The following is a 141,262-nucleotide window of genomic DNA, read 5'->3' on the forward strand; positions in this document are numbered from 1 at the left end:
TCTCAGAAAAATTAAAAAAAAAAAAAAACAGCAACCAACCAACCAACCAACCAACCAAAGAAAAGCTATCTTCATATCTTAGTATCTTAATTTTTTATATCTATCTAGTGTGTGTGTGTGTGTGTGTGTGTGTGTGTGTATGCATGTGAATGCGAAAGTCAGAGAACAGGATTGCTTTACCCTGTGGATTACAGGGTTCAAACTCAGTCTTCAGGCTTGGCTCCAAGTTTCTCATGATCCATCTTCCTGCTCTGACATCTCAATATTTCCTAAGTGTTTTATACATCAGCCTTTTAGTTTGAATGGGTTGTTGTTGTTGTGTCTAATATATATGAGGCTATCCTTTAAGTCACTATATATAGTCTATATAGCAGAGGCTAGCCTTAGACTTCTGAAGAGCTTACTTCTGCTTTTCCCAAGTGCTAGGATTATAAGCCTCTAACCACAATGTTTAGGGTGATTTTAGTATTCTTTAATTGAACATCTCTTAGGATTTATTTTATGTGTATGAGTGTTTTACCTATGCATATATGTATAGAGGGTCCAAAGAGGCCAGAAGACGGTGCTGGCTCACTTGGAACTGTAATTAGAGTTAGTCATGCTGTCTTGTGGTGCTTAGAACCAAACCTAAGCCCTCTACAAGAGCAACAAGTGCACTTAACTGCTGACCCATCTCTCCAGCCCTACTTTTAGGATTTTTAATATTTCATACCAAAAAAAAATACATTTCAGCCAGGCGGTGATGGTGCATGCCTGTAATCCCAGCACTTGGGAGGCAGAGGCAGGCAGATTTCTGAGATGGAGGCCAGCCTGGTCTACAAAGTGAGTTCCAGAACAGCTAGGGCTACAGAGAAACCCTGTCTCAGAAAAAAGATTACATTTCAAAGGCAGGATGGATGGCAGGTGCCTATAATCCCAGCATTTGGAAGGTAGAAACAGAAGGTTCAAGAGTTCAAGACTATCCTCAGCTATACAGTAAGTTTGAGGCCAGCCTGGGGTATGTGAAGTTCTGTCTAAATGAAACAAACATAAATATTGTCCATGTGACTGAGGCTGCCCTTGAACCCCTGATCTTCCTGTCCACATTTGTCAAGTGCAGGAATTACACCGGTTGGCTCCATTATAGCTCTTTCTGATGACGCCAGGATACCTGGCTCAAGGTATTTCTCCCTGCAGAACACAAACTCTTTTGCTTTTCAGTTACTTACCAGTCTGTAACCCCAGTTACTTAGAAGGCTGAAGCAAGAAGGTCATCAGTTCAAGACCAGCTTGAGCAAATTAATGACACCTTGTCTGAAAATTTTTTTAAAGGGGGGGAGTGGGTGGGTGGGCCTGGAGTGACGGTTCCTGGCTTGGGGCAGCTTGTGGTGTCTTGCGGAGGCCTGGAGCTTGCTTGGTTCCCAGCACCCACATTAGGTGGTTCATAACCACCTGTAACACTGGCTTGAGCCTCAGCTTCAGGGTGAGTAGACTCCCCTAGCCTGTTCACAAGTGTTTTCACACACACACACACACACACACACGTATGTATACACACTGAAAACAAAGAAGTGTATCTTAAAAAATAAAACTATAAAGGGACCAGATTATAAGTTAGTGATAGAGTACCTGCGTAGCACACAGGCCCTAAGATTGATGACCTCAGTGTTGAAGAGTTGTGCTGGTTTGTAGATGCTTGGCCAGGGTGCGGCCTTGTTTGAGTAGGTGTGTCACTATGGGTGTGGCCTTTAAGACCCTCACCCTAGCTGCCTGGAAGTCAGTCTTTTCCTAGCAGCCTTCAGATGAAGATGTAGAACTCTCAGCTTCTCCTGCACCATCCCAGCCTGGATGCTGCCATGCTCCCACCTTGATGATAATGGACTGAACCTCTGAACCTGTGAGCCAGCCCCAATTAAATGTTGTCCTTATGAGAGTTGCCTTGATCATGTTGCCTGTTTACAGCAGTAAAACCCTAACTAAGACAGGATTGCACCTTGATTCTTTGTTTCTATTGTGGATCCTGAGAATGAAGACTCTAGGGAAGTCCCTACAGCAACCACCATCTCAGGCCAACCTCAGGAGGTTCCTTTTACCACAGGCAGAATGGGCATCGAAGAGGAGGATTGTAGTGAGTCGGGTGGCTTTCCCTAATCTGCCTCCTGTCTAGGGAAGGGCATTTCCTATCTAATAGATTCCATGCTTTCCCTACAAAGGGTTTCCTAAGAGAGTAGGCTCAGAGGGGAAAGAGAGCCATTGGCTCCCTTAGAGTCAACATGCTAAGATCAGTGTGGACCCACTTCCCTCTCCATCAGTCACCTGAGAATAATTCGAGTATCTCCGTATACCCTATGCCCAGAGACTTTCTACTAAAGGAATACTTTAAGCTGGGAGGTGGTACATGACTTTAATCCCAGCACTCAGGAGGCAGAGGCAGGCGGTTCTCTAAATTCAAGACCAGCTTGTTCTATATAGCAAGTTCCAGGACAATTGGGGCTACATAAAGAAAACCTGTCACAAAAAAACAAAAAAAGAAAGCGCAACAAAACACTTCACAGGAACAGTCAGCCTAGCAGGTATGGGCCACTGATGTACCAAATGAATGAAGGCCTGGCACAATTCAGGAAGAAGGATGGATAGATGGATGGATGGATGGATGATGGGTGGATGGATGGTAGATGGACAGATGATGGACAGATGGATGGATAGATGAATGGATGGATGGGTGGATGGATGATGGGTGGATGGATGATGGGTGGATGGATGGGTGGATGATGGGTGGATGGATGGTAGATGGATGATGGGTGGATGGATGATGGGTGGACAGATGATGGATGGATGGGTGGGTGGATGGATGGATGATGGGTGGATGGATGGTAGATGGATGATGGGTGGATGGATGATGGGTGGACAGATGATGGATGGATGGGTGGGTGGATGGATGGATGATGGGTGGATGGATGGGTGGATGATGGGTGGATGGATGGTAGATGGACGGATGGATGGATAGATAGATGGATGGATGGATGGGTGGATGGATGATGGGTGGACAGATGATGGATGGATGGATGGGTGGGTGGATGGATGGATGATGGGTGGACAGATGATGGATGGATGGATGGATGGGTGGGTGGATGGATGGATGATGGGTGGATGGATGGTAGATGGACAGATGATGGATGGATGGATGTGTAGGAAGTGTGTGGGCTAGACAAGCTCTCTGCCTCTGGGCTATACCCTGAGCTATTTTTTAAAATTAATTTATCAATTAATTATGTTGAACCAAGTTCCCAGGTAGCCTAGGATGACCTTGAACTCCTCTATCTCCACCCCACCCCCAAGCATTAGAGCTATAACCGTCGGCCCCCACAAACCAGGCAGACTTTTTATTTTGAGCCAATATCTAATTTGACCTGGCAGGATTTGAACCTTTTTTTTTTAACCTTGAGCCACCCTACCTGGTTTAGGACTTGAACTGTTGTTTGTTTTGTTTTTTGAAACAGTTTCTCTGTATAGCTCTAGCTGCCCTAGAACTTGATTTGTGGACCAGGCTAACCTTGACTACTAGAGATCTACCTGCCTCTGCCTCCTGAGTGCTGGGACCAAAGTCATATATCACCGTGCCCAGCAGACCTTGAATTTGTAATGCTCCTGTGTCAGCCTCTGGTGTAGCTAGGATTATAATCCTGTGCTACCAGTGTGTCTGTGTGTGTGTGTGTGTGTGTGTGTGTGCACATGCCTGTACGTGTGCATGTGTGATGTGTGTGTTCAGGTGCCATGGATATAAGAAGGGAGCAGAAACCAACAAAGGATAGTGGGTGCATTGAGTTGGCTGCTGGAGAAGGCAGCTCTGTTTCCCTGAGACAGTATCTGGACCGTTGCTCAGAGCGTGCCACCCAAACTGCTGCAGGTGAGAAGGTGCATTATGGCCACTTCCAGCCTGCCCTCTGGGTAAACTGAACTGAATTCTGAAGAATGAAAAGATGGCCCCAGGCCGAGTCAGCAGTTTTCAATGACAAGCTAGGCACGAGGGAGACCTGTGACCCTGCAGGGCCAGGGCAAGGATTGCTACACAGGCAGGTGTGTTTCATCCAGGATATCTCAGAAGTGTGAGATCAATGATATTGTCATAGAAATCACTGTTTCTGTAGTAACTGTCCTGTGCTGGTGCCACCAGATTGGAGTTGGCCAGTTCGAGATCGAGTTCATACTCAGTAACAAGGCCATCCACTGTAATGCAACTAGTTAAAATATGTTCACACCAGCCTTGAAGATGTATGAAGGAATAAAAATAATCCTTGCCAGAATGGTGTGCGCATCTCTAATCTTAGTCCTCAGGAGAAATAGGCAGGTGAAGTCTGAGTTTGAAGCCAGCCAGATCATACAAGATTATGAAATCTTGTGGAATGGTATGAATCCCACTGGGGCCCTGTTAGCAGTTAGAAGACCAAGTTAATTTGTTCCCAGGATGTGGGTAAAATTAAGTCACACGCGTGTTCATGAGTTTTTTTCCCAAAGCGAGAGGGAATAATGCCCTCGAAGCTTCCTCATTGAAACTGTCCAACCCGTGTCAGAAACCACACGGTTCATTCGGGCGAGGCTTATATAAACGGAGCCATGGGTTGCTGAGAGACATTATGACCAGAGGAAAAGCACAACAAGCTCTCGGTAAAATTAGTTGATCAAACAACGCGTTCGGATGACACGCTGCGATCAAGCCTCCAGTGAGTGCCGGCAGATAAGAGGCTGCACAGTCAAATAAGGCACGGAAATAAGCCCTGCACCGCGTCAGCAGGAGTTCACCCGTCCCTTCTCTCTTGACAACAGACCCTTCATTTTGACACATTCTCCAGGCTCAAGCAAAAAAAAAAAAATTAAAAAGTGGTTTGAATCAGTTATGACCACTCCATTCCCACTGTGCTAATTTCCCTTGCTGATGGAGAGGGTGAGTTCCTGGCCAGTGAAACAGGGTAAGATGTCTGCTGAGGGTCCTCTTGTGGCAATTTTTTATTTTAATTTTTTTTCCAAAAGAGTGTGTCATGTAAACTGGGCTGTGGTGGTACACATCTTTAATCCCAGCACTTGGGATGCAGGGGCCAGGCAGATCTCTGAGTGGGAGTCCAGCCTTCTCTGTAGGACACCCAAGGCTATGCAGAGAAACTGTATCTCAGGAGAAGAGGAGAAAGAGGGGGAGGAGGGAAGAGAAGGGGGAGGGGAAAGGGAGGGGAGGGGAAAGAAGGGGGAAGGGAAGGAGAGGAGGAGGGAAAGGGGGAGGAAGAAAAGAAGAAGAAAAGGAAGACAGAAAAAAGAAAAAAGACACTGGCTCCTGTAGCCCAGGCTGGGCTTCACTTTACTATCTAGGCAAGAGTGACTTTAACCTTGAACTACACACCTTTGCCTCCAAAATGAGGGTGCTGGGGCCTCCAAAATGGGGGTGCTGGGACCTCCAAAATGGGGGTGCTGGGATTACAGATGTGTACTGAGTATCAAACTCAGGGCTTCGTTCATGCTACCATATAGGTATTTAACCCCAATCTAAACTTTCCTCCCTGTGTGTATGGGTTCCTTCACATTGTCCTCTCACCTAACACACACACACACACACACACACCAAACTGGAGGGAAATGTATTTGATGACATTCTGTTCTATTCATCTCTGGATTCCTTTTCAAGGTCATCAATGGGCTCCGTGGGTAAAATGCTTGCCACTCAAGCAATGAGGATCTGAGTTCAGATCTCAACATTAAAGTAAAAGCTGAACTTGGAGGGTTGTCTCTATGATTTCAGCCCTGGGTGGGGTGGGGATTGAGACAGATCTCCAGCCAGTAAGTCTAGACAAAACTGTGAGTTCCATTCCATCAGAGACCTGTCTCAAAAAGTAAGGTGGATAACAATAGACTTTGTTGCTACTGAATATTCCTCTATTGACTAGAGGACCGTACCTGACATGGGTCTGAAATATGCATGCCCACAAGAGTGAGCACACTCACAGAAATTAGAGTCACGTTGGGGGTCTTGACACACACTTTTAGTCCCAACACCTAGGATGCAGAGGCAGGCTGATCTCTTGAGTTCAAGAACAGCTTGATCTACATAGTGAGTTCCAGGGCAGTCAGAGCTCCGTTATCAGTTATCAAATTCTGTCCAAAACCCAAACCAAATCAAAGCAAAACAACAACAACAACAACCCAGGAAAACATTAGAGTCCATGCTAGTTTCCAGGTGGCTTCTGCCATAAGCACCCCAGCAGGGAATAGGGATGGGAGGAAGAGAAACAGGGGATTCCTTCCTGTCAGTCACTACTTTACGGGCCCCCTGCCAAGAGAACTCTATTGAATCTCTTCCTTCTGGTGAAGCCCCTGGTCTCTTCCTCCTCTTACTCTGAAACCTATCAATGACAGCCAGTCCGGATCTTCCGGAGTTTGCTCCTCAGGGAGCTCTGAAACCTTTGCTTTTGTAAATAAGCCTTCTTTATAACCATCCTACCTTAAGTGTTTTATTATTTTTTGGTGTACTGACTAGTCCGACACTAGTTCACAGATTTAGAACAAAACAAACCCTGCATCTGAGTGTCAATGCACATTCTCCTACCTTAACAACCATCTGCTGTCAGGTGACAGCCTGACTCCTCATTTTGGAATGTTCGGCAAAGAAAGCCAATGGTCTCCATTCATGGCCTCTGGGTATTTTCAGAGCTCTGTGTGGAGAAGTGGACTGTGTCTGCTGAGGGAAAGAGCCTCCCAGAAGGGTGTGTTTTTATCTCTTGCTTTTGGTCATCCTTAGAATGTCAAACTTAGTAGGCAAGTGTTCTACTATATAGTCCATCATTTTGGTACTTAATAAAAAATATTATATATAATAAATTATATAAAATATATGTAATAATATATACGTGTGTGTGTGTGTGTGTGTGTGTGTGTGTGTGTGTGTGTGTAAAATTGTACAACACCTAGGAGGAGGCTCTATGCCTGACAGACCTGGAACTCAAGAGTCCCCCTACCTCTGCCTTCCCAGTGCTGAGATTAAAGGTGTGCACCATCATGCCCAGTCTGTGCTTTTAATTTTTTTTTTTCCGTTTTTTGAGACAGGGTTTCTCTGTGTAGTCCTGGCTGTCCTGGAATTCACTCTGTAGACCAGGCTGGCCTTGAACTCAGAAATCCACCTGCCTCTGCCTCCCAAGTGCTGGGATTACAGGTGTGCGCCACCACACCCGGCTTGTGCTTTTAATTTTTAAGACAAGATTTCACTTAATAAGCTCCCCAAATTGGCATTGAACTTCTGATCCTCCTGCCTCAGCAGCTAAGGACCCCTGCTTTGTGATGGATTTTGTTTTGGATTTTGGTGGTGGTGACGAACCTAGGCCATGTCGTACAAGTGTCCTACAACCAAGTCACATCCCCAGCCCAGTCAATATCATTTATTTTTAAGATTTATTTAGCTGGGCAGTGGTGGCACACTGTAATCCCAGCACTTGGGAGGCAGAGGCAGGCAGATTTCTGAGTTCAAGGCCAGCCTGGTCTACAGAGTGAGTTCCAGGACAGCCAGGGCTACACAGAGAAACCCTGTCTTGAAAAAAAGATTATTATATGTGTATGAATATTTGCCAGAATGTATGTAACTGTGCCATATGTGTGCCTGCTGCCCTAGGAGGCCAGAAGATATCCTCAAATCCCCCAGAATGGGAGTTTAAGACAGTTGTGAGCCACTCTGGAGCCGTCTTGCCTGCCCACATTTTTTTATTTGACTGGTGCTTATGCTGCAGCCTCAGCCCGGTGCTTCCTGATGCCGTTCAGTTTGCTCTTTTCACCTGAGATGTTTAGGTAGCGATGCATCCTCATGTGCGGAACAGCGTAGGGCATCCCTCCCTACATCAGCCAGTGTGAGCAGCTTTTGACTGTGAGGGTGAGTTGACCCTGCTTACATTTGCTGCATAACTGACACATTGACCTTAGTTGTCACCTTATCTTCTGCTCTGCCTCCGTTACAATGCTACACTTTGATGTTTTCACATGCCTGGTTTTTGTTTACTGCGCTTGTTCAGTGATTTGGAGGCCTAGACTCTTCCCCTCCCCCACCCTGTGGCTGTTTTTATGTAGCTATTTCTGCTAAGAGAAGAAAGGGATGACTGCTCAGTTCTCCCAGGTTAAAGTCTGACATCACCGTTGTGTCTTCTCACTGTGTCTTCCTCAACAGGAAAAATTGTAACAACCTCTCCTTGAGGCCAAAGATCCAGAGTGATCCAGATACTGAAGCCCAGGTCAGGCGAGAGGATCAATAGTCTTCAGCACTTGTTACTCAATCAGCATGAGATGGACCCCGGGACCCATGCAATAAGCCAGGCATCTCACATGCCGGACACCCCAGCCCCAAGATGGACAGAGACAGGAGTGCTGGTAACGCGCTAGCTTCCAGCCTAGCCTAGAAAGTGTGAGCCTCAGCTTCAAGGAGAGGCCCTGCCCCAAAGAACTAGATGGAGACAGAGGATCCAACACTTTTTTGTGGTGTGCACAGGTGCATTCCTTCGTACCAATTTTCATGTCTCACAGAGACACATATATGCACATAACTGATAATCACATAGACAATGCACATAAGAATTTTGTTAGCCCGGCGGTGGTGGCACACGCCTGTAATCCCAGCACTCTGGGAGGCAGAGGCAGGAGGATTTCTGAGTTTGAGACCAGCCTGGTCTACAGAGTGAGTTCCAGGACAGCCAGGGCTATACAGAGAAACCCTGTCTCAAAAAAACCAAATCAAAAAAGAAAAAGAAAAAAGAAAGAATTCAGTTTGTTTAAAGAACATCTTAAACAGTGAAAACAAATACCCTTAATGGAATATCTATATCAAATGCCCCTCCCCCACTTATCCTCAGATCTCAGGGAACAAGCACAGAAGTGGGGGTAGATAGGGCACACACTCCAGAGGACGCAGGAGAGAGTTGTCTGAACTCAAGCAGCAGTACTTGCACCGGATCAGGCCAGTTGAAAACCCCAGGGAGGGGCTTAGACAGCTCTGCTCCTATCTGAGGAAGAGTCAGCTTAGAGGTGTGGCCACGGGTAGACTTCTGGTGATCCAGAGGAGGCCTCACAGCTATTTGCATACTGGCAGAACTAACTGGACTCAGCCGGTTTTTTTGTTTTTGTTTTTGTTTTTAAGAATATCTTGAAGTTGGGTCCTGGAACTTATGCTGTCAGGAGTGGACTAAGGAGAGTTGGAAAGGGAGTAGTGGGTGGATATAATAAAATAAATTGTATACCTGTACTGAATTTTCAAATAGTAAATGAAAATATCTCACACGCGCGTGCACACACACACTCACTAAAAAGGAAGGTCACGGTGAGATGGCTCCAAGTGTAAAAACACTTGCTACAAAGATGGAGAGCCTGAGTTCAAACCATGAGGTAGGAGAGAACCAGCTTACAAAAGTTGTCCTGTGACCTCCACTCGGGTGTCCTAGGGCACATGCAAATCAACCCCCCCCACACACACATAAAATAATCATTGCAAATAAATAAAAACAAAAAGATGCAAAGGGAAAGGTAATAAGACAAAGATGATAGTAAAATTAACAATTAGGAAAAAAATACAGTAGGAATTCTTTCCATTTCCCTGCCTAAATCACTATATTCAAGATGGCTAGAAAGGCCAACTTTCTGTGGTGACCTTCTGACTTGAATCCCAACTCCCTGAGGCAGATAGAAACCTGAGTTCCAGGCCTGCCTGCAAACATGGACCAGGTATGAGCCAGCTATGGCCACACAGTGAGACCCTGTCTTAAAACAAAACATAGCTAAAGAAGGAACATCTCTAATTTTCATTTTTCATTGTTACTTTTTTTTGTTTTCAGAGATAGAGTTTCTCTGTATAGCCCTGGCTGTCCTGGAACTAGCTCTGTAGACCAGGCTGGCCTTAAATTCAGAGATCCACCTGTCTCTGACTTCCAGATGCTAGGATTAAAGGCGTGTGCCACCACCATCCGGCTATCAATCTTTTATATATATATATATATATATATATATATATATATATATATATATATATATAAAACATAAAACCACAGAGAAAACATGAATGTATACTATAATGGAGAACAGAGCCCTCTCAACTCAGGCTCTCTAAGGTAAATATGGCAGCTGTGTGTGGTGTTACATCCCTGTTGTCCCAGCACTTGAGAGGTGGAGGCAGGAGGATCAGGAGTTCATGGTCATCCCCAGGTGTATATCCAGTTTGAAGTCAGCTTGAGCTACCAGAGTTAAAACAAAAAGTGAAATCAAATTGCCAACCCCATTGTTTCCAGCAGGTGAGTGTGGCCATTGTGTGTGTGATGACTCCAGATCCAGGGAGGATCTTGGGAAATAGCCAACCCGAAATATTGAGATATTTGCTTGTGAGTAAAATTGGTGAATTTTGGAGGAAGGCAATTTGATAGTATACATAGAAAATCTTTGTTCCAGAAAAATCCAGAAACCAATTGGTAAGGTTCTGTTCTGTTCTGTTCTGTTTGTGAGGTAGGATTTCTCTGTAGTCCTGGCTAGCCTCTGGACTCTAGGCTGGCCTTGAGCTCTTAGATATCGGAATGCCTCTGCCTCTCAAATGCTGGGATTAAAGGTGTGTACCACCACCAGCTGGCTGGGGGCTTTTTGTTTTTTAATTCTTCAAGACTGGGTTTCTCTGTGTACCCCTTGCTGTCCTAGAACTCAGTTTGTAAACCAGACTGGCCTTGAACTCTCCGTTCTGCTTCTGCCTCCTGAGTGTTGGGATTAAAGGCATGCGCCACTGCCCAGGGAGTTTTTAATTCACAAGATGTATACACAAAGTCTTCCCACTTTTAAAGCGTGGGCTAGAGCTGGACAGTGGTGGTTCATACCTTTAATCCCAGCGCTTGAAGGCAGAGGTAGGTGGGTCTCCAAGTTCCAGTCCAGCCTGGTCTATAGAGCGCGTTTCTGGACAGCCAGGGCTACACAGAAAAAGCCTGTCTTGAAAACCTAATGAATAAATAAGAAATAGGTAAGAGAGAGACACACACACACACACACACACACACAGAGAGAGAGAGAGAGAGAGAGAGAGAGAGAGGACAGAGAAAGGAATGAAACTGGGCTATAGCCAGGAAAGTGAAACCTACTGGGCTGTGTACTGAGACCCTGTCTTAAAATAAAACAGCCTTTTCCATGTTTCTAACCTTAAACTTGCTATGCAACTGAGGTTGACCAGAAACACCTGATCACTCTGGCTCTGCCTCCTGACTGCTGAGATCCAGGCCTGTAGCTATGATACTCACCTAAATCTTCCGCTTACTCTGAGAGTCAGCCTCCCTAATACATTTTTTTTCTCTGCCTTAGCTCAGTGGGTCTTAAAGTTTACGGGCAACAGGTCGTGTAGAGTACTTGATATCAGAAGCTGCTGGGGCCTGCCCAGGGTTACCAACTCAGCTGGGTGTTCAGGCCTTCTCCAGTGGCTCTGCCTTAGGCTGCTGAGAGTCCTGGGAGGGTGGAGGGATGGGGGGAGATGATGGGGGAGGGGGAAGGGGCTCCTTTTTAAGTGAAGGAGACAAGAGAGGCAGCATGGAGCTGGTCAGAATTTGCTCCAGGAATGATGAGGTACTGGGCTGAGTCTCCAGAAGAGAATGTTCAAGGCTCTTAAGGAGATAGGACTGTAGCCCCCCTTTCCCTTAGACACCCAACTGTGATCAGAGGCACTAGGGTCCCCCCAGCTACTTCTCTCAGCAAAGTACACCCACAGGGGTACGAGAGCATCTTTGCCATGACCAGAGCTTGGGCTGTCATAGGTCACAGATTCTGGCCCTGCAGAGACCACAGCTTACATTTTATCTAGGCCTTCACTAACCTGTTAAGCTCAGAGACCTCCCCACTTAACTCAGACTTCTTACCTGTAAAGTCTATAACAGTAAGAGTTGTTGGAGCTCCTTAGCCATTTCCCCCAGCTTGTAGTGGCTGCTGTTCTAGGGCTTATTCACTCTACATGCCTCTCAGTGCATTCAAAAGAATATTACTTAAAGTCAGGCAGTGGCGGTGCACACCTTTAATCCCAGCACTTGGAAACAGAAGCAGGCAGATCTGGAGTTTGAAGCCAGCCTGGTCTACAGATCGAGTTCCAGGATAACTAAGATTCCACTGAAAAACCCTGCCTCCCCCCAATACAAACCCTCAAAACTTGTAATAATTTTAATTTGCCTAAATAAATGTATGGGTGGGTGGTCCTTAGTACTTGCAGGTCTCCACATATTTAGAAATTCCCTGAGGATTGAGGATATGTGGGTGTTTTTGCCTGAGTGTGTGTGTGTGTGTGAGTGCCATATTTACAGATGAGTGCTCTACACCCGACTCTGCCTGCCTTGGAAGATACTTCATTCCCCACCAACAGGAAGAGTTCAGATGAGATCCCTGAGGGAGACGTTTCCCATCACCAGCAACATCTGGGCAACATCTGGTGAGCCATCCCAGGACAGGGAGATGCTTTCCTGCAGAAATACATCACTTATTTGATTATATTTTTCCCCTTTAATCTCCTCCTTCTCCTGCTCGCCAGACTCCCTAGCCAGTCAGGTTCCCCGCTCTAAGCCCCCAGCACAGTCCTTGCCAACGCTCTCTGCCCTGGTTTTCAGCCTTGTCTGGTTTCCTGGTTACAAAGCCTAGCAGGATGCAAACCTAGGTAGCTCCAGAGAAGCTCATTAGCTCTAGAGTCCAGCCCTGCCCAGCTCCCTCATCAGCATCGTGCAAAATCGGAGGCTAGGAATGCTGCAGCTGGCTGGGCTTGCTGGTCCGGTGCTGCCATTTTGTGCGCTGGAAGCAGGAGCTAGGAACAGAGTTTGCGGGCTTCATCAAAGCCCTCCTTTTGGGTCGGAGAGGTTGTAGGTCGCTCAGGCTGGAGAGCACCTGGCCAACATTCCCAAAGCCCTGAGCTCTCTCCGCAGTGCTGTATCAAACCTGCACTAGATACCTGCCTGCGATTCCGCACTCAGGAGGTGGAGGCCAGAGACCCAGGAGACCCAAAGCCATCCTCAGCCGCACAGTGAACTGAAGGCCAGTCTGGCGGACATGAGACCAGGTCTCCAAAACAAGAAATCCCTCTGCTGGTGACTGCTGGGGCCATGATTGTTGGGCCATCACGAGCTGCAAACCTGTAGGCACAGGGAGAGGCCAGATGAATCTGGCGGTGGGGAAATGTAGGGCCGGAGGGACAGCCCTGACACCTATGTCACCTCTACAGACTGTAGACCTGGCTGACCTCGAAGTCACAGAGATCCCCCTGCCTCTGCCTCTTGAGTGCGGGGATTAAAAGTGTGCAACATCATGCCAGGCCATGTTTTGTTTTGGAATTTCTCTGTGTAGCCCTGGCTGTCCTGGAACTTGCTCTGTAGACGAGGCTGGCCCCGCACTCGGATTCCCCAGCCTCTGCCTCCTGAATGCTGGAGTTAAAGGCGGGCACCACCAACTGATCTGCCATGTTCTGTTCTCAAAATGGGGGTTGAACTGAGAAGGCTTTCCACAAGCTGGGGAAAGTACCCTACCGTTGAGCTACACACATCTTCAGCCAGCCCTGTAGCAGACTCAGCCACTCGGCAGCTTCAGGGTACAGAGTTGTGTGTTGAGGGTCTCATCTGGCCCCAGACCCCAGATTACCAGAGATAAAGAGCAGGCTGAGTCCCCCTACCCCTACTCCGCTTGTCCTCTGTACGTGTACATCCAGAGGAAGACCGAAGAAAGGACCCGCCACCCTCCCCACCCTCGGTGCCATTTAGGCAGGACAGAAGGTCACCTCCCTACTGCACCCGGGGGAGGGGAGAATGGAATCCAGAGGGTTGGACTCGCCACCGACAGCATTCATCTAGGACAGTCAGAAGAACCCAGAATGCAGCGGGAGCGGGGCTGAGAGGGGGAGGGTCGAGCTCCCACGAAGGCTTCCAGGAGGAGGAGGCAGTACTTGCTGAGCCATCCTCGGCGTTGCTGGGATTCCCTCAGGTGAGCAGAGAGGGTGAAACATTCCAGGCGGTGCAGTCAGAACGGGAGAGAAAAGAGCTCTAGGTACTGGGTCGGCCTGGCCCTGCTGTGGGCTGACGAGGACTCGGGTGGGCTCCTGAGAGAAGCTGATTGCCAGCACACTTTCTTCTGCCTAGTAGTGCAGGGAGTTGGCTGCGAGCCTAGGGAAGGTCTTGGCGGGAGCAGAAAAGGCAGCAGGCCGCTGTACTTAGCCCGGGTCCGGCCCAGGAGAAACCAGATTCTTTTTTTTTAAAGTAGGGGCGGGGGTGGGGAAGCTGGTTCCAGAAATCTCTACTTTAGGTATTGTTCGGGAGTAAGGGCTCTGGCCCGAGGGCAGAGGTGAAGGCCAGGCCCTGGGATGACCTTTTCTTCTCTTCATCCCTGGCTGGTCTCCAGTCTGGGCTAACTTTCTGTGGGATCCGGGAAAGAGAAGTAGGGTGCCGGCGGGGGAAGGGTCTTCTGATTGTATTGATAATAAACTGCCCTGGGCGGGTGGAGGCAGGGGGAGGAGCTTCCACAGCTCGCAGCCTCAGTCTACCCAGTCTGCAGCTCGGGACTGCTTCGGTGTGGAGAGGCGGGCATCTTTAGGACCCGGCTCGGCACGAAGCTCGGCTCGCCGATCCGAGAGCCGAGAGCCAAGCAGCGGCGGCCGGGGCAGAGTCCGCGGGGAGGCTCGAGGCGGGGGAGGGGGCGGCGCCTCCGGGGCGGGGCCGCGGGCCGCGGGCTGCGGGACGGCCTGGCGGGAGGCCCGGCGTGCGTCAGCGCCGTGAGCCCCGGAGTTTTCCACTGACGAGGAGGGCGGAGCTGCGGGCGGGGCCGGGGCTGAGCCAGTCTCTCCCGCCGCCGCCGGACGCGCAGACCTGGGCCGGCTGCACCGACGGCCGCCCGGCCGAGCGCATTGCGGGTCGCTGTGCGCGCTGCGACCCGGGGCCGGGACACGAGCGGCTGCGGTGTCCTGGGCGAGCGCTGCTAGCTTAGGTGAGTGCCGGGGATCCTGAACGCGGCCGGATGGGAATTGGGGCAGGGGTCGTCTCGGGTGAGTGGCGCTGTCACTCCAGCTCCCCGCTGATCTCCCTTGGGTCCTCCGGAGGGGACGTTGGGATCCGGCCTCTCAGCTCGGTTAGAGATCGCGCGCCCTGGGTGGGAGCCCACGGCTGCGAGGTGTGTGTGTGGGGGACCAGGCTTCCCCTCCCCCGCCTCGCTGTGGTTACCCCGAGATGTCCAGGCGCCCCAAAGCCGGTCGCAGGTGTCAGAGGGACGGGGCGCGCGTGCCCGCGGGTGAGTTTCCTTTTGACCTAGTTGCCTGAGAACTTTTCAGAAGTTACTCGCGTGGCCGGGGCAGGTGACATTGGTCGTCTTCCTCCTCGGGTTCCCCAGGGGGGAGGGTGCCGGAGCTGCGGCGTGTGCCGGGCGCCCCCGGCAGGCGGGGGTCAGGGAGGGCGTGGAGGGATGAGTGAGGAATGAGTGAGGCTTGGTGAGTCACAGACCCCGGGAGGGAGGGTGGGGGGGAGGAGGATTGTGTCGTATGTTCACCTGTCACCGTCACACGCAGAGGCCACTGCCATGAGTCACGGGGCGCAGCTATACCGGCCACCCGCGGGCACACGTAGGCTCTCTCCCACGCACCTGTACTCCCTCTTCTGCACGCTTTTCCTCTCCTTCCTCAGTTTCCCCTTCCCGAAGGTCCTTTCGCCTTCACGTACTGTAGAAATGCCTACACCACAGCAACGGCCACATAACTTAATCACTCGGGTTGCTGGTACAGTCACTCCCAGAAGTAGCCCACCTTCCTGACAACAGAGGATCCCTCCCTGCTCTCTAGCTGCCCACCCAACACCTCTGGACAGAAGTCTTAGCCTTTTCCCGACAGTAAGTCAATACTCCCTGCCCACAAATCTTTGACAGCCCCGCCCACATCTCCCAGGCTGTCACCAAATCCACCCCCTTCTCTCCTCTGCGCTTGTCCTGTCAGTTCACCTGGCCCTGCCCCTTTTGTCCTACGGGTCACACCCTCTCTCATCCAGGCGCTGAGCCATCTTGCAACCATGCAAATCTAGAATTGTCAGTCCCTACTTACACCCTTGGGTGGCTTCCTGTGCCCTGGGGCTAACACGGGCCCTCTTAACAGCATCGTCACCGGAAGGCGTACTGGCTGTGCTTGCTTCAGCCCCTGGACCATGCTGTGACCCCTATCTGGAACTCTGCCAATGCCAACGTCCCTCTTTAGAGGAGCCTGCCTTGTCCTCAGTGGTTCCCTTCTTGCCTATCTCCTGTATAACTCCAACTTGAGAGGGGTTGGCTGTGTGTCTAAGGTCTGCTAGTGCTTGGAATCTTTTGGAAGCTTAGCCAGGATTTGATTGATGAATGAATGAATGAATGGACAAATGTGAAAAACTGGCTTAAAGCAGAGGAAGGGGGAACTGTCAAATGCAGTTTTCCTTGGGTAGAACTAAGTATTTCGTATAGTCAGCACACATTTGGCATTTACCCAGGGCAGGGCCCTGGAGGCTGAATCGAAGGAACTGTCCCCTCCCCCCATCACTTTCTGAGGCAAGGATGGGGGAGGGGTACGTCAGTGCTTCCTGTCTGCTGTCTCTTGAGCTGCCCAGCACTTTGTTTCTGTGAGGTCCAGAACAGCTTGGAGGTGATTTTCTGCATCCCAGGAAGCCCTTCAGGAGGGTCTGGGGTCCTGTGACCCTAGGTGTTGGAGGTGGGGGCTTGACTGATGAAGACCTGGAGTTCTGAGGTCAAAGGACACATTCTTCAGATTCCTGGAAGGGGGATCGAGGGAGCTGGAGGCTGGAGCACACTGGCGGGCTGAGGCTTCCCATGGCTGCCCCTTGTTGCCTGGGTGGAATAGCCTTCACTGGTTCAGTATACTATATAGCTGTGGTCACTAGGCTGGGGTGACATTCCGTTCTCTGGGCTGTCAGCGCCTGTGTGTGGTGGCAGGAAGGGGGCGGCCCCAGATTCTCAAGCTGCTACCATCCCGGAAGGAGCCCTGTTCTCTTTGATTCCGGGGCCTGCCTCTGGGGCTCGCCTCTGGGGCTCCTCAGGGGGTGTGGTGTTTCTGTCTGAGCCAGCTCCTGGGAATGGCTTTTCCTTCCTCAGGACCCTAGTACAGGACTGTGTTCACCCTGGGAACAGGATCTTGATTCCTGAGTAGCTGCTGCAGCCCTTCCCCCACCCCCTGACTCACTGTCTGGCACTTTTCTTAGTCTCTTCAGCTATCTTTCATTTCGTTTTCTGACTTGGCCTGCTCTCCTCCGCTCTGCTGCAGTCTTTCTGTTCTGCCTTCTTTCAGCCTCTGGATCCCAGGTGGCATTCCTCCCTCCCTCCCTCCCTCCCTCCCTCCCTCCCTCCCTCTCCTCAGGCCCAGCCTGGGCTCCAGCACTCGGGCCTGAAACAGCCTGGCCTTCCAGAACTCTGCCTGCAGCTTTGAATGTTAACACTCTTCAGCCTTAGTTCTTATCTTGGTACACTTGACTGTGGACCTCTCTCCAATCCACACCTACCTCTCTGATACCTGTTTACTCTTGGGGAACCTGGAGCCTCTGAGATGCCACCTCACACTTGCACGAGTGAGTGTCCCTCCCCTGTCCTCAAAGCCACCTTTGAACACTGCACTTATTCTGCCGGCTCTGACCCTGGCTGGGGGATGGGCATGTGTCTCCTCCCTAGATTAGCTTTCAAGGGCAGGAAAACTTCACACTAAGACCCCTGGGCTAAAGCACTGTCTGTGTGGCTCCCGCCTGCTCTGTCTGTCAGGCTTCTCGTGGCCATGCAGAGGTAGTCTGAAGCCAATCCTCGTGCCGCTTACACTGTGGTCACTTACAGCTCTTAAAGAATTGAACCCAGGGTTTTGTGCAGTGCCAGACAGCTGACCTATGTCCCTGGCACATATGGAGGCAAATGTCTGTCATCCCAGCACGTGGGAGGCGGACACTGGAGGATCAGAATTGAAGCCATCAAGGGCTACACAGACCCTCTCTCAATCAAGATCTGTTACTTCCTAAAGTACTTGCCTCCAAGGTCATGGCTTTGGGAGATTAATCCTTGATTCGGGACTGTTTTTGTTGGGAAGTGTTCTGTTCATAGCAGTACCCCAAAAAGGCAGAAATAGGAAGGGGGGCTTTTGATGTCCTTTTGGAAGAGGTTTTTCTCTGTAAATCAGATTGGCTTAAACTCCAGGCAATTCTCCTGCCTCGGTTGAGATTGAATAAATGTGAACTATGATACTGAGCTCAGCAATGTCTTCTGGGGGTAGCTGGAGAGATGCCTCAGCGGTTAAGAGCACGTATTGCTCTTCCTGAGGTCCTGAGTTCAATTCCTGGCAACCACATGGTGGCTCACAATGTGACAACCATCTGTAATGGGATCTGATGCCCTCTTCTGGTGTGTCTGAAGCAAGCAATGGTGTACTTACATACATTAAATAAATCTTTTTAAAAAAAGAAATTACTTCTGGAAGGGTGTAAGGCTGGGTGGGCTGTTCTAGTCTCTGGGAAAGCCAGGGAGGGTAGCAGGAACATGGCCTTGTGGGAAACTGCAAACAGTGGTGCTTAGCATGGGGACTGGAGGTGGTGTTTTCTTTCTGTCATTTGGCTGTGGGGTATAGGGTGGCTCAGAAGAGACTAGGTGGTTGCAGGTGGGGGCAGAGACACAGAACGGGTGATAAGCTTGGTGTGTGTGCTGAGAAGCCACCTCAGGGCTTTGCAGGAGCACTTCAGGGAGCTCCACCATCAGGTGACCTACATAGAATGCCTACAGTATAGGAATGTCACTCCTGCAGTAGAGGAATTGTTAAGCATTTAACACCCTGCAAACCTACCCAGACTGACCCCTAACCATCATCCTACACCCTAGCCCCCATCCCCTGAAAGTCCTGACTATCCCTAGGTCATACACACCCCTCCTGGAAGACTGTCCTATCTAGCCTGTGGAGAGGGCGGGTACAGTGCCTTCTGATTGGTTCCCCTCTTTGTCAATCTCCGTTTGCTTTTTCTGGCGCGTTCACTCCTGTGTCTCTGCTCCTGAGTCCTAGGGCTTACTATTTTTTGCACACTCACTGGGCACTCGATTCACTGACAGAACTTGACATGTGCTGATTCCTGTATGTCTCCCGGCACTGTGAGGTTCTAATGTGTATTTATTTCCTTTGAGAAGTGCTCTCCCATAGCCGAGGCTGATCTTGAACTATTCTGTACCTCCGGAGTGCTAGGATAGATATCAAGGGTGCACTGCCCTGTCTGGCCTTCTGGGGCCTTCAGACCATTGGAGACAGTGAACCAGTCAATAGCCAAGGCAAGGTCCAATCGGGCAGCTGATTTTGGCCTCTAGGATACCTTTCAAGTCTGTGCCTAGCCTGTAGGTGAACTTCCAGGACTGAGGCTGCCTGGGTGTGGGTGCAAGAAGGGGGGGAGCTGAGGGTGGCTGCGGGCTGCAGGTTTCTGGCTTGAGCAACTGGGTGGGTGGCAGCAGTTACTAAGACAGGGAACACAGGAAGAGGAACAGATGGCATGGTGGAGAGAACAGAGGTTCAGTTTGGGGCCTGTAGGATTGTGTATTTCCAGAAGTGGGTCCTCGCTTTGGGGGTCTCGGGCTCTGTGCCTGTTGTCTCACTGGAAGCAACTGGAATTAGGGGGGTGGGTTTTTCCTCCCTTCTCCCCCCCATGCATTAGGCTTTGGTGGTCACAGGAAGTTCAGGGGCTGTCAACCGCGTGTATGCGTGTGTCTGTGGTAAGGGTGTGTGTGTGTGTATGTGTGGTGCCTGGCTCACGACCAAACACCCTCATCTCCTGGGAGAGTCTACAGGTTAACTGGGCTGTTTGTCTTTGTGGTTTGACTCTGGGAAGCTGGGGAACCTAGCCTGAGAAACTGCCCCGGAAACACCTGTGTGTCCTTCTTCCCCGGGCCCTGCCTGGGTGAGAGCCTGGTCTGGTAGTAAGTTTGCTTGAGCCTCTCTCTCCCTTGCCTGCTTGGAGGAGGCGGCTGCCACTCCCTTGAGTACTTTTATCCAGTGACCTGACAGCTGCTGCCCTTGGATTTTGGGACCTGCTGGAAGGTTTAGGCTAGGAGAAGGGACCACAGGATGGATACCTCAATGGAGGAGACCCAGACAGCTTTCTGCTTAGTTTTCCTGCCTCTTTCACTTCCTGTGATGGGGGGGAGGAGTCCCCAGCTGTGGGCATTCAACCCCGAAATGAGTGAGTATGGGAGACTCAAGCCTGCCTCACAGCAGGTAGCTGCACTCAGCCACCACCCTTGAGCCCTCTGAGGGTCCCCAAGTCCTGGAAGGACTCTTAATTGTCCAAGCACTGGGGAATTAGGGAAGGAGCGTTAACCCCTCCATCCTGACTGGTGAGTGATTGTGTCCTACCAGGCCCAGAGAAGTCCAGAGCGAGGGAAACAGGATAGCAGCTTTCCTAGTCAGGTTCGCTATTAGAGGCTTTGCTTAAGGAGGATTAATCGTAGGGGTTAGATATTGAAGGTGAATTTAAGATCAAAGTGAAGTCTCCTGCCACAGTCCAGCCTAGAGCAGGGGACTTTTCTCCTGTGGCATGGGGGTTTCTGAGGGGAAGTCTAAGTCTATCCCAGGGAGGGGAGGGGCTTGGGAAAGTCCTTCTGCCGGGAATGCAGCCAGCATCCAAACCAGCGCCTGTTCTCAGAGCCCCTGGGCAGCCTGGCCCAGGAGTGCGGACCTGAAGCTGTCAGTGGGCAAGGCGGTGGACCTGTGCGGGCGGGAGAGGAGTGTGCCCTTAGAGGGGGGCTCTGGAGGTTGCAGAAGGCCCTACACAGGCAAGTGCACAAAGCCCCGAGTGCCTGTGAGTGAGTCAGCCTCTAGGATTCCTGTGAAGACGAGCCAGGCCAGGAGTTCTGTCAGTCCATCTGTTGGTCTGTCTGCCTGCTGGCATGTGTGCGCATGCATGTGTGTGTGGTGTAGGTATGTGCCTGTGTGTAGGTGTGTGCGTATGCGAATGTGTAGTCGGCAGTGGGGAAGGTACCTGGCCGTTTTCCAGATAAGGCTTGTTATCAAGGGCCAGGTCTTGGGAGGCCAAAGTCTCCTGGATTTGGATTTGCATGTTAGACTCATTTGAGGGAGTAGGTTCTGTGTTGTTTTGGGCTGGGGACCCTACTGGAGACACTACCATGAACCTGCAGCTTTTGGCTGGGTTGGAGGGTGATACCATGGGGGGTAAGCTGGAGATGGGACAACATGGCTCAGTTGGGAGCCTACCACTTAACAGTTCATTCTCTTCATCGCAGGCCGTCCGTCCGTCCGTCCGTCCGTCCTCAGCTACTGGAAGCCCCACACCCCACCATGTCTGGGCAGCTGAAGAGAAAGTTTGACCAGCTGGAAGAGCATGACTCCAGCTCCTCTGGCAGTCTGTCTCTCTACTCTTCCCCCGTCTCTTCTGCCTCCCCTGCCTGGAACTTTGATGAGGAGGGACCGGGTGGTCAGGCACCACAGCCTGATCAGGACTCCTGTGGGCCCCAGAGTTTCACTCGTGAGTCTCCCGTTCTGGCGCCCCCCCCAACCCTCCCCCTTCTTCCTTCCCTAAAACTGAAATTGGCCTTTTTTGGCCTCGGTTGCCCCCTCAGGGCGCCTCCTTCTGTGATGTCTTATGACTGCTCCACTCTGTGGAGACACCTTGACTTCCTGTTGACCGTGGGGTTTGTGATGTGGGAGCCATTGCTCCCTGAGTGGCTCTGGGGCCTTTCCGAGGGGTGTTGTGCTCTGTTTCCCCAGCACACCCTGCCCCTTCCAAGACACTGGGGCTCATCCCTCTCACACCCCGTGCACAAGGCCTGCCAAGCCACTTCCCTCTCCCTTGCTTTTTAGCTTTTTTCTGAATGTCCCCAAAAGGGTTTTTCCTGAGTAGTTTTCTTTTCTTCCTTTTTTTTTTTTTTTTGAGAACGGACTCTTGTATAATCCAGGTTGTCTTCCAATTGTGTGGCATCTGCCTCCTGAGTATAGGAGTTACGGATGCGCTCCACCAGGGCTGAAAGGCTTCTTTCTTTCTTTCTTTCTTTCTTTCTTTCTTTCTTTCTTTCTTAAGATTTATTTTATATATGTGAATACACTGTCACTGTCTTCAGACACACCAGAAGAGGACATCAGATCCCATTACAGATGGTTGTGAGCCACCATGTGGTTGCTGGGAATTGAACTCAGGACCTCTGGAAGAGCAGTCGGTGCTCTTAACCACTGAGCCATCTCTCCAGCCCCCCTGGTTATCTTTCAAGCTTATATAATTTTGATTTCAAACTGAAAGATGGTCCTTTAAGAAGAAAAGGATTTCTTTTGATTTTTGAGATTATAAATACATCATTTCGCCGGGTGGTGGTGGCGCACGCCTGTAATCCCAGCACTGTGGGAGGCAGAGGCGGGCGGATTTCTGAGTTCAAGGCCAGCCTGGTCTACAGAGTGAGTTCCAGGACAGCCAGGGCTATACAGAGAAACCCTGTCTCGGGGAAAAAACAAAACAAAACATCATTTCCCCTATCCTTCCCTCCCTCCAAATCTTCCCATGTATCCGTCCTTACTCTCTTTCAAATTCATGGTCTCTTTTTTTATTGATTTTTTTTTTGTTACATAAGTCTATACAAATATATTCCTAAATGTATAACTCCAACCTGCCTTGTCTTTATAATATAAAGACAGCCTTTGATTTTCATGTTCTTTCTACTTCAAGAACCATTTGAGATGGTTTTTGATGGTTTTCTCCTATAAGAAAACTTTTCCTTTTGGGGTTTTTTTTTTTTTTTTTGGTTTTTTTGAGACAGAATTTCTTTGTGTAGCCCTAGCTGTCCTGGAACTCACTCTGTAGACCAGGCTGGCCTCAAACTCAGAAATCCACCTGCCTCTGCCACCCAAATGTTGGGATTAAAGGCGTGTGCCACCACCACCTGACAAGGGGCATGTTTTTAAACACAGGATTACATTTCAGTATGAAGTTTTGAAACCATAGCTGTTCTGTTTACCCTTCCATGTCTTGTATGCATTCCTGTGTGTTACATATTTTTTAAAAAAGTATGATTTTTACAGAATCTAATATTACAAACAGAAAATCTTTTAGAAGGAGTTTTCTCAGATAGTACAAATTAATATATTAACTTGAAGTCATTCAGCATAGTAGCAAATACCTATAATCCCAGAACTGGGGAGGCAGAGGGCTAGGGATTCAATGTCTCTTGCTATAGAACCAGTTCTAGCCGGCTTGGGATAAATGATGGTGTATGCCTTTAATTCCAGTTCTTTTTTTTTTTTTAAGATTTATTTATTATTATATGTAAGTACACTGTAGCTGTCTTCAGACACACCAGAAGAGGGCATCAGATCTCATTACGGATGGTTGTGAGCCACCATGTGGTTCTCACCAGCCCCCTTAATTCCAGTTCTTGAGAGACAAAGCTTGGTGGATCAAGGCCAACCTGGTCCATGTATCAAGTCCTAGGACAGTCAGTGTTACATAGTGAGATCCTGTCCCAAGAAGAGATGGCTCAGTGGTTAAGAGCACTGACTGCTCTTCCAGAGGTCCTGAGTTCAGTTCCCAGCAACCACATGGTGGCTCACAACCATCTGTAATGGGATCTGATGCCCTTCTCTGGTGTGTCTGAAGACAGCTACAGTGTACTCGTATACATACAATAAATAAATATTTTTTAAAAAGGAAAGAAAAGAAAACATAAACAAGGGCTAGAAAGCTGGTACAGTGGTTAAGAGAATCTTGCTCTTGCGGACTGAACCCGAGTTCAGTCCTTAGCACCACCTATAGCTCCTAGCATTAGGGATCTGGCACTTTCTCAGCTCCAAAGGCACCCGTACCCAGGTGGCATAGACTCACATATGCACTTATTAAAAATAAGTAAGTTCGAGTTGGGCTGTGGTGGCCCATGCCTTCAATCCCAGCACTCAGGAGACAGAGGTAGGCAGATCTCTGAGTTCAAGGCCAGCCTGGTCTATAGAGCTAGTCCCAGAATAGCCAAGGCTACACAGAGAAACCCTGTCTTGAAAGAAAAAAATCATGTACAAAATAAGTTTGGAAGCAACAACAATGACTAAAAAAACCCGTTAATACCAGTGAGGTGGCTCAACAGGTAGAGGTGCCTGCCGCCACGCCTGATGACAGGCTCCTGAGTTCAAATCCGCGTGGCAGGAGAACCAGCTCTTAAAACTTGTACTCCATATGGAATCAATAATTGAGAGGAGGGATGGGAGAGGCTGAGACTTTGGGGTATGTTTCAGAAGACTTAAACTATAAAGGAGAAGTCAATAATATAAATATATATACTTTAATTTATGTGTACGAGTATTTTGTCTGTGGGTGTGCACGTTATGCCTGAGGAGGCCAGAAGAGGGCGTTAGATTGCCTGAAACTGAGTTCCTTGGCTGCGACCTCCTGTGGATGCCAGGGCTCATAACCTCTGAGCCATTTCTCCAGTTCTTTGATATGTTTAAACATGGGACCATATTGTCTTTATTACATGTAAAGAATGAAAATTACAGAAAACTGTAGAAAGGATTTATAAGTACGTGGTCCGGATGGCAAGATGCTTTATCTTTGAATGCTGTTCTTTGGGCTGATAAAAGACAAAAAGCTGGTGTTGGCTTGGGCGAGGTATTGTGCTCCAGATCCAGCCAGGCCTGGCTTTTAAGTTCAGATCCCGGGTGGGTGGAGAAAACGAAGGGGTTGGAATCTTTCTAGAGATTACACCTCGTCGACGAGAACTCAATGCCCTTTCTTGTCCCTTTCAGGCCCGTCCATCCTGAAGCGGGCTCCTCGGGTGAAGCGGGCTCATCGGGAGCGTCCGGGTCATGTGGCCTTTGATGGCATCACCGTCTACTATTTCCCACGGTGCCAGGGATTCACCAGTGTGCCCAGCCGTGGTGGCTGTACCCTGGGCATGGCTTCTCGTCACAGCACCTGCCGCCTTTTCTCCTTAGCTGAGTTTACACAGGAGCAGACCCGGGCTCGGCGTGAGAAGCTCCGTTGCCGCTTAAAGGAGGAGAAACTGGAGATGCTGAAGTGGAAGGTACGGAAGCCCAGGGCGCCGGTGCAGAGAAACAGGCCTGAGTTGGCGTCAGGGGAGGTTCAATGGCTGGGACTACAGCTTAGGCAGGGAGAGTGGGAAGGAGGTCCTGGTGTCCATCAGCAGCACTGCATAAGGGGGCATCTTGGTGCACCCGTCATCCTGGAATTGGCAGTTAGTTCATGCATCTAGTTAGAGAAGGGGTTTGTGTCTGAGCGCCCACGCTCTGGAAGAGCTAAATCTCTGTATCTCTCACACCCCTTTTCTGTCCTTGTAGCTTTCGGTGGCTGGAGTTCCGGAGACGGGGGCAGGCGTGCCCCTCACAGCGGATGCCATCGATGACGCCTCTGTAGAGGAGGACTTGGCAGTGGCTGTGGCAAGTGGCCGCCTGGAGGAAGCGAATTTCCTACAGCCCCACCCACCTCGGCAGCGACGGGCCCTACTTCGGGCTTCGGGTGTTCGAAGGATTGACCGAGAGGAGAAGCGTGAGCTGCAGGCGCTGCGCCAATCCCGGGAGGATTGTGGTTGTCACTGTGATGGCGTCTGTGATCCTGAGACCTGCAGTTGCAGCCTGGCCGGCATTAAGTGTCAGGTGTGTGGTTAGACTGGGTAGAGTAAGGGGTGTGCCTATAAACCCAGCATTCAGGCGGGTGTTGGAGGCTGGTGGATTTCTGAGTTCCACAACAGCCGGGGCTACACAGGGAAACCCCGTCGGTGGGGAACTGGGTCTGCTGCCTTCTTGCGCTCTTGAAGTCCTCACTTGCGCACCGTCTTTCACTGCAGATGGATCATACGTCCTTCCCGTGTGGCTGCCGCAGGGAGGGCTGTGAGAACCCCAATGGTCGAGTGGAATTCAATCAGACAAGAGTTCAGACGCACTTCCTCCACACGCTCACCCGCCTGCAGATGGAGCAGGGTGCCGAGAGCTTGGGGGACCCGGAGTCCCCCGTGGAGGACACACCTGTTGAACAAACCCTGCTTTCCCCCTTTCCGCCTTCCAAGCCCCCTGTGAGCAGTGAGTTGGGGGACAACAGCTGTGGCAGCGACATGACAGACTCTTCCACGACCTCATCCTCTGGCAGCAGTGAGCCTCCAAACCACCTTGCCCACCCAAGCCTGCCGGGTCCCAACTCTCGGTCCGGCGTAGATGAAGACAGCCTGGAACAGATCCTGAATTTCAGTGACTCTGACCTCGGTATTGAGGAAGAGGAGGAGGAGGGAGGGGGTGTGGGCAACTTGGATAACCTCAGCTGCTTCCATCTGGCTGACATCTTTGGTACCAGTGACCCCGGCAGCCTGGCCAGCTGGACTCACAGCCAGTCTGGCTCTAGCCTGGCATCGGGCATCCTCGATGAGAATGCCAACCTGGACGCCAGCTGCTTCCTAAACAGTGGACTTGGAGGGTTGAGAGCAGGGAGTCTCCCAGGCAGTTCTGGGTCCCCTGAGGGGGGCGCCGTGCAGAGCAGCTCCTTGGACCTCAGCGTATCCTCCTGTGACTCCTTTGAGCTTCTCCAGGCTCTGCCAGATTATAGTCTGGGACCTCACTACACTTCCCGAAGGGTGTCGGGCAGCCTGGACGGCCTTGAGACCTTCCACCCTTCGCCCAGCTTCTCTCCGCCGAGGGATGCCAGCACTTGCTTCCTGGAGTCTCTCATGGGCCTGTCTGAGCCGGTTACAGATGCCCTGACACCCCTTCTGGAGAGCCAGTTTGAGGACACTGCCTTGGCACCTTTGATGGAGCCTGTGCCAGTATAAGGATTAAGGTGCCTTTTTCCTGCCCTGAGACCCTGTTGCTGCTTTTTATGTGATCTTGGGGTTCCCCAAGGTCTATGTATGTGACGGTCTCCTATGGGCTTGGTCCTGCCCGCAGTGCTATGTGGGCACACTCTATTTTTACATTAACACTCTGAATTTATTTATTTTTTTATGGTTTTTTTTCTGTACTGAAGGGAGGGTGGGGAGGGTACCCCTCTTTCGATGCCTGGTCTGTTTATGTCCAAACAGAGGTCTTCCGCCTCCTATTGTATGCCTGAAGGAGGAAGGGGCGGGGCTCTCCTGGAGCCTTGCATCCTCTCTTTCTGTACTGTAAAGATGCTCCTTGGTCCAAAGACAGCGGCAGCTGAGCGCAGGGCCTTACGGTTTTCTGGGAACCATAGGAGCTAGGTTTTCCAGACTGTGAAGATGTAATTTATTTGTGTAATTTATTTGGGGACTGAGACAGCGGTTGAGCCTCTCCGGTGGGTGGGCAGCGCTGGGGCTGATGCCCTGCCAGTCTGCGCTTTGGTGTGGTGTGTGGGTTTGAGCTTATGACCTCCCGTATCAAACAGCAGCCTGGCTCAGCTGAGCAGACAGAGGCTGCGCTTGACCAGTGGTGACCAAAACCCCCTCTGCCCCCTGCCCAGACACTCTGTTTGCCCTCTGTCCAATTCCCACTCCCCAAGGCCATGGGTTATAAAGCCCCTCTGTAGGATGGCGAGCCAGAGGCCCCAAAATGGGCATCAGGCTTGCCTAGCATAACCCAGATCACTGTCTCAAGCCTTTCTGGGCACTGAATCCATCCTGGCCCACCACACCCCCCCAGGCCAGTTGGCAAGGGTTGGCTCTTGAGGGCTCTTATGCCCTTCATTAGCTGATGTTGGATTTTATATGCATTTTTATATTGTCTCTAAGTGTCAGAACTATAATTTATTCATTTCTTTGTGTGTGTATGTGTGTATGTGTGTGCCAAGAAATGCAGGCTCTGGGCCTGCCTCCTAGCCCAGGAGGCCTTGCCAGCCTGTGTGCTTGTGGGAACACATTGTACCTGAGCTGACAGGTACCAATAAAGACTCTCTATTTTTAAGTGTGGCCTCCTTGGTGGGGTGGGAACCGCGATGCACCCCCAGGAAGCATGTGGGGTGGGGCACTGCAGTGTAGCATGGACAGAGGCAGTACTGAGGCAGGAGGACAGCATGTTGGGCTTCCTTCCAGGCAGGCCAGTTAGGCTGTAGGCAGAGAGCCAGCTGAGAGTTTGGCTGGGCAAGTACAACAGTTTTCCCCTCTGGATTAACCCACTCCTCCATGTTGCCATCTGGAGTTGAGGAGGCAGAGCTGTTTGCTTGGTCTGAGTGAGGGTGTCCTCCTTTGATACCCTGGTCTGGGTCCGGGGAAGGGCAGCCTAGTGGAGGCCTGGCCTGGTGACAGGCTGCTCAGGTAGCTGTAGTCCTGAGGACTTGAGCCCCGGAAGTGTCTCTACTAGCCAGACCTGCCAGACCTGTCCTGAGGCAGCCAGAATAGGGCTTAGGTCAGGCGTGCAGAGCAGGCTGCAGCAGCCCATCTGGAGCCTGACTGCTGGTTTTTTGCACAGGTCCTCCAGAGAACCTGTGGACCGACCACTGGAGAGCGCCTTCCCATGCTGTAGCCCCTCGACTGGGTTCTACCCAGAAGGAGGGATTCAGTCTCAGCTCTCCTCTCCCTGCCTAGTGAGGATATGGAGATGGCCCGCCCAGAGCCTGGGTTTCTCCGATCCCATGCAGATGATTACTGCTCCTCTCAAATTGGCTTGGTTCATATGCATGTAGCACCTTGAGTGCCTGGGTTGGGGGCATGACTCCGTTTTTATGTTTGTGACATCGTGGCAACACCGGTGGCCACCAGAGGGCAGAGGACTTGGATCCAGGCTGTAGTGGGGCCATGTATACCTGTGACTGGCTTAGCTTATTTGAACCTCTCAGGATAGAGTGCCCTGGGACATCCTGCTGTCCGGGTCTCCTCTCACTGGGGCTAGGAGACGCTTGGGCAGAGATGAAGCTGGGGTGCAGCATCTGTGTCTCTTCCAAAGGTTCTGAGATGTTTCTCTGGTACTTCAGGGTACCTGGTGGGAGCTTCATCACACCTACAGATTCCCCCCGCCCCCAGACTCAGTCCCTGATCAGACTGAGGCCTTCCCAGCTCCCATCTAGGGCCGTTTTGTTTGTGGAGGTCAAGCGGAGACAGATAAAACATGATCAACACGCAATCTTTTTACAGCAAAGCTCTCCCAGAACAGATGTATCTCCTAAACCTGTCTTAAAACGGTTGTAGGAGAGACCATGTAGATCTGTGCATATGACATCAGCAGCAGAGTTACAGAAAGGAGGCCAGGGCAGGGGTTCCAGAGGGGGATCTTCCAAGTCCTTGGTTCTAGCCCAAGACACAGAAGAAAAACTTAGCAGTCCTCCAGGCAACTCAACTTCTTTCTAAAATTTTTGCAGGGTAGCTGAGGGTGACCTTGACCCTCTGCCTCTATCTCCCAAGTGCTGAGATTATAGCAAGTTATCCCAACACACACACACACACACACACACACACACACTTTTGGAGACAAGGTCTCATGTAGCCCATGAGAAGGGTTTGTTGTGGAGGGTGACCTTAAACTCCTGATCCTCCTGCCTCTGCTCCCCAAGTGCTGGGACAGTGAGCCATTGATTGCACCAGGATGGCTTCGTGAAAACCACATCGACATTCTACTCAAACTAAGTTGCTTGATTTGAGGCTGTTTTCTTTATTCGTTAATTTAGTCATGATTACATTTTTATTTTGTGTATACATGTGAGCTTACACATGCTACAGTCCCTGTGTGGAAGTCAGAGGGCGACTTGCAGGAGTTGGTTCTCTCCTCTCCTTCCACGGTGTAGGACCCAGGGTGTCAAATCAGGTCATTAGAGTTGGGACAGGAACCTTTACCTGCTGGGCTATCTCACCCCTCTTTTGTTTTGAGGCTGCATCTGGCTACATAGCCCTGGATGGTCTTGGAACTTACTGTGCAAGCCAGGCTGGCTTCCGGCTTGCAGCTGCCCTTCCTGGGCCCCTCCCCACCCCCAAGCACTGGGATTGTGACTGCAGGATTATACCATGCCTGCCTGTAGTTTTCTTTAAATAGAATGTATCAATAGCCTTAAAAGTGATAGAGGCTGTTCAGCGCCTAAGAATTCCTAAATGTGTTGTGCTAGCTATTATATAAACATGGATAAGCACAGGGTGGTTCAATTTAAGGCATGAAAAGTATAGCTTGGGGGTACAGAATGTACCCCTCATTTCAATCCCAGGACCATAAATAAAACATTTTCTGGACATTACCAGCAAAACATGATACAACGATTTGGGAAGTAGAGTCTTCTTTTTCTTTTTTCTTCTCTTTTTTGAGACATGCTCTCATGCACCCCGAAACAACCTCAGACACTAAATTAGATGACCCTGACCTGACGACTTTACTGCCTACACCTCCAACATTCTGGGGTTCCAGGTGTGCACCACCAAAGCCAGTTTAAGTGATGCTGGGGGGTCAAACCCAGGGCTTCGTGCCTGCCAGGCGCGTGCTCCACAGGGTCAACGTGCCCTGCCCAGGGCTAGTCTGATTTCTTGCTCAAGAGGAGGGCACTGAGACCTGGAGAGGGAAAGCACTTGGGAAGAGTACACGGTGAGCACTCAGGCCTCCAGATACCCAGTTCAGAGTTCCTTCCCCTGAGGCTGGGGTGACCCATAATTCCATCCTGAGAAACAGGAACCCAGTTAAAATGATCATTAGCCACCTGAATGCGAACCACTGTGTCCGCTCCTTTAGGGATTAAGTGGGGTCCCAGAAGGTGAGCTGGTTGGCCAATATTTTTTACAAAAGTCAAAGTGTGGTTGCATGTAGGGGGAGGATGGGGCTCAGTGGTAATCTGGCTTGCCCCAAACGGGTGAGGTCCAGCTTGGGAGAGGTGGGTAGGAACAGGTCGTGGGGACAGAGAAGCACCGTGGATGGGCCTTGACAGTCTGCTGTCCTCCTGACTGAGCCCACTGCCGGGCAGACCGAGCACCATGGCAGGAAGGGGCAGTGCTTCTCCAGCTCTGAGATGCTGGGGACAAGACTGGGGTAGGGGCACACCTCGAAGTAGCTACAGGGTACTTTCCTAGCCATCATTGTGCTGGGAGGAGGAGGGGGGTCTCTGTTCTACATCTTCAAGAGTCTGGAACAAATGTGGGGTCTGTGTGAAAGGCCTGGGAATCCCCGGCACAGGCTAAGCCAGCTGTCTGTCTTCCCCAGGCAAGATTACTTCTTGGGCCTCAGGAACATAAAGCTTTCACACGAAGTGTGAATCCAAATAAAGCACAGATGATACAGACATGGGGGGATATGCATTCTCATTTGTTTCTCCGCGGCTTCGCTTCTGCTCTCCCCCTGAACCGTCTATAGACTGATGCTTCTCCCGGCCCAAGCCCCTTCCATCCACAGCTAGGGCCTCAAGGACCCTTGAGCTTTCTCCAAAATCTCCTCCCTGATCTTGGGGTAGTTGGGGTGCTCCGTCAGGACCTGGTACAGAGAAAGATCAGATGTGTGAGATCAGGCAGGGCCTCACCATGGCACCCTCCCTGCCTGTGCTGGTGACTCACGCTGTGACAGACTTCAATGGCATCTACGAACTTCTTGTCTTTCAGGTAGTTGAAAGCCAGTTTGAAACCTGTCCAGGGGTAGGAGGACACTCTGGTGACTGGGCAGCACCTCCAAGCCCTGGCTCCCTGAACTGCCAGGATGCAGGACTTGAATTCTAGGATCAGCCTGCGTACCTCGGCCTGTGCCTTACCAATGGCAGGGTTGGCCTGATGACTGTACTTCCAGGCCAGCTCGTAGTTGGTCGCTGCGTCCTTGTATGACTGCTCTTTCTCCATGATGAAGCCCATGTACTCATAGGCCCTGCAGCAAGACTGTGGGAAAGGCAGTTAGCACCTCTGCCCAGCCACAGCCTCCATGGTTCTCGGTGGGGACCAGGAGGGGCAGCTGGATGGCGGTGAGCAGCAGTAACTGGAGTGCATAGGGACCCGGGAAGCACCTTCAGTTTTTGAAGGGCTAACTGTTCAAATTAAAGCCCCTCTGCCAACACTTCCATCCCAGAAGCTAATCCTTGCACATGGCTCAAGCTCACCACTGACCGACCTCTCTTAGCTCTTGCGGGCATTCTGTTCTCTTCCTGGCTATGCCTGACCCTCATAAGCTTGGCCTGTCCTTGGCCCGTAGCTCCTGGTTCCCACCCCTCCACCCCTCCGGCTCTACCTCTCCCCATGCCCGCCCCTCCCTTATTCTCCCGTGCCAGTCATCTTTGCCTTGTTATACTGCAGGCAGCGGCGCAGCAGCTCCAAGGCCAGGTCGAACTTGCCGCCTTGGCAGTAGATGTCTGCCAACAGAAGCCAGCTCTTCTCCAGGCCTTCGGCCTCGTCCAGCATCCAGGGGAATTTGGCCACACGCTTCAGCTGCGTCCGGGCCTTCGGGACTTGCTTTAGGAGTATGTAGGCCTGTGCCATGGCCAGCAGCGCAGGGATGCTGTCCTTCTGCACACCCACAGGAAGCAGACATTGGGGCATGTTGGCAGTCACCCCATCTTGACCCCTGCCCACCAGAACGCATCCCTAGCCCTCGCACCTCAGCCTGGGCCATCTCGATAAAGGCTCCCAGAGCCACCTCTACATTCGCCTTCTCCCTGGTGGCCAGCAGGCAGAGACTCTGCAGCAGCCGGAGCTGGGTCTGCCCGGATTCCGAGTGCGGGTAAAATTCCCGAAGTAGCTTCTCTGCAGTGCGCACCCCGTGCTGCTGAGACTCTTTCCTGCTGGCAGAGCTGTGAGCACAGGACTCACGCTGAGAGCCTGCTTGTGGGCCACTCACCTGGCCTCCGCCCAGAAGTTGAAGCCTCGCCCCGCCCGTCGCCCCACCTTCTAGTCCTCTTACTTGCTGTCACCCACCAGGCTCTCAAAAGCCTCTCCTCCGACAATCTCGTTGTCAGGGTTCAGACAGATCTGTACCATGTAACAGGTGGCAAGCTGGCCCCAAGCGCTGTCCTTTCGGGCTTTGTTCAGAAACCTCAAGGCTTCATTGGGCTGTCCAATGTGCCTGCAGTGAGCGGGAGAAATGCCAGGAGGGGAATTTCGAGGCAGGGGTGGGGTGGGGGGCATAGACACCAGGTCTGAGGGCTTCTCTGTCTCCCGCCCACGGAGCAAAGGACACTAGCTACTTGCTAGGGCGTTCCCTTATTCCACTGCCGCCCCCTGACTCCTCGAGCCTAGCTCACCAGCAGTAAACGCCTTGGCAGTAGTTAAACCCTGGCTCCAAAGGCACCCGGCTGGACACCTTCTTGGCCAGTTCAAAGAAAGCAGGGGCCTCTTCAAGCTTGCCGCTCCGCCGGAGCAGATCGATCAGTTTATTCAATACCAAAAAGTTGTCTGAAATGAGAGAGCAGAGATCTGCAGCATGTGACGGCCAATGACTGCATCAGGTGGGTGTGATGGGGCCCGAGGAGGGAGGGGGCCGGACCTTGAGGAGGCCCTAGGAGACACTACTTGTTTAGGCTGAGCACAGATAAGTCTGTATGTGAGCGTGAGTAAATTATACAGTGCTTGAAATAGCTACAGCAGGGGCCGGGGAGATGCTTCCGTCAGCTAAGCACTTGTGGAACTTGAGTTCAAATTCCCAGTGCCCATCTAAAAAGCAAGGGGTGGGCTGTGAGCGTGGCCATGTGTCTCCTGAACTTTAGGAGGGCACAGACAGAAGGGTCTCTAAGGCTTGCTGGCTCCGGGCCAAGTTCAAGTTTAGCTAGAGGTCTTTTTTTTTTTTTTAAGATTTATTTATTTATTTCATGTATGTGAGTACACTGTCACTGTCTTCAGACACACCGGGAGAGGGCTTCAGATCTCCATTAGAGATAGTGGTGAGCCACCATGGGACTGCTGGGAATTGAACTCAGGGCCTCTAGAAGAGCAGCCAGTGCTCTTAACCACTGAGCCATCTCTCCAGCCCCTCAGCTAGAGATCTTGTTCCAAGAGAGCAAGGATAAAGGTGGTACAGCAGGGTCACTCAGTGTTGTCCCCTGACCTCTAGGCACACTCTCGGCATCTGTGTGTGTGTGTGTCTATCTGTCTGTCTGTCTCTGTCTCTCTCTCTCACAAACACACACACACACACACACACACACACGCACGCACGCACGCACGCACGCACGCACACACACTCTCACAGTGACAGCACAGTCACACTTACTGATCTAGTACTTACACTGTACCTGGCTCTGTGTTCTGCCTGTGACTTAGGTATATAGGTAAACATTCTTTCTGTCCCCATTTGACAGATGAAGACAAAGAACACGGAGGAGTGAAGTCGTTTTTCAAAGGTCACAGAGCCAAGTGATATCAGGATTCAGACCCAGGTAGCCTGACTCTAAGACTCTATACCTAAGCACGATTGCTGGGCCTGTGGAGACCACTGTGGGCTGGCCTGTGGCTCGGGCTCCAGGGTCGACCCTGGAAGCAGCTGTTTCACTCAGTAACAAGTAGGGGTGCAGCTACAATCAAGAGAGAACATCTAAGTGTCTTTTAAGTGGGTGTGGCCATAGAGGAGACTGTTCGGTCCCAGTGGCTGCAGAGAAGCGGGGACAGACAGGCTGTCCTGGATGCAGCGCCAAGTGCCTGGGTCTAGGAACTGGCTCCCTGGACTCAGGAAGGGCTGCCACGTTCTGGGTCTTTATCAGTTTCCTGCCTCTCTGGGAACAATTGGAAAGAAAGGGCTTCCTCTGACCAGCCAGGAAGGAGGGGAGAAGGCCCACCCTTCTCTTGGATAGCGGTGCTGGCTGGGTGGGGAAGCAGTCTGTGGGTCGGTCCATAGCTACCTGGAGCTTTCTCCAGCACTTGGCGGTACAGATTGATGGCGGTCTCGTAGTTTTGTTTTCTAAACATCAGGTCAGCCAGCATCTATCAGAAGACACACGAGCTGTGTATTCCTCACAGCGGCATGCATGGGGGCTGGCAAAGAGGAAAGGCAGAAAAGACTCTCCCAGTAGGTAGCTTCCCTGGTTCATAGAGCCTGTGGGACCCCGGACACCCTACCCGAAGGTGGAGATCACAGGTTATTTTCTGACTCTGCAAGGTGTGAGCCTGGGGTGGCCCTGGAGAAGGTGTGAGTGACAGACAAGCTAGAAGGCCTGATCAGGGTGGGTTATTTCACAGGCTTTCAAGTCAACAGACCTTCGCCTTCATCTCATAGTGGGTGTGGTTTTCCCTGAAGTCCCTTCAACCACGCCCCGCCCCCACAGCCTGGTGCAGAGGTTGCTGCTGCCCTCTGCTGGCCTGACCACCCCTTCCTATGAAGGGCAGAGCAGGAGGCTGGGGGCTGGGTCCCAATGCCAGACAGGCATCTGAGGGTTGGCAATTAGGAAGCAGCCCAAATCTGGTCCCAGGGCCCCCGGGGAGGTGTGCAGCAGGGTATCGCCTACCACAGCTGCTCTCTCGTGGGTCTGTTCCATCTCTAAGAGGGGGGCACAGCGCTGTTCACACAAGTCCAGCTGCCCCTGGAGCAGGTAGAGCTGCGCCAGCTCCAGCACCACCTAAGACAAGACCAGACAGAGCAAACAAGCCAGCACCACAGGCCGGGGAAACCCCTGCAATCACCTTTGACCCCACTTCCCGCCTGGCCTATCCGCTGGCTTCTAAAGCAGGCACCTTGCCTCGGGCAGTTGATGGCTCTTTCCCTCCCGCCACACCAAATTTCCCTGCCATTCTGTGAGTTTTAGCAGCCGGATGAGATGAAGCCTGGCTAAACCACTAATCTTATTCTCTGGGCCTCTGCTCCTTCCTCTGGGGATTCCTCTGGGCCACGGACTCCGGGGTAGATGGCAGGCAACGCGTTAGAATCTCCCAAGACAAGCCGGGCGTGGTGGCGCACGCCTGTAATCCCAGCACTCTGGGAGGCAGAGGCAGGCAGATTTCTGAGTTCGAGGCCAGCCTGGTCTACAGAGTGAGTTCCAAGACAGCCATGACTACACAGAGAAACCCTGTCTCGAAAAACCAAAAAAAAAAAAAAACCCAACCAAACAAACAAACAAAAGATTCTCCCAAGACAGCAATCTGTAGGAAGACTCATGCCCTGCCCTGCTGTCTCCAAGGCCCAAAACAGTACCTGCTAGGAACCAGGGATCTGTCAAAGGGTGAACAGTTACCAGCTATTTTTTTTCACACATTACACATAGGTATATTTTTGAGATTTCATGTATTACATCTTGGGCTGTAGTCAAGGATGACCTCCTGCCTCCACCTTCCAAGTGCAGAGAAGAAAGGTTTAATGTGGTGTTGGGGACTGAACCCAGGGCTCTGTGCACGCTAAGCAATCACTCTTCCACTGCTTGCTCTTTCTCTGGCGTGAACTTAGCATGAACTGGTTCCTCATCTGGAACCACACCCCTCTGACAACTCTCAGCTGGCTTGGAAACTCAGCCTGGGCGCCGTTCCCACGCAGCCTGGCAGTCACAACTCTTACCATGCTCCCTCACCCCAAGAGGCGGGAACCTGCAAAGGCCAGGCTAATGTGGCTTTCAGAGGTATTGCCCCCATAAATGGTCCAAAGATGGTCCTCCTAGCTTTTCTCTGAGAACTGTAGTAGTTGAGGACCCAGAGTCAACCAGAGCCACTTCCCACCCTGGGGGTGGGGGGTGGGGTGGTGGTGGGGGACCTCCCTCCCCCTTTACACCTGCAGCTCCACAGAGAAGAAAGGCCTCACTCAGCAAGAACACCCCCAAACTCCTGATCCTGCCTCCACTTTCCAAGGGCTGAGGTAACAGATGTGTACCATCTTACTTGCTTTGTAAGCTACTGGGGACTGAACCCCAGGGCTTTGTGAATGTTAGGCTAGTTATCAACTGAGCCACAACCACAGCCCTCAGGGTGTTACTCTGAGGGCCACACACCTTATTGTCTGTGGGCGAGTAGGTGAGGGCGTCCTTATAGGATTTCACAGCGCTGTCGTAATCTTTCTCTGTGAGATGATGCTCTCCGATCAGGATGCAGATGGAGGCTGCCAGCTGATTCTGGAAGGGGATCATTTCCGGTTGCTCCAGAGGAACCCGCTTCAGTATCCGGCACTGGAGGTCCAAGGCCTTGGGGAACCAAAGAGGTTAGGTTCAGAAACCCTGCGCCCATGTGTCAGAGCACAGGCATTTCCAGTGTTCCACAGCTGGCAGGGTCGGAAAGGGTGCCTTGAGGAACTCAGGGCCACACCCTCAGCACGCAAGACCTAGGCTCGCACCGCCCCTGGGGGCAGAGCAGAAGCTACTACTATACTCACTTGCAAACTCATCACACCTTGAGGCTGTGCCTAACTTGCAGGTTAGAGCAACACACAAGAGGTGCACAAAGCAGGCTGGGTCTTTTATTATTGGTGGTGTTTTAGTTTTGAGACAGGGTCTCATTATGCAGCCCTGACTGATATGGAACTTGTTATGTAGACCAGGCAGGCTGGCCTCAACCTTACAGAGACCTGCCTGCTTCTGCCTCTCGAGGGCTGGGATTAAAGATGTGCACCCCCACGCCAAAATTCAAAATTCTTGGGCTGGAGACATGGCTCAGCAGTTAGGAGCTCATGACGTTCTTGTAGAATATCTGAATGCTGTTCCCAGCACCCACATAGGGCAGCTCACAACCACCTATAACTCTAGCTCTAAGGGATCGAGTGCCCTGTTCTGGTCTCTGGTGCACACGCATATGTGAAGGCAAACACGCAGACAGATAAAATAAAAAATGCATTGGATGTACTTAACCCGCTGGGCATTGTAGCTCAGCTACCGCTACACGGCAGAGCATCGGGTGAGCCTGAGATGAGCGGCCAACGGAGGCTCATGCTCACTGCCGCCGCCAGCATGTGAGGCAGCGTCACATCCCCCAGCCCAGGGAAAGAAAAACTCAGAACTCAAAGTACAGTTCCGATTGGGTGCACACTGCTTTCACACTATTAACAGTTCTAGAACTCTGAGTTAAAGCACCGTAAGCCCTAGACATCTGTACTTGGTTTGGGCTTAAGTCTTGTCTCTGAGCTTTATCTGTTAGATGGGACTGTCACATCTAACACAAAGGACCGCTGTGAAATTTTAAAAAGAGAGCAGAGAAGCCAGACACAGTAATGCTTACCTGGGATACTACCTTAAGGCTAGCCTGGGCTACATAGTAGTGAACTCAAGACCAGCCTGGTACACAGACTAAGACCCTGTCTCAAAAAACTAGCTAGATGAGGGCTGGATAGATGGCTCAGTGGTTAAGAGTACTGACTGTTCTTCCAAAGGTCCTGAGTTCGATTCCCAGCACCCACATGGCTGCTCACAATATAATGGGGATATAATGGGGTCTGATGTCCTCTTCTGGTGTGCAGATGGATATGTAGGCAAAGCACCCACATACATTAGATAAATGTTGAAAAAAAATGGCTAGAGTCAGGCATGGTCACTCACGCTTTTAACCCAACACAGTCCACATGTGAGTCCTAGGCATGCTAGGGCTACATAGCGAGTCCTTGGCCACAAACTAGGACTATATAGTGAGATCTTCTTTCAGTAAAGCGGGGTATGGTGGAAAACCCACAGAAATCCCAGCTTTCGAGAAAGAAGTAGGAATATCAGAAGTTCAAGGTGATCTCCAGCTAGGCAGTGAGTACCTTGGCTAGCCTGGGATACCCCTTCCTCAAAAGGAAGGAAGGGAAGTATTGAGCGTGGGAGGGCAAGGGAGAGAGCTAGGCAGGAGGAGAGACTAACTACGCCAGTGCAGAGCTTTCGATGCCGCTGTGACACCTCAGATCACAGCGCCCTCCATAAGAACAAAACCTGTTACTTCTGCCCCTTCTGGCCCAGCCCAGCCCGGCCCGGCCCGGCCCAGCCCAGCCCAGTATTCTCAGATTCACCATCACTGGTGAGCAAAGCTACGGACTAAAGGAGCAGAGGTGAAGGAAGGGCCTGGTGCCCCAGCAGACCGTGGGCCGAGCCCCGCCCCTTCCGCAGCCCTCAGGAAATGAAGACCTTGGTCGGTACCTGATTCAGCGTTTCCATCACCTCTTCCTTCTTGTGGCTCTTGTAAACCTTTGCCAGCAAAAGCAAGCACTTGACCTCATTCATCATGGATGGGATGTCCTTGACCCCTAGAAGGAATCGCCAGTCAGTGTGGCCTGGCTCATGGACTGATGGGGAGGGCTAGGTTAAGGTCCCCAGCTAACGTGGGGGGCCACCCCGGGGGACAGAGCTAGGAACGTGTTCCAATGCCACCTCACCCGAGTCTCGCTCCAAGGCCTGCTTCAGCACCTTCTCTGCCTTGTGGTATTTCTTCAGTTTCAGGAGCAGTTCAGCCAGCTCGCAACACAGGAAGTCCTGCCCGCTGATCTTCTGGGCGGCCTCATAGTAATTAATGGCCTGAGCGCAGACAGGATATATGGGCACACGGATGCCCAAGATGGATGCCCGGCCCTCGCCTCCCCCAACGGGGCTCAGGCCTCAGTAGAGCAGGCTGGCTGAGCTCACGGCTGGTCACATCCTCAGCAGGTAGCTGGAGTGGAAACACTCTGTCCCTTCCCATCTAGAGCCCCCATGCGCGGTCTTTCATCCGGTCCCTGCTGTGCTAACCTTTCCCAGGACAGCCTCACCTTGGCGTACTGATGGGTCTTCACGTAGGCTTGCCCGATCCTGCTGACCAAGGAGGCATCGTGAGGGTTCTTTCTATAGGCCTCGTCATACACCTCCAGGGCTTTCTCAGGCTGCGGGGGAAAGCATAGAAGGGGGTGTCTTCTTCTTCCCCCTCTCCCGCCCCCATTGGACACTGGAGAAGTGATCCTGGGAGCTAGTCAGCAAGGCTAGGTTTCCCCACTTACCTCCTGAATATTCATGAAGGCGTCACCCAGGAGCAGGCTGCTGTGGGGGCCAGGCAGATGCTCACAAAGTTCCCTACAGGAGAAATGGACCACGGTTCTCAGGCCCCTGCCTGCCTAATGCCTGCCTCTTCACTGTTCTTGAGTCACGGAGATCCCGGGGAGCCCTGAGAGCCACCTTAGCCAGGCTCTCTCCTGCCCTCCGCCTCATTGCTGGGGGTCACCCCAGCCCTCCAGCCCTTCTCCATGAGCAGCCACACTGCTTTCCATGTTTCTCTGGCTTTGGTTGGATTTTGAGATAGGAGCCAAGTGTGGGGTTACAGTCGTGGCCTGCCCCACCTGGCTTTCTGTTACAGGGCTTTGTGCAGGCTATGCAAGCACTCTAACCAAGCTACATCCCGCGACACTCATCCTTTTCCTGAGGCACTGAGATGTGAGCCAGTACACGCCTGGCAAGTGCTTGGCCACAGACCCCCTCTCCAGCCCCACAGTGTTCCCGGGAATGTCCAATCCGGACATGCTCTGCCGTCGGTCAGTTTCTACACTCCCAGTTCTCAAACCTCCAAACTTGTTTTTACTAGAGACAGAGGCTGGGGAGGCCTCCTGAGGTCATAACACCAACTCCTGGGAGACAGAGGGTTGGGGCCACCACCTTCCGCTCAGGAGGTTGGCAGCAGGTCCTCAGAACTCACCCACAGGCAAGGAGACCTACAAGGTGCTCATACCTTGGTCTAATGAGCTCTGGGGATATGCTCTGGAGGGAGACCCCGTTGAAGGTATGCGACCTGAGGAGCCCCAGCAGCCAGGGGGAGGTGCCTTGGCCGCAGGCGGAGCCCCAGCAGCCAGGGGGAGGTGCCTTGGCCGCAGGCGGAGCTCCAGCAGCCAGGGGGGAGGTGCCTTGGCCGCAGGCGGAGCTTACACGTAGCAGCTGATGTAGAGACGCACGTCCTTGCGAGTGTGCAGGTAGATGCTGGCCATCTTCTCTGTGGCTTCGGTGTAGCAGGGTTGCTTGGGCGTGATGCCTCTCAGCATGTTCAGTGCCAGGTCCACATTGCCCTTACTCAGAGCCAAGTCCACGTTGGCGACCGTGATGCGCATCTCCTCTGGCGTGCCGCTGAACTCGTTGATGGCATCCTGCATGATCTTGGTGGCCTCGTGCTACAACATGTGGGACGAAACGGATCCTCTTTTTGGTATTAACCATGACAGGAGATTTATACCGCCTTCTCCACCCCTGGGTTCGGCTCATGGCCTGACGCTCCTGGGCCAATATGGCTGTCAACCATATGCAGAGCAGCTGTGGAGGCAAGGACTATCTATACTTTAGAACCCACAGGTTCTGCTCTCCCCATTGTGTCTCCTCTAATGGGGACAGTGCATCCAACCCTTTCCCAGGAGCTTAGCTGGGAGGCCAGTTATGACTATGACGGACACCTGCAATCCTAACACTTGAGAGGCTGAGGCAGGAGGATTGTGAATTTCATGCCAATCTGGACTAAACAGAGAGTTAAACAAACAAACAAAAAACCAAGGGGTGATGGGATGGCTCAGCGGCTTAAGGTGTCTGCAGCTAAAGCTGGCGAAGGGAATTCAGTCCCCAGGACCAACGTGGCGGAAAAAGGGAGCCAAGCCAACCCCCACAGTCTGTCCTCTGATCTCCACTCATGCATGATGTGACAAGCGTATAACGACATGTATATGTGCACACAGTATGTGTACACATATGTGCACACAGTAATAAACTAATGGTAAATCTTCCAAGCTAAAAAAAGCAAAACAACAACAAAAGAAAAAAACAAAAAAGAAAAAGAAAAACAAACAAACAAATAAACAAACCCAAATTGTACAATCAAACACTGCCCAGCTTTTTTTTTAAAGAAATATTTATCTTTGCTGGGTGCTGGTGCTGGTGGCACACCTTTAATTCCATATATATATACACATATGTATGTATATATAGGTATACTATATATAAAATATATAAATATATATGTATGTATATAAAGACAGCATCTCAGGGCTGGAGAGATGGCTCAGCGGGTAAGAGCACCGACTGCTCTTCTAAAGGTCATGAGTTCAAATCCCAGCATCCACATGGTGGCTCACAACCATCCGTAAGACATCTGACACCCTATTCTGGTGTCTGAAGACAGCTACAGTGTACTTACATATAATAAATAAATAAATATTAAAAAAAAAAGATCATTGGCACAAAGCATTTAAAAAAAAAAAAAAGACAGCATCTCGTTGCATAGCCCTGGCTGGCCTGAAACTCACGATGTAGACCAAGCTAACCTAAAACTCAAGGAGATCCACCTGCCTCTAACTCTCCAGAACTGGGACCCAAGGCATGTGCCCCGAGTGCCACCATGCTGGCCCCACCCTTTTCTCAAGGCTCAGATCGTGTCCTTATGCTGGCATGGGAAGAAGCACTCTGTGAGCTGAGCCACCTTCACAGTGTTTGTGTCTTGAGAGAGTGAGCAGCTTCTTCTTCAGGCTAGGTTCCTGTCTTTATCAGGCTCACCACAGGGGAGGGCTACGGGGCCCTGGTCACAAAGATGGTCCAGGACAGACCACATCCTGTGAGTTGGCAAGGCTACTGAGGCCGGGGCATCGTATAGACTCAGGCTCCGATGGAGCCTTGCTCTTGCCAACGCTGGGGGATCTCTGTGAGTTTGTGGCCAGCTTGGTCTACATGGTGAGTTCCAGGCCAGCCAATCATACATAGTGAGACCATGTCTCAACCAAGCTAAACCAAATCAGACCAGACCAGACCAGACCAGACCAGACCAAACCAAGTAACATCAGGCACCCATTTTCGGAGCTTGCCCCCCCCCCCAGGCTGATCTCCTGGGGCCTCTAATGTGCTCCAGGGGAGGGGGGGCAAAGCACGTCTCTCTTTCCCTTTCCTTCTTTTCTTCGTTGTGTGTCTCTGTGTGGTGTGCATGCATGTGAGCATGCATGTTCCCACTGAGGGGTGGAGGCGTGAGCACGCTCACCCTCCTCATTCATATGTCTGCGTGAGGAGGGAAGAGTCTGACAGAAATGTCTCCTTCAGTAGTTCTCCACTCTATGACTGAGGCACGTCTCTCACTGAGCCTAAAACTCTCAGATGAATTGTGAGTTCTGGTGATTTGAACTCTGGTCCTCAGGCCTTCACCGCAAGCTTTTTGTCCACTGAGCCCAATCCCCAGACCCCGTGCACTGGCATTTCTTACCAGTTCCCCGTTCAGTCGGAGGGCCTCTACTAGCTCCAGCAGGATGGATGCCCGCTCGCTGGGCCGAACGGAGGGGCTTCGGGACTTCCTGCCCTCCTCTGCCTTCGAGGTGGGCACCTTTATGATCATTTTTAAGGTCTTTATGGCTTCGGCATAGTCGCCAGTCTTATTGAGGGCTCTGGCTTTGATGAAGTGGTAGAGGGGGTGGTCTCGGACCTAGGAGAGGCAGAGCAGAGCAGAGGGGGTGGGGGTGGGGCCGCTAGCTCACCTCGGCTGCTCACACAGCAGTCCCAGGAACCTCCAGGAGAGCCGGGAGCCAGCCCTGCCTGCGGTCAGCAGAGGGTCTGGGGACGCGAGCGAGCGCCGCCATGTGGCTTTGCCCTCCCTCCAGGCAACTGTCCATCCAGAAAGGGGTGCAACAGCTGGGCGGGCCACGATGTGGCGAGCTCCTCCCACCTGGAAGTTGTGGCTGACCCCCAGCTCCAGGCAGTGGGAGCACATGGCGAAGTTGCCCTGGGCCAGGTGGATCTGGGACATGAGGAGGTGAGCATCCACAAAGGTGGGGTCCAGCTCCAGGCAGCGCTGCAGGGTGCTCTGCGCGTTTTCCAGCTCCCCTAGGACAGGAAACCGCAGTCTGCATCCAGGGATCTTCAGGAGCCACACAAGGACCCGACCAGTAGAGGGAGGGAGACTGGGTATCCCAGGTGCAGCCATTCGGAAGTCTCAGTCTTGGCGTCTCATTCAGTTTTAAAATTTTGCGTGCGCGCGCGCGCGTGTGTGTCTATGTGTGTGTGTGTGTGTGTGTGTGTGTCTATGTGCGCGCGTGTCATTCCTCAAGAGCCATTCACCTCTTGTTGAGACGGCAGTCTTTCTCAGACCTGGAGCTCACCGAGTAGGCTATGTTGGCCAACCAGCCCGCCCTGGAATCCACCTTATCTCTGCCTCTCCAGCACTAGTACTACAAACATGGGGTCAGATTCTGCTTGCAAGGAAAGGACGTAAGTGACTGAGCTCTTTCCTCTGCCCTGCAAGACCTGTTAGAGAATCTAACTTAAGCCGGGAGGGATGATGCATGCCTTTAATCCCAGCACTCAGGAGGCAGAGGCAGAAGGATCTCTGTGAGTTTGAAGGCCAGCCTGGTCTACACAGGATAGCCAGGGCTATACAGAGAAACTCTGTCTCAAAACAAAACAAAACAAAAGCATAAGAAAACAACAACAAAAATGAAAAAAGAATGGAGAGAAAGTCTAACTTAATATTCACATGACCTGGAAGGCTGGTATTCTTTTTTGTTGTTGTTTTTGTGTGGTTGTTTTTTTGTTTGTTTTTGAGACAGGGTTTCTCTGTGTAGCCCTGGCTGTCCTGGAACTCACTCTGTAGACCAGGCTGGCCTCAAACTCAGAAATCCACCTGCAAGCCGGGCGTGGTGGCGCACACCTGTAATCCCAGCACTTGGGAGGCAGACACAGGCGGATTTCTGTGTTCAAGGCCGGCCTGGTCTACAGAGTGAGTTCCAGGACGGCCAGGGCTACACAGAGAAACCCTGTCTCAAAAAACCAAAAAAACCCCAAAAATCAAAAAAAGAAATCCACCTGCCTCAGCCCCCCAAGCGCTGGGATTAAAGGCGAGTGCCATCACTGCCCAGGGAAGGCTGGTATTCTAATTCTTGAATTTGATCTTTATTTTTGGTGGTGCTGGGACTCAAACCAGGACCTCAAGCGTGCGAAGCAGGCACTGTCTCTGCTTGGGCCTTGATGTACTATCTTTTGGATGTGGGACTTGGGATCTGGTCATGTAGGCCATTTAACTGGAGGGACAACGTGTTCATTTAAGAAGACCTCTCTTCATGGAGGTCTGAACTCTGACACTGGGAGACTTGGGGACCTCTTTGAAGCCAGGCTGCAGCCCCGTTTGATAGCGACAGCCTTAATGCCAGTGTGCTGTGGGCTAGGAGGTGCACTTCCTCCCTCTGTAGCCAGGCCCCGCTACAGCTGCTGCCTGGAGTCCCTCACCTGGAGGTTGGGCTACACCTCTTTTGGGTCCCAAACTCCCTCATCTCTTGTGTGCTGTGGAGAAAGGAAGATGTCGCCGTGGCAACCTAAGCATTTGGAGACTTAGCTTTGGTCCCAAACCTGTTGGTAGCTGCCAGTGCCTCTGGGGCAGTCCTTCCGTGGCCTTGAACCCAGGAGACCTTAAAGCTAAGAGTAAACCTGGCACGGAGACCTTGAGGATGAAGACTTAGGAGGCCTCAGATGAGCAAAGCCACTCAACATAGAGCCGACTGGAGACAGAGAGGGGCCGCGTGTCGGAGAGAACAACCCGGCATCTGCCGAGCCTGCTCCCTTTTTTCCCCTGGTGGGAGGAGCTGGCAGATCGGATGGTGCCTCAGTGATCCTCTGAAAGCCCCACACTCCAAGGCCTCACCAAGACACTCTTCTTACCCACGTGTCCGCCTTTGCTTCCTCCACAGCAGCGTTCTGTGAAGTGTGCCGTATGTACAATGCACATGTATGCAGGTGTGTATGTATGTCACATATAGGGAAAGTATCCCTGGCAAGGTTATTTCCCAGGATATAACCCTAGGGCCGGGTACCATCACTGTCTGCTGGGACTCACTGCTCACCTGAGAGGAACTTGACCTGAGCCATCACATACAGCGGCTCCATCATGGCCGGGGCCACCTTCACCACAGGACTCAAGATCATGGCGACTTGTTTAAGAAGTGGAGACACGAGCTGGCCAGGTGACCGGGGCTGTGGGGACACCAGGGATAAACGTGTGGTTTTCCTTATTCTCTTTCCTACCTCCTCCTCTTTCTAAAAAACTTTCCCCAGACAGGGTCTCACACAGCCCAGGACTGCCTGGAATTCCCTGTGCAACCAAGGACAAACTTAAGCTCTTTTTTTTTTTAAAAAGATTTATTTATTTATATATATCGTGTATATGGGTGTTTTGTCTGCACATCTATCTGAACACCAGAAGAGGGAATTGGACCCCAGATAGGTATAGACAGTTGTGAGTTGCCATATAAGTGCTGGGAATTGAACCCTTGACCTCTGGAAGAGAAGCCAGTGCTCTCAACTACTGAGCCATCTCTCCAGTGCCAACATTCTTGAACTTCTGCTCTTCCTTCCTCCTCCTCCTCATCATCCCCCTCCTTCTCCTTCCCCTCTTCCTCAGTGCTAGGACTGTTGTTCCTATCAGGATATAGACAGGTGCCTGGCCAGTGGACCTCCCCACCCAAGCATGGTCCCTGCACCACACCTTCAGAAAGGCCTGGGAGCTCGGGAGAGATGCAAACCTTTGACCTCACCCGGGACACCCAGCTCTGTGCTAGAGCAGCCTCTGAGGTCATGCGGCTTCAGCTCGGTCCAGTTTGAGAAACACTGGGGCTGGGGCTGTTGCTCGGTGGGTGGGGCACTTGCTTAGTTTAAAGCACCGAGTTCCATACCCAGCACCTCATAGACTGGATGTGGTGGCACACACCTGCAATCCCAGCTTCAGGGTGTGCAGGCAGGAGGATCAGGAGTTCGAGGTCATCCCCAGCTATGGACTAAATACACTAGACACTAATCTTGGCTTTGGGAAACCCTGTCTCAAAAACAAGTCAACAGACAAACAAACAAAACAAACCCCAGGAAAACACCAGCCCCCCCCCCCCCCATTGCTTTCAGCTCAGGCTGGCCTGGGGCCCAGCCAGGGAAAGCCCTCGCCTCTATCCTTCATGTGAGTACCACCCACGCCTGTACTTTAGACCCCTGACATGAAGATGGGCTTCCCTAACCTGCTTGGGGCAGAAATGCAGATACTCCTTGGCGATGCAGACCAGAAAGAGGGGGTCCAGCTTTTCAAAGTACTCGGGGCTCAGGGCCAGGCCCTGCATGTTGGAGAAATGCAGCTCCACAGCCTCCTTCAGGAGTGCTGTGGCCTCTTGCTCCAGTTTTTGCTTCTTAGCTGCTACGAGGGCTTGCAGGAAAACCAGCACCTGTGCAAGAGAGGCTTGGGCTCAGGGTGGGGCTGGCCCGGGAGCCCAGGCTGGCCCAAGCCGTAAGGTGGGCCACCTTGATCGCCCTCTGCTGGAGAACCCTCTCCCAGCCATCCTTGCCCATTAGCTCTGACCTCAGACTTCCCGAGGGACTGCTGCACCTCCTTGAGGAACTCCAGCTGGTGAGCCGCCTCCTCCAGCTGGCCCTGCAGGATCTGGCACCAGATGCTCCCTGTGGATGGGTAAGAAAGAAGCTGGGCGGGCAGGCAGCGGAGCCCGCAGCCCTGCAGAGGCAGGGGCGGGACTGAGGAGGGAGGAGGGACCCTCACATCTTTACAAACTGAAGGAGCCAAGGCATGTGCCGAGCAGGGGACTGAAGCGGAAAGACAGCAAGGATCCATCACTCATATAACTTTAACGACGACTCCAGGAATAACCACCATTAGGAACTTGGGGTTTAAACCTTCAAACAGTTTTCTAAGTATTTGTTATTAATGTATGATCAGCTATTCAAAGATCTACATTTGGGGGTTCAGGGTATAGCATGCATGAAGCCCAGGGTTCGACTCTTAGCACGCGACAAAATCATGCATGTGTGTGCATGCGCACGAATGTGTCTGCCACGTTGCACTTGTGAGGGCCAGAAGCCACCCAGTGGGACTCAGTTCTGTCCTTGGTGGGCCCTGGGGACTGAACTCAGGTTGTCAGGCTGGTAAGAGGCCACTTCACCCACACAGCCACCTTGCCTTCCCTGCTAAGAATTGAAACATATCCTTCCTTCCAATCTCAGACACATTTCAGTCTTTACCAGTCTAATGTGACAGGAGGGGCTGGAGGTCGACTCAGCTGGTAAGAGCGCTGTGGTTCCTGGAGAGGACCTGAGCCAGGTTCCTAGTGCTCACAAGAGAGGGCTCACAACTGCCTGCAACTCCAGCTCCAGGAGATCTGACACCCTCCTCTGAGGTCTGTGGGCAGCCTCCGCCTCTCTCTCCCACTCAAAGGATGAGTTCTAATCCACGTTCTTTTGCTTATTAGGGGGAATGGACATTTTTATATTTTTTAGTTAGTTACTTATTTTATTTTCATTTTTTAAAGGTTTATTTATTTAATGTATATGAGTACACTGTCGCTGTCTTCAGACACACCAGAAGGGGGCATCCTTTCCCATTACAGATGGTTGTGAGCCACCAAATGATTGCTGGGAATTGAACTCAGAACCTCTGGAAGAGCAGTCAGTGCTCTTACCTGCTGAGCCATCTCTCCACCCAGCTAGTGACTTTTTAATTAGATTGTGAATTTCCTATTTGTTGCCCCTGCCCTGACTTCCATTTGAGTGACTTTTTTATTTTTATGGTGTTGGTGGCAAACACTCTACTAGGCTATATCCATCTGTTTCTTTTTACAAACTAGGGTAATTAACTTATTTTCAGTCATTATTATTATTATTTTTTTTGGATTTGTTTTTTTTGAGACAGGTTTCTCTGTATAGCCCTGGCTATCCTGGAATTCATTCTGTAGACCTCGAACTCAGAAATCCACCTGCCTCTGCCTCCCAGAGTGCTGGGATTACAGGCGTGCGCCACCACCGCCTGGCTCAGTCATTATTATTTTCAAGACAGTGTCTCATGTAAGCCTAGGCTGGCCTCAAACTCTAAGGAGCTGAGGATGACCTTGAACTCATGATCCTCCTGCCTCTCCTCCTGCCTGCTGGGGTGACGGGCCTGTGCCAATATGCCCAGCTGATGGTGTCCTTTACTTCAGTCATAGGGAAGTCCCAGGCTCTTTGGGGCTTGACTTTGCTCCTCAGAGGCCCCCTGATTTGCATGACCCACTGGCCAACCCCTGCCCTGCACACTGCTTGCAGATCTAGAGGCACAAAGGCTCAGCCTGGGGTAGTAGTGGGTAGAACTTGTAAGCTCAGGCTGGCCCTTCCCCCTGACTTGCCCCTCTGGGTCAGCTGAGTTGGGGACTCCAGCAAGTGGGTAAGATTTGTGTGAGGCACACTTGCGACCAGCTGGCTGCCTGCTGGGCCTTCCCCTGCAATGAGGGAGAGGGGGAGGATTCAGCGTGTGTGCTTCAGGCGATTGGCCTGTGTGCTGAGTGGTGCTGAGACTCCCAGGGTAATGCTCTCCTCCCTCCCGTTCTCTGTCAGCAGCTCCTTGAATATTCTTGCCATCTACTTCCTGGATGGCTGTCCCACTGTGAGCTTTTGCTCTCTGCCTCTGACACCCTTGGGCTTGCGTCTCTAGTTTTCCCTGGGACTCTCTGGAGAAAGCTGGAGGGACTGGGGAGGTGGCTCAGCAGTTAGGAGCACTGACTGCTCTTCCAGAGGTCCTTAGTTCAATTCCCAGCAACCACATGGTGGCTCACAACCATCTGTGGTGGGATCCAATGCCCTCTTCTGGTGTGTCTGAAGAAAACAATGGTGTACTAATATACATTAAATAAATCTAAAAAAAAAAAAAAAAGGAAAAAGGAAAAAGCTGGTCTGCTCATTTTGTTGTTTTCTGAGACAGGGTCTCTGTGTGGGGAGGATGGCCTTGAACTCAGAATCCTCTGCCTCAGTCTTCAGAGGGCTGGGATGGCAGGCAGTGCCCACCAAGCCCAGCTTTGGTCTTGAGCTGCCTCATCTGTGCCTAAGTTGGCTCACAGGTTTCTGGTCGTGCTTGGAATTCCCATGCGTTGACGTTGTTTTGCCTCTGAGGTTCTTGAAATGTCTGGTCTGCTAAAGTCACTTTTCTCTTCTAGCACGTTTGCAGTGGAGTCTTTCTTCTTTTATGTTTGTGCCTTTGCTTGCTTGTTTGCTGATTGTGGCCCTGGCTGTTCTGGAGTTCTCTTTGTAGACCAGGCTGGCCACAGACTCACAGAGATCTGCCTGTCCCTGCCTCCCGAGGGCTGGGATTAAAGGCATGTGTCACCACATCCAGCTCGGGTCATTTTTTAAGAATGACCGGGACTGGCAGAGTGCTCAGCAGATAAAGGTGCTTGCAGCATGAGCCTGATAGCCTGAGTCTGATTCGCTGGGACCAACATAAAGGTGGCAGAAGAGAACCAAAGATGTCCCCTATCTCCATATGTGTGCCACAGCTTGCACAAATGCACAGAGGCAACACACACACACACACACACACACACTAATAAATAAAATAAAATGAAAGCCTTCATGGTATATTCCTATAATGCCAACACCTGAGGGCAGAGGCAGGAGAGCTGGTTCAAGGCCATCCTCAGCTATAGTTTGAGGTTAGCCAGTACTACATAAGAACTTCTCTCTAAAAGATAGATAGATAGATAGATAGATAGATAGATAGATAGATAGATAGATAGATAGATAGATAGGTGTTGTTATAAGGGCCAGTCTAACATGCTGACCAGAAAGTAATAGCTGCTCTGATAACTGCCCCATCTCTCAGGGAGGCCCGGGCTTAGAACAAGGGACCTCAGTACTCAGCTCCTCGGTGCTAGGAAGAAAAGAACAGCTGTTCCAAGCCCTGAGCCAGCCTGCCCTGCCCCAAGCAAGCCCTGGTGCCTCAGAGAATGCATACAGATTAGAGCTGAGCCATTTTAAAAAAAAATGCATAGAAAGGCCAGGGATGCCAGGTGGGAATAAAGGACAGGGTGATGTCACTTAATTTGTAGACAGTGTCACTATGTATAAAGCCCTCGTTCAAAATACAGCACCACGGGCGGTGGTGGTGCACACCTTTAATCCCAGCACTTGGGAGGCAGAGCCAGGCGGATTTCTGAGTTTGAGGCCAGCCTGGTCTACAGAGTGCGTTCCAGGACAGCCAGGGCTACACAGAGAAACCCTGTCTCAGAAAACCAAACCAAACCAAAAGACAGCCACCACCGAGCACCATGCCAACCGGGCTTGGTGCCATACACCTGTGATCCAACCTTGGAGGTGGGGGTAGGGTGATCAGAAGTTAGGCCTTGGCTACACAGTGAATTCCAGACCAGCCTGGGCTGCAGGAGGCTGTGTCTCAAACACTAAAATAAACACAAGAACCCTGGGTGTGTTGGTACATGCCTGTAATCCCAACATTTAGAAGACGGAACCAATTTAAGGCTAGCCCGGGTGGCATAGTGAGACCCACTTTCAACAAACAAACAAACAAACAAACAACAATTAAGAAAAATCCACTGAAAAATGGAACTTCTCCTGTGAATGGGCCAGAGTAAGATTCAATGTTAGGAATAGTCAATATGTGCTAATTTAAAAATTAAAAGTGGGGGGTGGCTGGAGAGATGGCTCAGCAGTTAAGAGTACTGACCATTCTTCTGAAGGTCCTGAGTTCAAATCCCAGCAACCACATGGTGGCTCACAACCATCCATAATGAGACCTGACGCCCTCTTCTGGAGTGTCTGAAGACAGCTACAGTGTACTCACATATAATAAATAAATAAATCTTTATAAAAAGAAAAAGAAATGGAACCTTTAAAAAAAATAAAAGAGGAGCCTTTGGAAAGGTCGTTTGACACTTACTTACACACAGGACAGAGCAAGTTATCAGGACAGACGGTAAAGAAACCCGCAGAGAGAGCTTTCCTGGTAGCTTTCAGCTCCAGGATCTGCAGAGGAGGTCAGGGTACACTTACAAAGGCTAAGGCTCTCTCTCTCTCTCTCTCTCTCTCTCTCTCTCTCTCTCTCTCTCTGTGTGTGTGTGTGTGTGTGTGTGTATGTCTTGGGCAGCGGTGGAGGGGGGGTAACATCTCTACTTCTGGCCTCTGGGGACTGAGAAGGGCAGGGCCACCAGAATGAGCATCAGACTACCAGTCTTCTGGTGAAGTCAGATTCGGGCGCCACAGCTGTGACGGGTCAGCGTGGGTGGGAGGGTGGCCCCAGTTGGTCCTGAACCTTCCATCTGTATCGGCGGGTTCACGGGAAGACCCCATGGTAAGGTAACCCCCAAACTCACAAGCAGTCTGGAGAGAGGGTTCCCAGGCACACACCCTGCTGCTGGGCTAGCACCTGCCCTGCCCAGCCCAGCCCTCAGAGACCTGCCCTGCCCAGCCCGGCCCGCAGACACCTGCCAAGGCAGCCAGCCTGTTCTCCTCCAGCTTCATGGCCTCCTTGTACCACAGACACGCTTCCTTCACTTGCTGCTGTAGGATGAAGAGGTAACCCAGCTCAGTGGCCACGAGGGCACAGGAGGGTGTGGCCATGAAGATGCGCTCCAGGAAGCCACTCACAAGCCGGTGGACCACCTGGTGCCTCCCACACTGCCAAGAGAGGACATAGGGGAACAGAAAGTCTCGTCAGCCCAACCTGCCTGGATGAAGATACGTCAGAAGTGTGTGTGTGTGTGTGTGTGTGTACATTTCAGCACAGTTGGGGAGGTCCCGAAGAGCCCATGAGGTATCTGGGATCTCTATCTAGGAACCTGGGTGTATTCAGCTAACTTTCCATGTCCTGAGGAACCTGTCTCTGGCCATGGGCGCTTCTGGACATGCCCTTGACTGGCCACAGTAACTGATCTTGGTAGTTACCTACAGGTTGTTTTGTTTTTGTGACAGGGTCTCCTGTGGTGCAAGCTGGCCTTGAACTTGCTAGGTAGCTGAGGCTGGCTTTGAACTCTCTAACCTCTTGCTTCTACATCACAGGTGTGGACCACCACTCTCAGCTTCCTGCCAGGAGGCGGCTGCTTGCTTGTTTGTTTTTAGTTAAGACTTGTTGAAAAGCTACTGAGCTTGTTTATGAGACGTAGCCATGGCGACCCATGTCCCATTGCCACTTGAGGACAAAGCTGAGAAATTCAGAAACTCAGACACACACATAGAGGGCGACAGTCACCCAGTGGCACCTAGCAACCCCTGTCTGGTTCCTGATTCTTCGTTTTATCCTGTAAACCTTGCTTGGGAGTGAAGGTTTTACAAAAGACAAACTCTATGGCAACTTGGTCTGTTTGGACCTTTGATGCCAGAGGCCCAGGTGGGCTGTCTGTCGGTCAGGTTACTGCCGAGAGGAGGTAGGTGAGGTTGGTGTGGTTCCCTATAGCAGATGCCGGTACCTTCTCTCCCTATTATGGGCACCACTGTAAAAACCCTTCAGAACCCACTTCCCTGGTCACTATGGCCCCCTAGTGGCCGCTCATGTCACTGCAGCCAGAGCAGGGCAGTGGCCACAGGGATGTGCGACCCAGGCAGAAGGTCCAGGCTTGTGCTGGAGTGGAAGGAGAGGAGTTGGGTGCTCGGAGCATAAAGGGAAGCCAAGGTCTTCTCTTGGGGCTGGGGGTAGGTCAGAAACGGGGCGCCACCTACTCACCAGCCTGCTGACTGCAAGGATCTTCTTAAGATGTAGGTTTGGATTGTGGGGCTCTCCCGTCTCTAGCGCCTTGATGAGGTTTCTGACGCGGTCGGCAGCCTGCAGGGAGGACAGGCAGTGTTGTGGGCACAGCTTAGCTGGCGAGGCCTTGCCTAGCGTGCATGAGCTCCACAGACTAAAACCAAGCGTGGTGGTGCATGCCGGCAAGCCGGGCACTCGGGTGGCACAGGCGGGGTGGGGGCTCAAGGTCATCCGTACTAGCAGGAAGTCCCCAGCCCTGCCTGTAAGTGTAACAAAGCAAAACTGAACCTCAAAACACAGAACCGGGGTTGGGAGGGGCTTTTCAATTCTGGCTGCAGATTTTGCCCTCTCCTCTCCCGTCAGCTTTCCTCATCACCCACGGCCCAGGCATTAGAACTGTTTCAAAATCCCACGGGTCGGGGCTGGAGAGACGGCTCAGTGGTTAAGAGCACTCACTGACTGCTCTTCCAGAGGTCCTGAGTTCAATTCCCAGCAACCACACGGTGGCGGCTCACTATATGCTCTCTTCTGGTGTATCTGAAGAGAGCAACATAAAACAAACAAACAACCTCCCTCCACGGGTGGAGCTCAGAGTCCCGGCAACTGCTCTGAGGTGACCCGGTTGCGCAGGCAACTGATTCTGAAGCTTCAGTCATGTGCTCGCCTGTCCTGTGCACACCCCGGCCAGGGGCAGCAAGGCTGGAGTTCTCAGATGCAAAGCTTTGTCAAAAGAGAAGCCCAGGGGCCAGTGAGAGGGCTCAGTGGGTAGTTCTAGCCTGGGGATGGGACCCACATGGTGCAGGAGGAGGCTGAGCATCCTGCAGTTTGTTCTTTGACCTCTTCACATTTGTACTGTCTTCTCTGCCTCATCTTTCTCTCTCCTCTCCCCTCATCTCTCTCTGACACAACTCTCTCTCTCTCTCTCTCTCTCTCTCTCTCTCTCTCTCTCTCTCTCTCTCACACACACACACACAGATCAAGAGAGCAAAAGAAAAGAGAGGGAGAGAAAGCAGCGGAGGGGAGGGGAGGGGAGGGGGCCCTGCTGGGTCCGCTCTCCTCAGAGAGACAGGACTAGAACTGGGCAGCCAGGCTGGGGTACCTGGGAGCTTGAGGGGGGAGGGGTGAAGACATGGCTCGGGATGCTGACCCCGCCTTTATGGTGATCCTGAGGATGCCGGGTCTGAAGAGGGCCTGGCCAGGGGTGGACACAGATCTCAGTTCTTGTTTTCCCCAGAGATAATGTCAGGGTCCTTTTCAAGGGTTTCCCCTGGTACTGGCTGTTTCTCTATGTTGCTCCAACTCAGAAGCCCACAGCTCAGAGCTCTACAGATGGGAGGAGCCAGAACTTACTTCCTCCTGCTGTGACCCCAAGTCCTTAGAATCTGCATTGCTGGGCTCATCAAAAGCCCCGGGCTGGTCTGGGTGTGGGGTGGGTCTGGGGTGGAGGTGGGGGTAAGGCTGGGGTGGGGGTGGAGGTGGGGTGAGGCTAGGGGTTGGGGTGCAGTGGGTTCCTTTTTGTATCATATCTGCTCATTGCTCAACTGAGTCAGTCTCCCCCTTCCTCTGTCTCTGTCTCTCTCTCTGTTTTGGGTGGACAGGGTCTTGACCTGAACTCATATCTGATCATCCTGCCTCTGCCTCCTGGGATTACAGATGTGTCTGTTCCCTGGCTGAGACTCTGAGTCTTGAGGCAACTTACTCTGTCTGTGTTTCCTTCTTTCACGAGCTCATGCAAAGCTAGAATTTGCCAGGCATCAATATTGTTTTCGTCTTTTTCAAGGATTCTAAAATAGAAAGAGAAGTCATATGAACCGACCAATCGTATCACAGCGCAGCCTGGATGGGAGATCAGAAAGAACTGATTACCTTTTAACATCCAGTCCTACTTTTTATGTTTTAAAAATAATTTATTAATTTTTATGTTGTGTGCATTTGTCTGTGTGAGGGCATCAGATGCCCTGGAACTGGAGTTACAGACAGGCTTGAGCTGTCACGTGGGTGCTGGGAATTGAACCTGGGTCCTCTGGAAAAGCAGCCGGTGCTTTTAACTGCTGAGCCACCTCTCTGGCCTCTTCAGATTTATTTTGTTATTGTTTTGTAATTATATATATTTGTGTGCACCTGGGTGGGCGCTGGATCTCCTGAAGCTTGTGTTGGAGAAGTGACTGACCAGATGTAGGAGCCGGGAACTGAACTTGGGTCCTCTGGAAGGGCAGCAAGAGTTCTCAACTGCTGAGCCTTTGCTCTGGTTCCTCTTTTGTGGTCTCTCTCCCTCCTTCTCCCTCTCCCCCCTCCCTCCCCTCCCCCCCTTTTGAGAGTGGGTTTCACGTTCTGCAGGTTGACCTCGAACCTGTTGGCCTCAAACTCAGACTTGCCTAAGAATCCTCCCACTTCTACCCTCAGAAGTCAGGATTACAGGTGTATGCCACCACACTTAGCTCAGGGTTACTCAAATTAACAGACAAAATTGCAATGTGAATAGGCATACCCAACACTGAAAGAGGTCTAGCCAGGGCTACTGGTTTCTTTCTTTTGGAAGCCAAAACCGCAAAGTAAAGCGGAAACAACTTAGACAGCTGGGGGGGGTGTGTGGGGGCGGGGTAATGGCACTGGCCACGCAATGGGGCTCTATGTCCAGGACCCACACGGAGGGTCAACTTCACAGAGCTGTCCTCTGACCTCCAAACCAACTTGCCACGGAACACTTGCCATGACATTTGTGAGTGTGTGTGCGCGCGCACACACACACACACACACACACATACACACAAAAGAGACACAAAGAGACAGAGACAGAGAGAGGAGAGAGACATCATTGCAAAAGCAATCTGTGCTCTTACACCCCGAGCAATCCTCTGCTTCTCACAGTTTTAAATAATGAAGTTGAAGGGCTGGAGAGGTGGTTCAGTGGTTAAGGACAACGACTGTCCTTGCAGAGGACCCACACTCGAGTCCCAGCACCCACACAGTGGCTCATTACCATCTGTAATTTAAGTTCCATGCGATCTAATGCACTCTTTTGACTCATGGAAGCAGAGATACTGAGTTCAAGTACAGTCTGGGCTTCATAGTGATACTCTGTCTAAAAAAACAAGACCCTGAGTCCAGTGCGAGGCTCAGTGGGAGGCAGCATTTAGGTGAGCCTTGAACTCATCCCTGGGACCCAGGTAGGGAAAGGGGCAGCACCGACTCTGAAAAGCTGTCCTCTGACCTCTGCACACAGGAATGGTGACTGTGATAATAAATAAGAAAAACAAAACAAAACAAACAAAACCAAACAAGCCAGGTGTGGAGGCTTACCCGTGTAATTCCAGCACTTGGTAGGCTGAGGCAGGAGGATTGCCATAGGTTTATGGCCAGCCTGTGCTACACAGTGAGTTCCAGGACAACCTAGACTATAGTGAGATCCTTTCTCAAACCCATACCAATTCCAACCAAACCATTCTGAAAAAACAGGCCAGTCTCGGTGGCTGAAGTCTATAATCACAGTCACCTGGGAGGCTAAAGCAGGAGGGTCACAGTTAGCCTGGGCTACAGGATGAGCGCAAGGCCAGCCTGGGCAACTTAATGAGAACCCAACTCAGTATAAAATTTTAAAGGGCTGAGGCTATAGCTTATACACAAATCCCCCGGTTCCATCTCCAGAACCCCCAACTATCTAAAGGGAGGCCGCCCGGCAGGCGGCACGTCCCTCACCTCTGTCCGGTTTCTATGGTCTGATCCCAATCCTGCCGAGCCAGGAACAGCTTCATCTTCAGGACTAGGGCCGGCAGGAAGTTGCTGCAGGCCAAGGTGACCTGGTTCACCACCTCCAGGGCCCCGGAGAAGTTCTGCTGTGTCATGAAGTACGATGCCTGGGGGAGCCCAAGAGAAGCCGTGACGCTGGGTCCTGTTCACTTGTTAGGGGGAGGGGGTCGCGGTGGGCAGTGCGGATCCTTTTGGCTGGGCCTGTAGCCCAAAGGCCTAGAGTTTAACTGGAGGCCTACCTGCCAGCCAGGCTGGCTATTGTTTGTGACCGGGGACCATGGTGGCCTCGGCAGCCCAGTGCCAGTTACTATTCCCCTGGGGTGCCCTACCAGGAGTTCTGAGGGCCAAAGCAGGACTTCCAAAAAGGCTTAAAGGCAGGTGTGTGTGTGTGTGTGTGTGTGTGTAGCTCAGTTGGTGGAGTTCTTGCATGTGGTGTCCCTTTCCCTCTGCTGTGATTTAAGGATTTTGTAAGGACAGACAGACCCGCAGAAGACAGTAAGAGAACAGTTTTCTTCTCTCAAAGATTGAGTCATTGACAGCCATAAAAGAAGAAAAAAAATTTCATTCAAATTAAGATTGGAAAACTCAAAGTATATGTCTTCTTTTTCTTATGGCCATTGGAAAGCTTTAACAAGTAGGGAGAGATTGGGGGTCATAGGGGGAGTAAAAGTCAGAGGTGCAGAAAAGGGACGGAGAGTCAGGCCAAGGGGGAGGAGGGTCGGAGGTCACCATGAGGGGGGACGGTCAGCGATCACAGCCCCGGCCAGGACCAAGAGGGTCTGCCTGGCCCCTCCCACTCTTGTCTGACCAGCATTTGGGAGGTGGAGGCAGGAGGATCAGAGCTCAAGGCTAGCCTTAGCTACATAGTAAGTACAAGGCCAGCCTTGGATATGTGAGGGCCTGTCACAGCGACTGAGTGCTTGTCTAGTGTGAGCAAAGCCCTGGGCTCAACTCTGTGGCACCCCAGACAATGCAACACACACCCAGAAGGACGGTCACGCAGAGCAGGAAGGAGTGGGGACTCCCCACCGCCCCCAACTCTCCTCTGCCCACCCCCATCCCCTGCCACCCGCCCACCTTGCCCATGAGCCCCAGGAGGTCTTTGGTGTCTTGAGTTCCTTGTTCCAGGTACTTGATGGACTTCTTCACAACGTGGGCTTTACTGGAGGTGAGGTCCACCCAGCCTTTGAGCACGTAGCCCTGGGACAAGGATGAGGGGAAGGTGAAGTTCTGCGTCCTGCCCAGCCTCTGCCCAGCTGCTGGTTGCCTGCCCTCCAGTTTCTCCCCATCGCCCATCCGGCAGGCATCATCTGATGCAGATCCCGGAGGGAGGCTCCTCTGCCAGGAGCTGTCCCCTGCCTGCGACACCCTGACACCTCTTCTCTTACCCCATACACCTGGTAAAGGACTTGGTTACACCTTAGCCCCCAGAGAGCCCCCCACCCCCACCCCAGGGGCCTGCTTTTCACGCATCTCTACCACTCTCCACAGCTGGTTCTCTGTCACTCCTGATTGAAGCCCTCGGCCCCTCCCCACGGACTGAAGGCAGTCAGGTTAACAATACTGGGGCTTGGGCGGGGCTGCTCTTGCCCTCTGCACACACCCTGCCAGTTACAGGGAGGGCCTGGCCTGGGGAGTGCACATCACCATATGGGTCCCAGAGATCAAACTCAGGTCATCCGGCTTGGCAGCAGATGCCTGGCTCAGCGAATGCCCGAGCCACCTTGCCAGCCAAATCGTCTGGTTTTCTACATGTCAGCAACAACTAATTCAAGATGTTTATAAAGAGTGCTGAGGAAGAAGGTCCTCGAAAGACGGCTCAGGGGTTGAGAGCCTTGGCCTGCTCCTCTAGAGGACCTTGGTTCTGTTTCCAGTACCCACACAGACGCTTACAAATGTCTGTCATGCGTGTGGTGCAGACATATTTGCAGACGAGACATCCACACACATCAAAAATAAGTTCAAAGCAAAAGCTGAAAAAGCCTTGTACTGAAAATGGGTGTGTATGGGAAGCCCTGGGTCCCGTCCCTGCGTGGACTCAGACCAGGCATGGGACATGCTCAGAATCTCAGTATGCTGGAACTGTAGGCAAGGGGATCAGAAGTTCCAGGCCACCTTTGCCACAGTGTAAACTGTCTGAGTCCTTGCCATGAGATCTTGTTGCAGAACCCAGGCCCCGAGTGCAACAGCTGTTACTACCAGTATCAGCAGCAGCTGTGGCCACTAACACAGGCTGGTCGCCTGCTGTCCGTCACCAGAGGAGGAGTTGGGAGGGCCACTTAGACCTGCCTGTGCCTCCCTGCCGCTCCCTGCCAGGTGTATGTTTTTGTCCCCTCCCCAACCTCTAGACAGCGTTTCTCTGTGTAGCCTGGCTGGTCTGGAACTTGCCTGCCTCTGCCTCTGCCTCCAGGATGCTGGGACCAAAGGTGTGTGCCACCACCTCCTGGCTGTGATTTTGCTTTCACTGCACTTGGTCTCGTGGTCAAGAGAGGTGCTAAGGTACATTACATGCAGGGTGAGGTGGGACTGTGGGGGCTCTGATCAGGAGAAACGGTGTCTATGCAGTTATGGGGAAATGGTCATTCAGGCTGGGGTGAGGCATTCGGTTTGTGTGGCTGCTTTGGGGTCAAGCCCAACAGACTTATTGCTCTACCAAATTGAACGTCAGAGGAATTTATACTTTGGTCTGACCTTGATGCCCTCTTTGGGGTGAGTGTGTGCTTGTTTATGCAATAGACCCTGTTCAAAAAAGAAAGAAAGAAAAACAAAGGAAGAAAAAGGTGGGCCACAGAGACAGGACACTATGCACAAATAGCAAAGTTGTCCTAGACAAGGAATGAGGTGACACCCAGGGTCTGATGCCTGGGTGTGGCCCTGGTTCCTGGACTCTGTGGGAGTAAGCCTGCTATAATGTTGCTTGGCTTGGCCATGGCTGACATGCTCCTGTACCTCTTTGGAGCCACCGGAGACCTTCAACATGTGGTCAACATACTCCCTGGCCTTGTCGTGGTGGCCCATGAACCAGAGGAAGAGGCTGGCGTAGTACAGGGCGGTGTCGCTGGCCGTCCTGCGCATTTCCTTCAGACTACTCTCCAGCTCCTGAACTGCTTCTGCGTCTACATCGAGGAGAGGAGGAGGAGGAGGAGGAGGAGTGAGGACTGGATGGTCTCTTCTGATGCAGCGCACCCTTTCTGCACCAGTGACGCCACCCACCTCCATGGGAGCTGTATACACCTGAGCGCCGGTTACTGTCTGGGAGGTCCCACCCCCACCCCATGTCCACCAGGGTGTCGAGCAGATGGAGTAACCCAGTCCATCCCGAGAGATGGGAGTCTCCACTAGCACCCCTCTCTCTGACTCCCTAGAGACCTCAGATTGGGGGCACGATTATTTAGAATGGCTGGGCTTATTTATTTTTAAAAATATCTTGGTGAGGAATGATCTTCATGTTTTCAAGATTCCTGGTCTGAGGGGATGCCCCCTTTTGCTATGCTTTCTGCCTGCTCTCCCTCACGTGTTTCAGACATTAGGACCTCTCAGAGGCCTGTGGGGTGAGGGTGAGGGATAGCCTGTCTCGGCTGGCTAACAGCAGATCTCAGCTGCCTGTGCATGGTGCCTTCTTCAACGGCTCTTGCAAGCCTGTGTCTCTGAAGTGGCTTTTTCTCCCCTTGGGGCCCCATCTGCCAAACACAGCCACACTCACCGACGGTGTCACACAGCCACACTCACCAACGGTGTCATGCAGTCACACTCACCGACGGTGTCACACAGCCATACTCACCGACGGTGTCACACACAGCCACACTCACCGATGGTGTCACACACAGTCACACTCACCAACGGTGTCATGCAGTCACACTCACCGATGGTGTCACACAGCCATACTCACTGACGGTGTCACACACAGCCACACTCACCGATGGTGTCACACACAGTCACACTCACCGACGGTGTCACACAGCCATACTCACCGACGGTGTCACACACAGCCACACTCACCGATGGTGTCACACACAGCCACACTCACCGATGGTGTCACACAGTCACACTCACCGACGGTGTCACACACAGCCACACTCACCGATGGTGTCACACACAGTCACACTCACCGACGGTGTCACACAGCCATACTCACCGATGGTGTCACACAGTCACACTCACCGATGGTGTCATACACAGCCACACTCACCGATGGTGTCACACAGCCACACTCACCGACAGTGTCACACAGCCACACTCACCGATGGTGTCGCAGCATTTGTGAGCATACAGCAGAGCGATGACGGCACACAGGGATGTGTCTGGGTGGCTTTGGACGCTCTCCAGCTCGCTGATGGCATCGTGGATGTGCTCTGTAGAAAGAGTGTGTTATAGTTTGGCTCTGGGACTCCAGACACACGACACAGGATTCCTGCTTTCACACACAAAATCCAGAAACATGCGGATGCGAACGCTTCCCCCGAGAGCCTGTTTCCCAGAGGGTGAAGGTCTCTGAAGGCCACCGTGGTCCAGGCCAGCAAGGGGAGGTCTGTGTGTGTACCTGTGTGTGGTGGTGTGAGGACTCACTTAACTGGTTTTCTTTAGGCGCCATCCACCTTGTTTGATAAGTAATGTAATTATCCTACGTGTATGTAAGAGGCCAGAAGAGGGCATAAAATCCACAGGAACCGGAGCTATCGACGGTTGTGAGCTGCCTCGTGGATTCTGGGAAGGGAATCTGAGTCCTCCGTAAGAGTAGCAAGTGCTCTAACTGCTCATCCGTCTCTCCAGCCCCCACTTTCTATTTTGTTTTTGAGAAAAGTTCTCGTGTGTGTCAGGTGGCTTGAAACTTGATGTGACTTGTGTCTAAGACAACGCTGAACGTCCCTGTCCTCCGGATTCCACCTCCTGTGCTCGCACTCTACCACATCTGGTCGACTGGTTGAGAAACTTGAAACCCAGAGAAGAGCCTGAGGATGAGCCTGGGTATCTCAGAGGGGCTGGGGTCGGCTCTGAGGTGGGACAGGGCACTCCCAGCCGGTGGTGGCTCAAGGCCCACCAGGTCCATTTATCCCACGTGTCCCTAACACTGGCTCCAGGCTGCTTGGACAGTTCTCGGCACCCAGGCTCTTTTCAGGCCCCACCCCTCACATCTGAACCCTAGCTTCCTGTACTCACATCTCCCACTGTCTAAGCCCCACCCCTCAATCTATACCCTACCTTCTTGAGTTCACACCCCCCACTTCTCTTTTCCTCCAGATCCAACTCTCAGCTCCCAAGCCTGAGAAAAGTTCAACAGTCATAGCCCTCTCTCTAACAACCCATTTCATAGACAGGGATACTGAGGCTCACGGCAGGGGCAGTGAGCCAAGATCTGAAAAGCTAACCTGATATAGACTCTATGGGTTTCTGTTCATCAACGGGGGCTGGGGAGATGTTTCCATGGGAACAGAGTTAGAAGTAGGCATCCGGGTGCTGCCCGAAGATAAAAGCTAGGATGGTACCCAGGCTAAGAATAATGTCTTACCTTCCCCGAGGACTCCATAAGCCCTGAAGAACTGCAGCACAGGGTCGCTGCTGTACCTCTCGAGGCCCACAGTCGCAGCCTGCAGCACATGGTGGAAGTACTTCTCCTGGCTGTAGTAAATGATCGAAGCCTGCATGGAAAAAAAAATGAACATGGTTGTCATAGCCCCTGTCCCTCCACCTTTGTTCTGATCCCGAGGGGGTCTGACCCGCTCCTGTGGAGGTGCCCAGTTGCTTCTCAGATCTACAAACAGGAAGGGAAGGGCGACACTCAGGCCTAGCCTTCTCCTTCAGTAGCCCTGGGAAGCAGCTCCAGGCAGGTTGGCTAGGGCAGAGTTGTTAGGTGATTGGGGAATGGCTGAAAGATGCTGGTTAATACAAGATGTAAACCTCAGCTCAGGCGCATCCTAGGCCCGGAAGGAAGAGGACTTGGGAGCAGTCGCTGGAACAATTAAACCGATCTAGAGCGATAAGCTAGGGGGCGTGTTGGGGTCTCCGCCTCCACCACCACACGCACCTCAGAACCTTTCACAGGCCCAGGGGGACAGAGCCCACAGAGATCACACAGCCACCGGGGCTGAGACTTCAAAGCAAAGGCTCACTTCCTCTAAGGTTTGTGGGTGTTGAGTTGGGGATAGATGTGGTTAGGTCGTAAAAGCCTCATGGGCCATTGGAAAGAGCCTAGATATCACCACAGGGTAAGAAACAGGAAGCAGTAGGAATGGCTTTAAGTAGGGGAGTGAAGTTTTCAGATTTCTAAAACTACTTTTGGCAGAGCCTCGTGTTCATGTATCCCAGACTGGCCTCAAACTCAACAACCTTGAGTTTCTGACCCTCCTTCCCCGCCGCTCCGGTGCTAGGATTAAAGGCATCTACCTCCTGTTATATGGCCGTCAGGGCTTGGTGCATATTCCAGGAACTGAGGCAGGTCCTCGGTTACCTCAAATGTATATATTCTAAAGAAACGACTCTGGCAGTTGCATGCAGTGAGGTGAGGGAGGCTGTGGGTGGCGCACTGGTAGTGTCTCGCGGTAGTGCTGGTGCAAAGAGGCCATGTAGAGAAACCAGGCCGGAGGTGTCTAGGGGAGACATGGTGGCTCCTGCTTAGGTGAACCTTGGAGACTTTTGGAAGCTGACACTTCTTGTTGGATTAGGACTAGGGTTGGGAGATGGGCACAGACCTCATAGCATCCAATGCAATGGGACACAGAAGAGGCTTAGGTGGTAGGCAGATGTGATAAACTTGACAGACATGAGCTTAGCTTGGGGGATGGGATCAGATCTGGGTACTAATTTGAGGCTAGGGATGCAGAGGACCCTGGGAGGAATGCATTGGTTAGGGAGCTGGAGCCTGGTGGTGGCGCACACCTGTAATCCCAGCACTTGGGAGGCAGAGGCAGGCGGATTTCTGAGTTCGAGGCCAGCCTGGTCTACAGAGTGAGTTCCAGGACAGCCAGGGCTACACAGAAAAACCCTATCTCGAAAGCAAGCAAACAAACAAACAAACAGACCCACCCTCCGAAACTGTAAACAAAAGAAAAATTAAAAAAAAAAAAAAAAGAAACAAGGGAGCTGTGGAAGACGGAAGGACTTCTGGAGGCTGCCAGAGTAGTGGACAGAGGGGTAGAGGTCGTTGAGGGTGGAAGTGGCCCAAGAGTACAGATGGCGGAGGGCAAGCAGCAGGGTGGATGGTGTGGCAGACGGCCCAAGGGCAGACGGCCAGGGAAAGCAGAGAGGTAACCCCAGAGCAGAAAAGGCCAGAGAGCGGAGAGGCAGTGCAGGGCAGAGCTGTCCAGACGGCAGAAGTAGCCCAGGGCGCAGGCGGCCCAGCGCTCACGCACCATGAGGGAGGAGTCATCGCTGCTCATGGCTGCAGGCCGGCTCAGGTGATGCCCGGCTGAGCGGGATTCTCAGCTCCGGCCGCCCAATTCGCAGCCCAGCTCACGGCCGGAAGTCCAAGGCGCGCGCGTCCTTGGCAACCTGGCCGGGCGGCCTGTTGCTATGAACTGTGACATCCGGGAGGGCGTGGCCTGGTCCCACGTGACCCGGCCACGCAGCAGAGGGAGAGGGCAGCCATGGGGCTAGGGGCAAGCAGCGAGCAGCCGGCGGGCGGCGAGGGCTTCCATCTGCACGGGGTGAGCCGGGGTGGTGGGCGGTCACCAGGGAGGGTTGCACAGTCCGAGACTTGCAGTGATCTCCCCGCATGCCTTGCGAGGCCCAGCGCGTCCAAGATCCGAGGCTCCTTCTGTAAGGCGCATTGCAAGGGGCTTGGGGAGCTCGTGAGCTTTGGGAAGGCTGCTGAAGAGGGGTGAGATGGTCAGAATGACTGGAGCCAGGGTGGGCATTGGGATCCCAGAGTAAAACACCTGAGACTTGCATGGGGCCCTACGTGTCACTTGCAGGGAGGTACGAGCGAACAGGCTTCTGGGAAGTATAGTCTGGTTGATAAAGAGAGCAGTATGGAGTTGGGGATAGGAAGATCTTTGAATTCAGCTTCCCTATTTTGCCCCCTTGCAAAGCAGGTAGACGCAGAGCTGTGTGGAGGCGGGCAGGTTTGTCAGGTTGTCAGGCTGTTGGGTCAGCCTGCCTGCCGCCATTCCTTGAGACAGGATTTTAGTACTTAGCGCAAGCTGTTCTCAAACTCTCAGCTGCTTTTTCTCGGCCTCTTTTAAATTATTATTATTATTTATTTATTTATTTATTTTTTTTTTTTTTTGCGGTGGTCTCATGTATCCCTGAGTGGCCTGGAATGTGTTATGTAGACTTGGTGGGGCTGGATCCTACAGAAATCCATCAGCCTCCTGAGCCACAATGCCTTCTGGTCTATGTCAAAGGAAGGCTGGTGTGGGCCAGGAAGCCAGGGCTAGGAAGCGGTTCCTAGTCAGAGAGCCACTTTGGCTTCACAGACCAGAAGCGACACGATGTGCGCTTGGGGATTGGCAGACACTGGAATGCTTCCAGCCAGGAGTGTTTTAAAGCAGGTTCGTGAGAAGACAGGAGTTCAGGATATTTGTACAAGGGCAGTGGAAAGTGAGGTTGTGGTGGTGGACGGGGAGAAGGCAAGACTTGAAGGGGAACAGGTTGATCTGGTCAGAGGATGAGAACCTGTTACGGAGATGTATTTCAGTGTATGTGTTGTTTTTGTGCACGTGAGTGTACAAACCAGAGGTTTCAGATCCCTTTGAGTTGGAGTTACAGGCATTTGGGAGCTGCCACACTTGGATGCTGGGAACTGAACCCAGGCCGTCTGACAGACAGAGCAATAGGCTCTTCTAACTGCTGACCATCTCTCTAGTCCCTTGTTTGTTTGTTTGTTTGTTTGTTTTTGATACAGGATCTTATGTAGCCAAGGATGGCCTTGAACTCCTGATCCTCCTGCTTCTTCCAGAGCATCACAATTACAGTGTGCACCAGTATACCTTGCTATAGACATGTTTTTGAACATATACTCTATGGCAGGCAGAACTTCGGGCACTAGAAATAACATGGTGGACAAAGTACTTATATTTGGAAGCCAAACTTGAGAGAAGGAAGGCCATAAAGAGCGATGTGGAGTGGGGTGTTTAGAGGTAAAGGCAGGAGGACTGCAAGTTTGAGGCCGGCTTGCGTTATACATCAAGGCTTTTATCTCAAAAACACAATGAACTGAGGAGACGGCTCAGCAGGTACGGACACCTGCCTCCTAGACGGCAAGGGCTTAGTTCCTGGTGTCATGTGCATGCGTGTGCGAGAGCTCATGAATGCACACACCAAGGTCATACCATTGGGTTGTTCACATCTGCCTGTAACTCCAGCTCCAGGGGACCCGGGGTCCTCTTCTGACCCCCATAGGCACACCACATACACACCGGATATCTATCTGTTGCCTTGTTTGAGCAAGGCCCTGTAGGTGGGGCTGGGCAATGTGTTCCTGGTACAGCTTGTGATGGGGGAGCTGGCTGGCTGTACTTTGGAGGCAGCAGTAAGTTAGTAATTGAGAGGGGCGGGAGCACTCAGTGGGCGGGGGAGCACCGAGAGCAGAGCTGTGGCTGGGTGCAGCTGAGCGCACGGTCCTGGCCCTTCCCTGTCTGGCTGTCCCTGCCCGCTTGACTGGAGCTAGGCTGCTGCCCAGGGACTGGGCTCTTTAGGATCTGGCCATAGGCTGCCTGGCCCAGCCCTTATAGCGAGGCCTGGCTGCATTTCTCCTGCATGTCTGGGCTTTCCTGCCCAATCCCTTCAGCCTCCTAGGCTCCAGCCCCGTTTCGGGGTAGGGGGTGGTATTCTCCAGGTGCCCCTTACTCCCAGGGCTATTGGAGTCCTTTCTGGAAGCATTTGTGTATCAGAGTCGGGAAGTCTTTTCCTCAGAGGAAACTTGTGTCTGGGAAGGAGGCGAGTGGGGAGGTGGGTGAGCAGAGCAGTCTGCACAGAGGTGAGTCCTCTCTGCTGCCCCAAGGTGGGGCTGGGCTCCTTGAGCCTGTGTGAGCCGTGTCTAGGCTGTGACTCCTCACCTCTTCCCTGTGACAGGTACAGGAGAACTCGCCGGCGCAGCAGGCCGGCCTGGAGCCCTACTTCGACTTCATCATCACCATCGGGCACTCGAGGCTGGTGAGGCTCCCCACATCAAAACAGGCTGCCCCCCTTTAGCTTCTGCCTTTTATTCTTCCTGGGTAGATTAGGCCCACAGAGGGACATTTGGAGGTGGCCACCAGGCCTAAGAAGGCTGCCTTTCAAGGCCTATGAGGCCTTAGGACATGGCCCTAAGAGGCCTTTTGCTTGCTTTGTTAGTTTTCTGGAAGTCTCGGGGACCAAAGCTTGGGGTGCCTGAACTGGGTGGTGCTGGAGCTGGGTGGTGGCCGGGTGGTGACCATCATGGCTGAAGGCCCTAACCGAGCCTTGGAAGCTAGGCTCAGCGATCGGCTCAGATCGCCCTCAGCCTGGCCTCTCAGGCCCTCACCCGTCCAAGTCTCCTCACCAAGCGGTGAGGTCTCCGACGGAGGTCTCCGACGACGGAGCCCGCTCCTCCCTGTCCCTGCAGAACAAGGAGAACGACACTCTGAAGGCACTCCTGAAGGCCAACGTGGAGAAACCGGTGAAGCTTGAGGTATTCAACATGAAGACCATGAAGGTTCGCGAGGTGGAGGTGGTGCCCAGCAACATGTGGGGTGGCCAGGGCCTGCTGGGAGCCAGCGTGCGCTTCTGCAGCTTCCGCAGGGCCAGCGAGCACGTTTGGCACGTGCTGGTGAGTCCTGGCAGGGCGTGTGGAATGGGCGGGGCCTGGGACAGGAGCAGGATGGCCAGGGCCAGTGGGTGGGGCAGGGATCAGAGGGCAGTGCTGTGGCGGCTAGTTTTGTTCGAGTGTCCTCAGAGGACAGCAGATGGGTGCTTTTGTTAGCCGTGTGACCTTGGGCATGCTTGTTTCTATTGTTTTTTGGGGACAGGGTCTCACTATGTAACCCTGACTGGCCTGGAATTCACTATGTGTAGCCAGACTGGCCGTGAACCTGCAGAGACCCACTAACCTCTGTCTCCTCAGTGCTGGGATTAAAAGTGTGTGTCAGTACACCAGGCAACCTTGGGCATTTTTTAAAAAAGATTTATTATTATAAATAAGTACATAGTAGCTGTATTCAGCTACCAGAAGAGGGAGTCAGATCTCATTATAGATGGTTTTGAGCCACCATGTGGTTGCTGGGATTTGAACCCAGGACCTTCGGAGGAGCAGGCAGTGAGTGCTCTTAACCGCTGCGCCGTCTCTCCACCTTAGGCATTCTTAACTCCATACCTTAGTTTCTTTCTTTTAAATTGTATCACTTTATATATATGGGCATTTTATTGGCATGTATGTCTGTGCACCACATATACGCAGTGCCCCTGGGGGCCACAAGAGGACCTTGAGTCCCCTGAGACTGGAGTTGCAGATGGTTGTGAGTTGCTGTGTGGGTGGTGGGGATCCGTGGGTCTCCTGCTCGAGCTGCCAGTGCCTGACCTCTGAGCTGCCGGTGCAGCCCGTGGCTTTGTTCCTTATTTGAAGGGTGGGCCAGCATGAACCCCTAGAAGCCTGCTGCAGTGTTTAGTGCTGTTCCAGGTGGGATAGATAAAGAAGACCTAGTAGTTTCTCTGGCCTGTTGCTTTATAGCAGATACACGAGTGAATCTCAGTAATTGAGCTGCCCTGGATGCTAGCATTGGGTCTCAGATGGACACGCACACCTGACATGGGACACAGACTTACGTTGTATGTGCCTATGGACATGTGCTCATATGGTATGTGCCTGTGGACACGTGCTCATGTTGTGTGAGCCTGTGGAGGCCAGGATAGATCTGGGTGACATCATTGGGAATCTTGTTGACCTCCTCTGAGACAGGCTCTGGCCCCAGCTCAGCAGTTAGACTACGTGCCTGGCACTGAGCTCCTGGGGGCTGCCCATCTCCCCCTCCCCAGCCAGTTACAAGTGCATACCACCTGTGTTCTGGAGCTTGAACTTGGGTAGAGGTGAGGTGAACACCCGATTAATGGAGCCATTTTAGTAGTTTATGGTTAGTTGTTTATGGCTTTGGGTTGGACTGTGTTAGTAGCTGTCCTTGGCTGCACCTGCCACAGGCCATGTGTCAGAGACTCATGCTCCAGCAGTTTTCCAGGGAAGAAATGACGGATCCTTGTGCCTAGTTCCAGTCTATCAGAGGCTGGGCTCAGGCAGTAAGACAAGTGAACTCAGGTTGCCGGGCCTTTGGCCACGTAACTTTACCTGCTGAGCTAACTTGATACCCTCCACCCCCCAATTTTGTGTAAGTGCAAGTATAATAAGTAAATAAAAAGATTTATTTATTATTATATCTAAGTACACTGTAGCTGTCTTCAGATAACCCAGATCTCATTACAAATGGTTGTGAGCCACCATGTGGTTGCTGGGAATTGAACTCAGGACCTCCAGAAGAGCTGTCAATACTCTTAACCGCTGAGCCATCTCTCCAGCCCCACTCTACACCATTTTGAGATAGTGTCCTCGCTGAATGCTGCTGTCCTGACTTTTTCATGGCTGCTGGGATCGAAACCCAGGACCCCAGGCTTACACTTCACTCTGCCATAAACGGTCTCGGCAGGGGGATGGCTTTCTTTAAACAGGGTCTCACTATGTAGCTCTGGCTGACCTGGAACTCCCTATGTAGGTCTGGCCGGCCTTGAACTCAGAAAGATCTACTTGCCTGGGCCTCCCAAGTGCTGGGGTCTAGAGAGGTTCAGTAATGTTTCCCCGGCACAGGCCTGGGGCCCCCAGGGCAGTGCAGCTTTGGGCTAGATTCTGGACTGTGTGCAGCTGCCACCGCTACTGTCTGCTCACCAGGCTGTAACTTGGGGGAAGGAAGAAACTTGGGTCCTGTGATGGAGTCTTGCTTGAGGCCCCTTGAGGGCGATAGAGGACAAGTGTCCTCCTCCCTACAGGAGTGTCTTCTCTGCTTAGCAATGAGCCTTAGTTTATCGTTCTCACCTCAGGATGTGGAGCCCTCTTCACCAGCTGCCTTGGCCGGCCTGTGCCCGTACACAGACTACATAGTTGGCTCCGACCAGATTCTCCAGGAGGTAAAGAGCCCATAGTGTGCCCGCTCCCAAGTCCCCTGAGGGGCTGTGGGCAGACGTGTTGTGCATGTGTCTCAGTGCTGGGAACACCCCGCCACTGTCTTTCTCCTAGTCGGAAGACTTCTTTACTCTCATTGAGGCCCATGAGGGGAAGCCGCTGAAGCTGATGGTGTATAACTCTGAGTCCGACTCCTGCCGGGAGGTGACTGTGACTCCCAATGCAGCCTGGGGTGGAGAGGGCAGGTACTTCCTGGGGTCAGAGGGCTACAGGGCTAGGTGGGGGGGGGGGGCTGGCCCAGCGGGCATGGGCTTCTGGCATCCCTTGGAGGAAACAGCCCGGACCCCAGAGCCCTGAGGCTCATCCTTGGCCTGGGTCCTGGCTCAGTTGTAGTAGCCGGTGGTGGGTGGGGGTGGTATACGGATAGGGAGGGTTGAGGTGAGGACCGCCCTGATGGAACACATCCGGCCTTCCACAGTCTGGGGTGTGGCATTGGTTACGGGTACCTGCACCGGATCCCAACGCAGCCCTCAAGCCAGCACAAGAAGCCACCTGGCGGCTCCTCCCCACCTGGCACTCCAGCTAAGACCCCACCGCTTAGTGCCTTTCCTCTTGCTGCCCCACCACCATGGCCCATCCCTCAGGACTCTTCTGGCCCAGAGTTGGGTTCCAGGCAGAGTGACTACATGGAGGTATGCGGGAGCACCTGTCGGGCCAGGGAAGAGAGGACTGTCTGGGGCATTGGGCCTGCCACCTGAAGGCTATCTAAGGACCCAAGAAACACTGTGGGCCTGTGAGGGCCTTGACTTTAGGGGGCCCATCTGCTTCTGGCATGTAGAAGCAGAGAGGCTCTGCTGGAGTAAAACATGCTTTGGCTCTATGGCCCTCCAGTGGAGGAAGGCACAGGTGGTCATTTGTGAGTGGGAAACTGCGACCCAGAAACAGGTAGAACCTTATGCCGCCGTGAGGTAGGGGCTGCCAGGCCAGCGCTGGACGTGGGAGGCTGCGTGGTCCCCATGTGCATCTATCTGGATTCAAGGGAGGTTCAGAGACAGGGGCAGTATCTGTGGTTACCTGAGAATCCCCTCAGGGAGCGTCAGAAAGCTTCCCTACTGTGCATGCATGCGAGTACCCCATCACTCTCAGGGAGGAAGGGTGATGCTTGCCAAGGAGGGTGGGCTGCAGTCAGGTTGAAGTGGAGCGCTCTGCACTGGACATTTCTAGACACTGACCTAACCCTCAGTTTGTCCTTTCCTGGCCCCTCTAGGCCCTACCACAGGTCCCCGGTAGCTTTGTGGAAGGACAGCTCCTTGGCTCTGGGAGTCCTGGCCAGGGTGCTGCTGACTGTGGGGGACGCCTGCATGCCGTGGAGATCCCGCTTCAACCCCCACCTCCAGTGCAGCGGGTCATGGACCCAGGTATGGGGCAGGTCCCGGAAGAGGCTGCGGTCCCTAGAGCCCTGATGCTAAAGTGGGCTACAGGCTCACAGCTGGACATGCACAGCAGTGTCCCAGTGTTCCTCAGGACCCGCCAACCTCTCTCAGTCCAGTCCAGAGTAGAGGAGGCCCACTCTGGGCAACTTGGCAATTAGGGGTAAAGCAGGCTCTGGGCCCACCGCCATGGTGTTACCCCAGGATGTTCAACTCTGGGCGGCTCCTGTCACTCAGAGACAGGTGGCCGCAGTCTTGATGGGGTTGAGGGAGGGTATCTGTGGGGCTTAGGACGAGTTAGGTACTCTAGGAATATGGCAGAGGGGAAGACATTGCCAGTAGTTGGGGTTTTATGTGAGCAAAGAACTGGGTTTGCTTTCCCTCTCCAGGTTTCCTGGATGTGTCAGGCATGTCTCTCCTGGACAGCAGCAATACAAGCGTGTGCCCCAGCCTGTCATCTTCCACAGTGCTGACCTCCACAGCTGTTTCAGCCTCAGGACCAGAGGACATTGGTTCCAGCAGCAGTTCTCATGAGCGGGGCGGTAAGTGACCTTCAGTGACACCATCTGAGAAATCCTGTGTTTGGGGAGGGTTGCCCCGAATTCCCCAGGTGGGTTAGAGGTTCACATGACTGACCTCTAACTCTTCACCAAGGCCTGGGCTGCAGGGTAATCACTGAGTGCGGGTCTCCTCAGTCCCACCTTATGTTTCAGGTGAAGCCACGTGGTCAGGATCAGAGTTTGAGATCTCTTTCCCAGACAGCCCAGGCGCCCAGGCCCAGGCGGACCATCTGCCCCAGCTGACTCTCCCCGATGGCCTCACATCTGCGGCCTCACCTGAAGAAGGGCTGTCTGCAGAGCTGCTGGAAGCACAGACTGAGGAGCCAGCAGACACGGCCAGCCTGGACTGTAGGGCAGAGACTGAGGGGAGAGCCAGCCAAGCCCAGGCTACCCCAGACCCTGAGCCTGGGCTGTGAGAACACCCCTGGTGATATTTGGTGTGGCTTAGCTGTAGTTCTCTAGGCTGCAGCCTCTAGTGAGGCACGGGCTTTGCTAGAGTACAGACATGGTCCTGGATTGAAGGGAGCCTCTGTAGAGGCAGGAGACGGAATTGAGACTGTCAGTGAAGCATTGACACCTCATGGGGAAGGAGGGAGGCAGCAGGCCCCAACACGATATCCATGTGAAGGTGGGGTGAGGGACAAGAGGCTGTGTCCACAGCAGCCACACCTGGACGGAGGAGGACCCCGAGTCCAAATGCCCTTCCTCACTCTGATCCTTACACTGGATGAGAGGTAGTATACTTGGCCACTTTATGTCTAGGATGGGAAATTCTAGGCCCGTCAGAGGGATCTACCTCTGCTAGCTGTACACTAGCCCCCGGGAAGGTGCCAGGGAGCATACCCTCCAGTTTTTGTATCCTGTGATCTCTCCTTTCGGCCTTCACACGCAGACAACAGGCTCTGAGTACACAGGTACAGCTGGCTCTGGTAGACAGGTCAAACTACGCTTACCGTCACACCCTGGTTTCTTCCCCTGGAGAGATGGATGAGAGTTGGTAAAGTTCCCTCCCATCTGTCCTCAGTGTAAGGGAAAGGTGCCTTTAGAGGCTCAGGCTCTGAGAGGACATCTGCGCTGCTGCCTTGCTACAGATGGCGCCAGGCATGGCCCCCGCAGCTCCAGCCCCATGGTCTTTGCTAGTCATATGCAATATGCTGTCTTTGGTCTTGTTTTTCAGCCTCTTTGTCCCAGACCATGAACTGTCGGTTCAGGGCTCTTGGGCTGTTAAGCCAAGGACTCTGTAACAGGAAGCATAGGCCAAATAGTACAGTGGGCAAATGCAACCCAGCACTAGGAATACATTTACAGCCAGGCCTGTCACCCTCCCCCCAGTCCACCCCCCCACAGTGCCACCAAGAGGCCTGCAGCGGTACAACATGGCTTCCCACGGGGCTGCTCTGGGGCCAGCTCAATTTAGTTCTGTCGTTAGGCATTCTGATACCCGGATGCCCTCATTGGAAGGGTCTGCTCCCCAGGACCCCATAAGTGGGGTGAGACGGATGTTGATGCTATTCAAGTATGAACCCCCCAGATGTTCCTTTCCCTGTAATCTTCTATGGGGAAAGTGACAAGTAAAAAAAATAAACATGTCTGGCACAATGAAGTATTTGTAACTAAAGCTTTATTCTATACAACTTGAAATACAGACCCTGACCCTTTTGGCATTGCAGACTGTCCAATTTTCTGGAAACTTAGTACTGATTTTTGACTAGAGGGGAAAGGTACAACCATGCTGGGGTACGTTCTCCATAGGGGCACGGGCACAGCCGCCTGTGGATCAGCACTGCGCCAGCGAGCCAGCAGCCAACCCTGCTCAGAGCCCCTCCTGCAAACCCCGTCCCGCCCCGCTTTTCCTTTACAGCTATCACTAAGAAATATGCAGCAAAAGTGCGCTCTGTGCAACACAGATATAAAGGACTCGTGTAGAAAAGGAGCAGCTGCTCTGGAGGGAGAAGGGCTAACCCCAGGGGTGTGTGTGGACGCCATGGCATGTCTGTGTCCCGCAGTTTTATGGAGTAGTGCCTCAGCTTGTAAGGGACAGGGACGGATCTGGGCCCCTCAGCTGTCCCTGTCCCCAGCAGGACCTGTGAGGTCTAGAAGATACCTTCCTTGCCCAGGCCCCGTCCCCCTGCTCCTGTGGGGACAGACCACACACAGGCAGGGGCAGCTGGACGGAGGAAGCTCCCCAAGGCACGTGTGCTTCCTTCTGCTGTGCTCAGAGGTTCATCTCCTGCGGTCTCCCAGGCTGGACCATTCGTCTGTCTCAATGTAAATGACCTTGGGAAGAATCCAAAGTATATTTTTGCCAAAAGTTGAAGTGTTTATCCCCAATAAGTTAATATTCTGTACAAGATCCAAGTGAGTCTATGGAAGCTTTTGACTGTTAGAAAGACAGCGGAAAGACCTGGACGAAGGCGTAACAAAAGCCCGTGTATAAAACTGGAAAAACAAACATGGACCACAATATAAATATCAAACCAACTCACTGTGAGATCTTTTTACTCTAGTAACATAAACTTTAGGTAGCATTTGAATGAAACTGAAACTTCAGCATGGTCGTAAGTCCTGACACTTGTCGTGCTGCTCACCCAGAGCAGGATGCTGTGGTTTTTGTGGTTCTCGCTGGCTCTGCCTGTGAGGAAGACGATGCTGGCGGAAGGAGCGGTCGCAGCTGCGAGGGCTGTCAGGACAGGCTATCCTTGTACAGCCAGGACACTATGGGCAGCACTGCAGCACAGGCTGTTGCAGCTGGCAGGTCCGAGTGCTGCAAAGGTCTTTCTACAAGAGTGTAGCTGAGATGCGGTATTTCAAAAGTAGCCCATCATGGTCATTTCTTAGGAAATGGGCTGGCTCTTGAATTGTGCAACAGTGATTTCCATTAAAAATAACTCTTACATGGTGAAAACAACTTGATTTTTTCTTTTTTTTTGTAATGACAATTTTGGAAGAAGCCTTCATAGTCCTGCATGAGTGGAGTGTACTTGGGAAAGCTGCAGAGCTGTGGGTTTGAGATTGAAACACGGTGAGCAGTGTGGCCCGCAGATGTTCTCTAACAAGTGCTAGGAGACAAAGGTGGGTCCTTCAAAAGGAGTCAGCCAAGTCTGCACTGGCCTGTTGTAGATTCTCTGTACATCTCCCAGGACAGTGCCAGGGGCTTTTTTGTCCTTGCACTCTGAGCCCCTGGGGACACCTTATCTATGCGTGGAGCCTGGTTCTATATTACATCTCCGTTAGTCACGTCACCAATTGGCCGGTGGAGGTCTGGCTCCGTAGGACATGGTGGGCTTCCTACGACGACGACTCGTGGGGCCACAGAGGAAGGTGGCTGGTGAAGAACCCAGGCGCATGGCCCACCCTTCACGTGGACTTCTGACGGTAATGGAGGGTGAGGTCCCCACCACTCTTCCATATGAAGTGCTTTACTGTCCGAAGGTCCATATTTGGGTCCAAAACCTGAAGAGCCAAAGCGCATTGAGAACATCAACGGCACTAGCAGCTAAAGGCTTCCTGAACAGGCACTCTGCCAGCTGGCCCGGCCGGCTCCTCACTGTGCCCAGGAGCCTGATTTTTGCTTCCACAACATGGAATCTGAAGTGTGGACCTCTGCTGCTTGCCAGGAGCTCCAGCCCAGCCCTGCCTGATAACAGACAGGGCGCTTATCTTGGATGTAGTAATTCCATCTCTTCTCCACCCGCCTCTACTCCAAGTTCTTTACTGTGACAGATACCACCCTGCAAGTCAAGACGACCTTGCCCAGTTTACCCAGCACATCCCTACTGTGAGCATCTGGAAATCTGTCCTCTTCCTGAGCGCCTCCCTCCCTCCCTCCCTCCCTCCCTCCCCTCAGGTGCAGAGGAGTATCAGGTGATGAGCCTTTCGAAGAGACACCTCAGAGGCCCGCCCGCCCGGCAGCTTCAGACCGCTAAGCACACGGTGTGTGACCATATGGGTCTCTGCAGGGAGACGGAGCCACGCCTTGAGGTCCACTCACCTGGTCCTGGCACAGAAGTTCAATTTTCTCCTCTGCCAACACAGCGATATCCTCCTCCTTCTCCTGCTCTGGTTTTTCATTATTAGAAGAGCTGGTGGTTTGGGACTCGTTATCCAGGTTGATAATCTTCTCATAGACATGTTCCATCACCTTCCGGACCTGCAGCATGTCACTGGCAGAGAGCCTATCTCTAGAAAAGATGATACGTTTTGACTTCATGAAGAATCATTTGTGTCAATATTTCAAGATAAATGTTGCCCAAACATCTGAAATTGATACGTTTTCAGTCACTGCCCCGATTCACTTGAGAGCTGACAGGAGAGTTCCTGTGGTGTCTTCGAGGGCTCATGAACACACGCAGCCACTTGGATGCCTCCAAGTCCTCCCCTGATGCATGGGCACACCCACCAGTTAAGTACCAAGGGCACAGTGTCATCTCCTACAGCGGTGCCTTCAACTAGAAGGAGACAATGAACACCCCAGGCTAGACCCACAGCTTGCTCCAGACCACAAACCCTTCAACTAGAAGGAGACAATGAACACCCCAGGCTAGACCCACAGCTTGCTCCAGACCACAAACCCAGCATTACAAGACTAAAGTCCCTCACTTCCAAGTCCTTATCTCTGATATCAGTACCTATCATCCTATCTCACAGCTACAGGTCAAGCTGTTCAATGACTTTGGAGTCATTAAGTCCACTGGAAGTGGCTTGCAAGAGTGACCCAGGGCATGTGTGTAGAGGAGGAGGTGGGAGGGGGGCAGAGAGAAGTGTGGGTGGAACATGACATTTCAGTCTCATAGAGGCCACTCCTCTAGGGTTTGATGGGCCAGCATGAACTTGTCCTGTGTGAGCGTGGGAATCCCTGTGACCGTTTTAACAGCACTGTTGATTTCACCAACTCAGATGTCAAGGTCTCTGCTGTAAGCTTCTCTTTGCACCACGTCTCCCTAGCAGGAATTTATAGTGGCTTCTGCATGCTCTGTGACCTGGCACTCCGAAGCCTCTGACTCGCTGTGTGTTTTCACGCAATCCTATCTGTGTGTGGGAGCATGCCAACTAGACCATCTCTGGTAGCTTGAGCAAGCTCCTGTTTGGGAACTCCACCCATTCATGTGTGTTCAGGTGAGATTCCTTGTCCTTCTAGAAGGCTCTGTTCAGAGCTGGTTAGCTCTTACTCTCATCCTTTCCTAACTGTCTATAAAAGCAGCCACTACACACAGGTTTTGTCCTCAATAGAACTGTTTGGAGACTCCAGATCCTCCTGTTTAGCTCCTAAGACCTGGGATTACAGGTGCGTGCCATCACACATGGCTACTTGGTCTTGCTATGTAGCTTTGGCTGGCCTGGCATTCATCACTCTACTGTCCAGGCTGGCCTCCACCTCCAAGTGCTAAGATTTAAAAGGCATGTACCAGCAATTATGAGTTAAATTTCATTTTGAGAGGAGACAAAATCCATAGCAATCAGCCTTCAACCTAGCCCCTGATTCCCATATTAGAACTCGAGCTGAAGGGCAGAGGCCCCCGCAGTGACCAGCGGAAGAAAGCACAACAGGCACTTACTTCTTTAAAGTTTTTGCTCCTGAAGATGCATGAGGTTGGAGGTAGAAAGGAATTTTGTTGAATTTGGGCATATTTTTCTGAAATATTAAAAGTTTAAGAGGTATAATAGTTTCTGTTAGCTGATAAAACTAAAATGCTATCAATAGGAAAACAATTTACAAATAACAATTTTTACAATAAAAATGACTTTTAATGAAATTTATATAGTAAGTTACCAATAGAAGTATGCCTAAGAGAAAATTTCTCAGCAAGTCTATCTAGTTTACAATACAGACAGATGAAGACAATTGTATGGCATGTTAGCGTCAACAAGAGCGCCACGGCTCTTCTGAGGCTGTCCTTCACAGCATCCCAGGAAAACAGGTCTGCATTTCTTTTTTTTACCCCCTGAGACAGGGTTTCTCTGTGTAGCCCTGGCTGTCCTGGAACTCACTTTGTAGACCAGGCTGGCCTCGAACTCAGAAATCCGCCTGCCTCTGCCTCCCAAGTGCTGGGATTACAGGTGTGCGCCACCACTGCCCGGCCAGGTCTGCATTCCTAAAGCTCCATAAATCACAGGTCGGGGCTCCTGATGAAATGCTTCTGAGAACGCCCCAGAACGTTCGCTTCTGAGCAGAGACTTGGGCATTGCTCGGCCCATCGTCCAGTGTAGAAGCCATCAGGCCCTCCTACCATCTGTCTCTTCCTCAGACAGAGGGACGTCCACCGTGACAGCTGAAATGATCCAGTCAGCTTCTGGAGCATACCCCATGTCATAGGTGAGTTTTACACTCAAGAGAAGCAGTGGTTTATGGGAGCCTGAGCAGGGAAAGCCATGGAACACCCAACAGGTGTCACACTGGCTCTAAGTTCTTGGGGTGTGTCTGGGATAGAAAACAATTTTTTTAAAGTTTCAAGAGATTAAATCCTTTTCATATGGCTTTAGGAATATACAAGTAGTCAAGAGGACACAAGAAGTCTAGAAACAGACTGTGTCTGCAGGAACTTAGTACAATATACAGACAGTGTAGATTTCAAACTAGTGACAGGACAGACTCCTATAGACTGCATTGGCACACGGCTTAGTTCTCTGGAGAAAGTTAGAATGGAACCTCACAGCAAACAGAAGAATGAATGACAGAGTAAAGAGGCAGATGAGGAAATGATAGAGCTCGAGAGCTTACCCAAAGGCTACTCTGAATTGGGAGATATCTAATAAGACATGGAACTCAGAGCCATAAAACCTCAATTTGATTGTATAAAAATTAAGTTTTCACCTGGGAAAGAACCTTGAACAAAGTAAAAGCTTAATGGAGGCACAGAGGAGTCAGGTTAATTGGCAGTGGAAGATCCTTCGAGTCAGTAAGACAATGACCTAGTTAGAGAAGCGGCAAAGGTCACAAACAGGCAGCTCACAGCACAACACGGTCAGTGTGAAAGACTCCTAACCTCACCACCAATAAACAAGCACCCACACTGAGGTCAGCAGATGGCACCTGCTGACGGGGCAGCAGCAGCGGTCAAGTGTGCCGTGCCGCTGCAGCCGTGGCAATCGGTGGTCATGTACTGTTGGCTCAGTGTAAACTGCCTTTGGGAAAGGGCAAGTCAGCATTATCTATCCAAATTTAAAATGTGCATGCCCTTTGATCCAGCAATTCCACTTGTAGGAATTGATCCTAAAAAGGTCACAAAGAAACATATCCAGGGACGTTCCCTGCAGCACTGTTTGCAATACAAAACACTGGGAACAACCTGAGCCCATTACTAAGGAGCTAATCAGATAAAGCATGATACATTCACACACAGACTAAGTACACACATGAAGAGAGGGCCAAGACTATTTTTAAGTTAAAAAAAAGTTGTAGAACATTGTAAGAGATTTTGTGCAAAATTAAACAAACTATACACTTATATATGCACACAAATAACTTGTGCTCGCTCGTGTGGACGAAGAAAGTAGCATAGGCTGCACCAACTTATTAGGTCCTCCTTCTGGGAGGAGGGCTGGGAGGAAGGGTACGGAGGATGGAGGGAAGAGGTGGGACTTAAAACACTGAGTTCATTATAGAATAAGCATCTGTTATTGTTCTGACTGAAACCAGATAAAGATAAAAGCTGATGTGCAAATAACTATCAGACGCATCTGCGACTTTGGAACTTGAACACAGGGGATTCTGCCTGGCAGGTGACTTTTGTCACGGTCTGGGAAAAGCCAAGGACAAAGCGGGAGAGAAGGACACTTACATCCACAGTGATGTCAATCACCCATTGTGGCACCGTCTCATTGAGAAGCATCGCCTCAGTCTCACCCCCGGAATCCCGGCAGAGCAGCCTAGACACAATCCATCAGGTAGTCAGTGTCATGACAAGCAGGGGACATCAGAGGAAGAGCCCTCACAGTGCTCACTGAGGGCAGCAGAGGTGATGGGAGAGTAGGGACACCTGGGCGCTGGTCAAGCTGCTTCTGAATCCTGGGTCACCACAAGAAGTATTTAGCCCAGGGCCCAGCCAGTGCCGTGCACAGCACAGTGCATGCACCTCATGCCTGCAGTGAGGACTGTAGTTTGGTTACTACGCGCAGAACTATCACAAAAGAAGAAAGTCTATACTCAGAGGAAAGGCAAACATCATCCTCATGTCTGACTCTGACCACCCTGCGATACTGTAACACTGTGCTCTGCTCACTGGAAGCCTTCCCTTTCCTGGAGGGCCCAGAGAGTATTTCCCGGCACCCCAGGTTGAACCAGTACACATCAAAGCAGTTTGCAGGATCAGCCTTGTCCTCTTGCCTGGCCCGGTCTCCCCTGGGCAGGGACTGCTATGATGATACTATTTGATTCATGCCTCTGGCAGTGAGATTAGCCAAACTGGTAAAGTGAGAGAAAGTCCTACCAGAGACAGGGCCTGGAGGCAGGCATCTGGGACAGGGCAGGGTGTGAGTTTGTGTGTGTGTGTGTGTGTGAATCTCACCTTGGCCCTTCACTATTAGCATTCACTGCACCAGGCATTAAGGAGATGACACTCTTAATGACAACTGCTCATGTGTGTTTGGGCAGCATTTCCTAGCAAGAAATTTCAGCAAGGCCTTTTTCAGGCAGTGCCTCTAGTCTTTCTCATCCATACCTGAATAGTGTGCGACCTCCAGCTTCTCCAAAGATCACAGGGGTGTGGGGGGGTACTTGGAAATAACCATTTCCCTTCTGGACTCTGCTCTCCTGTTCCCCACTCACTAGGAAAAATAGATAGGCTGTTAGTGCAGAGACCACAGCTTCTCAACAGTCACCACACAGGTGGAAACACTTCAACATTTTACAAGTAAGAAATTCTGGGGCTGGAGTGGTGCTTCGGCGGTTACGGCATTGGCTGCTCTTCGTAAGGACCTGGGTTTGGCTCCCAGCACCATGCCCTGGCTTACCATCTGTAACCCTAGTTCCAGGGGATCCAACACCCTTTCTGCCAACTGATATACATCAAATAAAAATAAATCTAAAAAAATATTTAACTCAAACCCTGTTCCTCAGTCAGTTAGAAAGCTAGGTGGAGGAAGCTGGAGCGAAGGCTCTGCAGATTGAGAGGACTGAGTTCAGTTCCCAGCGTTCTAGGTCCAGGAGATCTGACACCCTTGTCTGGCCTTCACATGTATCCCCACATAACTGGCATATACATAATTTTTTTGAAATATTAAAAAAAGTAATAAAGGTATAAAACAAGTAAGAATTCAATTCTTGAATAAAGAATGTGGTATTTTATAAGAGCAGAGAATCTCATCAGAGGTCAGTACGCTGCCCTCTGTGAAACACAGCTCCCTTTGGAGGGCTTTAATATACGAAATAAATGTAGTTGGCCTGGGGCCTGAGTGCACACAGTGCCTGCCAGTCCTCAGCTCCCTGCACCTGAGCACAAGGGCACCACCTAGCACTTGGGAGGGTCTATGCCAACTGTGAGGAAGCCTGGACTGGGAGAGGAGAAAGGGAAGGGAAACCGCTAGTGTAACCGTGTGTCTTAAATGTCCCCGTGCAGAGGTAGCTGCTTCTGTTTTGAATATCAAACAGATGGGGGTATTTCTTTATCTGTGAGGGCCATACCCCACAGTGGTCACATCTCCTGCAAACTGTCTCAATGCACTGGATGCTCTCACTCAGATGCAGAAGAGAGGCAATTAATTGGGCACACCACAGCTTATGTCAGACTTCATCATACTATGCTAGGACCCCTGGGCTCATGCAACCATCGCTTTCCTGAACACACACACACTAACCATGGTTCACGTCATTCTCTTCCTCGTCCATGGGTGTCACGTGTGTCCTGGGCCAGTACTCCAGCAGTGCCTGCAGTAGAAGTCCTCCTAAGTTCACTGTGGGTCAGGAGGAGGAGATCAGTTTGTAAGCTCCAACCTAAGACAGGACGTCATCAATGCTCACTATGGGCAGGGGCGGCTACCAACAGGGCAGCTAAGCACACTTGAAGGCAGAGGTGCTTCTCAGGATGGGGATTACATGTGAGGCCTTAAAGAAGCTAGACACACTGCTTGGTGGTTTCTGAGTGGGCACTGTTCAAACTGTTACAGCACTGTTTCTTCTTTGTGAGTTCAGTCTGGCCTCTGACTCATCTTTCTTCCTACCCTCAGGTACAAGGATTAGAAGCATGTGCTGCCGTGCTGGGTACACATGCTGGGGTAGTCTCAATAGGAGTGTCCCGCCCCCTCATATATTTGAATGCCTGGCCAATAGGGAGTGGTATGAGTAGGAGGTGTGGCCTTGTTAGAACATTTATGTCACTGTGGAGGCAGGCTTTGATGTTTCCTATGCACAAGCTACACCCAGTGTGACACACATGGTCTCTCCCTGCTGCCTGTGGATGGAGATGTAGAACCCTCCACTGCTCCAGCACTGTCTGCCTGCACGCTGCCATGCTTCCTGACATGATAATAATAGACTGCACCTCTGAAACTAAGCCAGCCCCGATGAAATGTTTTCCTTTTCCTTTGTAAGAGCTGACCTGGTCTGTTTTTTTTTGTTGTTGTTGGTTTTTTTTTGTTTTGTTTTGTTTTTTTTTGTTTTTGGAGACAGGGTTTCTCTGTGTAGCCCTGGCTGTCCTGGAACTCACTCGGTAGACCAGGCTGGCCTTGAACTCAGAAATCCACCTGCCTCTGCCTCCCAAAAGCTGGGATTACAGGCGTGCGCTACCATGCCTGGCTCTGACGTAGTCTCTTGAGGCACTGAAACCATAACGAAGGCACATCTTTAGGCTCCCAACCCGAGACCAGAGGCAGGCAGGTCTTGGAGCTTGATCTCAGGATGGAAGCTGCAGAGCAAACACTACCCTGCTGCTCTTCTCTAGACCTCTTGTGGAGGCAGGGGCTTTATACTGTAGCTAAGGCTGGCCGGGAACTCAGGGCACTTACCCAACCTAAGCCTCCTAAGGGCTGCGATTACAGGTGTGAGCCACTGTGTCTGGTTTAAGCTAATCTTTAAAACAAAATAAGAGGCTGTGAGTCCCAAAGATACTCTCCAAAAGTCAGCAACCTTGTATCTGTACATGTGTTGGATTGTTACACACAAAATTCCTAGAAGAGTGTTTAGTGAGACACAGTGTTATGATGTGCTTGGGCAGTGGTGACATACACCTTCAAACCCAGCACTAGGAGGCAGAAGCAGATGGATTTCTGAGTGCGAGGCCAGCTTGGTTTACAGAGTAAGTTCCAGGACAGCTAGGGTTACCTAGACAGAGAAAGCTGTCTTGAAGCAAAACAAACAAACAAACAAGCAAACAAACAAACAAACAAACGAATGAACAACGATGTGGAGGACGCTTACAAAGATGACCTGCTACCTTCTCCAACCGGAGACACTTAACTCACGTTTTGGGTCTGACCCATCTGGGCTGCTGAAGCCAGCGTCTTTTGCAGAAACCCAGGCAGCGAAGCAGTCACTTTCATCCAGAGTAATGGTCAGCATCTGTTGGAGGCAGTGTCAGCAGCTCGCTCTCCCTCCCCTCTTGTCCAGCACCTGACCTTGCAGCCTCTGAACATTAGACTGAGGCCTAGCTGCCTCCTGGGATTCAGCTACGGTCTGCTTTACTCAGTGCCAGGCTTAAATGACAGCATGTTAAGATGGGTAAAGCAACTGCATACATCACATTTAAAAACAGCAAATTCCTTAAGAATAATTAGGGCATCGAGGGGATTTTCAATGATTCAAAGTCATATAAATACTGACTTGCAAACTCACCCCTGTTTTCAGGTCTACGGAGAACCAATTTGGAACATACACCATTTTAAATCTTTTCTTAATTTCATCTTCAAAGTCCACTTTGCCCAAATCTTCTACTTTGCATGCCTGCGTAAGAAAGCACAATGGTCAGGTGAAGGCTGATACTCCATTCTTCCAAATTTCACATGTGCTTAAATAATTCTAAAGTATACTTCAAAAAGAACATAGCCAACTTCTTTTATTCTAAGGCTTTTAAATAATACCTGCTAGTAAACTTTTCAATTAGTGAGTTGGAGGGATGGCTAGCGGTTAAGAGCACCTGTTGCTCCTGCAGAGAACATGGGCTCAGCTGCCAGCGGCCGCCAGCCTCACAACCATCCACTTACTCCAGGTCCAGTGGAGGGGATCTAGTGCTCTTTTCTTACCTCCCTGGCACCAGGCACATACATGGTGCACAGACATATGCGCAGGCAAATGCTCATACACATAAAAAAAACTTTTATCTTTTTTTAAACTGAAAATAATCTTTTCTAGGGGGTGTGGCTGTAATTTGATTTTTCTAATACTAAGTTCCTGACGCTCACCTAGAAACACCATCAAGTACATTTCAAAACAAAAGGGAGAAAAAATAACCAAGAAACAAGCGCTAAGTTTCTTTTAGACAACAGCTGGTTCAGGGAATAACTGAGAGCTTTCATATCCTGACTGGCTTAAAAATAAAAATAGAGGCGGGTGGTGGTGGGGCACGCCTTTAATCCCAGCACTTGGGAGGCAGAGGCAGGCGGATTTCTGAGTTCGAGGCCAGCCTGGTCTACAGAGTGAGTTCCACGGCAGCCAGGGCTACACAGAGAAACCCTGTCTTGAAAAACCAAAAATATAAAAAAATAAAAAATAAAAATATAAATAGCTGGAGGGAAGGCTCAGTGGCTAAGAACATTTATTCTTGCAGAAGACCCAAGTTTAATTCCCAGCACTTATATGGTGCCTCAGAACCATTCAAAATTTCAGTTCCAGAGAATCTGATTACCTCTTCTGACCTCTGTAGGTACCAGGTACACACATTCATGAAGGCAAAACAGTCATACATATATAATTTAAACAATCTTAAAAACAAAACAAAACAAAACAAAACAAAACAAAAAAGGCTTCTGAACACCTCTCATTCTAAAACTGTAGTACTTCCCAAAGCTTTAAACATTTTTAAAAGAAAAAAAATAAATATTTCTTTTATTTACATGAATACACTGTAGCTGTCTTCAGAGGGCATCGGTTCCCATTATGGATGGTTGTGAGACACCATGTGGTTGCTGGAAATTGAACTCAGGACCTCAGGAAGAGCACTCAGGGCTCTAACTGCTAAGTCATCTCTCCAGGCCCCAGCCTTCAACATCTTGAGCATCTTCGGTGCTAGGGCAGTTTCCAGTTACAGTTCTCTTTAGCGCTAAACCCCAAAACAGTGTCTCCTGACTGCTCAGCTCAACATTAGCATGGCCTTTAGGACCCCATTAATCTCCTCACAGGTACACATGAACTCTCCCGAATCCCACCTCTCCATCACGTCCAGGGAAAGTGTATACCACTGAAACATACCCAAACCACAGCAGATGCCCATTTCCCCCAGCCCATGTCATTTACGGCACCACACACATGTTCCTTGGTCCTAGCTGGCATCTCCAGACCATTCTCCCTTCACTCTCTGGAAACCCAAGCTCCACTCTATTCAAATGCAGTCACAGATGGGATGTTACCCCTCAGACCGCCATCATATCTGTCACCATAAAGTCACTGCCTCGAGCCACAAGTGGACCATTACTGCTATCTGGAGATGTGTGCGCATTTGACTCTGTAAGCAAGCCTGGACAGAAACTCATTTCGTCCTCCTCCCAGAGCTGGGGAAAAAAAGATGCCCCCTGATTGTGTTCTGGTCTTCCCTGCGAAACTTACAGATCACCCCCAATGGATTCCTCTTGTAAGTAGTGAAAAAGGGTCAAATTCTTCTACTCTAAACACGCCTCTACACACACACACACACACACACACACACACACAGTAAAAACAGCCTCCCCTTGGCCCTTGCTCCTAACCCTTTCCCAGCTACCCACCTCTCCCACTCCTGTGATCCGGTGACTTCAAGACAGTTTCTTTCTTCGTAGCCGCTGACCCTGAGCCCACCAGCTGCTGCCTGAAGGGCCTGTCCCAGAGCCCACTCCCACGGCTCTCGTTGACTCAGCTCCTTTCTGAACCCTTTACTTGTCCTTGAGCTGTTACTGGCTCTGGTTTTCTTACCCCTCTTTATCTCATATTGGGGGCCTCCTTCTAAAATCCTTGACAGGAACCCAGTTTACCCTCTTCTTGGTCCTATCTCTTGGAAATCCTGACATCGTCTGTCATGCCCATGCTGAGGGCTGCTGTGTTTTCTCTAGCCTGTGCAGGTGTCTGCCTACCAAGATAAACTTACACGCACCATTTTCCCGATAGCTGAGCTGTCATCATCTGCCTCCACCACTTGAGTCCACAACAGAAGCTCAGGACTCAGCCTCACGTCTTCCTGTCCTTCACACTCCATTGTCTTTCTTTTGTTTCCCACCCACCTTGCTGTAGCAGATTCTTATGTGCTGAGCCCCATGTTGCATGATTCCGAAATATGCCCTTGACATCATCAGATAATGGGTTCCCCTCATTTCTGGGTTGAGGCCACAGGTTCTGATAAGTGCAGCAGGTCACGTGACTGGTCACTGGTTACAGACTAGAAGACAGCTCTGCCCTCTTCTTCATGCCCCCAGACTTCCTTGACTTCTTCACTCTGTTAGGCTTATTATTATACCAGATCGTGTGACCTCAGGACTTTCAAGGTTCATATCCAGACACGGGAAGCTGTTGTTTGCAGCAATGACAACCATGACACACATACCCTGGAGCGTCACCAAACAGAACTCTATCCCATCCAGACAACAGGCTTCTACTGAGAGCAGCTACCAGAGCTAACAGGGGACAGGACCACAGGCAGGACCAAACTGCTAGGTTGACTAGAGACAGTGTGGCAAGGCTCTTGGGTAATGTGGAGACAGTCAGTAATGGGGAGGGAAGGGGAGGGAAGAGGAGGGGAAGGGAGGGGGAGAGGGGAAGAAGGGGAAGGGAGGGGAGAGCAGTCTGGGAAGAATCAAGCAGTTTTGCTGATGAACAATTAGGGCTTTTCTGGATCCTCCCAGTTACCATGGGGACCAATTTGTTAAAGAAAGTACAGGACAGAACAGCTCTCTTTACAGTTGGTGAATGATCCAGCCTAAATGCCAAAAGCATAATGATGAAAACCTTCCAGAGTAAAGCAGCGTTCAATATGCTTTATAATACAGCGACCAGGGAAATGGTTTATGTGCTTAAAAAGGTTAGCTACAACCATACCACCCAATATCCAAAAATACCCACCTCCAAATAAAAGTATTACTGCAAATAAATATTGATTATCATGCACAGAGGAGGAAAACTAAGGGAAATACACAACACAATGACAGGCACTCACCTTCAACACATCCCAGTATGCCACATTGTTATTCGTATCTTTGGTTAGTATGTGTCGCTTATCATTTAGGATGTGGCACTGAATGATACTAGCGCCCCCTAAAGGAGGAAAAAAAACAACTGGCAGAAGACACAAAGACTAGTACCCGCCATTGTCAAAGGCACCTCCATGTAGGCCTGGCGACTGCACTGGAGTTAGTTCTCTCTTATATTTTTACATAAAAAACACCCATATTTTTAAATGGGTTTTGGGGAGAGAAGCCAAGTTGTGAATTTGCCAGATAGGAGTCTAGTCCTAAGTGCAAACATTAAACGTACTCTCCCCACACCCCCAAAAGCTCACATCTGTCCTTCTCTGGCTTGTGCCCAAAGACAAGATTAAAGGTATTTTACCCTGACTACTGAGTTGTAGAGTAAAATATGAACAAGAGAGGAATGCCACAATACACATTATAAAGGCAGCCCTTTTGTATACCAAAAGCAAAAGGTGTCATGTCCTGTTTGTAGCAAACAGAGCTGGAAGACATGGTACCAGACACAAGGCAGGTAGAGAGCACCAGGGGTTTCACTCCCACGGATCCTGACACAGCAACCCTCAGGTGTGGGAGAACAAGCCTCCTCAGTGTACACACACGTACTGAAGCATCCCATGCAAGCCCTCATCTGTACCACCAATAGCCATTAATAAAAAATATCAATCAAAAACTCATTTCTGGTGGCTGCTGGTAGGTAGGCACCCTTGTGCATATGGACAGCACTGAGGAGACCCAGTCAGTTATTTAACAATCCCTCATGAAGGTAGGAGGGGACATGCTGAGGAGGTGTGAAGGGACCAGAAGACATGACCTGGGAATGGATATGATGAAGATGTGTGATACACACGGCAGAAACAGTCAAGGAATACATCAAACATGTTCTTAAAAACCCGCTCATCTCTTACCATCACTCTCTTGCGCTGAAAGCAAGGCCACATTCCTGGCTTTTGTCTGTAGCAGCACTGCACGTAAAGAAAGGCCACGACTCTGCCTGTCATCACGCTTATCAACTGTACCCTCATTAAAGTCTGCTTGTCCATGGCCTTCTTACCTTTAATAACTTGGTCGGGTTGTGTGCAGAGGGGCGTTATGGGGTTTGTACAATCATTGTCATAATCACCAGAGGCTCGAAAATTATGAATTCCCTTCAATGTCTAAAGGAACAAAATAATTTCATCATTTTATGTTCTCCAGGCTTGTCAAGTGTTGAGAATGTTATAGTTGTAGAACTAGTATATGCTGAGGTACCACAGCTACTTAAGACACCCCAGTCATAGCAGGGAGCCACAGGGTCAACCAGCAAGAAATCCCCACAAATATTAAGGAGAGAATGCTGAGCTTTCTATAAAAAAGAAAACTAAAAACAAAAACAAAATCCAGTGCCCCTGAAACAAGCAACTATCCCCAAACAAACAAGTCTACAAGGCCCTGCAGTGCTCTGACAGAGAATGGCTCCCCCAGGCTTATAGATTTGAATGCTTGAATTAGGATGTGTGGTTTTGTTGGAACAGAAGTGTCACTGAGGTTGTGTGCCTTGTGGTTTTAAAAGCTTATGCCAGGTCCTGCCTGCACCTTTTGGACCAGCTCTGAGCTCTGAGCTCTGAGCTACTGCCCCAGCGCCATACCTGTCTGCCACCACATTCCCCACCATGATGATCATGGACTAATCTCTGGATTAGTCCCCAGTTAAATGCTTTCTGTTGTAAGGTACCTTCACGTTTTATCACAGCAGCAGAACAGTAACTAAGACAGCCCCAAAGCAGGGCACTACTCCAGCCTAAATGCCAATAGCATAATGAGAACCTTCCAAAGTGAAGCAAAGCACTACTCCAGCTAAGATTTTAATCGACAGGCACAAGGGCACTCATAGAAGTTCTGCAGCTCACCTGCACACAAACCCTCCCCCAGCTCCCGAGTCAGCTATGCCAGAAAGCTCAGCTCCTTAATTAAGGAGCTGGTGCTCTGAGGACCTGACTGCCATTTACCTCTACTGACCCTGCTTCCACAGCACGGAGAAAGGCAGGGAGTCAGAAGCCAACCTCCTGTTCTATCACCTTTAGAAAGATGGGCGTGTGGACTGTCTGCTCTGTTCTGTGTCTTGCTCTTAGATCCTGCTGGCCTTGCATGCAGCACTCGCATCTGTCAGTCTCCCAGGGAGCAGTCCAGTTATGGAGCACACACATGGCTGGACTGCCTATCTATTCTCAGGTCCCACTCTGTCTAACAGTGACTGGCTTAATCAGGCAACGCTCTACTCTAAGAACATCAAGCACATAGCCTAGCTGGGAACAAAGAAAAAGAAGCCTCACTCTGCCCATAGATGTCAGGGTCACTCTCACTCTTGGGATCACATCTGCATTCACAGGCAATGTGGATAGGGCCCCACTAAGCTCTGCTGCTGGGAACTGGCGTATCTGAGATAGCAAGCCAACCACATGTCTATAGACTTGTCACAAGCATGGTCATGCACTTACCCACTTATTTACTGTGGACTTTGTTGTTGCAACCCAGATTGCCGGAGGGGGATCCGCTGATCTGTCAAGTTCCATCTAAAAACCAAACACAAAAGTCTTCTTTGTCACGGGCTGATAACTGAGCTGTTAGCCCAGAGACGAGCTATTAGCATGGGCTATGTCAGGGAGCATCACTCTTTGTCCACACCTGTACACCACCCACACCAGGCTTGCGGCAGTAAGCTGTAGACGCACAGGGAAAACAGTCTCCAAAGGAGTCCTGTCTTGTAGAACTGCAGAGGCTACATGGCAGGTGAGCACCCTCCCATCAGAAAGCTACTTGCAGCTGCTCCTGTGCATGTGCACACTGCAGCTGGCTCACGGTCTTAAATGAGGTTAGCTGTTGAGTTCTAAGCAGACACAGTCAAAAAGACAAGGATTTTCTGAAACAAAAGCAACATTCTGCTCCTGCTTTTCTACTTTCTATTCTGTGTGTATCTGTGCACTTTTCTGAGCTGGGTTCCTGCCATGCTGTTGAGGTCAGCCTTTGGTGGCCACCACACTTAGCTTACGCTCTTCCTTAAAGGGCAAATACATTTCTTCCCTTTTTTTGAGAATGTTTATAGAAAAAAAACCGCTAATACAGTGACTATGAAGTTAGCCCTCCCTGGGGATAGACTGACCAGGATCACATCACCACCACATGCCCTCTGGTCCTTTCAGAATGCTGTACATTGCATGTAAGACATGCATTTATACTCAATGCTCTTCTTCCAACATCAGGAGAGCGCAGCAGCTCGAATGGCAGGAGGCATTTCCTGACTCTCACTACCAGGAATTCTCAGTGACTGTCTTTAAAATATAGGTACTCTGGACTGCCTACTTTAACCTGCCATCTGCAGTCAAGAGCTGCCAGCACCTTCAGTGCTCACACGGCCGAATCTCTTACATGGTTGCTTCTTCTGCTTCCCTGGCAGACGCTTCCCATCTGTCCTGCTGCTGCCAGGGCTGCTGGGAGGCAGTGTATTTGCAGCCTGAAGCAAATGGCTCTCCTCCTTCAGGAGACCTTCGATTCCTCAGTGCTTAGGCTGAGGCCTTAACACCTAGATCTTTCTTCCTGTCTGTTCACAGACACCCTAACTGCTCGTGCTCTTCCTTTTAAAGGTAGGGCAGAAGAGCCAGGCAAACTCTGCAGCATGCCTGACACAGCATCACTAGGATTTACTAGTAGGAAAGTGGATACGCCCCAGAGATGTTCTTCAGATATCACAACTGTGTACACCAAGACTCTCCCTAACCTGCTGAGGATGCTGGAGGGTCTTCCTGACCTCATATCTGGTCCATGTTTAGTGCAGATTCTGCTGCACAAACCCAAAGCTTACAACCTCAGTTGGGAAACTCAAAAACTCAACACACCTTGAGAACTGGTGCTTTTTCTTCACAAATCAGCACCCGAATGTCAGGGTTCCTTAGGTCTGTGCAGTAGATCTTCCTGTCCCGTCCTCCAGAATATACGTGGGTAAAGGCATCGTTGACCTGTAGGGCCCAAACGCCTTCATCATGGACTCGGTATGTTGCTATACATCTCTGCTGGCCGAGGGACCACAGGCGGATCGTGCCGTCGGAACTCCCAGAGAGACACTGCGAACAAAGGAAGCAAGGTGAGGGTGCTTCTTGGAGCAAGCCAGTCTGAAGTGACCAAACCCAACAGGCGTCCCCCAGCAGCAGATACCAGAGCAAACTTGCCCTTGTCCTCTCTATCCCGCTGCCTGCTGGGTCTGTAAACACTAATGCTGAGTTATGTTTGCTTCCAAGCATCGATGACTGAGGCAGGTGGAGTCTGAAAGCAGCTGAAGAGAAGGTGGGAGTGAGCTCAGAACAAGCATCTTCCCTAGGCACTTAGTAAGAACATCAACTCTTGGGCCCCATCCAGACCTAAGGAGGCAGAAGTACAGCAGGGTCACCAACGGATGCCCAGCAGGCTTCCCCGGTAACTCCCATGTTCTAAGTCTGATGGCGCCGCTCCGGGTCAATGAGACTGTCAAACTGTAGAGAGGTTTAATGAAATGAGCAGACTAGAAGGCTTCCTCACAGAATTAGGAGCACTGCGAATTCAATCCCCTCTTTTAACTAGCTCACAAGGGAAGGACTGATCCAACCTGGGTGTGGGAGAGCTGGGACATGGGGCAGGCCCAAAGAGGGGCTCCCTATGTAGAAGACACTCCTCTGAGGTGGCAATACTCTTAGGAAAGCTCCAATTCTTCATCCTAGAACATGGCTACAGAGAGCAAGGCCTGGTGAAGATAATGTTTTGGAAGTCCACATAACAATACTGTGCAACGGTTAAGGACTAGATGCAGACTGCACAGCTAGCAGAGGAGAAAGCACAGATCACACTGCAGACCAGGTTACTATTGGAGAAATTGCCTGATGCTGTGATCTCAGACCCCTATGATAGGTTTGGGACTTGAATGAACAAAAACCCCTGTGGGTGGCAGATAACTGCATCTTAAGATCCAACAGGCAGCTTTTAGAACCGAGCCCTGCTGCCATCATGGCTTGGAGCAAATGCAGTTGAGTTTAAAGGCCCTGCATCTGACAGTTAAATCACCTCACATAGAAGCACAATACAACTCATAGAGAAGAAATGACGCAGGCTGCAGTGGCCAGGAAGAGCATTAGGGCTTCTGAGACACTGTTGAGACTTAAGCCTCAGCTAACATAGCAACAACAAAACTGCCTGTGGGGTTTGAGAAGGAGTGCCCCTGTAGACTCTGGTATTTGAATGGATGGCCCATAAGGAGTGGCACTATTAGGAGGTGTGGCCTTGTTGGAGGAAGTGTGTCACTCATGGGGCTGGGCTTTGGGGTCTTCTATGCAGCAGAACACAGTCTCCTTCTGCTGCCCGCAGATCAAGATGTAGGTCCGTCTCCAGCACCAGGCCTGCTTGCAGAGGCCAGAAGAGGGAACTGGATGCTCTGGGAGCTGGAGTTACAGAAGGTTCTGAATTCCAGATCTGTGTGTGGGGACCTGAACTCCAGTGCTCTTAAAGACTGAGCCACAATTTAGTATTCTAAACACTGAAAACAAATCAGCCTCTCTAGCCTTGCCCAGAGTGGGGAAGCAGAGTCTGCACATGGCCCTCACTGGCCTGAGTCTGCACACGGCTCTTACCTGTGTTCCGTCCCTGTGCAGCAGCAGAGCCTTCACGTTGTCCGTGTGTCCTTTCAGCTTCATGAGTTTCGCGCAGGTTCTTGGATCCCACACTCTTAGAACCTGCCAGTTTTTACAGAGTATTAGATAAAACAGATTGGACACACCCAGCTTTTGAAAGCACCCGACTTTCATATCAAATGCCAACTATTACATTCTGGAGAGAAAACCCTGTGGTAGTCAGTGTATGCTGTCCATGGCTGCTAAGCTTAAGAATACTTTTTTAATGCCAAAATTACACAGCCTCCATCACTATATGTACATGCAATTAATACTTCTTTTATCACTCACTAGACAAAACTACTGGTGTTTTATTATTTTTGTTTTTGGTTTGTTTTGAGACAAGAATTTGGCTGTGTTGCTCAGGCTGTTCTTGAACTCCTGGACTCAAGCAATCGTCCTGCCTCAGCCTCCTGAGTGCTGAGACTACGCATGCTACCTTACCTAGCTATGTGTATGTGTTTAAGAACTGAGCAGATACAATGACTCCATTTCTTAGGTTCAGATGTACTGGTCAGGCTGTTCTTACCTTCTCTGTGGACCCTGATACAATGATTGTTCCCAGTTGGTTCATGGCCAGGCTATAAATGGAATCTTTGTTCCCACTTAAAGAAGAAGCTATTGAGGATAAAGGGAGTTCAATGTTAATAAAATCAGCCACTTGTCAGCACAAACCACAAGCTTATACATTTGACTTGAAAAAAATCTTATCTTTACACATACTTTAAGAAAATGAAATCTATCTATAACAGAGATAATTCCAAATAACAGTATCATCAAAATTAGTGGCTTTTCCCCCCGGATTTGAGTATGTGCAAGTGCTTAATATATATCTGCTAAATTGAATTGTGCTGCCATTTAAAATCGACCCACATAAGCAGTATATTTCCAAAGATGGGCTTGAACCCATTTTGAACCTACCTAATAATATAAGTCACTACATTATTCAAAGAAAATGCATAATGAAAACAACATTTCACATACAAATGAGGTTAAACAAAAATCCAAACCCCAAATAAAAATCCAAGGCAACACTTTTAGCCAGAGCCATGCCCATGCCCTGTAATTTGGAAGCCAAAGTAGAACTCTTTCCTCAGTAACTGATTCGCAAATATACACGAGGTGGGGTTAGCACATGTGAGGGGCTTACCAACTCCTGCTTCTAAGTACTCAGCAAATGTTAACTATTATTAGTGTGGTTTCTATGCTCATAAGCCTCTAAGCAAGCCCAGCTGGGACAGGATCTACGTCACTAAGCCCACTCTCTGGTCCTCAGTAGTTCAGAGACAGGTCTTCCTGAGAGGGGTGGAGGAGCAAGCAAGGATACAGCAGACATGGTGTGCCTGCTTAATCCCTGAAAACCAACCACACAAAACCAACCAAACAAAACAATCTCCAAGGCACCAAGGGAAAGACACTCTTTAGATCTATGCATACTTCTGCGTAGGAGAAGTCATTCTAACTCTGAAGCTGCGCCACAGGAGCATCTGGATCATACACTGGAGTCTCACAGCCACTATGAATACCTCCTCTGGTCTAGGTTAGGCCAGACTCTGCACCTACTAGAAGTCCTCAGAGCCTAGCCTGGAGGCTCCCACAGGCTGGCCTAGTGCAGTGTTGAACTTCAAGTCCAGCTGTGTGTAAGCCTGACCCAAGTTTATCAAGCAGTCACTCCGAATGTATTTATATTTCCTCTAGAAGCAGCCTCTCCACCCTAGCTTTTCCAGAATGGCTGGATTCTTTCAGGTTACTCTGAAAGCCTTTCTCAGCTGTTCCTGGGAACATGCTCTCCCAGGGTATGTCTCATCACCGCTGTTAACTCAAAAGCTTGTCAATACAGTAAGACTCTGAAGTCAGAGAAGAGTGTGCCTTGCCAGACATCACTTTTGTAAGAGCACCAGTTATGTGTGTCTGCGGCAGGGGCATGTATGCTATGGGAGGCAGTGTGATAACACAGACTCTTCTACCTGCAGGGCCCACAATTTAGCCATGCAGCCAACACATACACATGTCCATGGGATAGAAAGGGTCCATCTTGGAGAAGGTACTAAGTCTACAGCACAATGATGAGCTAGCTCCTAGTTCAATCACACTCAGGCTAGAAGCTGTATGCAGAAGTACTCCCAAAATATAAAGCACTCTCTTCGTGCAAACGTATCACTGATGTTGTATAAAACATTTTGTCAAATTAGATGACTTTCAGAGCTGGTGCCTTACTTGTGACAGTGTTGTTTGAGGCAGTCAGTGCTGTCAGAGTGTTCACATCCCAAAGGAATATCTGTCTGTCCAGCCCAGCCGATGCTACCAGCTCTTTATCCTTGGCATACGCTAAGGCCTTTACATAGTCCTGTAACAGAACAAACACACTATGATCTCTGCTGGAAACACTGAGCTCCTAACATGGCAGGGAGACCAAAGTGTGGACATTACCTTATGCGTCCTGAGTGTGGACATGCAGAACCCTTTGTGTGCATTCCAGACTTTTACTGTTGTGTCCGAAGAAGCAGATATTACTACAAGAGACAAAGAGAATGTCTTGCAACTTGAAAGTTATCTTCCAGCAAACGGATGCTACTTTAAACAATTGTTTACACATACATGCTCAAAAGCTCTTTACAGAACTTACTCAACAATGCCTCAAAGAGATATGTGAGTGTACATGCACACTATTGGTTTTAACTAGTCAGGATGAACTATCCTGATCTCCCAGGTAAAAAGTCCTTAATTTACCTGAGAATAATTACTCAGACTGTAGAACCAAGAAATGAAGCTTACCAAATTAAGAAAAAGGTCACACTAAAGACAGACAGACACACACACAAACACGCATGCACGCTCTCGCAGGCACAGTATGGGGGTCTATTTATCTAAGTTGGAATTTGTGTAAAATTAACTGTAGTGATCATGTGGAATGACTGACAGGAAGGTACCTGGTAACTAGCACCTTGTTATATTTTACTGTGGTTTCAGCAAGTGTGCATTTTTCTGCATCTATGCTGTGCTTTAATAAACGTCTTACAGGCATGGCCCACCAAGTGCCTCCCGTTTCAGCATTAGGTATCTCCAGCACCCACATAAAAAGCTGGGTGTAGAAGCACACACCTGTACCTATTATAACTCCAATGCAGCAAACCCAGGAGCTCAGGAGTTAGGCAATCCAGCAAATTAGTGAACTCCAAATCAGTGGGAGCCTTTGTCTCAAACACCACGACACCAGATATCAACCTCTGGCTTCCATACACATCCCAATATGCACACACAAAAGACATAAAAAAATGAAAAATATACCAAACAGAATTTTAAAACGTAAGAAGCCTGAGAGGAACTTACGCGTTTTCCCGTTGCAACAGAGCACGACATCGTTCACCCAGTCTGTATGGTGCTCCATTGATGCTATGTATGGATCTTGCTGAAATGGAAAAGAGGCGTTTACGACAGAGAGCAAAACCTACAACAGGCAGCCATGCTCAAATTCTGCATGAATATGACACACCATCACACTTAAATTAAATCCAGAGTGATACTTCCCCAAATAGAAAACACTTCTAGAGGCTGATGCAGAAAAAAAGTTTGTTTCAGGACAGTGCCCATAACGGAAGCCTAGGTTTCCACTGCTGCCTTCCACACCATGGTGGCAAAGGTCGCAAGCTCTGGGGCTAGGCACGGTATGGAAAACAGTGCAGGACAGAAAGGATCCTGGGGACCTGAGGCAGAAAGAACTGGCTGTGTGGAACCTGTGGTTCACTTGTCTGGCCAAAGGCAAACAGGAACAAGCATGGTTTTAGCTTCCAGCTGCTGTCTGTAACCGTCAGTGAGACCCTGCACTGCCTGTCCTTCAGAGACTATGAGGTCTGAGACATGACACTTGCAGCAGCACCAGACTCCTACCTGCTGGCTCAACTAAGAGAAAGCCTTATAGATAGGGTCTGGTTACGTCCTATACCCAAACACACACGTTTATATACTTCATAGGCAAGAGAACAGCTCTTTGAATGCCTAAGAAGCGAGGCCATGCAATTTGTCATAAAGACCAGGGAAAAGATGTTTTGAGGGCAGGGCAGCCAATAGCCAGATTCTTCTAGGCAAGGTCTTTTAAATTTCTCTCAATCTGTTAAAAATACTACAAACTCTCAAAACCTCAACAGTTTAATTCAGAACCGAGCCCCCACGGCTTGCAAAGGGAAGCCCGTCCTTACTTTCATACTCCTGACACCGCCTTCATCTGCTCCAGAGCTCAGTGCCTGCTGGACTGAGCCCAAGGGCGAAACCTTACCTGGCAAGTAAGGTTGTGCCAAGTACCCTTTCTGCACTGAACACTGGTGTGTAGAGCGGGCTAAAAGACAGACTTAGAAAACAGGTTCTGGCACCGGGGGTCTGAAGTGAGTCTGAGCTCTGATTCAGTACCACACTAGCCGTCTAGCCATCAGGATTCCCGAGTGCTAAGTCTCGAGAGGGACTGTGGAAATTCAGACCGTGGTGAGCACGAGGGACAAGGCACACAGTTAAGAGGTCAGTAAACGCCCCTCCCCACTGTTTTCTACACCATTCACAATGCAACCTTCAAAAAGCTCAAGAGCTCTTTCCCTCTGAGGGCAGCTGTCCCCTTCTACGCATTCATGTACCCTCTCCCTGCCCCCCATGAAAGCCAAGAGGCTTTCAAAACCAAGGTGTGGATCAGAGGTGGAGGGCGCTTATCCAGCATGCACGAGGTCCAGAACTTGATGTTCAGCACTGCTAAGGAAATAGCAAAGGCTCGGGAAGCCCTGAGGAGGAGGAGAGGGGAGCCCTTGCAGTTTCAGGTCTACCACATTAGCCAGAAGAGCCTAGCGTGCTATGAGGTCCTTACTTAATCACTTTTGTAAAAGTACACACACTCAACATGTTGTTTTTCTATTTTCAGCACAGTTATCAAGAGACTTTTCAGATTCATAATTAAGCCAAAATCCTGTGGAAAATGCTCATTCCGCACCAGTTGGATATTTTTACTCCTCTGTAGCCAGGAACTCTTACAGCAAACCAATTTATGGTGCCCCTGAGTTAAGTAAAAATACTTGTGAAACTTTCCTGGAGGCGTTTTCTCACAGGCTTACAGAACTCTGGTGATGTCTTTATAGAATATATTAAGAAGCTCAGTGCTTAGAGATTACAGCAAGGACTGAGGAAAGGAGTTCCGTCAGACAGAGCCACTGGTCCAAGATGTGAGTCAACCCATGTGCGGCTCCTGCCTTACCTTGTGCTGATTGACACTCCATATTCTTATGATGGAGTCTCGACCTGCTGTGAAGAGTCTGTTGAGTGCTGGGTCCAGTTGCAGGGCATTGACTCCATTCCGATTGTATTTCTCCACTTCATCTCGAATTACATAGGAAACCTAATGGGCACCAACAAAAGCCAAACCATGGTGAGGCTTAGCCTACCAGTGTCAATTCAATACTAAACTAACTTCAAGCGAGTGTTATCTTCCTCAGGAGGACTGAGAGCTGGGACAAGACTAGCATTACTGACAGCCAACCTTGAGACAAGCAAGTCTGCTTGCTGCTACTGACCCAGCCATCTAAGTCTGCAAGCCTCCTCTCAGCCCTTATTTGTCTAATCCATTTTCATCAACCTTTCAACAGTGTATACTGGAATATACCCAATCCCCACTGCGGCAGGACAGTCAGTCAGAAAATGGAGGAAAGGTGAGAAGCAGCAGCTACCCCTCCAATCCTGTTCTGCCTCTTGCTGGTGGACAGACACTAGGACAAGATCTGTAGACCCTTACAAGTAAGACTGTGAACTGGCTGGGGCCTGTGCTGTACATCTGAATGCTTTACCCAGCACACCCTCCTCCAATGGCATGCACAGCTGCAGCCACGTAAAGCCCATGGGCGACAGAACACTAGAGCAAGCTTTCCTTAGAGCCCTGAGAGCAGATAGTGCAGCTTGCCTCATTCACTGATGAAGAGTAAAAACGTACAGGAGGTGATGACGTCCTTGCATGACTGGAAAGCTCTCCCTTCTGCCCTCACACTTGAAGTAAATAAGGAAGGTAGGATTTGAGGGCTGGGGATTGCCTAGCATGTGCAAGGCCTGGGCTCTGTCTCAAGCATGACAAAGAAAGAAAAGCAAAGAAGGATGTCTCTGTACAAAGCTTTAGTTCCTTCAGGTTAGCACCTACTGTCACCACCAAACCCTACACCTTCAGTGTCTATCAACAGGCCTCATTTGTATTCTCTCCTGGACATTTTCCTTACCCCAGGCTATCCCCCAAGCTTTTAGAATCTTCTTGTGTTTTGACATTTTTGGTTTTGTACTGTGCAGTAAATTTAGAAGCACTGATCTAGAAGTTGTGGTGCTTCATGTCTGCAGACGAGGCTGTGTGGATATCGTTGTGTCTGTTTTCTTTGTTGTTCTTGAGGCTCCATCTTTGGACAGCGGAATTTTCTAACTGACCTTTTGTCTTTCACACAATTCGTATTATCTCTTTCTATTTATTTTTGAAGAGACCTCTTTTAATATTATTTACTATGCAGCCCAAGCTGGCTTGGAACTTTCTATATATATAGCTCAGAATGGTCTTGAGTCTCTAATCCTCTGACCTCAGCTGTTCAAGTGTTGAGACTACAAGTGTGTGCTACCACACCCAGCTTTTACTATTGTAGTTTTCAATAAATTATAGTACAGTGAAAAAATAGAAACAGTATTAGGCTGGCAAGATGGTTCATCAGGTAAAGACGCTTGCCACACACACCTGGAAACCTGACTCTGATCCTTGGAATCTATGTAAGGTGGAAGGAGAGAAACCACTCACAAAGCTGTCCTCTGACCTCTGCACATGCCATGGCATGCGAGTACCCACTCCAACAATAACAACAACAAAGATTTAGAAAATTTACTCTACATACATTTCTATGTGGTCATTAAAGGGAGAAGTAGAATTTATACAGTCATTGGTTCTTAAGACAATTCGAGTTAAATGTTATTCAAGTCCAGCAGGACACAATGTGCCTCTTGTTTTAGAAGAGCAGAAGAAATACAAGGGCTGGTTCAGAGCCCCAGTTCCCAACATGCGATGTCCAGGACACTAGACACCCCCAAGGTCTTTAGCCATGAACAAATGCTAGTCTTGTGTGTTGGCCTCCACTGTTCTCTGCCAGCCTAAGGAAGGGGAAGCAGGGCTCAGGAGAGGCCACCTCAGGAGAAGCAGAAACAACAATAACCCCTGAATTAAGGTAAGTGGGAACTATCCCAATAAACTCATTGTGGTTATTTAAAAAAAAAGATGTCTAGAAACAGAAAGACACACACAAACAAACCCAGAGCTTAATATGTGATTTCTTTTTAATTATGGGTATATGTATGCATTTGTGCATGTGTGCACTGCCTAGTGAGGCCAGAAGAGGCTGCCAGCGGTTGGAGTTATAGGCGGCTGTGAAGTTTCCTAGGAACCAAGTGGAATCTTCTGTAAGAACAGTATGTGCTTAACTGCTGAGCCATCTCCCAGTCCTGGGATTTAATACTCTAAAAAAGTTACTAAGTAAGTACCCACCAGTTGCCAGGTACAATTTTAAATGTAGAGGATTGTGGGTAGAGTAAAGAAGTCCTCCTGGGGTAGTGTTCTAGGGAAAGAGTTTAAATGGAAGGAACAGCAAGCCAAGAGAAGCATGGGCAGAAGCACCTAAGTGACCAGTTGCCACTTCAGTGTGACAGCTGGAAGGCAGAGTACTATTCTAACTGCCTACAAAAAGGGGCAGGTACAATATGAGCTTCGTAAGGTACCAGGAAGCTGGGCCTGAAACACAGATCCTGTAAGAGCCAGTTAAAGGGACTCAGACAGGAGAAAAGTAACAGGGTAGTAGTCACCAACAAGCCCTATCTGACTCAGTTATGTGGGAAACCCCCTCCTTTAGCATCTGGAACCTAAATATCCTCAGGGTCATTGGTAGGGACTGCAGAGACAATCAGAGAGAGAGCTTTCTTTCTCTGACCATTTAAAGTCACTTTTGTGGTTTGCATATGAAGTAATGGCTTTCCTTAAGCCAATTTATCTCCACATTGTCACCTCAACAAGGAAACCAGACAGGACTTCCATCATAGTTTACCAAGGATAAAGTCCAGGCTGGGCTCCAGTGTACCACTGCAAAGGGTCTCACAGGCTCCAACTGACCAGTTGCCAGGTCTGTACTCCTCAGTAGAGACTAGGAAAGAGCATGCTTCCAAGTCACTGCAGTTGCTGGTCAACTCAGTTCCTCTGACTGTGGCTATAGTCCTTCTTCCATAACTGCCTGCCAGCCCAAGTTCTACCTTTGCTCCTATCAACTGCCTGCTCTTAAAAAAAAAAAGTATTTACTTTATGAATATGAGTACACCTTCACTCTCTTCAGACACCCCAGAAGAGGGCATCGGATCCTATTACAGATGGTGGTGAGCCACCATGTGGGTGCTGGGGTTGAGCTCAGGACCTCCAGAAAAGCAGTCAGTGCTCTTATCTGCTGAGCCATCTCTCTAGCCTAGCTGTCTGCGTTCTCTCTCATGCTTTCCCCACGGCAGCCCCTTCTGTACACTACCACAACACAACAATTTTCATATAAAAATGGCTGTGGGTATCTTATAGACTAAAAACAAAACTCACTTTTACAAAAGAGAGGCCCAGACAAAGTGGTGCACGCCTTTATACCTAGCTCTTGGGAGACAGGGCCACGAGGATTTCTAGGCCAGCCCGGTCTACAGTGAGCTCTAAGAAAAACAGGGTGTGTAGAAAACAAAGCAAACACCAGAGGGAAAAGGGTGGGCTGGTGCGCAGAGGCACTTGGTACCAAACCTGAAGACCTGAGTTCCGTTCCTGGACCTACATGGTGGAAGGAGAGGACCAACTCCTACAAGCTCTTCTCCAAATGACCCCCCACAGCCCAAAGGGAAATTTCAAAGCATCCTAACCTCATAAAGGAACTTTAAGGCTGAACATTGACTCATCTCTGTCTGGGTCTCTAAGGACACCAGCCTGAGAGTACCTCAAAGCCAACGACCCCCATGTCTCCTGTGGCCACCTCACCCCAGCTCACGGCTGTACTGTGGATTAATCTCCTCAGGCTGTGGCTGACTGAGTGCACGCACACACTGGACCCAGCATCAAGGGGCACTGGGTGTGGTGTGTTCCCGAGTTCAGAACCCACCACTTAATGCTCCTCACCTCACCTATACTTTTTAATTTTTTTAAGATTTATTTATTATATGTATGTATATTGTAGCTATCTTCAGACACTCCAGAAGAGGGTATCAGATCCTGTTACAGATGGTTGTGAGCCACCAGGTGGTTGCTGGGAATTGAACTCAGGACCTTTGGAAGAACAGTCAGTGCTCTTAAACACTGAGCCATCTCTCCAGCTCTCACTTACACTTTACTACAGGACATGAAGGCCTCCCCCATCTGGCCTGCAACCACTTCTCTGAGTGAGTCTACTACTCCTTTCTCTAACCCAGGTCTCTTTTTGGTCTACAAACAGGCCTCATTCCTCCCTCAGGACATTTGCATTGGATATTGTCATTGGAATGTTTAATCTAGATGGCTTCATGTTTGTCACCAAAGCCTTTCAAGTTACCTTCTCATGAGAGGCCTTCCCTGCACAGAACAAAAATTCCACTTCTGCTTAGCATGGTGGCACAGGCCCTCAAGCTCAGCATGTGGGAGGCAGAGGCGGGACAGTCTCTGTGAGTTTCAGCCCAGGCAGGGCTCCATACTGAGTCTAGTCTCAAACCACCAGTACTACCATTTCTGCTTCTTCTACTGCCAACTATGATCAATTTTTAACCTTTAGAGTCTATTTGTTGATTTAAAGACTGATATAATTACATAGCACATACCTACTGCACATACATTTCAATTCACTGTCGACATCTGCTTTATTGAATCCATCCATTCATTTGATTCATCTTATCCTCTTACATCTTTCAAACAAGCAGCACATTAATGATACTTCTCTTGAAACTTTAGGCATGTGTGTCAAAGTTGTTTTTATTTTTACTATTTATATATATTCATTTAAGATGAAATTTACAGTGAAACATACCACAGGTATTTGTGACAATGCAATACAAATCCTTACAAATTACACCCTACAAAGTTCCCTTCTTTCCCCACTGTGCACACTCTATCCTCAGATAACCTAACTCTAATTTTGTCACCACAATATCCTGTTAACAGGAGCATACAGCTCCTGAGCAAGGCTACTTCCAGATAGCAGGTCAGTCTAGACCAGTCCAGGAAAACCAAATATAACCATTATCCTACATCTGTCCTTCCTGTCCTGTCAGCTATGACTTTGTTTGTTACTCTATTTCAGCTGGTTCTTAAACAGCGGTAAGAAGCTTCACTTGTCCTGCAAGCATTAGCACGAGGCAGAGGAAGCAGCACACGTCTGGAATCCCAGTGCTCCTGTAGTATGGTGGGAGGTGGGGAGGGCAGAGGTCCTGACAGCTCATAGGTAGCCACACAGCACATGGCCTAGTGAATGACTATTTAAACAAGATGGAAAGTGACTATGGACAGCAGAGGTTATTCCTCTCTCACGTGTGTGTTGTGGGACACCCAAGTCTACATTCACATACACAGATGGTCACACTAACTCCTTAGGACATATTCTAGTTTACCTCCTTCTATTTCAGGGGTTAGCAACAAGTACCTGAAGAGCAAGCCTAGCCTAAACCCTTGTTTCTGTGAACTGATCTTGTTGGATAATTGCCAAGTAATCCTCTAGATGAATGTTATAGTTTGTCAACTACATAGAAATTTCCAAAGGTGGGTATTTAGGATTTTGTTCCCCACAATAGCAATATTCCTACAATAAATACTTTTAGATAAGTAGAGACAGATTACAGACATATATGTGATCTTGTAGAGAATTTCCTTTAAGGACCAGGGTCTTACTGTGCAACCCTAGGTGACCCAGAATGCTGTGTGTACATCGGCCTGCCTCTGCTTTCTGAGCACTAGCATTACAGGAGTGTGCCACTATGAAAGCCTAGGACACATTTTTACAGTAAGGAGCTGTGGGCTCAAGGGGCTGCCTTTAGGTTTGGCAAAGCAAGACACAAAGTGGTAAATGCTATGGCTCTATTAAAGTAAAAAGTCACATCAGGTAGCAAACTGGAAAGCACAGGCATAGCTTTCAACCACTGTCAATTCTACCCTTAAAGGAAACTTTTTATATAGAGAGGTTTGGGTTGTTATGGCTCGGGAGGTACTATTACATCTAGTGTGCAGAAGACAGGGGATCCTAAATAACTTAAAACACGTAGGGCAGGATCCTCACCTCCGGCAGGGAAGCCTGAGTTACCCTAATGTGTAAAGAGTGAGCAGGCTGAGAAGTGACACAGGACACTCCACATAGTTGCTGTTCTTGAGACAGTGAAGGACAACTACAATGTATAGTTTGTACCATTTGTGATTTGTGGGTTCTTCTTGCAGTGTGCGTGAGTGGAGATGAAGTCAGTCTCCAAGGTTTCCCACATTGCTCTATACTTACTGGACAAATTCTGGGGTTTTTTTTTGGATTTGGTTTTTTCGAGACAGGGTTCTCTGTATAGCTCTGGCTGTCCTGGAACTCACTCTGTAGACCAGGCTGGCCTTGAACTCAGAAATCTGCCTGCCTCTGCCTCTCAGAGCGCTGGGATTAGAGGTGTGCACCACCACCACCCGGCTGACAAATTCTGAACATTCTCTTTAGCAGGCTAATCTCAGCTCTTGATAGGAAATAGTGTCTAATCACAATCGGTTTGCTGCTGAACAAAGTGCTACACACCAAACCCCAGCTCCATTCTCTGGCCAGCTAGTTGAGGGATTAGCTCCTCCCTTGCACCGGCCGACACCTAGCCTTTTTAAACACTTCTTTTTTGGCACCTGATGTGATTCATTTTCTTCTCCACTCTTCCCGTTGTATGTGTTTTTTTTTTTTTAAAAAGATGCTAAGGACGGAAGTCAAGGGCTTTGTGAAAGGCAGGCCCGTGCTCTGCACTGTTGTGTCTTCCCCTGAATCAAAGGCCAACTTGGAGCCAGTTCTCACAGTCTATCTCGTTATCTCGTGGATCCCAGGAATCAAACTCATGTCTTCAGGCTTGGCAGCAAGCACTTCTCCCCTCCAAGCCATCTTGCCAGCCCTTGTCTTTTAAGTCTTTACCCCCAAACTGAAAGAACTGATAGTCCTCACTCTATCAAGAGCCATCATCCTAGTGTGTAGAACATGACTAAGTTACATCTGAGTTGGAATCAGCGTTCTCATCCCTGGCCTGGAGGCTGGGGTTACTTCAGTGCCATCAACAATGCCCTTTAAAAGAAAAGCAGCCCCCGTCCAGGGAAAGCTAAGGGAATTTTAGATTCATTTCACCTCACTCATCCTTTAAAATACTATTTGTGTGTGTGTGTGTGTTCCCGTACACGCAGGTACATAGGCACACCGACACACGTGTACATGCATGTAGAGGCCAGAGGTGGATCTGGGTGCCTTGCCTCACTGGTCACTCTCCACCTGGTTTTGCATGGGACCTGGAGCTTACCAATCAGCAGGACTAACTGGCCGTCAAGCTTCAGGGACACACCAGCTTCTGCCTCCCTAGAGCTGAGACTCCAAGTGCCAAGCAACATGCCAGGCTTCTTTTCAAGTGAGAGGATAGAGATATCTAAGTAGGGACAGAAATCCAGATCCTCGTGTTTGTGCTACAGGCCTTCTACCAGACTGACCATCTCCCAGCCAGCCCAATTTTAACCATTTAACAACTATCTAGTGAGTACACAGGGCCAACAAGTGGAGATCAGTAATATGAAGAGGACACTTATTCAGAAAATGTCACAGTTTTACAGCCTTATGCTGGGGTTACTCACCTTTGGCCCTCACTTCTGAACACTGAGTTCAATCTGTGACCCTGTAGTGTGTTTGCTGATTGCTAAACCCTTTCAGTCTCTTCCCCTCTGAGGCCAGTCTATGCACTCAGTCCACGTTTAATGGCTGAATGCATTTTATTTTTTTTGAGGTGATGTGTCTCATGTAGCCCAGACTGATTGATTTCAAACTTGATAGGTACTGGAGGATGACCTTGAATTTCTGATTCCCGTATTCATATTCACCACAGAAACACACAACAGTGCTAGAAGTACAGGCAGGTACTAAACAGGCCTGGTTTTATGTGGTGCCGGGGTTTGAACCTTGCTCAGGACAGGAAAGGCTCTGCTAAATGAGCTTCATCCCCTGCCCAAAAGGCAGCAAGCAAAACTCAAACGTACACCAAACCAAAGTGATTTGGGGAAACCCAAAGCACCCACGGGGTGGGTTAGCGAACTCATCACTGGAGATTCCGGCATTAGGGAGATTAGGACTAAAAAGGAAGACTGGAAGATGCATAGTGAGGACCGTGGGGGGAGGAGGAAAAGCCTACTGTAAAGGAAGGCAAACTGTCATTTTTTCCAGCTCAGAGCTCCACGTGCGACCCGGCCCCGCCACGCCCCCGCAAGGCCCCTCGCTTCCCGGCCTCACCCACCCGCGGGCGCCGCGCGGCCTCTGCCGCCGGGTCGCGGCTGTTCCGGAGGAAGACGGCCGAGAGCAGAGGCAGGTGAGCGGGCAGCAGGCCCATGGCGCCGCCGCAGGCCCGGTGTCCCGGGACGGCGGTTCCCCGGGACGGCGGTTCCCCGCGACCGCTCGCGAGGCCCGCGCGCCCAGTCCTCCCGCCACCACCTCAGGCCGTTGGCGCCCCGGCCCCACCCCTCGCGCCGCTGCGCCCCGCCCCGCCATCCTCCGGCCGTCGAACCCCGCCGGTCGGGGCCCGAGGCGTCCGCCCGCCCGCGGGGGTATACGACCGGACCGCAGCGTCGCCCGGGCCGCGGAGCTGGGCCGCCATACCTGCACTTTCCTCCGCCCGGCTGTGTTCTGCCGGTGATGGGCCGCCATCTTGCATGTTGACACTCCGACGTCACTTCCGGGAGAGGCGCAGCGCCGGCGGATGTCCCGCCTTATTCTCTGGTTGGGTGGAAGGTAGGTAGGGCGTAGGCTTTCCGGGCGGTTGCGAGGGGAAGCGCTAGCGGAGAAATAGCCGAGTGTGGGCGGTAACGCTGATAGCTGATGAGCTGAGGGGCCGGTTCTCTTCTGCTTTGGTGTGACTAAACCCCAGGGCCGCCCAAGCGCCTGCATGCAGAGGGAAGCGCTCAGGAGAGTCGTACCCCAGCCACTTAAGCCAGTGCTTAACCGCTGGACCACGTCTCTAACTCTGTATTGATAGGTTTTTAAAATAATAATAATAAAAAAATGTTGTTGTTATTTAGTCATTTGAGGCATGGTCTCGCCGTGTAGTCCTGGCTGGCCTCAAACTCCTGCGGAGGTCAGAGGACAACTTGTGGGCCTTGAGATTCTAACTCAGGCTTGGTAGCAGGCACCTTTATCCAGTGAGTCATCCCCCTCAGGATCTTACCCAGAGTCTGAATGCTAGAATTACAGACTTGTGCCTGGACAGCTGATAATATGGATCTTAGGATGTTGAGGGAGATAATGTTAGCATAGGCCCTGCTCTCTTGAAGACAATATATTTTAAATTATCGTTTTGGCTAAAGCATGACCAAAGTATTATAACCCCTATGGAAACCCACTACCTTTGTAAGCTAATTAAAAAATACAAAGGGGCTGGAGAGATGGCTGAGAAGTTAAGAGTACTTGCAGAGAACCTGGCTTTGGTTCCTAGCATCCACCTGGGAGCTCATGAGCTGCTATAAATGCCAGTCCCACATGCCCCGTTCTGGCCTCCACGGGCACTGCATGAAAGAGGCATGCCCCCACACGCGGGCAGAACATTCATAAAACTGAAGTAAATCTAAAATACAGAATTTCGAATAGAGATACACTTGCATGGATGGAAAATGATTCCCCCAGAAGACATGCTTTATTAAATGAAAATCTCAATACCAGGCATGGGATAGCTTCCTATGACATGGTCAGGGAAACCCCAGAGACCCCTAAAACAATACAGGCTATAGCTGTTGCTCTTGCTTGCCCACCAAAACTAAGTAGTAAGACACTACTGCTGAAGCCACTGTATACTTTGGTAGCTGGACATAGAGACATCAAGGTGGAACTGAGCAAAACCTTCTGGCTGATGACTAGCTTTCACAGTGGCGGAAGGCTCAGGGAAGAAAAAGCATCCATGATATAGCAGCAGACAACCTTGCCGGGCAAGATGTGCCCACTGGTGTAGTCTCGGTGTGACGGTTATGAGGGCAACCACCTTAGGGTTTCAGTCCTGTTCTCCTGGCAGGAATTCAAGCCTGGTACTGTGAACCGGGTCCTGTAAACCCCATGTTATTTTGCTCTGTGTTATCAAACCGCTTTCTAGAAATTTATGTGTAGATCCATAAATCCATACTGTCCTTAGCCATGGACAGAGGTGCTTTTTGCAGCGAGCAACAATTGATGCAGAGACTTAAAATGCCAGGAATAAGTGACTGTTGAGTGCTCAGCCCTAAATAGGCATCTATATCAATCCCACCCTAAGTCTCCGGGAACTCTTAAAAACCGTAGAAGGGAATGTAAGAGCTGGGGAATGTGCGGAGCCTGCTGTCTCTGGATTGGACGGCGTGGCCATTGCCCCATGAACATGGTGCCGCTGGTTATCTGAGGCAGAAGACCCGTAAACATTCCAACACGCAGCACTGAATGAACTCTGTGGGTTCTTCACACTGAACAGGGGAACACATGAGGGTAAGATGTATTGGCCGGGTGGTGGTGGCACACGCCTTTAATCCCAGCACTTGGGAGGCAGAGGCAGGTGGATTTCTGAGTTTGAGGCCAGCCTGGTCTACAGAGTGAGTTCCAGGACAGCCAAGGCTACACAGAGAAAACCCTGTCTCAAAAACAAAACAAAACAACCAAACAAACAAAAGAATAAAGATGTATCGAGGGTTCCTAGAGGAGTTGGGGAAGAACATAGGGGTTCCTGAAGGGAGTAGGAGGGGTTCCTTGGGGAGGGGTAATAGAAGAGCTGAATTGGGGAGTGCATATGATCAAGGTGTATTGTTTACACATTTGAAATAGCATAAGGGTAAACGGAAGATACTATATTAAAATGGTCATAGAATGTTTAGGATGCTTGATGCGTAGTAAGTGCACAACAAAAATTCTGCCTCGTAAAATGAAACTGGGCTGGCAATGTAGCTCTGTGGTAACTAGTTAGTATGCTCTGGGCCCAGGTTGATAATAAATAAACACATAATAAAATAAAAGCACAAAACCATGCAGAACCTTGGTTTATAGCAATCACTTTCTATTTGTGATTAGTGTACAGTTTGGATATTAAAAAAATGGTGTGGAGGGGAGCTGGAGAGATGACTCAGAGGTTAACAGCACTGGCTCCTCTTCCAGAGGACTTGGTTTAATTCCCAGAACCCTCAGGGACGCTCACAGCGGTCTCTAACTGCAGTCCCCGGGGGTCCAATGCCCTCTTCTGGCATTCTCAGCTACTGCACATACATGATTCACAGATATACGTGCAGGCAACATACCTATACACAGAAAATAGTAAAGGGAAAAAGACATGATGGTCTGGATGAGAAATGTCCCCCACAACCTCGGGTATCGGAACACTTGGGCCTGGTTGGCAGGACTGTGAGGGGAAATGGCATGGCCTTGCTGAACACCGTGTGTCACGTGTTGCCGTGCATCACGTTATCCCTGCCGCGACAGGCTCCTCATCCCCTAGAGCCATTAGCACTTCCAGATCATGAAAGTATCCCATGCTGGTGGGTTTGGTTTGGTTTTTGTTTTGTTTTTGTTTGTTTAGAATAGCACTTCAGTACCCATTTAGCCAAATAGTTTAGTACAGGCTTATTCTGGCTATTGGATTCACAGGGAAACAAAAAACGTATAATTTCCACATAGCAGTCTTGTAGTGAGTAAAGTACAATGATGTATCATAGGCCATAAGATGATTGCACTGCAGAGCGAGGAACAGGCCTGGCGGTGGTGGCGCACGCCTTTAGTCCTGTCACTTGCGAGGCAGAGGCAGGCGGATCTCTGACTTGGAGGCCAGCCTGGACCACAGAGTGAGTTGCAGGACAGCCATAGCTATACAGAGAAACCCTGACTCAAAACACAACAAAACCAAAACCAAGCAAAGCAAGTTGTATAAGCAATTTCAATAACGTAGTATGAATCCACACTTGAGACTTCAGAGTTTCCGAGTTTTGTGTAATAAAGTTCACACTCACTACAACTTTGTTTTTGACTAGTATTTGTGGAAGCTTCAGCCAGTTCAACTTCTATACACTACATAAAAGGCATATATATGGTATTGCTTTAATTTGATGTAACTTATTTTGTGTGTGTTGTATGTATGAATGTGTGTGTGTGTGTCTAAGGATGCCAGAAGAAAACACCTGCTTACTCAGTGTTCTGTTGCTGTGAAGAGACACCATGACCAAGGCAACTCTAAAAGCAAGTATTATTTGGGGCTGGCTTACCGTTTCAGTGGTTTAGTCCATTATCCTCATAGCAGGGAGCATGGCGGTACACAGGCAGACACGGAGCTGGAGAAGGAGCTGAGAGTTCTACATCCAGATCCACAGGCAGCAGCAAGAGAGAGCCCCTGGGCCTCCCTCACTGAAGCATTTGAAGACCCAGAGCTCACCCACAGGGACACTCTTCCTCCAACAAGACCACGCCCACTAATCCTTCCTAAGTAGTGCCACTCCCCAAGCATTCAAACATATGAGCCTGTGGGGGGGGCATTTTTATTCAAATCATCACAACACCTGATCCCCTGGAGGTGGAGTTACTGGCAGTTGTGAAATTCTTTTATTTATTTATTTATTTATTTATTTATTTTTTGGTTTTTCGAGACAGGGTTTCTCTGTGTAGCCCTGGCTGTCCTGGAACTTACTCTGTAGACCAAGCTTGTCTTGAACTCAGAAATCTGCCTGCCTCTGCCTCCCAAGTGCTGGGATTACAGGCGTGCGCCACCACTGCCCAGCTACTGGCAGTTGTGAGCTGCCTATCACGGGTCCTAGGAACTGAGCCCCGGTCCTCTGCAAGAACAGTAAAAGCTTTTAGTCATGGAGACATCTCTCCATCCGTGTGAGGCATCATTTAGATTGTTATTTTGCCCACGTGATAAATGCAGTGCCCCAGCCCTGCACTATGGGTAAAATTGGTTCTCCTACAGAAAGCCTAAGAATATGCTGGAGATGCTTATGTCAAAAATCGTGTGACATTTCATCTTGTCGGAGAGAATTGTTGTAAAGTTCTTGGAACTGTTGTAAACTCTTGGAAAATTCCCTTCCAAGTGAAAAGAAGTCAGTGTTTAGCAGCTCGCTCATTTCTGAACATGCTGAGGAAGAAAACAGCCGCCCCTGCCTGTTTCCATGGGAGTACTAGTAGCGGGAGACTTTTCTGGGTCTAGAACTGCTCAGCGCAGGTTTTCCACCGGAGGGCAGCAGAGATCCATTTATACTGCCCTTGATATTGGAAATCAATGGCTGGCTGTGACTCACCTTAGAATGTTTGGTGATTACACCCCCACTGATGAAAAGTTACAGTCAAATCACCTTTACAAGAAACATATTTTTCCTGTGAAAATGACATAATAATTATGTCAGCAGACTTTGTGAGAATAAAGCACAATTTGTGTGTTTGTAAGATTAGTGGGTCCTGTAGCTATGGATTCACTCTACCCCAGATTAACAGTGCTTGAAAAAAAGATTACTCCTTTACCAAACTATTTGCTAAACCAGTTGTTTTGTTTTGCTTTGTTTTTATTAGTATAGAATAGAGTTTATTCAGAGCATGGGGAGGGGAGTTAAGGGCATAATAGAGGCAGAGAAAGGCAGAGAGAAGGACAGAGTAGAGAAATAGAGGCCGGTCATAACCATGTAGGGGGGGGGGGGTAGGGGAAGGGGAGAGAGAAGAGCCCAAGAGGGCAAGAGAGAAGCAAGACAGGGCTTCTTCGTATAGTCCTGGCTCTCTAGGAACTCACTCTGTAGACCAGGCTGGCTTCAAATTCAGAGATCTACCTGCCTGTGCCTCCCAAGTGCTGGGATGAGAGGTGTGCGCCACCACCAACTGGCCAATCAAACAGTGTTTACCTAGTGTTTACATTTTGTTAGAATGCTCTGGGAGGAACCTAGAGATGGGTTAGAGTGTGTGGATGCTGTGTATCCATTTCATGGAAATTCCACACTGTTTTGTACAAGACCCTTGAATATCCCAGAATTTTGGTACCCAAGAGTCTTGAAACTCATCACCATGGATATGAGGAATAACTCGATAATCTACCAAGTAACCCAGTGAGAACAATATGAGAACCATGCTGCAAATGCTACTTTTTTGGCACTGTGGTTTTTACATGGGACTTGAATGGGCTGAGATTTTCTAAAGCTTAGTACCAAAACAGGTCTTGGGTGTGAGTTTTACCCCACATACTTGAATGTGTCCAAATAGATGCCCTATTAGGTTATTAAAGTGAAGTGTAATTCTGGACCATCAAGATAGCTTAGCATGTGAAGGTACTTGCTACCAAGTCTGATGACCAGAAGTCATGACAGAAGGAAAGGAGTGACTCCTACGAGTTGTCCTTTATAGAGAGCCTTATTGAGGTGCCATGCCACCTGGCAGGAACTTGATATCGACCATATGTGAAGTTCCTCTCCCAGCCTTTGAGTGAGAACTCCTGTGTCAGCCATAATCCCCTCCACCTAGGGTGGAGTGTTCAGACAAAGGTGAAGTCTATTGTTCTTCAAGGACCTGCAGTCTCCTGAGAAACACTAGCCACCTGTAGAGCGACTGAACTGGTTCTGCTGAGAAGCTTCCAGCCTTTTCCCCTGCCTATATATATATTGGGAGTTCTTCATTAAACTCTGAGACCTTGGATAGCAGGTGTTATCTTGGTCTCTCTTTTCGCCACCTTCCCATACATCTCCAGCTTCTCTTCCAGGTGACCCATTCGATGTAACTGTGGGCAGTTACAGTCCTTTGACCTACACACATGTGCCACAGTGTATGCGTGCCTCTGTCCTAGAAGTCAGAAGAAATTTTTAAAAATCAAATTAGGTATACTTTTGAGCTCCCACCTAATCAAAATGATGGTGAGGTCATGACCAATCACAGTTAATACACCTGTGGCTACATCAGTCTCTCATAAGTCACACATCAGTCTTGGGATCACACTGGGGGGCACCTGAAAGTCTGCAGCAGCAGTGTTTAGAACCCAGTGTCTCAGACATGTGGTTCCTTGGAAGTGACAGGCCAGTGGCCTTTTCTTCCATCTGCACTGGGCATTATCAGGGCTGGGAATCCCGGAGCCCATGGTCTAAGAGCACCGCCCATCACCAGCCTGGATGGTCTTTGGTGGTCATGGTTTTCACTTCTTTTAGAACCTCTCTACTTTCACTAACTCCTCTTCCCGCCTCTAGCAGGAATTGAGTTGTTTTCTGATTCCCCACCCCACCCAACTTTCTAATGTAAAGTCTTCAATGATTTGGGCATTGACTGAAGTCCACATGAGAACCTGTCCTTAGGAGCTTCTGCTTTTTGCTGGACAACAACGCCCCCTCTGAGACCAGCATCTCTGTGGATTGATAGCCATCAGGGGACGCTGAGGAAGGAAGGAACATTACAAACAGAGCTGAGACACTCTAATGCCTCAACAAATCACCCTTCCAGAGATCCTGTTCCCAGTAACCTCCCAGCAGAAACCACAGGCATGCTTTCTGACTCTAAGCACCTTCAGACTGCATTCAAACCTGGCCAGCAAGTCTGGAAATCTCTCTTTGCTAATTTGTTGTTCGTGAATGCCCAAAGAAGACGTTGAATGGTAAATGTGGTGGGAGGGGCAATTTCCATGGCAACAGTCCAACGCATCCTTTTTCCACCCCCCTGCAAACCAATTAGATCTTCATTGCTGAGCTGCTGTGAATGAAAAGGTGAGGACAGGGTCCCTGTGCAGGGAGGAGGGGCTGTAGAGCTGCAGGTCTGAGCATCTGGAGCTACATCCAGAACCCACCAAGAGCTGCTAAACAAGCTTTGGCCTCCCGTGGTTGCCCTGGACCTCTTGGAGAAAATACACTTATGACAAAGAAACAGTTTCTTTAGTAATACAAAGAATGGTTACAAGCTAACAGAATACACTGAAACAACAGAAAAAAAACGAGCAAAGGGTGCAAATAGGTATCTGACAGAGGAGGAGGAGAAATGGAATTTGCATGGGAATGTCTGTAGTCTCACTCATAATGCAGAAAATACGCGTTGAAGAGAATGCCGCTTTGCTCCTACAGCCTGGAAAAGACCCGAACGTTTAATGAGATGCCGTGTTCAGGTGATGTTTATACACTTGGAGTGCCAAGGCAAATCAGTATAATTGCCCAGTAAAGCAACTTAGCAGTTCTTTTTCTAGCAATTCATCCTCTGAATGTACTTACAGGTACTGCGGGGGAAGGGTATTTATTGAAGCATTGTTGGAGGAAATGCTGGGGACAGATTAAAGGAATGAGTGATAGGTCCAGCAAGATGCGTGCGTGTGGCCAGGGCTACTACCGCGCGTCATTGGTACAGCTGAAGGAGTGGTATCAGACGGACTGTCTCCTGTCTCAGTTAGACCTGAGGTAGACGTGGGATTAGTCACTTTTGTGACAGGACCTGGGATTAGTCACTTTTGTGACAGGACCTGGGCGTATGTGCCTTTTTACCTCAGCAGTTGGGAGGAGGAAGTCGTCTGGGAGTTTGAGGTCAGCACTGTCTACAGAGTTCAGGAACAGAGCAACACAGAGAGACCTGTCTCAACGCCCCCTTTCCCCCCAACCTGACGAAAGCATCTTGAGGACAGAATGCTCTATTCTGGCTGGCAGTTCGAGGGATACAGTCCTCATGGCAGATAGGTCAGTGATGGCCGCCTGAGGGCACCACTGACACACTGGGCCTGCAGTCAAGATGCAGCTGGCTTTCTTGGTCATTCAGGACCCAACCCCACATTCGGGGGTCTAATTAACCCCAAATTATCCAAATCTGGATGCTTCACTAACTCACTGGGAACAGATTTTGAAGTAAGGGTCTGGTGTCCTGGCTAGTTTTATTTCAACTTGATACAAGCTAGAGTCATCAGAGAGGAGAGAGACTCAGTTGAGAAAATGCCTCCCTCCATGAGATCTGGCTGTAAGGCATTTTCTTAGTGATCAGTGTGGGAGGGCCCTGCCCACTGTGGGTGGTGCTTCCTGAGGGCTGATGATTTCTTTAACAAAACAGGCTCAGCAAGCCACCAGATCTAAGCCAATAAGCAGCACCTCTCCATGGCCTCTGCATCAGCTTCTGCCTCTGGGTTCCTGCCCTGTTTGAGTTCTTGTCCTGACTTCTTCATGATGGAAGACTCCATGGAAGTTTAAATTACCCTTTTTCTCTCCAATATATTTTTTGTTCATGATGTCTTACCATAGCAATAGAGACCCTGACTAAGACATTTTGGTGAGGCTTTTCCTTAGACTAAATGTGTGGCAAGTACCTCGGAAGGGAGAGAGGTAGCCTGTAACTGTGCCAAGTCTCATGGAGAGGAGCATTTGCCACCTGCAGCTGTGCCAAGTCTCCCGGAGAGGAACTTTTGGGGAGATGGCTCAGTTGGAAGTGCTTGCCCTGTAGGCCTGAAGACCTGAATTTGATTCCTAGAACCTGCATTTCAAAAGGCCACACATCCTGGGGCTCCAGATGGCTCAGCAGGTTGGAACACTTGACACCATGCCTGACAAACAGGTGGATTCCCAGGACCCACAAGGTAAAAGCAGAGAATCAGCTTCCACAGGTTGCTGTTTAGCTCTTTCTCAAACCCCACCTTATGTGTGGAACACACGGCAGAAAGAGCTGACTCCCACAAGTTGTCCTCTGTCCTCCATACACACTCACATATACACAGAGTAACGGAGAGGAGAGGAGAGGAGAGGAGAGGAGAGAGAGAGAGAGAGTGAGAGAGAGAGAGAATATGAACCAGGCATGGTTTCCCGCACCTACAATTCTAACACTTGGCAGGCAGAGGCAAGGGGATCCTTGGCTACAATGTAAGTCCAAGGCCAGCCTGGGATCCATGACACTTTCTCAAAAGAAAAACAAAGGAACACAACGTGAAAAACCAAACCCAAAAGGAACCAAAGTCCTTTCAAAGGTGTTGCAGAGCGAAGCCCAGGGTTCAGGAGCACAGAGGCGTTGAGTCACATGCCCTCAAGTACATTCCTCAGCTGCTGCCTGCCTGCGCAAAGCTGCCAGACAAATAAAGAGGCAGGCAGATAGGACCCACAGTGAGGGCACGCGCTATCCAGTTGAAACACAGACTGGACACAGATACTATAATTAAACAGAGATGCTAAAATAGTTATATTGTGAAAAGAGAGATGTGGGATGCACAAGATGGCGAGCAGAAGACGGCTGAGCAAACCCGAGGAAAAGCATAGGGCAGCGCAGCAGGGGCTCCCACAGAGAGGGGGACATGGGGGAAAATGTTTGAGGGGCTGGAGAGCCAGCTCAGCAGGCAGAGCACTCGCTGCTCTTGCACAGACCCCAAACCCAGTTCCCAGTAACGGCAGTTCATGCCCACCTGTGACACCAGCTCCTGAGGACCCCGGTCCTTTCCCAGTCTCCACAGCTATTACACTCACATGCACGTAACTCAGCGCCTCCCTGCACATATCAGGAAAAATCTTTTTAAAAAGCTGAAGATGGGGTGCTGAGGCAGGAGGATTGCAGGTTCTAGGCAAACCTGGGCTACGCAGTGAGACCCTGTGTGAAAATGCTAATGAAATAATGAATGACCATTTCACAAATTTGGTGGAAACAAGAAGTTTATTCATTGAAGAGCCTCCAGAAATAGCCAAGTGTGCACAATGTGCACATGCATGCTTGAGCACACACACACACACACACACACACACAGAAACAACATGGAAGCATACCATAACTAAAACCAGTGCGAAAGAGAGAAATCTAAAAAGCAGCTTTAAATTTCAGATACCTTGTTTTTAAAAATTTTTTGTGGTTGAACAATGTGTGAGTGTGCTTGTACACACGTGTGTGCGTGTGAGTACAGGTGTAACCTGCTGTAGCGTGGATGTGGAGATCAGAGAACACCCTTGGCATTGGTCCTTACCTTTCACCTCCTTTGAGACAGGTCCCTTGTTCCCTCCTGCCTACCACACACTATGGTGGCTTCCAGGACTCCTGTCCCAGCCTCCCATCGCGCTGTAGGAGGCCTGGGAGCACGCATGCGCACACCACGGCTCCCAGCTCCCAAACACCTTGTTTGAAGTAATTCAAATGAAAAGATGGGTGTCTTGGGACGGCATGACCCAATCTTTATACAGTTCTGGAGGCTGAGAAGTTCACAACGGAGGCTAACATCCTGATCCGATGCCTAAGAGGAGATGGGTGACAGACCTCTAGGGTGTTGTTAGTTTGCTGCTGTAGAAGTCAACACCGCTGGTCACTGCTATGGGACCTAGTCACCCAGGAGACAGCCCCCGATGTATGTTTTAAAGGAAGTTTCTAGACTGCATTTGTTGAGGTAGAAAGAGCCACCCTAAGTGTGGCATAGTCGTCCCAGGGGCTGCTCCACAGTAAGAAGAGAGAGCAGCGCACCAGGTCCATGGCTTCTCTCAGCTTCCTGACTGCTTCATGACCAGCCGCCGCCAACCACCGTGACTCCCAGCCTTAATTGGCTCTACCCCAAATAAACCTTTAAGTTGCTTTTGCTGGGTATTTTATCGCAGCGAGAAGAAGAGCTAACATGAGAGGCAGCTAACATGGCTGCCTTCTCCGACTGTGGCTTTCCGAATACAGCAAGGTTCAGAGATTCAATTTCTCTTCAGATCTAGGATCTGAGGAACACCCATGTTCAGGTTTGCAGATCTCTGCATCACCACAGGAGGGAGACGGCACTGAGCGAAGAAACAAGCTCGCATGTGGTTTTATTTAAACTGTGTGGATTTTATTTTGAACTGTGTGGATGTGTGTGTACACACACGTGTACATGGTGTAGTTTCCTTCCAGATACAGGAGAGGCAGATGCCCTGGAGTTATAGATGGTCGTGACCCATCCATGTGGGTGCTGGGAATTGAGCTTAGGTCCCATTCCTAACAGTACCCATTCCTAACAGCTGAACTATCTCCCCAGCCTCACAGCCCATTGTGTTTTTAAGGACACCCGTCCCATTCATAGTAGCTTCTCAATCATGTCCTAATTGATTCCTCCAAAGCCCCACCATCTCCTGCTATCATATTGATGTTCGTTATGAATTCAATATTTAAACAGGGGAGACAAAAACGTCAGTCCTGTGAATGTGGCTCACTTGTAGAGCTCTTGCTTTGCTTCAAAAAACATATTTCAGACATTACAAAGGCTAGACCAACTTAGCACCATTACCTGACATAGCGGACAGAATATGGAAGGATAACTATCCCCCAGGAAGAAAGCAAACCTGGATCTGGATTAACACAAGAAGCAAAGAGCACCAGGGAATAGGTTGGTTGGTTCGTTCCTTCCTCCCTTCGTTTTAAGATTTATGCACATCAGTGTTTCACCTGTTTCGTGCCTGCGTGAGGACGCCAAAGTCCCCCGGAACTGGAGCTACAGACAGCTGTGAGCTGCCGTGTGCAAGGTGGGAATTGAACCTGGGTCCTCAGAAAGAGCAGCCAATGCTCTTAACCAGTGAGCCATCTCTCCAGCCCAAGTAGGTGCTTCTAGTGCTTCTTCTGTGTACAGATTCCTGAGCTGAGGCGGGGGCTTCAGGCTGCTCCTCATATCTCATTTTCTCTAGGGCTTGCCCTCGAACAGCTGAAGATGCCCTGCCAGTGGGACCTGGGAAGCCTGCCTGGGCAGCTCGTGACCAATGACTGAACCGGAGGGAAAGCCCTTTCCTTGCCCGAGGTGGATTGAGTGTTACCAGCATCCCCTTGGAGTTCCCTGTGGGATCAAGGTGAAGACAGACTTTGCCAGGATCACATCATGTATGCGTGCCTGTAAGACTGAAGGAGGAAGGGAGGACACCGGGTCTTTCTCATTCTTCTGCGTCCCACCATTATCTCCAGCACAGCCTGGGGTTTTCCGCAACTGTAGTGTTGAAACACAAATTCTACACACGGGAAGCTTCATGTGCCTTATATCTTTGAAATGCCCTCTGGACCACACTTCAGCTGTTCTTTCTGCCAAGGCGATGGATCAGTAGCCTCTAGTGAAGTCATCTATTAAAGATGGTTATCTCTAAGTGGCAGAATTACTGATGAATTTCCTTCATTTTGGTCCTTTGTTAAAAAGGAAGACAATGTGCCCCCTCACCCCTCTCTCATGCTCCCTGATGCGCGGTGCTAACTGTCACCTGGTATTTATTTTCGGGAACCCCTAATTGCAGCTCATCAAGCATTTATCTCGCATTTACAAGTTCTCACTGCAGGTACATTTTTAGCCATCCTCAGTAAGGCAACATAATTGCAGGAGAGACTATAGAAAAGAGCCAAAGAGAAAGTAACAAGCAACGGCTTCCATCACTTAAGCACAGTGACCTCCACAGAGATGGGCAAGGGAAGACAACATCTCCGGTGGGACACAGACCCAGGGAAGCAGCTCAGGAGGAAACCCACCCAGCGCGCTGGTTTCATTATTTAACTTGTGCCTCTCAGAGCCCCAGTGAGGCCTATTTCCCTTTTCCAAAGGTGTTTAATTCTGTTTTGAGGATGAAAAGGTTTGTGTGGATTGGCTTACCCTGCCTTTGCTGTTCAGAATACAAGCGGTTAAACTCACAATAAGTTTTGGGCTTAATTATAATCCTAGGGACAGCCACTTGCAGTTCCCCTGCCCCGCGGGAAGTGGAGACCAAGGACTGTGGTTAGTTAGGGGAAGAAGTGCCAACTGGGGACATATGTCACTACTGACCCTGCTGCCCCTGCTAATTGTGGGCATGAGAGTTCCTACCTGAACAGTAGGGTTTTCTTTATTTCATGTCCTATCACACACACACACACACACACACACACACACGCCTGCTTAAGATTCCATCATGTTCCATGAATTATCACCTTCCGTCTGTCAAAAACAATGAAAATCCCACCTTCCCTGTGATGACAGCTTAATTTTTCATGCACAGACTGCCATCTCTTTTTTAAAAAAATGTCGTGGAATAAGCAAAAGAAAGTTATATGCATATATATGTGCATATATGTATATGTAGGGAGAGATATGTGGTGGTGAAGGCTCTGGGGTCCAAAACAGTGCAGTGCATGGAATCATGGAATGCCCGGAGCTGGAGTTACAAGTGTCTGTGAACCATCTGAAATTGGTGCTGGGAACTGAACTTGGGTCCTCCACAAAAACTGCAAGTGCTTTTGACCACTGAGTCACCTCCCCCAACCCAAGCCCTGTGTAATCCCTGAGCCACCCCATCCAGCCCCACCCCATGGTGAGATGGCTTGCCATCACCTTTTGTGTGGTGTTTGGGGTAGAGACCAGGACCTTGTGCATGTTAGATGGGTGTTCTGCCACCAGGCTAGATTCCTAGTCTAAACTATTGTAATCCATTCTCCACATTCTGTTGTTGGGTTTGGGGTGGAGCCTACAAAAACACAAGTCAGTTCAGACACAGAACCTTAAGAGTGAAAACTTTATTTTCTGAGCATTCAGAGAGGAGGCCAGTTTGGGATCTGAGCCCCATCCCCAAAGGGACATTGTACCACATTTTTATAGGATGGGAACACAAAGCAAAGGGAGCAGGGTGGGCTGTTACATTGGCCAGTTAATGGTGGTGACTGGGCCTTATCCAGTCACCTGGTTTCAGGGTCCTCCAGTCAGCTTTTGCAGCCACATTCCTCCTGGACTCTAGTCTGGAATTTGGGATTAAGGGGACAAAGGAGTGGGCAAACTGCACAGGGTCAACTAAGTCACGACAGGAAGCACACTGATGACTTGTGAGCCTTAGGTCAGATAATGGGGTAACAGCATCTCCTCTTACCCTCCTGCCTGGCAAACAGACAAACACGACACATCAGAGGAAGCAGGAGAGGAGTGGGGCCTGGGGCCTGGGAACATGGAGCCTGTTTTGACCCTGCCAGCAAGATGGAACTTGTTCCTGAGATGGCTGAACTCAGGAAAGCACTTCCTAACACCCCGCCCCAACCTCCATCTTTATGTACCTGAATCAAGTGTTTGATGTTCTGCCTCCTGTTTGGTTCCTTTTGACTTAGCATTTCAGCTTGGTAGGTGGGGGACAAGGGACGAAGTTCTCTCCTCTGTAACTACTTCCAGCTGACATTAGGACGTTGTTATTAGGAACCCAGGAAGGCTGAAAGGCTAGTCAGAGGCTGCAGTGGGGCATTTATCAGAAGCAGCTGATGGGCTGATCCAGTGGGAAGACCAGGAGCAATCACATCAGCTGGGCTGGTTTGCTGGCTTTCAGTAGTGCAGACAGCTCAGCATCTCCCGGTCCACGGGTGATCCCTGGGTGGAGTCTGTCAGGCCGGTGACAGTCTGCTGAGATAATATAGACTAGGGACAGAAGTTAAGACTGCCTGGTGACTGGGAAAGGTAAGGGATTCTAAGACCCAGGGGGAAATCCCATGTTCAAGGACAGGCAGGTGTACTTATCTGGAGTCCATTTGCTATGTGGCTGGTAGACCCAAGTCTTGATGTTTTTTGATTCGCTGATGCTTATGTGAATTTTAGTATACAAAAGGATGTATATTAGTATTACCATCTATATGTATTGAAATCCATATTTTAGACAAAGCATATTAATGAATGTAAGACAGCAGGAATACATTTATGCCTTTGAAACCTAGTAAAGGCTATAGATTTGGGTTAGAAAGCATGACCATTTTTATCCCAGTCCAGAGAGCTAGATATACACATCGAACAGAGATGATTTTAGCACAGGGAGAAGCACCTTTAAGTCTATATTCAGAAGGCAACCAAAGAGAATTTAAAATCTTGAGCTTGTGACTGAGTTGTTAGGCGCCAGTGCTCTACCAGCTTATCAGAACTCCGTTGATTAATGTTAGAATTCTGAACTTTTGGAATCTTAGTATGACAATAGCGGGGTGGGGGGCGGAGGGGGGAGAAATGAAACATTTTCCATTTGTCATGTATCTTAAATCATTTTCTTATATCTCCTCAACTTGTGTTTAATTTTTAAAGCATCTTTTTAGACCCTCCAGCCCTCATAACTTCCATCACCAACCTTAAAACACTTTCTCAGACCCTCCAAGTTAAGTCTCAGAACTTTTAAAAACTTTTTTTCTTAGATATTTTATTTGCATTTCAGAACTCTTATTTCCCAAACGTAAAACACTTCTTTAGATCCTCAGAACTTAATCTTTCATGTCCTCAGAACTTACATTAACTATTATTTTTTTCCTATCCAATAATTTCCCAGGAGACACAGGTCGTTGATCATGGGGCGCAGTCACCAAAATGAAGGAATAGTAAAAAGTTACATTGAAATCTGTTCATCTTTTAACACCAGCTGTAAGCAAGGCACACCCATTTGTCTTTTTTAATATAAGAGACTTTCTAAACTATTGGATTGACTAATGGTCTAACACACTGCTAGATTACCTTGGGGAAGGAGCTAGTTACATGTTCATTAGGTGTCAAGTTATAGTTAAATGATACTTTGTAATCTAAATGGCCTGTGTATCAGTTAATGACAGAGCCTAGTCCATATTCCATTACCCAGACAGTTGCCCAGGCTCCTGCATCTCTATGGCATTGAGAGCAGAGGCAGTCTCTGGCTATCAGGCCCAGAAGATGAAGAGGCTTTTCCTGTGGAGGACGAACATGGGAGAGACTGACCTGACCTTGTCTAGAGCACTGTGTGGCAATCAATTCTCCTGTGTCCTCTGTTTGTCCACAGCTCAGGCCAGGCTGTGGCAGCAGGCAAGGCACTGGGGCAGTTATGCCCAGTGGTTATCATACCACACTCCAGGTGGGGACCTTTGTGGTTGTGCCTATCTCTTCTCGGAGACCTTGGGGAGTCACTGTTAGGATTTGGGAGTCTCTGTCTGTCATGGTAAGTTTAAACATAGAAATGCCACATTCACCAGATCTGACAGATGTGAGGGCTATTTCCCACCAAGCATATCTGAGTTAAACAATCTCTGTTCTAAATCATACCTTGCAAACAAAATAGGAGACCAAATAAATCTTAAACTTGCAATTAATTATATTAATATATTCAAACAAATAAAATATATTCAAAATAAATAAAAATATATTCAAATATATTTTTGAACATGTTAAAGGCTTTTATCATTTTTAAAGTTACTATCAATTTGTATTTTTTTAAATTATAGAACTTCTCATGAGACCAGGACTTTAGGTTCCATGGTTTTGAGCTGAAGCTCTTATAATATAAAAATAAAATTTTTTCATCTATAAACATAGTTCATAAAGAGACTGGGAACTTTTCTGATCTTTATACATGCATATCTTTATAAAACATGTTTTCTGTATGATTAAATTTATAAAAAACCTACAGCTTATAAAATCTAAAGCATATTATAGTTTAATAACTGCAAAATCAAGGCTAACCATATTTTTGACCGTTTTAATTTTGTAAACCTCTAAAAATTTAAAAGGTTTAAAATCTCTCAATTGTGTTTTATAATATTAAAATAAAAGTGCCGTCGGAAGAGTGAAGACACAGAACATGAGCATAATTTTCAGAAGGCAAAGCCAGGTTCTAACAGTGTGAAAAACTTAGTTATTTCTAAAATTAATGCCAAGTGGGTTATTCTGTGTTACAAAGTTTGGTTGTCAACAAGAAAAGTTCTGTACAAATGCATGGAGATACAGCTATAACACCTCATTAAAGAAACATTGTTTCAAATCCTACCTTTTATAAGTCTGGTTTGTAAGACAGGACAGGAGTTACATAAAAATATTATCCCATTTTAAAAGTATCTTTGAAGACCTGTCTCCTTGGTCCCCTCATGCCCTGCATTGTCCAGAGTGGCTCCAACCCCCAAGATACTCGTTTTAAACTATCTTTTTGTTACAGATGTTAGATTTTTAACCATACACACCTTATAAGCCAATTATCTATAGCCAAGACATGTAGAAATAGTAAGCTTAGATTCAAGACTGGTCAGAAATAGGAATGTAGTGGCCACACACATTTAAGACAGACAAAACTTTCCTTTCTCTTGTCATCATATCAAGGGAGGGGCACCTTGCCTCTTGTTGGCTCCAACTGACCCACGAAGAGAGGAGAAGGGTTGATTTGGTTTACTCTCTCACAGTTCATCATCCAAGATGGTCAGGGCAGGATCCTGGAAGGAGGGGCTGCTGCAGAGGCCATGGAAGGATGCTGCTTCCTGGCTTTCTCAGCCTTCTCTTTTAGAGAACCCAGTCCACCGGCCCAGGGATGGCATGGCCCATCATTGGCTGGGCCCTCCCCCACTGATGACTAGTGAAAAAAGTGCACTCCAGCTGGATCTTACCGAGGCATTTTCTCAATCCAGCTTCCCTCCTTTCAAATGACTCTGGCTGCGCCAAGCTGAGTTAAGATTAGCTAGCTCAGATGCTCTAGGCTCCATGCTGAAGCCCAGAGGTGCAAGTGGTTTTGTCTCTCTACCAGGAGCTCTGAGGGGTGGGCACACAAGCTCAGATGGCGGGACATGGTTACAAATGGGAAGACAACAGCATTGAAGACCATTTTCAAAATTCTAGAATACTTGGAAGGAAGTCTTACCAGAGAAAAACCCTGAGTATGCTCAGTGTGGTAAAGCCTCTACATGTCACAGTGGTCTTCAACGCCATGAAGGAATTTGTACTGGAGAGAAACCCTAAGACTGTCATCAATGTGGTAAAGCCTTTGCACAAGAGAGCAGTCTCCAAATGAATGAAAGAACACTTACTGGCGAGAAACCTTATGAATGTAATCAATGTGATAAAGCCTTTTCACAATCCAGTAGTCTCCAAATGAATAAAGAACAAATACAATCAATGTGGTAAAATGTCGGGCCTTGAGGAAAGACCTGAGCCTGACTTGATTTTTGAGACCCATATCTCTCACTTCCACTTAAGAATGACTCAGCACGACCTTTGGTGAGACTGCTCCTGCCTAGCTACCTCTAACATAAGATAAAGCCATTGGTCCCACTCGGTCACCCTGTAGCCCTAGTCACCTCACTCTACTCCGTCCTCCCCACCTCCCTATCTTGCCCATAGAAGTGAGGGCGCCGTAAGAAGTTCCTGCTTCCACAAGACTTCCTGCCTTTGGTGGTTCTTCTTGGGTCGCTGACACTATCCCGCTCAGCACCCGGAGAGCGCAGCGGGTCTAGGCTTCTCTCCTCACAGTTATCTGCCGACAAAAGAACAGACAGTAAAAACCTTTGCATTCACATATATTGTCAAAACCGTAGAGACCACATAACTGTAGAAAACCCCTGTGAATCCAAGAATAAAGTAAAGCTTTTTCACAATAGGTCATCTCTGAAGCCATAAAAGCATACATACCAGGGAGGCAGTGACGTGTTTCCTCCAGTAGGGGTGGCATTTACTAAATCTTTCCAAATGATACCACGAATTGAGAAGGGTTGGTTTTAGGAGTTCAAGTCCACACGCTTGCTTTTTTTGGAAGTGAACCAATTCACGAGGAAGGAAAGCCCTGTAGATAAGCCCGCAGATGCCTCATCTAGGCTGCACAAATGAAGGCTTACGTCAGAAAAACAGTGATGAGTGCAAATTGTGTTTTAGGGATTTGTTTTAATGTTAGTCATGTGCTGTTAGTGTGTCTTTCTGTGGGTACATGCATGTGCATGCTGGTTACCAAGAAGGTGAGACTCTTAATATTCTTGTAGGAGGGATTAAAGGAAGTTGTCAAAAACTTGACCTTGGACCCGGGAATGAAGTTGTCTTAACTTCTGAGCCGGGACCCTAGTTCTCTAAATATCATAAAGCCTTTCTACATAATCTTCACATCATGAAATTGGAAAGCACTCATACGAGGCAAAACTCTGTACATGTAACAATTTGCTGAAGATGTTCTTTTCAGTTTCAAGACAAAAGATCTCATTTCATCTCTTTTTCTTAACCTTGAAGGAAGTAAATGACTTACCATATTTACTCAAGTGTGATGCCAGAGGTCAACATTGCCGTTGGTATTTCAAACCTTTCAGATTAAGTAATGAAGTTTATTGTATGTGTGGTAAATCCATTTACTGAAGTTTGGTGGTTCTCATGCTCTCATTGGATTCTGTTCATTTGTTGTCATTTTATTTGCTGATACAAATTTTTCTGCTAAAATGTATCGAATGGACTCTCATCATCTAAGTGGTCCATTGTTCCTTTCAATAAAGGGCAGTCCATGGGGTGGGGGGAAAAGAGTAGCTAGCACAATTGACCCCTTGTCAACACACAAAGCCTCACTATCAAGCCACAACCCTTTCCTTTTTTCATTATTTATTTATTCACTTTACATCCTGATTTCTACCCTCTCCTCCCACCCCATCTCCCTCACACAGTCCCTTCCCCCATCCCCTTCTCTTGAATAGGGGGAACACCCACTCTGGGTATCAAACCACCTTCGCATATGAAATCCCTGCAGGACCAGGTGCATCTTTTCCCACTGAGGTCAGACAAGGACGCTCAGTTTTGGGAACGGGATCCACAGACAGGCAACAACTTTAGCAACAGCCCCCCTTCAATTGTTGGGGGAAACCCTTCCTGTCTTATTCACCTCCAAGATCTTACATTAAGAACATAAATAACTTTAGGGGGCTCCCAGAGAGTGAAATACCAACCCAACAGCATACAAGGGCTGGACCTGGGCCTCCTGCGCATATGTAGCAGATGTGCAGCTTGGTCTTCATGTAGATTCCCCAACAACTGGAGTCGGGGCTGTTCCTGACTCTTGCCTGCCTGTAGATACTAGAGATTCTCCTGAGAGAAGTCTTGTTTGGCCTCAGTGGGAGAGGATAGCTCTAGTCTTCAGGGATTTGAGGTGCCAGGTGGGTTGGTACCCAGGTGAGACCTCCTCCTTCTCAGAGGTGAATGGGAATGGGGAATGAGGAGAGGTCACATGTGGCTGAAATCAGGAAGTAAATATATTAATTAATGGAAAAACAAAACAAAAATAGATAACTTTAAGAGTTGCACAATTTTTACAAATTTAAACACACTAAAATTTCAGTCTCTTTAAAATAGCCAATTTCTTTCTATGTCCAAAATCTTTTAAAACTCAAAGTCTTAACTGTGGGCTCCAGGAAAAGCACAATAAAATACTTTCTTATTTCAAGAGGGATATGCCCTAGGCATAGTCACAATCTGAACAAAGCAAAACCAAACTCCCAGAGTGTAAATAAGTCAATGTCCAATACCTGGGGCTCACTCACGACCTTCTGGGCTCCTCCAAAGGGCTTGGTCACTCTCCCAGCTCTGCAGCACACACAACGCATCCTATAGCTCCTGGATGGCTCCGTACCCCTGCCGTTTCTCTTCTCAGTGGTCATCCGTGCTTCTGGTATCTCCAAAATGCTGGGTCTTCTACAACTGGGTGGCACATTCACCAAGAGCCTCTCACAGACTGTCTTCATTGTGCCAAGTCTCAACTTTTTTGCATGATCCCTTCAGTTCTGGAACTTTCAACTGCCACAGAGGCTTCGTCTTTACCAATGGCCTCTCCTGGCCTCTCACAGCACCCAGTCTCAGCTGCTGTCCATGACCCATTCATGCCTTCAAAACCAGTACCACCTGGGAGAGTCTTAAACTACCAAGTCATTTGAGTGTCAGCATGAGGTACAGTCTTGGCCACCTCTGCAACTTGTATGCTGAATCTCAAACATTTTCTAGATCCCACCTCAACATGGCTGGTCTCACAGCATTCTCCAGGTCCAGCTGACCAGCACCGAGTATCCCAGCAACACAAAGGTTTCACTTCCGTAGATCTGGTATCTTGTTAATCATACCCGATTCTTCAACCTCAGCTAACCAGAACCAGCGAATATTAACTCAAAATAACAAATGGCCTAGACAGTCTTTAAACTTCCCTCTGAGACGCCACAGCCAGGCCTCCAGCATCCGCCCTGCTCTCAACAGCCTTATCTTCCAGGCTCCCACAGAACAGCTCACTGAGTTCTTTGAATCAATGCCTTTTCTAGGCCAATGTTCCAAAGTCTTTGCAAAGTCCTCCCCAAAACATGGCCAGGTCTACCACAACAGTGCTCCCTGTCTGGTACCAACTTGCCTTTGTTGGGGTTTCTATTGCTGCAAGGAAACACCATGACCAAAAAGCAAGTTGAGGAGGAAAGGGTTTGTTAGGCTTACACTTCCACAGTACCTTTCATCATCAAAGGAAGTCTGGGCAGGTACACAAACAGGGCAGGAACCTCAGGGCAGGAACGGGGACAGAGACCATGGAAGGGGGCTGCTTACGGGCTCAGTCCCCATGGCTTGCTCAGTTTGCTTTCTTATAGAGTCCAGGACCACCAGCCCAGGGATGGCCCCACCCCCTATGGGCGGGGCCCTCCCCCATCAACCACTAATGAAGAATATGCCTTACACCTGGATCTGGTGAGGCGGTTTCTCAATTCAGGTTCGCTCTTTCGGATGACTCTAGCGTGTGTCAAGTTAACATAAAACTAGTCAGCCCACCTATCTTTAACGTTTTGAGGAACTCCTAAGCCTTTCCCCACAATGGCCACACCATTTTCCATTCCCACCAGCCAGGACAGGGGTTCCAGCTCTCCACAGCTGGATAGATCCTCACATCTGTTTTCTTCCATATCGTGATTTATGCCTTTCTAGGGGATAATACCTCGTTCGAGTTATTTGCATTTCCTTGGTGACAAAGGATGTGAATATATTTTCATGTGTGTATTGGACACTTCTTAGGAGAAATGGCTATTGCACAGTTTCTTTTTGTTGTAAGAGATATTTCCGTATCTTAGGTGTGTGTGTGTGTGTGTGTGTGCACATTTGTGCCACAGCATGCATGTGGAGACTAGAGGACAACTTAGGGGACTCAGTTCTCTCTCTACCATGTGACACCTTGGTCTTGAGTTCAGGTTGTCAGGCCTAGCACCAAGTGTCCCTACCCACTGGGCCATCTTGCCAGTCCTGCTTTTTGTGTATGGGAGTTTTGCCTGTGGGTGTGCCTATGTACCACATGCATGCATCTTGTCCTCAGATATCAGAAGGGGGCATTAGATTCTCCAGACCTTGAGTTACAAATGACTGTGAGACACCACAGGGTGCTAGGAACCAAACTTAAGTCCTCTGCAAGAACAACAAGTACTCTTAGCCACTGAGCCATCTCTACAGCCTCCTGCCTTTGTCTTTGAGACAGGATCGTTATGTAGCCCTGGCAGCGGCGGGCAGGTATTCACAATGGTCTGCATTAGCCTCCCAAGAGCTGAGACCACAGGCGTGCACCACTCACCAGATACATAGTACTCTCCTTATTTTTTCCCCTAACACCCTGTCTAGAGTTGTTGAAGACAGTTCATTTAGCATGTTTATTATTTTCCCTGTAAAGAAAAGAACATATTAGGAGATTGTTTCCTGAGTTCAGCCATCTCAGGAACAAGTTCCATCTTGCTGGCAGGGTCAAAACAGGCTCCATGTTCCCAGGCCCCAGGCCCCACTCCTCTCCTGCTTCCTCTGATGTGTCGTGTTTGTCTGTTTGCCAGGCAGGGGGGTAAGAGGAGATGCTGTTACCCCGTTATCTGACCTAAGGCTCACAAGTCATCAGTGTGCTTCCTGTCGTGACTTAGTTGACCGTGTGCAGTTTGCCCACTCCTTTGTCCCCTTAATCCCAAATTCCAGACTAGAGTCCAGGAGGAATGTGGCTGCAAAAGCTGACTGGAGGACCCTGAAACCAGGTGACTGGATAAGGCCCAGTCACCACCATTAACTGGCCAATGTAACAGCCCACCCTGCTCCCTTTGCTTTGTGTTCCCAACCTATAAAAATGTGGTACAATGTCCCTTTGGGGATGGGGCTCAGATCCCAAACTCGTCTCCTCTCTGAATGCTCAGAAAATAAAGTTTTCACTCTTAAGGTTCTGTGTCTGAAGTGACTTGTGTTTTTGTAGGCTCCACCCCAAACCCAACCACAGAATGTGGAGAACGGATTACAATACTTTAAATACAAATAAACAAAACAGAAGTGGGGCTACATGCACAAAGCCCTGGATTTGACCCCAGCACTGTCTCACTCAGGGAAGTGAAGGGAGGATTAAATTTCAGGTTATCTTCACAACAAGCTTGGGCTATGGAAGACCCTGTCTCAATACTAAATAAATAAATAAAAATTTAAAAAGGAAGGGATTTAAAGCCTTCTTGGCTCTTACAAATCGCCTTTCCCTATCTACAGTTGATATAGCCTGCCTGTCACATGTATGCAACCTGTCTCTCCCCCTGGTCACATGCATGCAAACTCTCTCCCCACCCCATCACATGCATGCAACCTGTCTCTCTTCCTGTCACATGCATGCAACCTACCTCTCCACCTGTCAGGTGCATGCAACCTGTCTCTCCACTGGTCACATGCATACAATCTGTCTCTCCCTAGAGTGCGTCACAATAAAGACAGAACTGGTAAAGAATGCTATATTCAGCAGATGGCAGTAGCACAAAGCAGATTTTTGCACTGTTTTACATTCTCAGTGTTGTAGCTTTAGGCGCGGGACACAGCCCCAGGGTTTAAGCCTCCAGGCTAGGCCTGAGGGCAGCATTACATTGTCTAGAGCCAAATGCCTTCCTGTGCTGAGCCCACCTTCAGGCTTCTCCCACGGAGCCCTCTCACCTAGAACTCGCACCGCTAACTCCTATTTCTGACTTCAGGGAGACCTCATTACTGAACATACATTATTGGACACGCACAATTGCAAGTCAAGAAGCAGAGGTCAGCACACGCGAGCAGTCACTGGAATAGGTCCCTGCCCAGCTGGCTCCACTCGCGGCTTGCTGTAGCCCCTCAATGGCGCTCTCGCCCAAGCTGTGATCACTATGCCAACCGACCGCAAAGTGAGCTCGCACGTGCGCGACAACAGATGCAGGGCTTCCCCAAGGGAGGTGGAAATGATGGCTCGGGGATGCGGTAATTATTAGAAAGTCTCCAAGGAAATGAGGGCTCCGGCAGAATGTCTGCTTACAGCCGAAGGAAGGAAAGGCAGCGACAGAAGGAAGCTCAAGGAGGGTCCTGGAGAAGCCCTTGACCATTTTGCAGAGTTTCCCTGGAGGAAGCTGGAGGAGATGCTTAAAGTGGTTCCCAGCACCCATATGGCAGCTCACCATCTGTCACTCCAGTCCCAGGGGAAGTCCAGCGCCCTCTTCTGGTTCCTGTAGGCACTGCATGCATATGGGACATTCGTACACATAAAAATAAATCTTAAAAAAAAAAAGAAAAACTAGTTGTAAAGGTCAAATAATAAGCAAAGGTGTCATAGCTATCTTTCTAAAGTGTATTTTATTTTTACTTTTAATTATTTGTATGTGTGTGGGTATACGTGTGTGGGTGCAGACGCCAGCACAGGCTGGAAGTGTGCCTTAGATCCCTCAGAGCTGGAGTGACAGGTGAGCCCCCTTCCGGGGCACTGGGAACCATGTTCCAATGCTCTGCAAGGGCAGAGTAGATTCCAACTGTTACGCCATCTCCCTGCCCAGTAGTCAGCTATGTTATATTCGTCTTCTGAAAAAAAGCCAACCCCAAACAGGTCTTGATTTATCTTTCTATCCTCCCAAACTGTCCCTGGATGTAATTACAATAAAAATATGGCTAAATGTATAATAATCCAAAGATCTTAAGCTTCAGTTTTTTAAATTAAGCCTCCATCTGCCCCCCTTATTCTCAGTGCTTATTTATAAAATGTCACTTGCCATTTAAGTAGATTTGCCTTAAGTGATCTTTTCCCCAGGACCTATTTTATCATCAAATAGACTTTCTCTAAGCCCAAAATCTTCCTCATCAAAATTCTAGGGCCCACAAGGCACGAAAGTGCCCTGGACATGTTGTGCACTCCATAGAGATTATACATTTGGCTTCAAAATTGCTAATCCCACTCTCTTGCAGAGCCTGGAGGAGATGAAATTTCCCTTCTCTCTTTTCCCCGTGATACAGTGATACAGAGGGACCAATTCCCCAGGGCTTGCTGAGACCAGTGTAGCAGTGGCCACAGCTGCTGAGAGTCAGGGATGGTGCTGGCTCAGTACCACGGAGCTGATGGGTATGGGGAGCAGGGCAGGAGAAAGGTACAGGGAGCCTCAGGTTTGATTGGTCCCAAGGCTAAGCGTGGGCAGGAGCATAGTGAAACCAGAAATGCTGCCAGAGGAACCCACCCCTGTCCGTGAAGTACTGAGAGAACAGGACCAGGGCCTCAGCTGGGAGATGGGACGTTCAGTAACTCACCCGCCCTGCCCTATAGGGAACAGAGCAGCCATGCCACTCTCGGGGAAGCTCTAAGGTACGGGATCCAGCTGGGGGTGGTAGAAGACGCCTGTTATCCCAGGACTCAGGAGACAGGAGGATCGGGAGTTCAAGGTCCTCCTCAGCTGTGTAATGAGTCCTGTCTGGAGGACATGAGACTCTGTTTCAACAAACAAAGAACCCTAAGCAAAACAAACAAAATAAAGGTTAAGGGGGCTCAGGACATAAAGGTGACCTTCACTGTGGCTGGTGACCTAAGTTATATTCCTGGGACCCGTGGGATAGAAGGAGAGAATCAGTTCCTGCAGGTTGTCCTGGGAGCTCCACATGTGTGTTGTGTCAATGCATGCATGACTCCTGTAACACACACACACACACACACACACCATACAACACATATACACATACAAACATATACAACACATTTACATGCACACATAAACAACACACACAAATACACACATAACACATGCATACACAATACACATACATAGACATAGATGCATACACACAATATACAACACACACAATATACAACACACACACAACACACACAATATACAACACATACACAACACACACATATGTACACATAAACAACACACACAACACATGCATATACACACAACACACATGCACACATAACACACAAATCCACATGTAACATGCATAGACAACACACATATATAATATACATACACATACATAGACAAAATGCATACACACAATATACAAGACACACAATATACATATACACATATATACAACACACATATACATACACACATATGTAGCACACACATACAATATATACATATACAACACACATATGCATATACAATACACACATACAAAACATATACAAACATACACACATAAAGCATACCTGTATAAAACACACATACATACACATACACAATACATATACACAACACACATAAACATACACACATATACAGCACACACATACACAATATACACATATACAACACACATGCATACACAATACACTCATACAAAGCATATACAAACATACACACATAAAACATACATGTATATAACACACATACATACACATACACAACACACATACAAAACCCACACATTCTCATATTCACATACACACCACACACACATACAACATACACACACACAAAGTGGATCACTATAATAAAATGCTTTAAAGGTTTGAGATTGGGTTGGTGAGGTGCTTTAGTGGGTAAAGGCATTTGCCACTGAGTAGTACGCAGTAGAAGAGAATGAACTACCACGAGTTGTCCCCTGACCTCCACAGGTACATGCCTGTATGCACGTGTGTGCATGTGCACAAACTCACACTAAATAAAAAGGGTAGAGATTAAAGGTACAAAACCACTTCAATAGGATGCAGCGACCATGAGGATAATTTTGCTGTTTAGAAGGAATCAGGTTATCAGGCTGCAACTGGACAAGTGGCATGATTCACACTACATGGTTAGTGTGAGGTCCTGGGTTTAATCTCTGCGGTGTGTGTGTGTGTGTGTGTGTGTGTGAGAGAGAGAGAGAGAGAGAGAGAGAGAGAGAACATGTACAAAAACCTGCAAACAACAGGACACCAAAAATGTATCTTCAGCTCTTTTTTCTGATCACTTCAGACACAAGGTGTGAGGTGCAAAGCAAAGCTCTGAGAGAGGAGGGAGGAGGAGGGGAGGGATGACCCTGGAGCACTGTCCTCTAAGCTGGATGCCCAGCTCCTTCTGTATCCTCTGGCTCGTGTGCGGAGTCCCTGCTGGATTCAGGGGGCTTCTGTATTTCACTGCTTTCTCAGGGTCAGACACCGTGCCCTTCATTGCATCCCAACAGGCTTTGAGTCAGCCGTGGGCAGCAAATCAGCCAGGGCTGCCCTGCCTCTGTCCCAACAACACAGGTCAGTGAGATACAACGGGGACCCAAGACCCAGGACCCAAGGGGCCCCCTGCTTCAGTGCTTAGGGCGGGAGAAGAGGCGCTTGCCTTACTTTGAGCTGCTCTGTGGGCTCCCTTAGAAAGTGCTCTTCCTAAAGGCAGGGCCCTGGCTTTGGAAGCGCTCTGCAGGCACCAGGGCCCCATGGGCGGCAATGCTGCTTGGCACTACCCCTGCTCCCCGGGGGGGCACCTCTGAGATCATCTCAGTAAAACTTTAATGCCTGGAAGTCGATTAGGGTGGAGCATTCTTCTGTAATCAAGAGGCGATGCTTTTATTGGAAAGGTGCAAACTGCAGGGGTGGGAGGCAGCTCTGGGAGGCTCTGGAGAGCTAATGGCTTGGGCTGGAGGATGGTTCTGACAGCGTGGATCTGCCAAGGCGAGGCAGGCAGGAAGCAATGGTGGGCAGGGGGCTTCACAACTATTCTGAATACATTTGCTTTCCTGGGATCTCCCAACAGTTCCATCGTCTAGGAATCCCCCTTCCCCCCCAACTCTTAAGAGAGGAGGGGCAGATGTTGGGAAAATAAATCTGGAAGTAGAGTTCAGCCCCTGATATACCCTCTTACAGTAACTAGCCCTGGAGGGAAGGATGGAGGGAGAGCCCCCCTCCCCCACAAGCCTGCCTTCTCTGAGCGTGGTCCTTCCCAACAACCCCTTTTCATCAGCTAAGGGAACCCCGACAACTGCAAGAGGAAACCGTGTTACTGCTGCTGGGTAACAAATCAACCCAAACTCACAATCTTGGGGGAAGCATTTTATCATGCCCTGTGTGTGGGTCAGGGATTCTGTGTGTGTGGGTCAGGGAGTCAGGCAGGACTGGAGTGGAGATGGATGAACTCTCCTCCAGGGCTGCTTCTGGCAGCTTTAGCTAGGAAAAATGGATAGGCAAGCACTGCGATTCAACCCAGCTGGCTGGCTGCTCAAGATAGCTCATGGCAGGGGGTCTCAGCCTGACCTTTTGTAGCCACTGGCCAGGGCACCCAGACATGGCCTCATTAGCAGGACAGGCTTAGGATACACTGATACCCAGCCTTGTTTCCCTCCCAGAGAGCATCCTGAGAGGACCAGGCAGGCCTCTGAACTAGGGTAATGCTCACCGCAGTTTCTCGTGGACTCAATCACAGCTCAGGGGAAGGGACACAAGCAGTCACCTCGCCACGGTGCTAAAGAACATGCAGCCAAGTTTTCTTTTTGGGGGGGTAGGTGTGGTGGGTGTGGGAGGGGACACGGTCTCACACACCCTCCAGCTGCCCTGGAACTCTCTAAGCTGTTGAGCTCTGATCCCCCTTGCTTTACCTTCTGAATGTGGGGTTACAGGCGTGTGCTGCCACACTCAGTGGCATGGCATTGGGACTTGAACAGGCAAGAACCCTGTCCACTGAGCTTCACCCCAGCTTATTTCTTATTGTCCCTATGACTCTCATTCTCCAGGTACCTTAGGAATTTTAATCGGAATTACTAAAAGCTGCAGTCCCAACATGGGCTTTGCCACTAACCAACCATATGGCCTTGGTCTGGCCACCTGGTCCATATTTTCTCATTTCATAAAATCACAGTGCAATTAAAAAAAATAAACTATGTCTCATCACTTACCGATCGTCTTGAAAGGATGGCCATCGCACAAACCTCAGAGCAGTATTCGCTGGGAGTCAAGAACCGCTGAGCTGCAGGCTGGACTCCTGGACTCTGCTGAACAGACGCTTGGGGCCGCGGAGGGAGCAGTGGTGAGGGTGGACTGAGAGACGGACAGAGGGGAGACGCTCGCCCAAAACCTGAGGGGAGAAGGACCTTCTGGGGGACGGACTGCTGAGTGCCACTGTTGTCAGAGAGTGGAAGCGTGGGAAAGACCATCAATGTGGGTGAGCCCACACGCTATGTGCCTGGCCCAGGGGTGGGAAGACAGGCATGAGTAAGCCTAGAAAGTGAGAGAGAGACCAGAGAGCACAGGCTTGTGTGGTCCAGGCCAGGCTGGAACTAACCCAAAGAGTGTTAGCTGGTGTAAGGCTGTGTACTCAAGTGAGGTTACAGGCAGGAAGGCAGGGCTAGTGTTTGTGTGTGTGTGCGTGCGCACACATGCGCACATGTATGTGTACATGCACGTGTGCATTAGTATGTGTGCATTTGTATGTGTGCATATGTGCTTCTGCATGTGTGCAAGTCTCTGTGTGCATGTACGGGTGCATGCACATGCACATGTGGTGTTGTGGATCACACAGGGCACACCCTTAGAAGAGACCCGTGCTTGGTTTAACACCAGGCTCTTCTGGTTTTGAAAGTTTTAATTTTATATGAAAAATGAGCTGTGACTTCATTCCCATTTGTATGGACGGATGCAGCAGGCTTGCAGGCCAGACTGTCCCGAGGTTCAGCTGGAGATCTGGTACCCAGTGCATCGTAGAAATGGAATAGCAAGACTGAATAGTGTACCAGCTCCATGGGTGTGGGCTATGGGCAGTGGTAGGGTGGGATGGGGAGGTATTCTGACACCTGTGAAGCCAGGTTGATGTAGAGTTTGGCCTCAAGTTAACAAGATTGCAGCCTAAGGATGAGACTGGGAAAGAATGTGCTTCAGGCCCCCGGGGGAGCAGACAGGTGGCTCCCAGCATGCCACTCTCCAGGCACACCTGTCTCACTGGAAGGATTAAAGCTGAAGGAGTACCTGAAGTGTGGAGAAGCCAGTCTAAGAAAGATCATAGTGAAAAGGATCTGCTGACCAGGAGCAGGATGGCCCGAGTCCTTCCCTGCTTTAAGAACAGAGTGTCCCAGCTGCAGCCCCTGCGAAGGCCTCTTCCCCTTACAGATAGCACAGGCTCCTACTGAGAGGCCGCCTGTCAGCCCCTGGCTAAAGGACTCCCAGGTGCCCGGATCTGTCACCTGGGAAGATGAGCTGACACCAAGGGGGCACCAGTGGCCTGCCACTTGTCCTGTCTCCAGCCCTCTCTTCCCACCCACTTGCCTGGCTGCAGGCTGTAAGACAGGAGAGATCCCACTTCTGCAACAGGGACCTTGATTTCCTTTCCTCACAGCCATGCTGTTGTGTCTGTCTGTCTGCCTGTCTGTCTGTCTGCCTGCCTGCCTGCCTGCCTGTCTGTCTGTGGCATCAATAACTCTGACAAACTCCATCACCCCAACAATCCATCTCAATGTTCCTCTTGAATCTGCATCCAAGACATTTTAGTTGGTGTGGGGGTGGATGAGGGAGGGCGTGGAGAGCGGCGGAAGGTGACTGCAGTGGAGCCCTTCCCAAAGCAATGGGATGAAAAGAATCAGAGACGTAACCAGCAGGACTGTGACCAGCAGGATCTCACTTTAGCCGGTTCTCTTGGGAACAGTCGATAAACGGATCCTTACTATCAGCAGAGGCCGGTTTAGAATAGCATGCGTGGGAAAGCACAGAACTGAGTCTTCATGATGCAGGACTTTGTCTTCTGACTACTTGTGACCAGCTCAGACAGAAAAGGTTTTGTCTTCTCATCACAGGATGGCAAACGGTCATCAGGGACAGAGGATTAGGACCAGAAACCCGGCGGTCATAAACAACTCATAGAAATCTCTTTTCTGCCCCCCCCCCAACCTCCCGACAAGGCAGGAGCAATTATTAACCTCAGATGAAGGGCACCAGGTGCTGGGACGCAGTCTGCAATGCCAGCACTTGGAAGGTGGAGGCAGAAGGCTCAGAAGTTGAAGGTCATCCTTGGCTACATAGCAAGTTAGAGGGCAGTCTGGGCTAAGACACTATCTCTGAACAAAGAAACAAACATTTTGATGAGGAAACAGGCACAGAGAGGTTAAGTAACTTGCTTCTATGGCACAGCTCAGGAGAGGCAGGCTGCAGAGCTGCAGGGTCCTCTGCAACTCCATTCTAAAACTCTCCCTCAGCCCCAGTGTCGTGCTTCCTCTGAGTCCTTGGTTGGAGGATCCTGAGCCCCAGTACCCTTGCCTAAGGTCTAACCTCAGTGGTCTGGTCAGATCACTTTTGGGAAAGGTGGAATAAACAAAGAAAGACTGTCAGCCCACTGGGGTAAAGGAGAAATCACCGGGATCATCTGATGGAAGGGTCACAAAGCCACTCTCGGGTACTATAAAATGACATAAACCACACAACCGAGTGCCGGGGTCCGTGGCCACGAGCTCATGGCTCGTGGCCTCATCTGCAGCAGTCCACCTCATTTGGGTTTGCCTCTTGTCTGCTGATGTGTTTCACTGATGTCCACCACAGATAGATTTTCTCGTATTCCAAGAGAAGCCAGATCATAGTTTTTCCCCCCGTGAGATTGTCATAAGAATTAATGAAGTAACTTACCAACGAACTAATGCAGTAAGTCACCATTGATGCCTAGAACGTTGGGGGGTATAGAGTGGTAGCTTTCATAGACCTCGGTTCTATCCCCAGCACTGTATAAAGTGGCAAAGTTGAAGGTCATCCTTGGCTCAGAGAGACAGAAACAGAGACAGACAGACAGACAGACAGACATACACACACACACAGAGCACAAAAAGACAAGGGAGAAGAGAAGCGCATGCAGATATGGCAGCCCCTCTGACTAGAGTCAGTGACTATCCAGCCCAGATAGATTCCCCTAAGACCAAATGGCTGGTACTCAAGGGCACGGGGCTGCCTGGCCCCTGACCCTGGGCGGAGGGTGTGTCCCTCCTGGACGCTTCCTGCAGACCCCGGCTGCTCCTACACTACTATGTAGCTGCACACATTTCAGGCGACTCCATGCCGCCTGGCTTCGGATCTTCTCAGCATCATTCGTGCTGGTTCCTGACTCTCAGAGACATTTTCTTCCTTTAGAGCAAAGCCTTTCCTTAAGCCTGTGTCAATGGAACGGCTGCAGGGAGCTCTCAGCTCCTGTGGAAGCCAAGGCTTTAGCACAGCTCCTGCCCCACCTTATTAGCACCACAGGGCTGTATTATACAAGCTCAGACTTCCCCATTTAAGTCAGGGGCTCACCTACTGTTTACTCAGGCCATTAAACCATTAAGGAAAAACATGGTGCCTTCAGGAGCCAGGGAGCTGTGCACTTTGTTGGAGAGGAAGCCAATTTCCTTTGCTCTGTGCAAGCAAATGCTCTGCACACCCATTACAAGTTCCAGGAACTCTGCTGTGAGGAGGGCCAGGTGTGGAGACACAGACCAGGAAGCAGGGGCTGCCACTTCATCCAGGGCACTCAGCTTCTGGGACATCACAACTTCAAAAAGGGCTCAGAATGGCTTCGTGTGTGTGTGTGTGTGTGTGTGTGTGTGTGTGTGTGAGTGTGAGTGTGTGAGAGTGTGTGAGTGTGTGTAAGAGTATGTGTGTGTGTGAGAGCGAGAGTATGTAAGTGTGTGTGTGTGTGAGTGTGTGAGTGTGAGTGTGTGAGAGTATGTGAGTGTGTGTAAGAGTATGTGTGTGTGTGTGTGTGTGTGTGTGTGTGAGAGAGAGAGAGAGAGAGAGAGAGAGTGTGTGTGTGTGTGTGAGATGCACATCTGGGTAAGCGTTCACCTATGTCTCTGGAGGCCAGGGTGTCTTTCTCTATTGCTTTCCCCTTATGTTTTGGAGCAGTCTCTCACTGAACCTGGAGCTCATCGATTCAACTGGACTTGCTGGCCCAAAAACTCCAGGGATCTGTCTGTCTGTCTGTCTTCCTCCTTCCCAGGGTTGGGGTTACACATCCCTGTCACTACACCTGGCTTTTAGGTATAGATTCGAGCCCAGGGCCTCACACTAACACAGAAGGTGCTTCACCCACTGAGGATCTCCTCAGACCAAAGGCCTACTAAACAAACAACTGATAGCGAAAAGTAGAGTGAGGAGATGTATTTCCTGTGGATGGCCACCCCAGGAAGAGGCACACAAGGACCCAGTGACCCCTCACATCCTGCTCTGAGGTCTAGGTTCAGGTATCAGGTGAGTATAGAGGGTGAGTTTCCTGTTAACCATAATTTTAACATGTGGTTGAGAGGCAGGATAATGGCTCAGCAGTTAAGAGCACTGGCTGCTCTTCCAGAGGACCTGGGTTCAATTCCCAGCACGGACACGGCTGTAGCTTCAGTCTCAGGGGATCTAATACCTTCTACATAAAACAAAATAAAACATTTTTAAGTAAAATATGTTTAGAAGACAGAAAACAAAGGCAAGCACCGTGTACCAAGGGAGCAGAAACAAGGGAAGGGCAAGTAGTTTACAAACAACACTATTAATTTTTACTCGAAATTAAAATCCTTAGGTTGTAGATGTAGCTCAGTGGAAAGAGACTGTCTGTCATGCACAGAGTCCTGGGCCTGAGACTCAGTGCTACAAAACAAATAAGTCATGACAAATAAAAATTCAGTTATGTACTTGTCACACAATACAGTTAAAATAGAACAGCCTAGAAACGTGGAGATCCACGCACTGTTTCTGTGAGGGCCGCTCCCGAGGGTTCACCCACACAACATCCTGCAGGCCAGGTTTGTTTTAAAGACTTATTTACACTGTGTGTGTGTGTGTGTGTGTGTGTGCATATGTGTGTATGTGTGCATATGAGTGCCACATGTGTGCAGTGTCTGCAGCCAGAAGGCATCACATCCCTGGGGTACTAGAGCTGAACGTGAGCTTGGGTCCTCTGGAAGAGCAGCAAGCCCTCTCAACCACTGAGCCATCTCTCTGGCCCCTGAAGACATTTAAACGTATCAGACTTCACAAATGTCTAGGGAGATAACATGAACTTTTCATTACAGAAATACCAACCATCATTGGCCCAATACGGCACCTCACTGGCTTGTCCCTGCTCCGTCCATCCTGTGCTCTGCACTTGACCCTGCCTGTGGGTCAAGTGATTTGCCTCTCTCCAGACATGTTCATGCTGTGTACCCACCCTCTAAAGCATGAATGTATTCATAGTAACCAACAGGCCCTGTATGTGAAAGGGCTCTTCCTCCATGGTACACAGTGGTTTGCATTATGCGCAGGATTAGAGCTTTCTGGAAAACATCAGTAGGATCTACTATTGCTCAGAGGATGAACTGCTGAAAATCTATGGTCCGACTAGAGAA

The 141,262-nt window shown here is 49.8% G+C and overlaps 4 protein-coding genes across 8 annotated transcripts; 2 read left to right on the top strand and 2 right to left on the bottom strand.

The window, feature by feature from the left end:
* Positions 1-13,878: 13,878 nt before the first annotated feature.
* Csrnp1 (cysteine and serine rich nuclear protein 1) lies at positions 13,879-27,853 on the top strand. 3 transcript variants are annotated; one of them, XM_052186971.1, is made up of 5 exons: positions 13,879-13,959; positions 21,244-21,485; positions 24,737-25,014; positions 25,289-25,603; positions 25,795-27,853. In XM_052186971.1, the coding sequence occupies exons 2-5, from the start codon at positions 21,299-21,301 to the stop codon at positions 26,764-26,766; spliced, it is 1,752 nt and encodes a 583-aa protein (XP_052042931.1). In that variant the 5' UTR covers positions 13,879-13,959; positions 21,244-21,298; the 3' UTR covers positions 26,767-27,853. The 3 variants fall into 3 exon arrangements, with proteins under 3 accessions (XP_052042931.1, XP_052042929.1, XP_052042930.1); XM_052186969.1 differs by lacking the exon at positions 13,879-13,959 and adding an exon at positions 14,798-14,955; XM_052186970.1 differs by lacking the exon at positions 13,879-13,959 and adding an exon at positions 20,194-20,337.
* A 1,660-nt stretch (positions 27,854-29,513) lies between these two features.
* Positions 29,514-64,350, bottom strand: Ttc21a (tetratricopeptide repeat domain 21A). Its single transcript, XM_052186972.1, has 29 exons — positions 64,248-64,350; positions 62,408-62,537; positions 61,143-61,253; positions 59,851-60,017; positions 57,979-58,101; positions 56,851-57,008; positions 54,854-54,938; positions 53,134-53,232; positions 51,899-52,091; positions 47,002-47,099; positions 46,667-46,867; positions 45,506-45,635; positions 43,339-43,496; positions 42,883-43,098; positions 40,584-40,822; positions 39,668-39,740; positions 39,443-39,553; positions 39,074-39,212; positions 38,838-38,944; positions 36,732-36,920; positions 35,265-35,375; positions 34,662-34,743; positions 33,072-33,222; positions 32,732-32,893; positions 32,429-32,621; positions 32,113-32,337; positions 31,596-31,716; positions 31,405-31,472; positions 29,514-31,324 (listed from the first exon to the last, which is right to left on the bottom strand). Exons 1-29 carry the CDS (start codon positions 64,272-64,274, stop codon positions 31,247-31,249), a joined length of 3,945 nt encoding a protein of 1,314 aa, XP_052042932.1. The 5' UTR covers positions 64,275-64,350; the 3' UTR covers positions 29,514-31,246.
* A 94-nt stretch (positions 64,351-64,444) lies between these two features.
* On the top strand, positions 64,445-73,548 carry Gorasp1 (golgi reassembly stacking protein 1). Its single transcript, XM_052186977.1, has 9 exons — positions 64,445-64,541; positions 66,910-66,990; positions 67,421-67,624; positions 69,874-69,960; positions 70,070-70,200; positions 70,434-70,647; positions 71,223-71,373; positions 71,775-71,927; positions 72,099-73,548. Exons 1-9 carry the CDS (start codon positions 64,482-64,484, stop codon positions 72,359-72,361), a joined length of 1,344 nt encoding a protein of 447 aa, XP_052042937.1. The 5' UTR covers positions 64,445-64,481; the 3' UTR covers positions 72,362-73,548.
* Position 73,549: 1 nt separating this feature from the next.
* Positions 73,550-106,858, bottom strand: Wdr48 (WD repeat domain 48). 3 transcript variants are annotated; one of them, XM_052186974.1, is made up of 19 exons: positions 106,780-106,858; positions 98,142-98,282; positions 96,242-96,320; positions 95,342-95,424; positions 95,129-95,258; positions 93,441-93,529; positions 92,873-92,974; positions 91,115-91,339; positions 89,720-89,794; positions 88,297-88,399; positions 87,212-87,309; positions 83,710-83,817; positions 83,340-83,436; positions 81,738-81,833; positions 80,603-80,708; positions 79,724-79,811; positions 77,501-77,577; positions 75,937-76,126; positions 73,550-75,398 (listed from the first exon to the last, which is right to left on the bottom strand). In XM_052186974.1, exons 1-19 carry the CDS (start codon positions 106,825-106,827, stop codon positions 75,303-75,305), a joined length of 2,031 nt encoding a protein of 676 aa, XP_052042934.1. In that variant the 5' UTR covers positions 106,828-106,858; the 3' UTR covers positions 73,550-75,302. The 3 variants fall into 3 exon arrangements, with proteins under 3 accessions (XP_052042934.1, XP_052042933.1, XP_052042936.1); XM_052186973.1 differs by lacking the exon at positions 106,780-106,858 and adding an exon at positions 106,421-106,563; XM_052186976.1 differs by lacking the exons at positions 73,550-75,398; positions 75,937-76,126; positions 77,501-77,577; positions 106,780-106,858 and adding exons at positions 77,716-78,214; positions 106,421-106,567.
* Positions 106,859-141,262: the final 34,404 nt, after the last annotated feature.

This window comes from Apodemus sylvaticus, chromosome 7 (genome assembly GCF_947179515.1).
Source record: "Apodemus sylvaticus chromosome 7, mApoSyl1.1, whole genome shotgun sequence".
Taxonomy (NCBI): domain Eukaryota; kingdom Metazoa; phylum Chordata; class Mammalia; order Rodentia; family Muridae; genus Apodemus; species Apodemus sylvaticus.

Coding starts and splice junctions, on each gene's coding strand:
- Csrnp1 (XM_052186971.1), top strand. CDS start 21,299: ATGTCTGGGCAGCTGAAGAGAAAGTTTGACCAGCTGGAAGAGCATGAC. Junction 21,486..24,736: donor TGGGCCCCAGAGTTTCACTC/GTGAGTCTCCCG, acceptor TGTCCCTTTCAG/GCCCGTCCATCCTGAAGCGG. Junction 25,604..25,794: donor TGGCCGGCATTAAGTGTCAG/GTGTGTGGTTAG, acceptor CTTTCACTGCAG/ATGGATCATACGTCCTTCCC.
- Ttc21a (XM_052186972.1), bottom strand. CDS start 64,274: ATGAGCAGCGATGACTCCTCCCTCATG. Junction 52,092..53,133: donor TCCTTGCAGTCAGCAGGCTG/GTGAGTAGGTGG, acceptor CTCTCTTGGCAG/TGTGGGAGGCACCAGGTGGT. Junction 39,741..40,583: donor CTCTACATCAGCTGCTACGT/GTAAGCTCCGCC, acceptor TTTCTCCTGTAG/GGAACTTTGTGAGCATCTGC.
- Gorasp1 (XM_052186977.1), top strand. CDS start 64,482: ATGGGGCTAGGGGCAAGCAGCGAGCAGCCGGCGGGCGGCGAGGGCTTC. Junction 70,201..70,433: donor GCCTGGGGTGGAGAGGGCAG/GTACTTCCTGGG, acceptor GGCCTTCCACAG/TCTGGGGTGTGGCATTGGTT. Junction 71,928..72,098: donor CAGTTCTCATGAGCGGGGCG/GTAAGTGACCTT, acceptor CTTATGTTTCAG/GTGAAGCCACGTGGTCAGGA.
- Wdr48 (XM_052186973.1), bottom strand. CDS start 106,513: ATGGGCCTGCTGCCCGCTCACCTGCCTCTGCTCTCGGCCGTCTTCCTC. Junction 95,425..96,241: donor CTGTTGCAACGGGAAAACGC/GTAAGTTCCTCT, acceptor TGTCTCTTGTAG/TAATATCTGCTTCTTCGGAC. Junction 77,578..79,723: donor TGATTGACATCACTGTGGAT/GTAAGTGTCCTT, acceptor TTAATATTTCAG/AAAAATATGCCCAAATTCAA.